The 144179-nt window shown below is 40.4% G+C and overlaps 1 protein-coding gene across 1 annotated transcript; it reads right to left on the minus strand.

The window, feature by feature from the left end:
- Positions 1-14102: 14102 nt before the first annotated feature.
- On the minus strand, positions 14103-119955 carry GNB1 (G protein subunit beta 1). The gene is made up of 12 exons (XM_072608563.1): positions 119817-119955; positions 65731-65779; positions 43828-43933; positions 38204-38242; positions 35955-36061; positions 29025-29088; positions 27971-28133; positions 24325-24391; positions 19427-19628; positions 18121-18337; positions 16225-16341; positions 14103-15925 (listed from the first exon to the last, which is right to left on the minus strand). The coding sequence occupies exons 3-11, from the start codon at positions 43882-43884 to the stop codon at positions 16235-16237; spliced, it is 1023 nt and encodes a 340-aa protein (XP_072464664.1). The 5' UTR covers positions 43885-43933; positions 65731-65779; positions 119817-119955; the 3' UTR covers positions 14103-15925; positions 16225-16234.
- Between the last annotated feature and the right edge of the window lie 24224 nt (positions 119956-144179).

The following is a 144179-nucleotide window of genomic DNA, read 5'->3' on the forward strand; positions in this document are numbered from 1 at the left end:
GTGGGGGTCAGGAGAGTTGGGCTGCTTTAATCTGAAATTGAGCAAGACTTTTTTGGGTTGGTTTTATCCTGTATGTTTTCCCCCACTTAGGGTACCTAAAAGGCAATGTTCCTTAATGGATAGAATGCTTCAGAATCAGAATCAGAAAGGCCTGGGTTCAAATTCTACCTTCAATACGTAGGAGCTGTGAGACCATGGACAAATAATTTTACCTTCTTGAGCTTTCGTTTCCTCATCTGCCAAATGGAAATGATGATACATGTACTGCTGACATCACAGGACTATTATGGACCTAAAATAAAATAATATATATGAACAGCTAACTGGTCTAGTGGATGGAGCGCTGGGCCTGGAGTCGGGAAGATCTGAGTTCAAATCCAGCTTCAGACACATCCTAGCTGTGTGACCCTGGGCAAGTCATTTTAACCCTCATCTGCAAAATGAACTGGAGAGGGAAATGGAAAATCACTCCAGTATCTCTGACAAGAAAACCCCAGATGGGGTCACAGAGAGTCGGACAAGACTGAAACAACTGAACAATGAGAAGAATATAATGTTAGTCATTCTTATTATTCCTTTTCCCAGTGTCACATAGCTCATAAGTGTCTGAGGCAGGACTTGAACCCAGGTCATGAAGAGTTGGGTAAGAGTGAAATGACTTAACACCATATGTAGTAGCTTAATTGAGGTGGGTAGGTCTATACTGCTTATGAGATGAGAGCTAGTATTTCCCTCAAGTGGGTAGTAGTGTTCTCTTAAACTTAATTCTAGTCACTTCCTTAAGGCTCTGACCTTTGGATGTGGCTTGGTTTTCCTTTCAAGCTGGTAGCTGGAAGGAAAGAATATGAAGGGGAAATGCCCAAGACAGCACAGCTGATCCAAGTTCCTGCTTCTCCCAGCCTCCCACCCACAAAAGTGCTAAACTTACTTATCCAGAGGCATTCAGGTCTATGGATTAAAATATGACTCAGTCAACAATTCTCTTCTATTTAACTCTGAGCCCCCACACCAGGAAAGATCTTAACAGTAGTAAAATCTCTCTGTGTGTGCTTCGCCACCTGTCGTTTTCCACATTTGCACCTTAGAAATAAAACACACCCAGATCATTGATGTGGTGAACCACTTTATCTTGGAAAAAATAGAAGCAAAACAGACTCAAAGGAAGCAGAGAGATGAGGGGACAGAGAGAGTGAGAGAGTAGGGGTGAAGCTGGGGATGGGAAGGTTCTGTTCTCAGCAATGGCAAATTGTCCAGATCTGCTGCATGTGCCTCTTATGCAGCTCGGTCATGGCTCTTGCTTCCATGTCTCAGGTTTTGCTTCCTTGCCGGGAATCCTGCCTGCTTGCCCCCCCAAAACCCCAGAACACTTGTCTCCTCTTCTCCAGATGCCAGGGGTCCATGGTACTCTCATGCCCATGTGGTGTATTTATCTCCAGCTCCACATTCTCCTTTCTGGTTTCTCCTTCGTCTCCTCCTCCCCCTGTCTTAGGAATTGGAGGGTCTAGGTCATCAGTCGCAGGTCCCAATAGCTTTCCAGGAGCTCGAAGAGAGGAATATTGAGGAATTTCCTACCTGCTAATGGCCATTGGTTTCCAACTTATGTAAAGCCTTATATGAATGTTTGTTTCTGATCTTCTCTGGTAATTTCATTGAAACGTCAAGGAAAGAAGGAAGGAAGAAAAAAGGGAAGGGAATAAGCATTTATATAGTGCCTACTGTGTGCCAGGCACTATGCTAAGCGCTTTACAATGATTATTATGCAAATATTATAATAATTATTATTTATCCTCACAACTACCCTTATTATCTCCATCTTACAACTGAGGAAACTGAGGCAAACAGAGGTTTTTAAGTGACTCGTTCGGGGTTACAATAGCTAGAGTCAACCCCAAAACACAAAACCAGAGTTTGTTCTGAAAAAGAGACAACCGATTAGGTCAGATCCATGTTTTTATTTCTCTCACAAGCTGGTGACATGCGTTGCATGGGAGTTACAGTCCAGAACTGAGTTCCCCTAAGGGGGCCAGTCCAGAACTGGCTCATCTTGAGGGTTGGGAATATAGAGTTATATAGCCTTTGAAGAGTGGGTGTTCTCAAGTGATGCCAATCAATTCTGATTGGTCCACACACTGGGAGTTGGGCTATATTAAAAAGAGAGCCTCAGGGGAGTGATTTAGCTCATTTAATCTTGGTCAAAGAGTCATCAATTTTAATATCACCTATCTTGACAATTAGGAGGACTCAGTATTCTCCCACACCTGTTTGGGAAACTCAGTAAGCAGGAAATAGATCCATTTAGATTATATCTTAATGTCCTCCGGAAGAAGAAACTAAACTTACTAAGAAAGGGGGATGGGAGAAGCTTTAAGTCTCCAAGATAATGATTACTAAGTAAAATCACTTTTCACACTAGTAAGTTTCTGAGGCTGGATTTGGACTCAGATCTTCCTGACTCCCAGTCTAGCCTTCTATCCACTGAGCCATCCAGCTGTCTTGAGCTGTTATATTGAATAAGGAACTCAATCTTACCTTATAGCACAGTAGTATTCCATTACAATCATAGACCACAACTTGTTTAGCCATTCCTCCGTTGATGGACTCAAATTCCTCAATTTCCAATTCTTTGCCATCACAAAGGGAGCTGCCATAAATATTTTAGAATATATAGGTTCCTTTCCTTTTTTCTTGATCACCCTGGGTCAAAGGGTATACACAGTTTTTACAGCTTTTTGGGCATAGTTTCAGATTATTCTTCAGAATGGTTGGATCAGTTCATAGTTCTACCAATAGTGTGCTAATGTTCCAATTTTTCTACATCCTGTACAACATTTGCTATTAGCCAGTCCTAAAGGTGTGAGATAAGATTTCAAAGTTGTTTTAATTTGCATTTCTCTAATCAATAACAATTTAGAGCATTTTTATATAACTATATATAGTTTTGATTTCTTTGTTCACATCCTTTGACCATTTATTAATTGGGGAATGACTCATATACTTATACATTTGATAAAAGATCTCTACATATTTGAGATATGAGACCTTTATCCAAAAAACTATAAAATTCCCCCTCCCCCAATTTTCTACTTTCCTTCTAATCTTGGCTTCATTGGTTTTATTTGTACAAAATCTTTTTAATTTGATGTAATCAAAAGTATCCATTTCACATCTTACAATGCTCTCATTTTTTCATAAATTCTTCTATTTATAAGTCTGATATGTAACATGTTCTTCTGATTTTCTTAAGATATCTCCCTTTATATCTAGGTCTTGTATTCATTTTGACCTTACCTTAGTAAATGGTGTAAGATATTGGTCTATACCCAATTTCTGCCAGATTGCTTTGCAATTTTCTCAACAATTTTTACCAAATAGTGAATTCTTATCCTGAAATCTTAAATCTTTACTTTTGTCAAACACAAGGTTACTATGAAAATTTACTACTTTGTATTGTATATCTACTCTGTCCCACTGATCCACCTTTCTATTTCTTAGCCCCGTAACAGACAATTTTGATAACTGCTACTTTATAATACAGTTTGAGGTCTGGTACTGCTAAATCTCCTTCCTTTACAGTTTAAAAAAAATTAATTCCTTTGAAATTCTTGACTTCTTGTTCTTCCAGATGAATTATAGTGGGCACTTAAGAAATGTTTATTGGCTGATGGAATCTCTTAATTGCCAGATTAGATGGTCTTTTCTCTAGACCTCTGATCACTCTTTCCTTCTGGATACTTTGTATTTTCTAGATTTTTGGGGATACTATGAATCCCACCTGTCTGACCACCTCTCCTTTATCTTTGCTAGGTTCTCCTCTGTAACATTCCCCCTAACTGTGACTGTCTTTCAAGGCTCTGTCCTAAGCTCTTTCTCTCTCTCCATGCTCTCTCTTTGTGACTTCCTCATCTCCCATGGGTTTAATTATTATCTTCTCCCTGCAGAAGACTCTTAGATGTATATAACTAGCCCCAGGCTCTCTCTTTAGCTCCAGTGCCACATTAGAAACTGTGGATTGGATATTTTGAACTGAATGTTCAACAAGCTTTCCAAATTCACTATGTCTAAAACAGAATTAATTATTTTTCACTCCCGCAAACTCACTAGTCTACCAAACTTCCCTTTTTCTGAATTGGTCTGTAGTCTGTTGGAGAAGCCAATTTGTTCTCTCTCCACTTAGCCCATCGTCACTAGAAGATGAAGGACACTTAACTTGGAGAGACTGCTTCTGGGGACACTCAGCAGGGGGTGATGGGATAGTCCTTAAAATGTAGGAGATTTGAATTCATAGGTTTATAGACTGTTGACCATCTAGGAATCATCTAGGCCAAGACCTACGTCTTCCAGGGAGTCTGAGGCCATCCTCCGGATGTTGACTGGCTCAACTTTGGCAGTGGATGCGTCCAGTCCAAGTCCTGCTGCCCACCCTTGGTAGCCTAGAGAGTCTCCAGGGCTAGAATCCTGTGCTCCTGACCTATTGCATAACCTTAATCTTGGGCAAAACTCCTTCCTCTTTCTGTTTCTTTGTTTATCATGGCTCTTGAGGCTGCTGGGTAACTGACCCAGGGAAGAACATTCATAGTCTGGACAGAAAGGGGGAAGAAGAGGTTGGGAAGATAAGAATTGGCCCAGAGTAAGTGTTGTTCCTCCCAGATCCTGCCCCACTCAAGGATGGCTTGAGTTCTAGAGTCTGAGCTGCAGTAGGGATAGACAAGACCAGGTATCTATTCTATAGAGAGGTGACAAGAGGAGCACCAGACTGTCTAAGGAGGTACAAAGCAGGTGAGGTCAGAATAACCTTCTGAGCTGGTCAGCAGTGGGTTCAGCCTGTGGGAGGCCATGCCTCACTTTCAATTTCAGTGAGGAGATAGGGGTTCCCAAGTCTCATAAAAAAAAAAAGAAGAAAAAAAAAGAAAAAAAAGGAGCTTTCCTCAGATAATTGCTAGCTGTGTGACCCTGGACAAGTCCCTTAACTTCTTTAAAACTCAGTTTCCTCATCTGTAAAATGGGGAAGATAATAGTATGTACTTCAGAGAGTTGTGAGGATCAAGTGAGGTGATATTCACAATATACTTTACAAATTTTAGTTCTATGAATGGGAGGAATTATTATCCTTCCCCAGCCCTCTGTATACTCCTCTATGAGCAGGGAGCAGCGTGGTGTAATTGAAAGAACCCTGGACTTGGAGTTAGGAGACCTGGATTTTTTAAAAAATTGCTAGCTGTGTATTCATTAGCCCATTAACAAATGCCTTCTCTAAATAAAAATCAAATAAAAACAAACAAAAAAACCCAAATGCCTTCTCTCTTGTCCTCAGTTTCCCCTTCTGTAAGATGAGGGATCACAAGATGATGGCAGTTTTAAAGCAAGAAGGGACTGTGGGGGCCATTCAATTCCATTTACAGATGAGGAAAATGCAACCCAGAGAACTTAATTGAGTTTTCTGAGGTCGTGTAGATGGCAGAACTGGAAAATTTGAATTGAGGTTCTCAGAGTTCAAATTCCAGCACTAATCTCTAAAGTCCTTTCCAATCCCAGCAGTCTATAAAAATGTAACATTTATTTTGTACCTACTGTGTGCACAGCATCATTTTCTGCTATTTTCCATCTCCATGAGTTGAATCTCACTGTGGCTCAGATTAAGCTGTTCCAAGCCTGTGCTGCTCTCTGCTGGCTTACATGGGAAGAGCATCGCGTGGCTAACGGCAGTGGCTGGTCTGGGACTGCAGTAGGCTCCGAGCATGGGGATCTATTATCTCCCCTTACTACCGACCCTTAGTTTTTCAAAGAAACTAACTGAGGCCAACAGAAAGCAAGACTGCATTATGAAATCATCACTTTAGGTTATAATTGGAAAAGGAGAAAGAGGATTCTGTGGAACCAAGGTCAACTGTTCCTGAGTGGGACAGTTAGGAATGCAAAGAAATTGGAGCTCCAGTGGTGAGACAGTCACAGGGTCCCTTTGTTGTCCCTCAATCTGGAGGGCTTCTTGGCTAGGTCAACTTTGACATCTCTCTCTCTTTCTCTGTCTCTCTCTTTCTCTCTTGTTAGGCAATTAGGGTTAAGTGACTTGCCCAGGGTCACACAGCTAGTAAGTGTCAAGTGTTTGAGACCAGATTGGAACTCAGGTCCTCCCCCCTCCAGGACTAGCTGCCCCCTCCCTTTTTCTCCTCTGACACTGTGTGCCACCCCTGGCCCAGACCTTCCTTCACTTCACGGCTGGATTATTGCACTAGCTGTGGGGGGGGGGGGGGGGGGGGCGGTCTGCCTGCCTCAAATCTCCTCCCACTCTAATCCAAACTCCATTCAGCCCCTAAAACGACTTTCCTAAAGAGATCATGTCACCCCACTACTCAGTCACTTTCACTGACTCCCTATCACCTCCAGGATCAGCCTTCTTACTGCTTTTCAGGTAAGACCCTCCACCTTCCAACTCGAGGCATTTTCATTGATTGTCCCCCACGACTGGAAGATTCTCCTTCATCTCTGCTTCTTTCAGATCCAAGCTAAAGCCTCCCCTTTCCTAGTCCTCTTTAATTCTTCCCCTCAGAAACCTCCCCCAGTTTATCCTGTCTTAGCCTGTATCCTATATCCCATACTATATACTCAGTCTACACTTTGTATCTACTCATCGGCATGTTGTTGCCCCAGTAGTGTCAAATTCTTGAGAGCAGGGACTGTATTTTTGCCTTCTTCTGTATTCTTATTGCTTAACACATCATTTTGTCTGGCACATAGTAGGAGTTTAATAAATGCCTCTTGACTTGATTATAGGGACAGAGGGTCCTGAGAGTCTGGCCTGGGGGATGCTAGGGACTGGAAGAACTCTGGCATTGTAGGGATACTCCCCTTACCTGTGATCCATTTCCTTGGGGCACCCAGGCCTTCACATAATTTCTTTTTGGAAGATGGAGTTGGGGGTCCCTCTGTACTTCCCTGTTGGGCAGGAAAATAGACTTGAGAGCTGGACCTCGAGTCAGAATGTTGCTGGTCAGTCCTGTCCAACTCTCCGTGACACCATTTGGGGTTTTCTTGGCAGAGATACTGGAGTGGTTTGCCATTTCCTTCTCCAATTCATTTTACAAATGAGGAAACTGAGGCAAATAGGGTAAGTGACTTGTTTAGGGACACACAGCTAGGAAATGTCTGGGGTCAGATTTGAACTCAGGTCTTCCTGACCTCAGGCCCAGCACTCTATCCACTGAGCCACATAGCTGCCATGGAGTAAGTATGACTTGAGTTCAAATCCAACCTTAGAGATTTAGCTGTGTGACTTTGGGCAAGTCACTTCATCCTGTTTGCCTCAGTTTCCTCATCTGTAAAATAAGCTGGAGAAGGAAATGGCCAATCCCTCCAGCATCTTTGCCAAGAAAACCCCAAATGGGGTCACAGAGGGTCAGACAAGACTGAAACAACTGAACACAAACAATAACGCTAGCTATCATTATTACTTTCTCCAGTGTCTGAGGCAGGATTGGAACCCAGGTTTTCCTGACTCCAAGTTCAACTCTCACCACTGCGCCATCTAGCTGCCACCAACCTGCCATGCACCATGGAAGAAAATAATCAATTCTGATAAAATAATCAATCATTAGTTAATAGTAATACTAATAATTAATACTGACACTCTACTCTGCTTTAGATTCAAATCTGTCAGAAATGATTTTATTTAAGGTAGTACGAATCTCTTTCCAAACTACTTCTCTTTATGAGAGAAATGTCCAAACTGGTCTGGCCCCCATATCCTCCAATAGAACCTGGCCTCAGATGAATTTTAGGTAACATTTCTAGGAGTCTTGAACAAGGAAAAGATCTCTTAAATTACTGTCTGGATTATTCTTAAACTGAGTAACGAGGTCACTATCCCATTCCTCCTGGACCATTCCCTTCACTCTTGGGATTATCTGGAGGGACCCCATCCCTTCTGTAGAGCAATTTTTTCTCAAACAAAAGAATTCTTCTCTCTGTGGGTCCCAGATCAATCAGTTCAGGTGGGTGGGGGTTAATTTTTTTTTTTTATCACCTTTGATCCATTCACCTAATGAAGGGCCTTTCTGTCCTGGACTTTTCCAGGGGGCTTTTCTTAGGAATTAAGGAAAGAGATTTAGAAGGAAAAAAGTTACTTCTTAATATTTTCAGTTTTACTAAAAATGAAGTTTTAAATATGCTTCCCCAATTGGTTGAGGGAGTTCCTTACACCAATAAAATCACAGAACCAGTCTTACTAAAAAAAAAAAAATAAGTGATTGGCTCTGGAAAGAGATGAATCCCAGGTCCTGCTGAGCTGAATGGGCCAGGGCAGACACATAAGTAACCGATGCTGCTATGATGCAAGGAAGTCAGGGCTGGGGATCAGACAGAACCAAGCCTCCATCTACCATTCTGTGCTCGGCAACCACATTCCCAATCCCCTCTTGATGGTCCCTGCCTCAGACCATGGCTTCATCTCTATCATCCTGGGGCCAGCCTTCTTTGCACACGGACCATAGGACCTTCACTTAAGAACAGAGACCTGCTCCCTCTTTTTCCGGAAGTGACAACAGGGACTCAGAGCCATCAATGGATTTGCTCATGGTCACACAAGTGGTAAATTCTGAAAAGGGATCTGAACCAAGGTCTTCCTGACCCCAGCTTAGGGGCGTTTAGCATTCCATGGTCCAGGCCTGGCTCAGTCTCCTCTGGCTACTGTTTATAATAACGGCAACTTATAATAATAGTGGTAATTAATAGCACTTATATAGTTTTAGGTTTTGCTAAATTTTTTAAACTCCCCCCCCCAAATTCTCTCTCTCCCTTCCTCACCTCCCCCTCCTTCAGAAGGTAAGCAATTGGATATAGATCATATGTGTACAGTCATGTAAAACATTTTCATCACATAAGAGTTTTAAGGTTTAGTAAGTGCTTTATACATTTAATCTCATTTTGTTCTCACAACAACCCTAGGAAACAGATGCTATTACCTCCATTTTTTTTTTTTTTTACAGACAAGAAAACTGAGGCAAGACAGAGGTTAAGTCACTTGCCCAGGGTTACACAGCTCATAAGAGAATGAGGCTAGATTTGAACTCTGATCTTTTCTGACTTCAGGTCCAGCCCTCTATTACACTCCCCTGGAACCCTCCCCCATCTCCTTTGCCTTAGCTGGGCTGGCCCAAGCATACACAATGTCAGTTGCCAGACTTGTACTCAAAGCCCTCTTAGGTCTTGGATTCCACTGGGAATCTTGCTGCTTCAAGGGACCAGAGGCTAGTGGTTCTGAAGCATGGTATGTAGTGGATAGAATGCTCCTCTTCATGCGGTAAATAGGATTTCTGTGATTCACTCATAAGGCTGCTGAGACAAGCAAATGAAAAAAAGTGCTTGGAGAAAAGGCAGACTGTGGTAGATCAAGTCACCAAGTATTCAGTAAGTGCCTACTATGTGCTGGGCACTATGTCCAATACTAGAGATACAAAGAAAAGCGAGAACATGGTCTGTGGTCATATTCCAGGTCCTCTCCATGGGGTGGCAGGGAGAATACAGCCCAGAGTACAGGTCCAGATGTGGAAGGCATGGGATCAGGTGCCCAGGCATCTGCCCCAGGGCTGGCACATGTTGGGACTAGATGCAGCTAATGGCAATGGTGTCAGGTAGGGGGAGAGAGGGAAAGAGCAAATTTGGGGAACCAGTTGGGCAGCACAGGAGACCTCCTGGGCTGGAGCCTCCAGCTGTGCATCCTGAGCTCAGAGGATGCCTGGTAGCCTGCTCTCTGGTGATCCTGCTGGTAGTGGTGGGCTGCCAAGGGGCAGTCTCAGGCAGCCCACCGCCTTCATCTGCTCTGGCAAGAACCCAATTTGCTCCTTTGTGCATTTTGTGTTATTTAAAACCCATCACTTCAAATGTGCCTCCTGTTCTCCCCTGGGTGCTGGGCCCAGCAGTTACAGAAGCAGCCCAGCCATTAACCAAAAGATTCATAAATAATTAAAGATGGAAAAAAAAAATCCCAAACACACTTCTCCTTTGTTCTAAATTAAGGCCTCCAAAAAAAAAAAAAAAAAAGGAAGAGGGGAGAGAAGGGAGAAAGTTGGCATGAAGGCATCTAGGGTCAGGGAGCTGCTGTGCAAAATACCTGCCTGTTAGGAGTGGAGGAGATGCCACAACGGCCCACTTCCCCACCATCGAAGGGGTAAGCACCTGCAGGGTGGAAGGAGCAGTGGTGAGAACACCAAGACTCTTCTCAGTTTTTGCCACCCTCTCACTATGGGGCCTCTCTTTGGGTCCCAGTCTACTTGTAAAATGAATGATGGATCTCGTGACTGACCCCCTATTTCTAGGAATCAGTTTGTACCCAGGCAAAATGAGTAGGGTCGGGTTAAACTAACCTGTTTCCTTACTGATAAGAGGATTGAATCAGATACTGAGTCCTTTTCAGTGCCACATCTCCCATGAATGCCACGATTAAGTAGGAAAATAGTTCCTTTTCTCTGTGTTCTGGTCAACTGAGAAGACTGGGGGAACTCGGTGGGCCATGTTAGGGATAGTCTAAAGATCCTGAAAAGATTCCAGTAAGATGGTCACTTTCTGTAGCCAGTGGGGAGTAGATTGGAAGTCTGACTCAGCAACTTCCTATTCATGGGACTTTTTAGGCTTAGACACTTCTTTATTAGAAGAGATTTGGCTAGATCAGGGGGTCTTAACCTGGAATCTGTGAACTTCTCTAAAAACATATTTTGAATACAATCAGTTTCCTTTGTAATTCTACATTCTTTATTTTATACACCTAAAGGGTCTGGGACACAAAACAGATGAAGAACCCCTGGATTATATGATCTCTGAGGTGTCTGAGTTAAAATCCTTTGATCCCATAGAGCGTTAGTAGCACTAAGACTTGATGTAGGTCCTTGGAACTACTCTTTTGTCCACCTCTTCAATCCCAAATGCTTTCTCTGTGATTTTCAAATGAGAGGAGAAATGAAAGAAAGCAGTTCACAGAACCATCCTCAGGGGCCACCCAAGGCAACCAAAGACTTTCCAATATGACAGCTGGCACTGCTTTGAGACCAGAGACCTACAGGGAAGGGGAATTCACACCCTTTGGAGGCAACACTGGGACAGGTCTCATCATTACCAGGTTTTTCCTGACATCAAGGCCAGATCTGCCCCTCTGCCACTTGCCCTCCTGGTTCTGATCTCAGGGGCAAGCAAGAGTCATCTTGGCCCCGATAATTGGGTGGGGAAAGTGAGACAAGGGAGACAGAAACTAGTGATCCAACTTGTACTGGCTTATCTTATTCCAAATTCCTTTTTTCTCAAAGTCATGGTTTTCCAATCTTTTCTTAAAGTGCCTGGTAAGTGCAAAGAAATTAGGAGAGAGGAAGGTCTGGATCATCCATAGCTAGCAGATGAGGCTCTGATCCAGCTCAGGCACTGGCCCTTGGACCCCTCTTCCCATCCACACACATGCTGAACAAGACTGACCATCCATCAATGGAGCCAAATGTTTTGTATTCTTTCTGGTGCTTGGACTTCTACCTGAACTCTAGGTGTAGACAGAACTGGAAAGTGACCCAGAGGTCATGGGTTCCAATCCCATCAGAAGGAAATGAGGCTGAGAGTAGGTCACTTACCCCAGATCACATTGGTAATAAAATGGCAGAAACAGGATTGATCCGTTGAGGACAACAGAACCTTATCCAGATGATGAGGTGATTCTTAGCCTCGAATAACAGATTAAGAAATTCTATTTGAACATTTACTTAGCACCTACTATGTATGAGGCTGTATGTTAAGTGAACTTGAGTAGTTACAAGAGACTAGGTAGACCAGGCCTCTCTGGGTCTCTTTATTCATTTCACGTTTGCACTAATGTTATCCTTTTGCCCTAAGTCCGCCCATTTTTCCAACCGCCGTGACTGCTGAGGGCCCCAGCTATTCCTTCCAGGCCCACGGCTCCTCTTGGGTATTCAGCCCAAATAGATGTGGTGCCCCAGCTTGTTGTTTCTACCCTCTCAGCATCTCTGGAGAGATGCCCACAGGCCTAGCTCAGGTCAATGGTACTTTTTCCTTGGACTACTGCAAAAGCTTTGACTAGCTGCTTTCCCTCCCTTCCCCTCTCCACTTGGCTGTCAAAATGACTTTCCTAAAGCACAGGATCTGACTGCATCATGTTCCTCAATAAATTTCAGCAGTCCTGCAAAACCCATCTCTTTCCTAGCCACCTTTTCAGTCTCATCCTCCACAGGCCTTGAACACAAGGCTCCATCTCTCCATGTCTTGCCTGCTATCATGGGGGGAGAGAGGGTTACTGCTCTACCACCTCACCTCTCTTTCGAGACCCCACTCATCCCCTCTAATCTGGGAGACCTTCCCTGTTCTGCTAGCTGCTAATGCTTGTCCCCTCTTGGAGTACCTCACATCTGCTCTCAGTCTTATACTGCTTTGTTGTTCATCTGTTTTATTAGAAAGGGAGCTCCTTGAGGGCAGGGCCTGCTTTTGTCCTCCTTCCTTTCCTTAGCTCTTGGCATCCAGGGAAGCACTAACTGACTTGAATTACCTCATCCCCCAAGGTATTCCTCCCTCAAGGACTGGACAAAATAAGAGCATTTCCCAAACTTCTTCCAAAGCAGAGGACCCTATATTAAATGGCAGAAGGCATATGAGAGGTGAGAAAACAAAGGCTCAGCTTCCTGAGGGACCTAAGGGGACACTGCAAGTGGCACAGCCAGTATTTGAACTCAGAACCTTAGACTCTATCCTTTACCACTGTCCTCAAGTCCTGGGGGCTTCACATTTCCCAGATGATCCCAGGTTTCCAGGAGTGGTACAGATTTGGCTTTCCTCTTAAGGCAGGTGAGGCACATACCTCGGCCTTACAGATGAAGCAGAGGCTCTCAGGGGTTCTGTCAGAGAAACCAGAATCTCATTGCTATGGTCAAGCAGGAAGGGTTTGTGCCTGGTTCCAGCTGTTCCTTTGCTACAGATGTGACCTTCATCTGAGCTTCTCGACAACCTAGAAGGTTCCTCTCTCACAGCTGGACTTCCCCCTGCGGACATAGCTAACTGCCTACACTGACCACAGTATTAGAGGAAGCCTAGTTCAACAACTGGTATCCAAATGAGTAAAAGTTTATGAGGCAGCAGACATCTTTAGAGAGTGTGTAGGTGCAGCTTAATGTTGAAGACAGCACAGAGCTGCTCAGGCTGTCAATTCCTCTTCCCCACCTCCTCCCAGGAAGGGGCCATATCTGACCAGGGCCCCACAGGGCGCTGCGCCCCCCAAGCTCAAAATTTCCAAGTTACAGCATGGTGGTTTACCTCAGCCTCCTTGGGAGGAAGGCTCTTTTCTGAGGTGGGGCCTCCTCCATGAAAATAGTCCTTAGGTTCTGGTTTTTCTGCTGTGTATTTCTAACCCCATCTGGCATGTAAATGTTCCCTCAGATGACCTGCAATTCCAGGAGAATCTCCTGCTGACATATCCGTTAGTGGTATTTAGAAAATGAATGGGCCCCTTGCAGACAGACCTAGCCACAGCCAGCTTGCCAGTAGGCAGTAATCCAGCTGCAGACACGTGGACACTGGCCCCTATTGAGTGTATTCCTCATTTCCAGATCAATTATTTAAGTCCCAACATGAGCCACAAGAAGACTTAGCAAAGTCACTTTGTCTGATCTGTCTTGGCCGGCAAGCTGGGGGGGGAGCTTATTGCCCCTTCCCTGTCTTCCTTTTTTTGCAGAACTATTTTTATTTTCCACATTTTCAAGCTACCTTGGGCACAGATGCTTGTGTGTCTTTACATGGGTTTTAGTCCTAGCTAAATAAGTAGAAACCTGCCCTCAGGAGTGGGCAAACCCCGAGTTCCATTTCTAGCTAATGAGAGGAAGCAAAGAGGGTCAGGATCCTACCAGGGCACAAGTGACGAGTGCTCAGCTGACCTGCAGGGAGCCCAGGGGTGGTGTGGCCCAGACTTCTCCTGTCCTGGGGGCTCCCACCTCCCACCTCAGCAACCTCTTGACTAGCCTTCCCCTTCTCAGGGCTATGCACACAGACAATAGTGCCCAGCTGTCAACCCCAGCTATGGGATGGGGAGGGTGGCAGACTCACAAAAAAAACCAGTCACATCCCAAACCCCCTCATGTCAAACTGCTTTATTACATCTTAAATAACAGTACATTTTAATATAGTATCTATCTTGCATCCAGCTTCCTTGCAGTACACTGACTTTAAAATTAAATACAAAAGGTGAAGAGGGGCACAGGGTGTGGAGAGCTCTACCGGGGATTTCATGGAGAGAATGGGGCTGGGGGCTGGGGAGAAAGAGAGGTTTCTTTTTTTTTCTTTTTGCCAAGTCCAGGCCTAACGCACGATTACAGCACATTTTTGTACAGAATGTTGCAGAAAAAAACAGAATGGAGAGAAGCCACTACAGCTGCTAAGGAGGAGCACTTCTGGATACATGAGAAGGGAGGAGAGTTAACAGAACAATCTACTGTCCAGACGCTGCTGCGTAATATTTTATTTGAAAAGAAAACCAGGAGAGCCTGGTCATTACAAAAAGGACCATTCGCTGCCAAGGACCCGTTCTACACGAGGGCGGGGCTGTGAAGGACTAACTGATAGAGGACGGTCCCCAGGAACCTCCGCCAGCAACCGTCCAGATGGGCCGAAAAAACGAGGGTGGGAGTGGGCTGGCAGGAGGGAGTTCTGGCTACTCCAGAGCGTGCACAGAGTCTGCTCTGGACCCCTCGGGGGCTTCTGCACAGAGTAGCAACAAGAAGTAAGTAGAGCGGCAATGGTTACAACTTTAAACAGGATATTTCAGAAAAGAAAAAAAACACCTAAGGACTTAGTCCTATATGCATTTTTTTGTTTTGTTTTTTGTTTTTAGCATTTCTACAGCATGCGATTCTAAGAGTAAACCCACCCAATATGGCAAACAATCAAAAATTTGTTTTAACTTAGAAAGTTCAAGATCATTATTTTCAAAACATTGATTTGTACATCATTTCATACACAAAGAATTGACTGACTATCCAAGCACAGGACAGGCATCTCTCTTGAAAATCGAGGTTCCTGATAGTTGGGGGTGCTGGGTAGTGTTAGGGTATACGAACTGCCCTCCAACTGCACAAAGAAACCCAAAGTAGATAAAAACTTAATTGTTGGGGAGAGAGGAGCAGAAGGGGAAAGAAACAGGGCGACGGATTGGAGTGAACTACTCACAAAAGGGGAAAGGTTCTTGAAACAAGCATTCAATACCATTAACAGCATGTGTGTGCTTGGTTACCTTACTTCTCTATATGCCATATTTTTGTGCAGCAACAATTATCTGAGACACCAGACAAAAAATAATAAAAAAATTAGGGACTAAATTTACATCATTAACAATCCCAGAGAGGCTGGGCAGGACCCTCTTGTTTTGCTTCATTATTGACCATAAAGTAATCTATTTAAAAAAGGAAATAAGAATGTTTTCAAAACCTTGCTACAAACATGACTTTAAATTTTGAAACCGTTATGAGATAAAACAAAGTCCTCAACTTGTGGTGTTCACAAAACAGGATCACTGGTCTAAAATTTAAATAAAAGACAGTGAAAATCAGCTGTGGGCCTGTTCCATAATTACTCAGGCTTACCTTTTGGTGAACATTTTTATTATAGTATTTCCTTTTTATATTCGTTCAAGACAAAAAAAAAAAAAAAAAAAGGAAAACAATGACAATGGTCCCAAAGGAATGCACAATTTGTTTGTTTACAACCACAGAGATTCTTCTTGTAGAGGGAATTGTGCTCTTTGTTTCAGCAATAGGTGAAGGGAAAAAGATCTTGCCCTTTTGAAGTTCTGAGAGGGAGATGTGGGGGTGTCCGAGTTAGTATGGTTGGGTTGGATATGCTATCATGGTAAATCTTCCAAGGTTGGAATGGTCTTCCAGTCATGGTGGAGTCCATCTGTCATCTTAAAAAAAAAAAAGTTTGGAGAAGCATTAAAAACCTGAGACTTATTCTACAATCCACAATTTTTAATGCCAACATGGAAGGAAAAAAAATCTTACTGGGGGTTAAAAAAACAACCCCCAAACCCAACTACATGCGTCTGTCTATCCCTCTTTATATTTCTGGTCTACTGCTATGTTATTTTCAAGCAACCTTAAAATTACATGGTCAAATCACCAGTTATAATTGAAAAACAAACAAACAAACTAGGAAAATTAGCTTATGTCCTGTGCTGACTGAAGTTAGTGAAGCTGGTAATACCTATAAGGTGTTAGTTCCATATCTTGAGGAAACTATCCCAGGATCCCGTGGCTACCGCCATGCCATCATCGGTCACCCCCAGGCAGCTGACACGATTATCATGCCCAGCCAAAACACCTAGAAAGCAAACAGAGCTTCAGTAACAGGTATCCTTAAGCTTACACCCACACAGACCTACTAGCTTATACATTTGACATTCTATATTCATCTCAGTAAAATACCATCCCCTTAGAAAAGAGACAGATAAAAACAAACACCCAAAGCACACAGTACAAACATTGGCTAGGTTCTAGCTGATCCAAGAGTCACTTGTGGCTTTGATATAGAGACATTCCTACCTGGTGAATTATACTGATTTCACATTATCACAGAACTGTGTATTTTACATTTATCAATCTTCAGACTGTCTAAACTATTTCTCACATCCACTAGGCTCATCTTAGGGGTAGAAAAAGAAAAGAGGGCTCTGGAATGCAAAAGTCTTTCACTATGCAGATTAAGTAGAAACTGGATGGAAGGATCTTAAGTAACAATCTAGTTCAAGAGGATTCAAGAGTAATTGTCTCCTCTCCACTTACAAAAAACTTGCACCTGTAATGAGTGGGAGGAAGAATTCTGGGATAACAAAAAGTTGCCCTCAAGGTCACTGACATCATAATGATGGCTGGACCCAGTAAATCGCTGCAAATATATTGCTAGGAAGGAGATCATGATTCAAAGTAAAAAAGGTATTCGAAAAAAATTCACCAACAACCCTTTGATTAGCAGGCCTCACAGGAAGTTATATAAACAAATGCAGGTTGCAAACATACTTTATCTGAGACTACCTAAAAGTAGAGTCAAGGATCCACTTATTTGCAGTCCAACAATATGTACTGGGATTGATAAATTCCAGTTCAGTTAAAGAGACCAGCAGGTTGTTAGGTAGGGAAGAATCAGGCTCCTCATCTCTGAGGTGAGTCATTGCCAGAAGCTGCTGAGAGCGGTAATTGTTTCCCAGCAGCCTCAGAGAGAGGCCTCTGGGCTCGGGCCTGTGGTTTTCTCTCAAGCCTCCTACAGGCCCAGAAACACTGTCTGTGGCTAAGCCAGTGGGGACTGAGGATGGATGACTTCTTAAACACCCCTTATGTCTTAGGGAGCTTGACACCACTGCTAGGGAAATGGGCCTGAGGAGCGGCAGGATGGAATTTTTACTTAGATGTGGGGAACCTCATGGTGGTCTGGCCTTAGGATTCCCCTTCCAACCTGGTAACAAGTTCACATTTTGGATACAAAATGTTCTGGTAATGCAAGGAAACATGAAATAGCACACCTTACATTGGGAGCTCAGCTTCACATCATCCTCTCTTAGAAGATGGTGTGTAGATTCAAAAAGGTATTAATATCAATGAAAAGATGGGATTTTAACAGAAGCTGACACGGAAGAAAGGAGATCTATTCTCTCTCCAATTCTGAGAAGACAGCTGGGGAGGACAGGAGAGGAGCCATTTCTAGAAACATGTGCTGGGCCAGTCAGTGTCCACCCTTAGCAGTGAGGGAATACAACAGAGGGTTACCACTGCTCCCCCACCATGAAATTACACTAAAGAAACTTGTTCTAAGACATTTTCATAGTAACCCTGCAAAGATTTACTCTTGTCCTCTGGTTTGCCTCTGACCTGACAAGAAACGGAAGCAGTGCTCTGGGCACATCTTCCTTTGGTCAAGAACGGCCACAGGCCTGGTAACCGTCTGCTGCTGTTACCCCAGTACAACACAGTCTTGTCTAACGCTGTAGAGCCTTGTGGTACAGAATGTGGCTTACAGGGTCATGCTGTGGCAATCACAAAGTGGGGCTGATAAGAACCAGAGCCCAGGGGAGAAGCTGGCCGCCTCCAGGGCGCCTGCGAAGCCCACCTGCTCTGTCGGCTTTGAGTGCGTCCCAGACGTTGCAGTTGAAGTCATCATACCCAGCCAGCAGGAGGCGGCCGCTCTTGGAGAAGGACACTGACGTGATCCCACAGATGATGTTGTCATGGGAATACACCATCAACTCCTGGTCAGCTCGGAGGTCAAAGAGCCTACAGGTGGCATCATCTGAACCTGTGGCAAATGCATTGCCATTTGGGAAGAACTAGAGAGACAAATGAGAACCTGATTAGGTGGTATGTCCATCTGGAGATGACGTAAATATACACACAAAGAGGACCCCTAACTGTGCTTCATGCTGGGACTGCGTGCCAAGATGCCCAGTGGCTGTAGCACTGAAATATTCTCCTGTAGTCCTGTGCCTCATACTTCCCAACAATGAACAAGCCAGCGGAAAGGGGTTCAGTGAAGCTGCCAGGCATCTCACTGTAAAGTATGATCCCATAACTGGAGAGATTCCTATTTAAATGGGACACGCCCCCCCTCATCAAATGGAACACACTGGAATAAACTTTTTTTCCCCCTAAAGCAGGTAAGAAGTAACGAGAGAGTCTTCTCAGTGGAAAGGCTCTTATGAATAGATCACTAAAATAAATTGTTGAATCTGGTTCCCTGGAGAAAAAAATACAACAAATAGCTACTTCCACACTAAAGTATTAAATTTTTCCATACAGTTATGGCAGGAGACACAATAAAATTCATTTCATATAGCCATCACTAAATCAGATGGCTTTGGAAATGCCAGATAAAATGCTATTTTAGCAATTATTGGTGAAAGTGTCTAAAATGGGAGTTGTTTTCCACGACTAAAAAAGTAAGAAGTAATTTCTGAATCTCTAGTTTATTTCCCTCTGCAGCTCTCTAGGTAGCAACAGCTGACGAGTTTCAAATTAAGCTGCACATTTTACTAAGAGCAAATGTGGTTAAAAGCTTTGGTGAAAAACTGGAACACAGTAATAACAAATATAGAAAATGTGGCCACTGACAGAGGGTAAAACTAAAAAGAAGATGGAAGCGTGCCATGTTCTTACAGCCGATGAAGGAGTTTTCAAAAACTAGATTTCTTATTCTGAACCCTTAAACAAAAAACCATTACGTTCTCTACAGGCATCGTACATTGTGTCAGAAAATCTGGTCTCTTACAGTAAAAAACAGATGACTTAATACAGAAAACATTTCAAAGACAAATCAATGATGTTCCCTAAGACTTCCAAGAAATAATCCTAATTGCTGACAGAGGATGACCTCATGAACACCAAGTGCGAAATTTCCCCAAACCTAAGCCCATACATACACAAATGGCATTGATGTCAGATTCATGGCCGGTGAAAGTCTGCCGACACATTCCTTCTCGAACGTCCCACAGTTTGGCTGAAGCATCACAAGCCCCAGAAACAAATAATCTGGTGTCAGGGGCAAGAGAAAGACTCATGACATCCCCAGTGTGCCCAGTGAAGGTGGTTGTCTGTTGACCAGTTTCTATGTCCCACAAAGCACTGCAAGGGGAGGAGAGAACAGGGTAGATGTTAGTCTCCACCACAAGGAGAACTATGCTAAATCACTCAGTACAACTTGATCAGACTGTACTTAAAATCTTCACTTTATTTTTTATTTTTTGTTGAAAATATGCTGTTGGGCATTAATAGAGCCACAAGCACAGCTCCAATGAGAAGTGACCTATTCTACTTCTGGCAGGCTCTGATGATAGGCTCCTACTGAGGCCTGTGGGGGGTAGAGGGGAGGGGTGCCCGGGCCTAAGTCTAAGCCCTTTTCCACATTGTTTTTAAGTTGTGTCTGACTCCTCGTATCCTTATTTGGGATTTTTTTTAGCAGAGAAAACTGGAGTAGTTTTCAAATTTTCTTTTCTAGATCATTTTACAGAAGAAGAAACTGAGGCCAACAGGGTGCAGTGACTTGCCCAGGTTCACAGTGCTGGTCAGATTCAAATGCGGGCAGCTGAGTCTTCTGAACTCTAGGCCTAGCTCTGTATGTGCTATGGCGCCCCCTAGCGTCCCATTCCATAAGAAGTTCCTTCAAATACTGAATGAAGTTCTCACATGTCCAGTCTTTCAACTGATCCTCCCTTAACATGGATTCCAGACCAGACTGTTGTGGCTTTTCTCTTTGGGATGTTCTGAGTCACTAATGTCCTTCCTAGATCCCAGTGCCCAGAACAGGCTGCACCTGTAGTCTGGCCTAGCTCTGGGCCTCCAAATGTAGCCAAAGAGAGCGAGCTTTGGAGGGGGCTGCCATGGTGCACGGATGGCTTGTGGGCAACATGCGGAGGTCAATAAACATCCAAGTCTTTTTTGGTGGCCATCTCTCCCACCTCACACTTGTGTAAGTAATGTCGTCTAGCAGTACCACTGCCCAGTCTACATCTCCATCTTTTCCACACAAGGAGTGTTAGATAACTTCATTAAAATCTAGGTAAGCAAGACCACAGTAATTCCTGAATCTAATAGTGTAGTAATCCCACTTAAACTGGGATATTTGTCCTCCAATTCTATGGTATCTTTCTTGTTTTCTGAAATCTATGGAACAGGGACGAGACTGTCTGATGTCAAGAGGTAGAACCAAGAAAGATAGAGGGGAGTTGTAAAGAGGGACATTCAGGCTTGAGGTCAATGAACAATTAGAACTCACAGGAACTAGAATGGATGGTCTTGGGAAATAGTAGAGGGATAACTGAAGGTCTTTCAAAAGTAGCTGGATGGCCGTCTGTTATTTCTATAACAGGAGCGGATTCATTTTGGGGCATGGGTTAGACTAAAAGGCCATCAAAGTCCCTTCCAACTCTAACTGAAGTTTTATGGCTCTATGAGATATAGTGAATCATGGGTAAGCAAGCATCTGCTTCAGTCCTTGCAGCCCCTAGGCTAATGGTCATCTTCGCCAGCCAACTTTTCAAAGGCACATAGGTGTTCTGACCAGTGCCTTACTCACACTGGGATATTCTTCTTGAGACAGAAAAGAGGAGCAAAACAATGGAGCAGCTCTGACATTTCACAGTCAAAAATCTCAGCAGAGGTCCTATCCCCTTCCCTTCTTACAGTAAGGTGTCACCCTATTACAGCTTGAAGTTTTGTGTAGGTGACAGTTTGGTGTTGTAGTGAAGAGAAAGGGACTTGAGTCAGGAAGACCTCAGCTCAAATCCTGCCTCAGACACTTAGTAGTCTTAGTAGAGTGATCCGAGGTGGGATATTTAACCTCACTTTCCTCAGCTGAAAAATGGGGATAGTAATTAATAGCACCTACCTCATAGGGTTGTTATGGGAATCAAATGAGTTAAGCTAACTCCAATTACTGTGATGATAAGGATTATTACATGCCTTTAAAAAACTCTAAGAGTTAGTGGTTCTCTGCACACACATGATGGCTTCTTCAGAAAGCCATCTTTCCTCCTCAAAATCACTTCCCTTTGTGTCTTCAGTTGTCCTGTAAACCCTGGGAGAACCTGGGTTCATTGGCCCTTGTCTCCCTTTCCTTTGGCCATCAGCAGGTGCAGATCTATTCTCCCCAAATGCAGGGTGCGTACCAGACTATGTCCGCTGGTCACTCCCTCCTCATCCCCCAAGGCTTCCACCCCAGCAGCCAGCTTCTTCGTGATGGTGAGAATCAGAACAGAATTTAGACTAAGAAGATTTTCTACCTTTCAAAAGTTAAAATCATCACTAAGGCTAAGTCAGAAAATTATCAGCTGCTCTTCTTTTGGCAAAAAGAGACAATTTCGGCAGACGTCTGGAAATGGAAACCCCCATGAAGTCAATGCCTTGCCTCCGTGCTGGGCTGGGGAGCTGTTTCCCAAACTTCTCCTCTATTTGTCCAAGTGGTTCCAAGCTCACTCTGATGGCCCCCACTGATCTTCACTCACATTATCCTGACCATGTTGGAGCTCTAAGACTTTCTCCCATGAACACACCTTCTTAATATATAATGTCACCCACTACCCCCAGACTCTCTTAATTATTCTGTTTCTTTTGAAAAAAGCACACCCACTCAGTCTCCCTTAGTCTCAATAATATCCGTGATAACAAGACGAGGCTAAATTTATCCCCTTGCATTAGGACCTATAGCTAATTTTGCATGTCACCTAAAATTGATGAGCGTGTGTATGAACACCAGAGGTCATCATTTTGCTAGGGGACATTTTCTTGGATTTGGTCTCCTGTGAACTCTGGGACATCTGCTGCTTTCTTCTTCCTGCACAGCAGATCTACACAGGCAGATTTCCCGCTCTGTGATTATTTTCAGGTTAAAGCCCTTTTAATTGGATCTACAGGGTGCCAGGCCGAGACTGTCTCACCAGCGCTGCACGAGAGCCTGTCATCTCCATCTTTTATGATGTAATCCAGAAATCCAAATCCAATTCTCTGAAGCCCGAGAACATCTTTTTAGCCAGATGTTACTTTCCAAATCAGCTTTTCTCCACGATAGTCCTTGCTTCCAATAGGTGGCAGAGATGAAAAGACTGCCCAAGCCTTTACAGCCTCCAGTGTCTTGCGCAAGACTGGATAATCTTTGGCCATGCTTTCTAGGCTGCTCTTGGCACCATCACTTTCAGCTCATGTCAAATGCCAGAAATGGGGAGCTGTCTGGTTTTGAATAGAATCCCCCCCTGCCCTGGAGAAGCTAACCTATACTTCTGTTGGGTTAACAAAGGGCTGCCTCAGCATTCCCTAGACACCCCTGACCACCACTCTACTCTTCTCTTCTGACCCTCTGTGGGTGACAGTCCCTTTTGAGCTCCAATGGTCCCTCTTTCCTCTCTGCTCTACTGGACAGTCTTCCACCCATACCTCCCAATTCGTTCCTCTGCCTCTTTAGGTTCTTCTATATAGCATATATACTTATACCCTCTTCTAGTTTCAGGGTCAAACTGTTGCACTATCTTTGATAACCTGAAGCCCCTTTATCATCTCTCCTATGGAGAAGCCTGAAGCCCTGCTCCCCCTGTACTTTGAAAATAGGAAGAAACAGTTACTTGGCTGTGGCTGAAAGACAAATACCACATGTTTGATCTAAGCCATGGAAACTTCTACCTATTGTTCACAGTGAGACTGAGATCACCCTGGAGATCTCTCCAACTGCTCATGAGTTTTTTTCTTTTTTACAACAAACTCCTAACACAACATCTTCATACCCTCTCATCAATGGTTAACAACTTGGTGGTCACTGATGAATGTTCTCTGGGAACCATTAACAACTCCGGAGGAGCCGATTTTAATATCAGTTTCTATAAAACAAGTTTCCTTAGACTGAGTGTTTTCGTTCGCTTCCCCCAAAGGATTTACTGAAACTCTCTGTTTCTACATCAGTTACTTCTGGATAAACCTTTCCTACCTGGCCCTCCCTGTAACAACAAAACTCAGTAATGCAAAGCTGGCAATGAGCCCAATGTTCTACTCCTCTGACTACAAGCTAGCCCGCTGCCCCCTTCCCTCACTAGGACGAGGAAGGCATGTGTGATCATTTGTTCTCTGAAGCCAAGACTGGTCACTGCTTTTCCGTCTTTTAAGAGAAACCAAAAGTAACATGCAGTCTTAAAAAAATACTGCAGCAAAAATTAGTTTTCACAAAAATCTCATCTTAAAGAATTTTAGTGATTTCCTAAGTTGTACTTTCATAAAGAAAAATAAGTAAATTCAAAAAGGTCACTTCATTTTAAGGGCAAAGAAATTTCTGTCAACATTAATTTTGCTATTCTAATTGTGTTATTTGGTACAAGTAAATGGGGGAAAAAAGCATCCCCTTCCCAAGCAGGCTTCAGCAGCTCCACAAGGCTGACTATGCAGTTTAGAAATGTGGAGCAGTCTTACCCAGCCTCATCTCAAGCTGGGCCTAGTGACACTAAGTTCTTGAGCTCTTGGTGTATACTGATAATGGGAGCAAGATTAAGTCAGCCAAGCAGTTTCTTGAATTTATTTTATCTCTTAGCCCTTGAGGACTCCACCTATTTATTGCAGTGACTCATGTGTGAAAATAAAGGAGATTTTGCACTGACCAACAGTTCACATGCTCCAAGTTTCATTACTATTTATACATGTTGAATTGTAGATAGATTTCAAAATCAGAAAAAAAAACAAATGCAGAAAAACTGATTTGCTAGTGTTCAGTACTGAACACTTTCATGCCCATTTTCATTTATGTCTCTATAGCCCCAAAGAGACAGGAGAAGTGCCCGTCACTCACCAAGTGGTGTCTCCAGAGCTGGTGACAATTTGATTATCATCCAGGAAGCGGCAGCATGACAAGTAACCTGGAAAACAGAGCACGGAGGCTGAGAGTCAGAGGAAAACCCCCACTTCTGGGAACAGGCTAGGTATTCCAAAGGGTTAGGAAGATTTTCTATGCGACTACTCCATTCTATAGTTCAAAGTCTTGAGGTCACATACTACTATATCCAGGATTTCTAGATTAAAAAAAAAAAAATCCCCAAGGCAGTTAAAAAACTCCATCCCCCCACCCCCAACAAACACACAACACAGTATTTATTCCTGGGGCAGAAGCTAGCTTTGATCTAGGCTAATGGTGATCTGCAGAGCTAAGGTAAGAGGGGTAAGATTACCCATGATCTGCTGAGTACCAGGATAAAGTAAAATTTAAATTAGAATAAATCTACTCAAGAAAAAGTTAATATATTATGTACATAAATATTTTGGAATGTGATGTACTCACATCGTCCTTTGATTCTAACCACACAAAAAGGATTAAATACATTCAGAAACACACACTGAGATTTCCCAACCCAAGAAATGGGCACCAAACTCTGTGTCCTACTGGCCCGGACTTGTGGATTCTCCCCCCACCTCCCCCACACCATTTCTTCTCTCTGTCCCCTTTCTGCACTCATGTGGTCCCTTTTCTACTGTAGACAGGCTCTCAGCACTGGGCCACTGACCTGCCACTGTAGCCCCCACTGACAGATCTCTGCCTCCAGCCTTTCCCCCTTCTCTAAACACTCTCCATGCTGCTTCCTGTGTGATGTTCCTAAAGCTCAGCTTGGGCCAGCTCACTCCTCTGCTTCCTGAGCTCCACTGGCTCAGCCTTTAGGTTCAAACACAAACTTTTCTATTGATTTTTAAATCCTATCCCAACCTGGTTTTGACCCCCAGGTTTGCGATACATTAGTCCCCTTCATGCCCAGCTTGCTGTCCCTAATGTTATGCTTCCTGCCTTCCCTCCATGCTTTTACCTGGAATATACATCCTCCTGATTCCAACCTCTGCATCCTGTGTGTATGCACTTCTTTAAGCTCCTAGAGAACAAGGACTATTGTATCTCCAGAGCCTTGCACTTAGTAGGCTCTTAATAAATGTGTCAGCTTACTGTAAGAACCAACTAATTATGGCTGTGATACTACTCAGGGAAAATAATTTTGAAGGAAGGGAAAAATGCTAAATTCTCATATGAATGACTAGTTTCCAATGAGCAATAATTCCTAAATCTTAGAGCTGTGTAATTTTTGAAGCATGTGATCAAAACCCTTCTGAAAATGGTTTCTTCAGATCCCTTCCACATCCCATTCTCCAGACTGTTCACTTGAGGACAGCACTTCCTTCAAATTCCTACCCAGATTCTTTTGCTCTTCACCCAGTTTTTTCAGGTTTATTATGAAACAAGGAAAGACAAAATTTTAAAATTACCGAACTTAAATGGAACATCCTAGTTGTAGGTCATAGCACACAATGCATGTTACTCAAGTTCAACCCAAGGGTCCCTTCTTACTTTCAGTGACTTCTTCTGGAGAGGCTTGGATTAGAAGGATTGCTTTAGGGATCAAATCCTGACTTGGACTTGGTCTGCTTTGGTTTCATTTGAATCACTGTGAAATGGTCGTGGGAAGGCTAACACTGATGGGAATTTCCTTAGAAAAAGGAATGCAAGGGTTGGAAAAATGTAGATATGGTGGTTACCCCAGGGATGAATTTGAAGCTGGAACTTGACTGAACATCTTCCTAAATCATGTGGAGGCAGGAGGCCCCCATGCAAACTGAAGGCCTACAGACATCTCCACTAAAAAGCGAAGACAATAAAGTGAAGATCCCATGAACCTCAGTGAAACCAGGTGAGGAGGCAGGACCAGGGGCAGGAGAATTTATGTCAAAATATCCTAGTGGGAAAAAGGAGGTCAAGCTGTACTGATGATGAGCTGGGCCAGAGCCCATGGGATGAAAGGCAACTTGTAGGCAGTGCTCAAACCCCACCACTGGAACGTTCCAGGCAGGTCAGGAGGGCGGCCTCTACAAGGAAGGCTCTTAGACAGCAGCTGTCAAGGGGACTCTACAAGACAAGTTCATTGAGTAGACCCTGGAAGGAACCCCAGAACATCCCACAACAAGAAGACAACTCCTCAGTAACAGGTTCCTGAAAGGAATCAGCCACTTTAGGAAGGTGAACTAATTGCGGAGTCAGCTTGAGCTTAAATCCTTATTCTGAAACTGCCTAGCTATGTAACTGTGATACCTCACTTGACCTTTCTGAGCGTCGCTGTCCCTCCACCTGTAAGATCATCCATGTAATCCATGTGAAGAAAAGCATACTGAAAATAATACTAATCTTACTTAATCCTCACCACGATCCTAGGAGGTAGATTCTATTATTATCCCCTTTAACAGATGAACAAACTGAGCCAGTGCTTGAACTCAGCCCTTCCAGATTCTCTCACTCTCCCCTCAATGCCTCATGCCTGTGCTGCCGAGCTTCTGGGAATCACCCTCAGTCTTGACACAGGCTTCACAAAGAAATCCTAGTCTGATCTGAGGCCCAGAGAGGGGCTGCTCCTGGCCAGGACTCCCTCCAGCCCTCTGGCCGTATTTGAATAATGGAAATGATGTGGTTCTTGACAAGAAAAAAACAGGCCTGAAAGGGCACTTGCATTGAGTAATTTTTGCAGGGCCTTGGATGCTTATTTGTGGACTGAAATTGAGCTATGGAGACATTTCTGTAACTCACAGGAAAACAGGGATTTTCCAGGGAAGGCTTAACAACAATTTGAAAATAGAACAAGCTTTAAAAATGTCCTTAAAGTAATGAAAACTAACTCAACCTGGCTCTACCTTCCCTTTCTAAAGACTTTATATTAAGGGGAAGGTTGCCCATCTTCATGGTCTATACTGAACTTCAGCCAAACAGACCTGACTTACTGTTTTTCTCTTTGACTTCCTCAGTAATGTCTGAACCATTCCATTCAATTAACCTAAACCACAGACCAACACTTTGTGTGTTCACTGAAACTGTCAACGGACCCTGAATAAAAGGGAAACAGAAACTAATGTTAACTAGGAAAAGTATTCTCTCTTTCTCCAAGGAAAGTGAAATGTCATGATGCATGTATAAAACAAATTCCTACAGAAATTCTAGAACAAATGATGATATTTTACTACTTTGGTGTCAACACATGGATATGGGCTGTTTCCTGCAAACATTAAACATGATTAAATTATTAATGAGAGTATCAAAAAATGTTGAAGTCCACCAGCTTGCAGACAGAAAAAGGCACATGAATGTTGAATATGTGAGTAGAAAAGAATACTGTTTTAACAGCTCACTGTTTCCCAAGGCCCCCCAGGTAGATGGTCCCAACTAAAATGACAGAAAGTTGGTGGAGCAGAGGTATTCAGTGGGTCAAAGTGCACAGATGGCACAGAGAGGACTGGCAGGTCCTTATGGTACCCAATGGGACCATCACTCAATTCCTGCTTTTCCTTGTACCTGAACACACTATCAGGAAACCAATGGTAAAAGCAATGTCTGAAGAGTGAAAGGCACCAGAGACAGACATAGCGTTGAGATGATTATCCAGCTCCAGGTTGGGATAAAAATAAAGACCCCTCACCTGTGTGTCCAGCCAGCTCTCGACTCACGCGCACATTTCCCTCGCGAGTTTTCAGATTGTAAATGGAGCAGATGTTGTCAAGCCCACCACATGCCACGTAGTTGCCAGAAGGTGCATATGCACAGGTCATGACCCAAGATGAACGCAGAGGAATGGCATGGACCTTAAATCGACAGGGATAGATTTTTTAAGTCTCCTTTTCAGCTTTTACTTGATAGTAGGAGGCAGCAGAAAAGAAATGTGTAAGTGAGCATATCACAAGGATAAAAACTGCCTCGAGGATCACCTGCACACACAGTCAAATTCAGCAATGATTTGATTCACATTTGACATTAGTGGAGAAGCCAATGCAGATCTACAGGTCTACAAAAAACCAGGCTAAAGCACAACAGAGTACCCTTGACTATGACTCTATGGACCCAACAGCATTGTTTTTTTGGTGCACCATGTTGATGCACCAAATCGTATCACAAGAACAATGAATGTTACCAACATGAGTAATGGAGTGGCACTGAATTCTGGTTGCAAATTTAATGTTTTGTTACAAAATATTGCACTTGTACTTCCAAAAGCTCTTATAAAAGTTGGATTAGACTAGATAAACGCTTTCTTCAAAACTTCTGGTAGTATTACATGTCAATTTTATGACACCTTAAAAGAACCAGAAATTTCAACTTTGTATTAAATTTTGGAAGCAGATATGGTCCTTGTTCCTTGCATCAAGCATTTTTCAAGAAAACTACCTTTATTTAAATATTAAATTGTGAATTTTTTTTCTCATCCTTATGCTCTTCTGCCTGCTTTCTAAAGCCAGTCCCAAACCGCTTTCCGTTTCCTTTGGTCCAAACAGCTCTGTGAAGGTGTGCTGGTCACTCTGTGATATGCTCCTGCAGGGGCTGCCCATGTGGCTAAAAGCAATCTTAAAAAAATCTCATCACCTTCAACTCTTTTCAAAGATAAGATTTAATTTGCACAGAATGTATGTTCAGGAATAAACATTCAGTCTATTTTGCATTGCAGAGACTTAACCTGCCACACTGTCTTGGTCTCTCACCTTGTTTGTGGTGTAGCTATCCCAAATGATGAGTTTGCCATCTTGGGAGGCACTAACTAGAAGCCTGGAGGAAAAATACAAGGTAAATACATGTGAGTACCACAGTAACCAAGAAAGGGCAGTTCGTTCTTATCTCAGGAAAAAAATTCAACTAGAACATTCTAAGCATCTATTATAACATCTGAATCATAGGAACCTTTATGAATTAGATCAGCCATCCTACCAAAGGACAGGGAGATCTGCACAAACCATATCATACACTTTGTAATTCAGACCCAATACACACTGTAATTGGTTTTCTTCTTTTAAAAGTTCTCATTGACATCTTTTGGTTGTCAGTTGCTGACATTTCTCCAGATCACATACTTCCCCCTCCTTCTTCCAGGATTATTTTCTATGACACAAATTCTTTTGGAGGGGAGAGATACAGAAGTCATCATATTTCAGTCAGAATGGGAAAAGCTTTGAATATTTCTAATGTTTTTGTGCACTTGGGAAAAAGTCTTGTTCTGAAAGATATATTCTATATAGGTAAAATATTTGAAATAATTACTTTAAAAGACAGAAACAGTTTTCCTTTAAGAACTCTGTGCTAGTCTCCAGGAAGATGAAGGCAAATGGCAAAACTGTTGGTGGACCTATGAAATACTCCAGACGTTTTGGAAAGCAGTTTAGAATCACACACAAAAAGAGTTAAAACGTCTCCAGTCTAAGGACAGAGGTGCCACTTCTAGACACAGAAGGTCAAAGCCTAAAAGAAAGGTTTTTATACATCTATATCTATGTCTTCAAATATTCATAGCTTCACTTTCTGTGTCAGCAAACTGGAAACAGAATAAACGACTATCCCCCTGGGGAATGGCTGAACATGTGGTGCATGATGAAAACCTGGGATTCAGAGAAGCCTGGGGAGGCTTCTGCAAGCTGGGGCAGAGTCCAGAAGAATCACACACGTGGAGTGCAGAGGGCCTCAATGTCACTGAGGTCAGAGCGGGAAATCGGAGACCCAGCTTACTGGCAGAGAACAGGAGAGGTAAGAAGGATTTGAACCTCGGTCCTCTGACTACAGACCCAGGGCTCCTCTAGAAAACACACACAGCAATTACAATGCAGATGGAAAGAACAGGAAGCTGAACCCCAACCTGTAGTTTTAACAACCAAGCCTGGCCATGGAGAAACCCCAAGAAAACATGCTTCCCTCTCTTTCAGCACCATAGTGAAGAAGCACGGGTTAAGAGAAATACTGAATAACCTCTCAGACATGGCTAATATATTGATCACTTCTGCTAGCTTACCTTTTTCTTCTTTCTAAAACTCTGTTATAAACAATGGCTTGCTGGGGAGAGGAGGAAATCAGGCTATCGCCAGAAAGGAATGTGACGTGAAGACAACACATCCCTAGATGCTGCATCTTTAGATATACAGAAAAGAACCCTGAATTCTGGACATCCAAGGGCAATCAATTCTTACCCGGGCATTTTTTCCCACTGAGTTTTGAGGGAAAAGCACTTTGTAAACAAACAGGTACGTATGAGCTACTGCTGCTCGGAAATGCTGGGCTCAGGCATCTTCTGAGAACCAGTAAACTAGATATCAACTAAAATTCATTAAAGTTCTGGGACCTATATACATACTTCCAAGGCCACAGGCAATAGAAAATCCCTAGGGCTTAATTCTCTGTCCCACTCTGACACAGTTAAAGACTAGATACAAAAGGAACGAGCTTTCAGGCTTCCAAATTTCTCCTAACAATAAGATCTTTCTGAGAACAATTTCAATCATGCTTTTTTTCCTCCCTCTGGGTAATTGTGCTAATTACCAATGTGACTTTTTTGATGAACAGTTCAGTTATACAGGTTTGGGATTTACATGCTGAAGATTTGCAGCATCCTTGTTGAGCAATGAATTTTGAAATGAAATTGTAATTTGTTAAAAAAAAAAATTAATGTATTGGACAAGACCTTTTAACAAAAACACACATCTAGTTCAGAAGAAATCAATGCTACTTCATCATTCTTTCAATAAACATGTGGGTTTTAAAAGGAACAATGAAAAGGTTTTGATGTCAGGTTTATCCAGAGTGCTCATCTGAAGATGACAAGATTTTATCATTGAAGTTTTTAATTTAACAATGAAGTCAAAAGAGCCATTTGTCTACCTGCATGCTGACTCTGTTAGAGCAGGAGAAAAATCTTTTGTGATTAACCTTAAAACAAACCTACAAATTATTTGGGCCTTTCTGTACAAGCTGAAACTTACTAATTTATTATAGTGTGCAAATTTTAGATTATTTCTCAGAGGTGTTTGGTAGGGGTCATATTTCAATGCTACAACACCTGGAAAATCAGTTCTTAAGATAAACTCTGGATAAGAGAAAGTCACCCATGCATTATTCCTGTAACAAGAAAAAACAAGGCTCTAGCTTCCAAAGTTACATTATAGACGTTAAGCTATTATTATTAGGTCACAGAATGACAAAACTTTAGAGCTGAAAGGGACTTTAGTGGCTATCTAGTCTGACCTCTAACCCCAAAGAAGTCCACACTACAATACAGTTGTATTTGAGCTAGCCTTGGCTTGAGGAACTGCTAGGAGAGAAAAAGCTCCTATTTTGGAGACCCCTAACTATTAGGAAGCTGATCCTTCTCCAATTTCTACTTCCTGCTCTTGCCTTTGCTGCTCAGTCCCTGTCACCTCTCCCCCAAATGACCACAATGGCAGCATACTTGGGGTCCCTGCCTCCAGCCCAGCCCCCTCCATTGTCCACTCAGTTGCCAGGAAATTTTCCTGTGCAGACCTCCCCTACTCAATCATTGTCTGTGGGAGAAAATATAAACTCTGCCTAGCACCTAAAGCCCTTCACACCACGCCCTCATCATCCTCATCTTCCTTCCTCTCCCACCTGCTCTATTCCACCTAGATAACCACGCTGGCCTTCTCGCTTTTCCTGTCTCTGCCTCAGAATAATCATCGTAACATCACAATCAACATTTATACAGTGCTTGTAAGTACTCTAGCTCCAGAACAAGCCTGTGAGCCAGGTGCTGCTATTATCCCCATTGTATAGCTGAGGCAATTGAGGTTAACGTAAGTTAAGTAACTTATCCAGGGTCACCCACAGTGAGTGTCTGAGGCCAGATTTAAACTCAGGTCTTCTGGCCTCCGTGCACTGCGGCATCCTGTGCTAGTGCCCGCAGACACTCCAAGCACCTCTTTTCACTGCCGGGCCTTTGCCCCCTCGGTATCCATTCTCCTGCACACAGGACCCCCTCATCTTCACCCCTCCTCCAGGCTATGTATCTTCCGATGACCCCTCTCTTTCTTCTTCCAGTCCATCCCTTTGAGGTTCCTCTAAAGGACCCATATCTCCAATTCCTCCAGCTTTATGGAGGGTGAGGCCCTTCCCCTATTAGGTATCATATTAATAGGACAAAATACATTATCTCCACCAAATAAATTTTTAATGTAATTTTACTTAGCTCAGGCACAAAAATTTCAAACGTATTTCTATGTACAGATATACTACTGTCATTCTGCTCTTTTTAAACTAATCTTATGGCTAATAAAATTCCATACTACCTTACTTATAAGCACAATGCTGAGAATTAAGATGACCTAAAGAGAGAAAATCAGCTCATTTTCATTAGATCAGAAAGGTTACCTGTAGTACTGTCTACTAATCAGAAATATCCTTAATAATTACTGATTAACTGAAGAGGGTAGAAGATCTTAACCTCTTTATCCTTCTTGAAGGTGAGGGAAGACAATCCTGCTAATCTCCAATCAAGAAACTATGTTTGAGAAGTATGTAAGAACATAGCCTTTTGGGGCCTCAGTTTCCTTATCTATAAAATAACAAACTTGGATGAATTCCATGTCTACATTCATGATCCTACATGCTGTAACCAATTTTAATGGGCGATACCAAAAACAGTTACACCTCCCAGATCCAGAATTCAATCTATCTGGCAGTCCTATCAGGAGCTTAGTAAGCAAATAAACAAAAGGCTGGTCAGCCAAAACTGAAATCTAAATTCTTGTACTTACTGAAGAGTTTCCTTCCAGTCTACTTATTCTTAATTCACACATAACTCTAAAAAAGCCTGGTTATTAGACAATGAATAGTAACTAGTACTTCCTTTCTCCATGGGTATGATCACACCCATTCTCTGGAGAGTATGTGATTCGCCTATGATCATGGTGGCTAAGGCAGAATTTGGACCCAGTTCTCCTTGACTCTCGTTTCCAATGACTCCTAGACATGCACCCAATTTTGGGTGCCAGTCTGCTGCTTCAGTCAGGCCTGTGTCTTTATCACAGCCTCGCTTTGTGCACGGTCTGTCCTTCTCCTTCCCACAAAACAGATGAATTCTTCAAGGTCCAGCTCCAATACCATCTACTCTATGAACCCTCCCTTCCCTGACTGCTCTTAACCACAATGACCTCTCCTTTCTCGGAACAGCATATACTGACTATTACACAATGTTTGGTTACCATACACATTTCCTACCCTGGATCAGAAGGTTCCTGAGGAAAGAGGCTGTGTTTATTTTATTCTCCCCCACCCTCCTTAACCCCTCAACCATCCAGAGAAATAAAAATGAGAAACTAAGTGAGTGATCGTTACATTGCCACAAGAACAAGTAAGAGTTAACATACCAATATAGCAAAGAGAGGGAAAAAAATTAAAAAGTCAGACACAAGCACCTGGGGAAAAAAACTTGCCTGGGTCTGTTTAAGAAGAACCAAAGCCCCAATGATATCACTGTGTTAACCGGCTCCTATGCACACCATTTTAGTTCATGTGCTCTTAACCTAGGGGACATGGATAAATTTCAAGGGGCCTGTGAACTTGGATGGAGAAAATGGTTTTACATGTTTATTTCAATATCATTGGTTTCCTTTGTAACTCTATTTTATGTACTTTCATTAATACTGAGCTGTGATCCAGAGGCGTCATCAGACAACCAAAAGGTTCCATGACACAAAAAAGGTTAAGAACCCCTACTTTAACTTCTAAGTTGCCACTTCTAACCTGCCTTGGGTTTGGGTAAATTGCTAAACCATGAACCAGCCTGACAATGTTTGGTGGATGACCCTATTTCCATTTCCATTTATTCAAGATTTTGAAAATGCTAAGAGTAAATGCCAGACTTGAAAAGTTATACTTAAAGGGAATGTATTGAATTTAGGTCTAAAACCTAAGCTTTTCTGCCTCGATTTCAGAGCATTATTATAAAAGAGTAGATGTAAAAGTGACTACAGTGCAGGTCTAATAAATTCTAAATGATTTTCCTAAAAACATTTAGTATCAGCCAAATACTACCTGTGTACTGAAATCCCACGGACAAAAATGAACATCAATAGATTAAAATTTTGTTCTGGGAAGAGAAGATTATACACTTTGGATAGGAATTTTTCTCAAATTTGTGGTCTCTGTCCTCATATTAATGACTCTACTGAACAGATTTTAACTTTTTCTTAGTGAATATCATGATGAATCTCAATTCTTAAACTTAAACTATCAGAATAATATTCTAGGACTCTGGTAGAGTTCACTCCTGGAGAGTAACAAATAACAAAATAACATTTTATTAGAGATGAGAAGTTTAGGCAAACTCATGAGTGGCAAATCTACCAGAAGTTATGGGAAATCAGGATGTTTCAGGGAAACTTCTCAGCCCCTGAGCTTACCATTAAGAATGCTGATCCCGAGAATACAAATGTGGATGGACCGTACTTTAATGGTGTAAATGTACTCAAATCAATTCCTGATACCCCCATTGAGTTCCCTCTTCACTTTGGCTTTCAAACCCCTTGTCATGATTAAGGGATCAACCAGCATGCGGGACGACAAAACATGTTGTATAAATGAAACAAATACCACACACTGAGATGACCAAAGAAAAGATTTTCCGCAGCTCCACAAGGGGACAGATGAGTGTACAACACAAACACCAACACTGCGGTGTTTAGAGAACAGTGTAAATCTCAGAATCACTTCACTGGGAAAGGCAGGAGAGATGGACCTTCAAGAAGCCTCAAAGATGGAAGGAAGTGGGGAGAAGACCTACTGTGTGCCCGGCACTGTGCCACCAGCTTTACCAATCTTGTTTGGGAGGCAGGTGCTGTTATGACCTTCATCTGATAATTGAGGAAACTGAGGCAGACCAGGATCGTACAGCTAACCTCTGAGATTCTTTTGACTCCAAGCCCACCATACTAAGAAGGTGCTAAGACCTGACAGATGTGGGTGGTGTAGACAAGAACTTGAAAGAAAAGATGTGAGCATAGAAGGTTAATCAACAGGCCAGTGAGGATAAATATAAGATTAAAAAAAAAAAAAGATAAATGCTGGCCTTCAAAGGAGAAAGGGTAATATGTATGTAATGTAACATATTAATGAGACTTCCTTCTGATGAGAAGAAAAGGAGAACATGAACATGGAAGTTGGGAGACAATTCCAGGCCTGGACAGCTAGTGAATAGTTCTGGAGGCAGGAAATGGAATGCCAAACAAGAAGGCCAGTGCCACTGGATCTTAAGAGTATGTGGAAGTGGGTAAGGTGTAAAAAGACTGGAAAGGTAGGAAGCAACCAGGTCATAAAGAGCTTTAAAAGCCAAAGAGACGGTTTTGTTTTCTGGTCCTGGGGGGAAAGGGAGGATCATTGGAGTTAAGTGACTAAGTGGGGTGAAATGATCAGACCTGCACTGGAAGGAAGTTAGATTAGACAGCTGAGGGAGAGAACTGAGACACCAGTGTGATGGCCATGACAAGATGGAAGTAGGTAGCTGAGAGATGTTGGGCAGGTAGACCCAATGGGATATAGAACCCCACTGGTGGTGGTAGGGGGTGGGAGTGGGGAGGCAATTAGAGAGGGAGTGAAGAGTTGAGGACAACGAACCTAGTTCTGATCACAGCCATACATACCTGGAATCAGTGCCCCAATGCATTGCATAAATTTTAGCCAAGTGCCCCCTCAGCGTTCTTCTGGTGCGCATTTGGATCCGACCCACTGGATCAATGTTGGCTGTGATCTATGAAAGAAAATGGTCCTAAATCACAACTGGGAGTGTCATAAGCTGTTTTTTGAATTCCAGATAGTATTCTATCTTACATATTAATAAAAGGATTTGTTCCTTAAAACTTGGGCTCAGTCAAAAGGCCGTACCCAAGGATCAAGAAGGCCACATGTGGTCTGGAGGGGGAAGGTTCTCCACCCCTGATCCAGTCTGTTAATGAGTCCACTCTGACTAGTCTTTCTCTTCAACTAGACTGCAAACATCTAGAAGACAAGCACCTTACACAACTGGTGCTTGTTCTCATACAAGGGGTTCCGTGAGCAGACAAAATGCTGACCAAATACATGCTGGCTCTCTATCAGCCCTAGCTCAGCAATCTTTTTACAAAGTTTACTATCAATTAGAAAAAAATGAAAGTGTGCAGTTGATAATTATGATTAGTGTTTATAATGTAGATCTGTCATCTCTTCCTACAGTTCACCTTCATTTAAAGGAATTCCTGAAAAGCAGTAAGACAATTTAAAATCCATCAGCCACACTTCAGGGAATCAAGAATAAATTTTTTCCTTCATATTTTGGACGAGTTCCTTTGGGCCTCAGATAGAGGTTTAAAGACTCAAATTTGAAAAGTTCTACTAAGATGGATACAACTTTTCATGACTATTTCTAGAACAGGGGATTACTTTTTAGAAATTATTTTTATAGGAATGAAAAATCTGTTAAATTGTTTTAACTTAAGTTTTACATTCTACAGTAAAATTTCATAAATTTATATTAACTGGTAGGAAGGTTAGGCTGAGATAGAGAATATTTAATTTTCAAGTTTTATTATAGATACGCCTCCCCCTACACAACAGACCCCTTTGCAACAAGGAATAACATATCAGCAAAGCCAAACAACACAGTAACAATATCAGAAAAACCAGAATTTTGTGAAGAAAGTCTTATTGCTTTCAAGTATATGAAATAACTTTAACTGAGCTTCTCAACAGAATATTTAAGGGACCTGCATTTAAGAACTAGCTAGGAATCATTTACAATTAGTTCGCTGATGCACACATATAAATGGTATTTCTAAAACATGTAGAATTTTGTTCTTGAAGTGGTTTAAACAGTCTCCAGAGATGCACCGTTGAGACATAACAGGCAATGAATGCTTCAATCAGCAAGCATTTCCACAGTTTCTACACTGTGCTAGAGACTAGGGATACAAATACAAAACGCTTGTTCAATGTTCTGCTTAAAATTCTGTTCACATATTACATTTGTACCTAAATGTCTTTTTCATGATGAATAATAATAAATTTCAGTTCTAAAATGAATTAGCAAAAGTTCAAAGTTAGTAAGATTTAAATTTTTTAGTTACGAGACTATCTTTATACATTCCAAGTTTTAAGTGAGGAAATGATCAACATTTCAACTACTATTCAACTCTGACTAGTCCAGACTATCAGTTAGCCAAAGCAAAAGCATTATTACATTTCCAGTAAGGTACTAAATAATTTAGTCTGTCAGTCTAAATTTGGTACAATTTATAATCCTGCTTTTAGAGATAACACTTGACAGCTTGCTGTCTCCATGTAACACAATTATTCAATAAAATGTTTGGGTAACAAATTGTGTTTTCTCTCTGAACTCTGTCAAAAGAGCTTAGCTTAGTGATCAAGAAACATATAAAGTCACACTCCAGATACAGGAAAAAAACCTAAAGAATACCACATGGAGCCTATTTACTGAGGAGTATGTATCAAAGATGTATAAATTATTAGAATTATGATTTTTAAAGTAGGTGCCATCTTTCATTTAACACGAACAAGGCAGCCTCTTTGAAATACCACTTCAAGGACATGGGGAATGGCCTGAGCATCATGTTAAAACAAAACCAAAACATTTTTTTTTATCCATAATCCTCTCTTTGAAAACCAAGCTCTCACTCAATTATCAGATTCTCATACAAAAAAAAAAAATGACATCCCGGAAAAAGTATTTTTGGATAAACCTACTAATAATAGGCCCAAAACATCACCAGTGCCATCTGAAAGACATACTTCAAACCCCAGAGTACAAAAGCAGCTGACTCCAAAAGTTCTGTATAGGTAAAAGAACCGTTAAGTTCTAGAACAACCTACAAACCATGAATTAATTTTCCATCCTTACCTGAGACAAAGTTGCATCTGCACATGCTTTTCTAGCATCCTGCAAGGGAGAAAAGGGCAGGGAGGGGTGGGAGAGGGAAGAGGAGAGAAAAGAAAATGCACAAATTTAATTGAAATGCCAGGTCCTCAAGCAAACCTCAGAAAGGCCCCTATAAGTCTTCATCACAATAAAAGCCGATCTCTAGCAGAGGTCCCAACTTTAAGTTCCTGTGATGCCGCAGCTGCTTGTACAACAACCAAGCCTGGCAGACACCAGGTTATACAGGGTCTTTGTACCTTTTTAAAAGCACATTCACATTTACATTCACCAGACTCTCAAGACCATACCATGAGGTCTGTAGGGTCAGCCTGTTTTACAGGTGAGCAAACTGAGTAACAGAGAGGCACACACAGCTAGTGAATGGCAGAATATCTCAGCTTGAAGATTTTTTTCATGGAACTGTATTTTCTAAAAGGACAATAGATTTAATTCCCTAGTTCTGTGAACTGTCTGTGAACTGGTACCTATCACCCTGATCAGTGCAGTGAGGTCTTCTCCCCTGTCGGTCTCTGTGGGTGGGGAGCTCCCCTGTTCTCAGGTGACACAGTCCATCCATCCCTGAGCTCTAGAGAAGCCTTTCTGGCTTGGGAGGAGCAGCCGGGACTTGCACATCCCTGGTCTAATCTGAACTCTCCACTCAGCTCCATGCTCCAGTACTCCTGCCTTGAGAATCCTCAGCGCCAGTGTTCTGGGCCCAGGCCTCAAGCCAGCCAGCTCTTCATTTCCTACCTGACTGCACCTTGTTGGGCTTTTCTGCCTGCTACCTTCCCTACACTGAGTCCCATCTCCCACCCCCCTCTCAGCTTTCTTTGGTGCTTTCTTCTCCCCTCAAACTGTAAGTCCTGTTGAGGGAAGCCCTGTTGTCTTTCTTTTTCATGTCTGTCAGTATTTACCACAGTGCTTGGCACATAGTAGGTAGGCATTTGATGAATGATTCCTGACTGGAACTCAAAATCACCTACATAACAAAAAAAAGCACCAAAGTAGGAATCGTGTATTTTAAGACACAAGTTTTCTGTAATAATTTTATCAGCAGTGAGACTGTCCTGCTAAATAATTCTGTTTGATAACTGTTCCAAATATGCTCTAGCTGACATTTTGTAGCTTTTAAAACTGAGTTGAGCTCTGGGTTCCTACCCAGTATTTTGATAAAATAAGAAATGGAGAATAGGAGAGTTTATTTAATACGTGAAGTGTCTGCAAACTAAAAGGACTGTAAGGGAGATACTTGAAACAAACTGTGATGATTCTACGCAGGGCAATTCCAGGATGAAAAAAATTAAAACAACCAGTTTATATATACAAAATGAGATTGCTTCAAATACCTTCATTTCAAACAATGAATCTAAGCTAATATTTTACTAACTTTTTGAAGGTCTACAGTATACAATTCTCAGAACAGATACCATAAACTTAAAAATGCAGGAAGCAGAATTTTTATTGGAGTCAGGCTTTGATAATTGTTTAAAAGAATTTAAAATTAATGAAGCCAGGAAGAAATAATATCCATTCTAAAGCTATTTACATAAGCTAGTACTGTACTTCCATAACTGGATAATATGTGGATAAATGGAGTATTCCTGTATATGGAATATACCAGCTAAGAAAGATCTCTTCACTAGTATTTTATGCACAGGCCTACATCAGAAGTTGTGTTTGAAGCACTACTGATTATACTGGATTAGAATTTAAATTACAGCAAAATGGAAACATTTAGACCATTAAAAGTTGCATGTTTGCCACTTCCTTCCCTTTCTTGACTGCTTCCCCTCACCCCAAAACTGCCAGGCTGACCCATCTGAGCCATCTTTTAGAGATGGACGCTGCTGGACTCTGCTCGACCCTACTGAGGACAGAAACAAACCCCGCGAGTTCAGAGCAGTTCAATCGTGCTTTCAATTATGTCCCTTTCCATTTTGGCAGGCACTCAGATTGTATCATCTCAGTGCACAATGAATACTTTCTCAAGTTTTCATAACTTACCAGGTTCTCTTTATTATATGAAGTTTTAAATTCCACACAGACTAGTGTGGTAAGAAAACAAGATGGGAGTAAGGGAATCAAGACACCTGATAGTGATGGCTTTCCTATTAATTCACTGTAAATCTGGGCAAACCATCTCTGTAGGCCTCCGCTGGATCTTTTGGATAATGAAGGCTTTGAATGATGGTGACTTCTAGACTCCTTTTTAAAGAGGGAGATGTCATTTTAAAGCTCTAAACAGCTCTCATGACCTCTTTTAACTGAATTCACTAAAAAGGCTGATGCTTATTTGAAGTCTAACTTAGTCTTCTGGGGCATCTAAAGATCATTTTTTACTGTTTAGAATGTACTTGGAATGGACATGTACTTGTCATGCTGGGAATTTTTATCTGATTTAAATGTCAGACACACATGAACTGCAGCTTCTCCCATCATCTCCCCCCCAGTCCCTTGGTCAAAAAAGGGAAGAAATGCAAAATTTTCATCTGCAGCTTCTACAACGGGACATCTGTTAGCTCTCGTACAACATCTGTGTCTTTTATGAAACTTGATTTTAAAATCTAATTTTCTATTTTCATTGGCTGATGTAAATAGAACATGAAAAGGACAGAGGAAAAACTATACCATATTCTATCACTACCAGGTAAGGCTTGAGATTATGATTTGACACAATACTTATTTGGAAAACTTGACATTAAAGTCAGGCCAATGTTTAAGATGGTCCTACACACACCCAAAATTCTGATTTCCATGTTCTTCATCCTAAATCCTGAGATAATTCCTGGTTAATTTTACCATAAAGGGGTGAGTGGCTGGCAGATGAATATTTATGACAAGGGGGAAAAGACCTTCACACAAAGCTAATGAAATTATTATGAAGTAGCACCATTACAGTTCTGGATAAGATTTTAGACTGCCAAGATATACTGGCTGGTGCTTTACACAGAAGTGGAATGTAGTTTAATTTATCAGGTCAGGGAAAATCTTAGAGAGTGTTTTTAAAACCACATTTCTGTCAAGGGCTGAATGGATTTGTGTACCTAGAAGCAAAGGAATTCTTTGACCATTTGAAAAACAGATTTTTAAATGAAAGACACAACAATATATATTCTGAACATTAATCAGCACGTGTAAGATAAGAAATGAACAGTTGAAAAATAAATATTGAACCGGGAATTGTGTGAGAAGAGGCTTCACCACTATGTGTGAGAAGAGGCTTCACCACTACAGGACACAGCATACAAATGCATCTGTTTTGCTTTCCTTGCTTTACTGAGCTACATTCTGATACGGCTTCATTCTGAGGTTTTAATATATACGTGTTATCAGAAGCACAGAAATTATTAAAAGTCTCATTTTATACAATGATTGAAGTGGACAACTGACTATCTTTCCTCCTTGGTCCTCTAGTGTACCTTCTAGTGTATCGGCCCCATTGCAGCATCTCTGCATTGGACTGTAGCAGTACAAGCATATCAGAGCACGGAAGAGGATCAAGCTGAGGTGTGAAGGGAGTTTATAAAAGTCGCCCTGTCTCAGCACACAAAGTGTGTTTCAGTGACTTGTCAAGCAGAAAGGAACAGAGTGGGATTGGAACCCAGCTCTTTTAACTCCAAATCTTGCATGCTTTCTATTATACTATGGATCATTCCTCCTACCTCCAGTTTTATTTTGATAATGTAGGTTTTATTATAAATGTATGTAAAGTGACGTTCAGCTGATCTACATGACCCAAACATGCTTCAGGTAAATTTAAGAGACCTGAGGGCTAGTAAGCATGTTCAGTTTCAGCATTATTCAGTAAATAAAACCTATTTACATGCCCTGTTGCTATTTCTTCCTCTTCCTATTGTCTGCTGGTTATACCATTAAGATAATAGCATCTACTTGTGGTGAAAATATGCCTACAAATACAGGATAGGAGTGAGAAGTGAAGAAGCCCCAAGTTACATTTTAGGTCTACTGCCTTCTTTTAACTAAGCTTAACATTTTTTTTTTTTACATCAGAGACACATCATGTGAATACGACTACTTTAAAAAGGGGTAATTTTCATTAAGGGTATTAAAAACTATTGTTTGTTTGTTTTAAAAGATAATATAGTATCTGTGTATCTCTCACTAAAGATAGATCCTTGAAAAGAGATGTGAAAATTAATTTATCTGACCCTCAATTGGAAATGATTCAATTCCACAGCTTTAATATTCCTAATCTCTGGCAATCTCTTTAAGTAGTAAATTCCTATACGTGGAAATTCTTTAATAAAGACCTTCTGATTTATCTATTGTTTAGATTTGAAAACCTCTCTATCAAGTGTTTTCAACGCTGCATGGTTTGTAAAAATCAAACAGATTTTAAAATGCTGCATCTAACTTAGCAAAACGTTTCCATTTTGTTCCTTCTACCATCAGGTGAACCCTCAGACAGGTAGTTTGTTGTTGGTCAGTGGTATCTGACTTTTGTGACTCCATCTGGGGTTTTCTTAGCAAAGACTCTGGAGTGGTTTGCCATTTCTTTCTTCAGCTCATTGTGCAGATGAGGGAATTGAGGCAAAGAAGGTGAAGTGACTTGTCCAGAGTCACACAGCTAATAAGTGTCTGAGGTTGAATTTGAACCCAGGAAGATCAGAGTTCAAATCTGAGCTCAGATACTATGTGATCCTGGGCAAATCACTTAACTCCTGCCTAAAAATGGAGAAGGAAATAGCAAACCACTCCATCATCCTTTTCAAGAATACTCAATGGACATTCGGTCCATGGGGCCACAAAGGGTCAGACATGCCTAATCAACAACTGGGGAAAGTAGGTGGCACAGTGGATAGAGTGAACTCATTTTCCTGTTCAAAATCTTGCTTCAGACACTTGCTAGTTGTGTGACCCTGAGCAAGTCACCTGTTTGCCTCAGTTCCTCATCTGTGAAATGAGCTGAAGGAAATGACAAATCATTCTAGTATCTCTGCCAAGAAAACCTCAAATGGGGCAAATAATATCACAGGAAAAAGGCAAGAAAAAGCTTTTATGGTGGAGGGAAAGAATTGTCTCAAGGAGGGAATAAAATACACATGCAATTGGGCATAGAAACCTATCTTACTTCTGAGTAAAGTGAGCAGAACCAGGAGAACATTGTACACAGTAACAGTGTGTGTGTATGTGAGTGTGTGTGCGTGCATGTGTGATGATCAGCTTTGATTAGCTCTTCTTAGCAATACAATGATCCGAGACAATTCCAAAAGGCTCAAAATAGAAAACGCTCAAAATACAAAAATAAACAGAAATAGAAATACATTCAGAGAAAGCACTTTAAAGTCTGAACGCAGATCGAAGCATATGGGGTCCGTAAAGAATTGGCTGGTAATAATATAGAATAAAAAAGCTGAGGTTAAGACTAAACACACAAGGAAGTTCTTTTAAATGTTAAAGAAATAAGATCTATGTTTACTCAGAATATCCAATTCATGAGAAGAGAGACTCTAACTTCTTAGGCAATTACCGCCCATCCCGCCTTTCTTTTTCTATGCAAACAACCACAAAACTTTCCTGGAAAGGATAAAAATGGCACTAATATCTGAAGGAAGAACAAGTCTGGCAGATGCTTAGTTACGTACTCTAATTTGGTTTTTCAGTTGTTCGGCCTCCTGCCGTAACTGGTCAAGCTCACTCATTTTCTGATCTTAAAGATTTGCTTTGCAGACACCTCCAAGACTCACAGATCTGGAAAAGAAACATGGACGCAAAGGATTAATGAATATAAATACTGAGTGGTTTGAAAAAGGACAAGCAAATGTTCTGACAGCGCTGGGCACAATTCAACACTTTTACAGTTTTGGCTTCACAACCAGCTTATGTATGTGTGTGCAAACATATGCTATACCACTGCTCATGAACATGTTCTAAAACAGTAACTTAGTTAATATTCCTATAGATTAAAAAATGCGGTTACGACTATACATGCTTTATTTTCAAACTTCTTTTTATTTTATTTAGGAATATTTTCTGGATTTGTATTGTAACTTGTGGTAGTTCGGTGACTGGCTTCAAAATGTTCCTGATTTTCCTGGTATGAATACTTATTTGTAACCTCAAGCCCTTATCAGACCATTCACAGGTTGCTGTGGCCACAAATTAAATGCCTTTGTGGCCAACCTTTGGTAACGAGTTTCTCCTGCACGTAGCTAAACTAGTGTTCAGATGACAGCTTGCTGCCAAACTCAGACATGAAACCTCTCTAGTTTGGAAGAATTTGCTGGAGCTTACAATCCCAGGGAACAATTACTGAAAACCCAGAGATGGTGAGACATCAGAGGAGCACTTTAGAAGGGGATAATGAATTAAACAGATAACAAATAGTGAATTCAAGAGAAGCCTTTACATGGAGTGATGTGGAAGCAATCACTGTTGAGCATGCATTTAAATAAAACCCAAAGGAACAGGTAAACTATTTAGGATAATGTTCACTGGATAACTTACAAACACATATAGAGTTATATACTCATATATGTACTTGTCTCCCCACTGGAACATTAAGCTCCTTGTTTAAAAAGCATGACTGTCTCACACTTTTTTCTTGTATCCTAAAACTACACCTGGCACACAGTAGGCATTGACTTATGATAACCTTTTTCATGTCTTGAAATCTTGCACAACAGGTGGGAATTAAAACTCAGAGTTGTCATGGGAAATTTGGTGGAGTACCATTACTTATTTGGAAAACTCAACTTTTTAGGATATCACCAACAGATACGAAGACAGCACTTAGTTTTGGAATCAAGAAAGATTAAAAAAAGGGGGGGATGACCTCCCAGCAGCCAAAACAGACATGGGATTAGACTAGACGTTTTGAAGACCTTCCAGCTCCAATCACACATCCTGTGTCAAGTCCAATCTTTTACCCTTTTCACACAGGTGAACCTCGCATCTCAGCCCCTCTACTTAAATTCTTATTAACTTCATTGCCTGGCATATAATAGGCTCTAAACCAAACCTCCTTATTCTAATTCTAGCATCTGAGGTCCTCTACAATCTGGCTCCCCTTACATTTCCAGCCCAGTTCCCCTTCATACAATACACTGCAGCTGAACTGGATTATTAACTATTTCCTAGTTTCATTCTCATCCATGAATTTGCACATGTCCTTCCCAGGTCAGAACCAAGAACAGCAGGCCCAGGTATGAAGCCTGGCTCTGCTGTTTACTATGTGCTCGACCCTGAAAACCTCTACAAGCTTTGGTTTTCATATCTGTAACATGAAAGGGATGGACGAGATGACTTCTAATCTGAGGTCCCTTTCAATTCCAATCCTATAACTCCATGAGACGGAACTGCTGAAATCCTTCCCATTCTTTAGTCCAGATATCACTTAACTTCTTGAAGCCTTCCAGTCAGAAGCCATCCCTCTTCTCCCCCACTCCCACACTCACGCCTCTTTTTGACTTCTATGTACTATCATTTCCTGCCTCGTACATGTTATTTTTTTCCTCTGAGTTCGTAAGCTTCTCAAGGGCAAGACAGGTCTTTATCATATTCTCAGGGTCTAGGATTTCTAAATATGAGAATTTTAAAGTTCTTTTTTGAGTGCAGGACTGTGGGAAGGGAATGAGGACACTTAATGAGTTCCCAGGTCTTTCAAAGCCAGCTAATGAAGTCTGACAATGTGTTCTTTTTCCCCTTACCATGCCCAGTTTATTTTATAACATCCAAATGGCTGTTATTTCTTCCATCAAGAAGAATTCTTTAAAAAAGGGAGAATGCAACATCTAGCTTTCAGCATTTTCTATCTTCTCAGTTTAATCAAAGACACAAGTGAAGTGATTTAGTAAGTTACCAGGGACCAATTAAATTCTAAGCCACACAACCTAAATATTTCATTCCTAGTAATCAGAATGACCGGTTTCTGAGGCTTCATTCATCTTGACATCAGGAGAGTATAACACTTTTCATCAGCCCCTCCTCCATGGAGCTATTCCCTCCCTTGGCTTCCAGGCCACCATGCTCTCTCAGTTGTCCCAACTTTTTGAACAACTCTGTTGGTTCCTCTGCCTGACTTATTAATGGCTACTTCTAAGAAAAAAGTTCACAACGCAACCCATGACCATAATATATGGTGAGCCAGTAAACTAAATGCAAGATGCAAATTTGGCCTCATCCGTATCACGGAGACTTAAGTAGATTAAAACTCACAATCAGAATATGGCCCTGCATAGTTATTCTATATACAAAAGAAAAAACTCTAGAGGTAAAAAGGGGGATGAGTTTATGAGATGGTGAAGTAGCATTGTCTATTGAGAAGACATACCTGTGGAAAGAAATTTTAAATAAGAATAGAAAACACACGGGTAACGATCAACGGAGACAGCCACAGAAGGAAAACTGTTATTAGAAGTGACCTGGACAGAAAGAGGAAACTGAATAGGTCTTACAACACGTGATAAGGAAAAAGGGGAAAGATGAGCATGTGTATGACATATGACATATACTCTACATTTTGGAAGAGGGAGCTGGACCACCTTTGAGAAATCACAGTTCTCTGAACGAACCTAAGCCTCTCTTTGAATAAAAGGTATATTTTAAAATGATAATAAGTCTTCTGGTGACACTATGACTGAAAATCAAGGAATATTAATTTCCATAAAAGAAAATTTGAGGTAGAACCCTCAGAGAGGCACATGGGTGAACAAGGAACAGTCAGCTGCAACACAACAAAAGATGAATTATAGAAGAGAAGCATTGCAGAGGATGGCATCAATGAAACATGACTGGAAAAGGTGAGCCATCTCATCGTAAGGATAAGCTGGTGTCCACCCTATGTTAACAGGACTGGAGGAAAGTTCTCCTGGATGTAGGTGGAATCTCGCCTGACCTCTTGGAGCCTCGTTCCCCTCACATGCACAATGTGCACGACCCCTGCGGTGCACAACTCAACAGTGAAAATGTTGTGGAAATCAATGATATCAAACAATCACAAAAATGACTTATCTGCTCAAGTTACTCACAACAAGATAGACTTGCGATGGTTAAAAAAAAGTGAACTGAAGACACCTGTTATGAGAATGGCTGAATAAATTATAATTTATCAATGAGACAAAACCATACAGAAAAACGGTAAATACAAAGCTTACAAGAAAGTGCTGATGGATCTGCTGGGAATGTGGCTAAGTGACTTTGAAGCCAACCTAACTGCATGGGTACTAACTACAACAATCTCTCAAAAAGAAAACCAAAGGCAGTGCAATCCAGATGGCCCTGGGAAGCTACATGGGGGAGGGGGGGCTGGGGGAGAGAAGAAAAAGAAAGCAGCACGATTTTTACTGTACTGTTTTTTCAGTAACATACTAAGGGTTTTATGTAAGATTTTCTTATGTTTTTTGTTAATTGTTACTAAAGTTTATAATAAAAAAATTCTACAGTACCTAAGCTGAATTTTACATAGCAATGCAAAAAAAACCTCTGATATAAAAATTATGTTTTAGGAAAGGATGATGAATTTGGTTTTGGGCAAAGTGAGTTGGAGGCATCAATGGAAACACTCCAGGATTGAGACAAAAGCGCTAAAAACCTTCAACAACACAAAGTACAATGAGATGCCAGCTATTACCTCTAGTTTTTTAGCCTCACACGTTCTTTTCTTCTCCTTTATCTTTCACATACAGTGAGTGGCCAAGTCCTGTCAATTCTGCCCCATACAATTCTCTCCAATTCCTACGGCCTACATCCTAGTACAGGTCCTCGTTACGACACATTTGGATTATTCCAGAGCTTCCTCTCATTCCCCTCCAATCTATCTGTACACCATTGTGAGATTTACCTTCCCCATGCACATAGCTGGCTGTGTCGATCTTACGCATAACAGGATTCCACACAAAACTTTCAGTAGCTCTACTTCTTACCAAATAAAGTAAAAGCCATTATTATGAATAACTCATGAGCTCTAAAAATTTTGGCAAAGCACTTTTTCAAAACAACTACTTGGGCAGGTAGCGCAAGTATTATGCACATTTTATAGATAAGAAACAAACTCTGAAAGGTCACCTCAAACAAGCCCACATGAGGTAAAGCCTGCATTTACTGAGAGCCAAGCCCTGGGATACAAAGAGAAGCACAAAGTTTCTGCCTTCAAGAAGCCCTCAGTCCGGTAGGGACGACAACAAGGTACAAACAAGGTATCTACAGGATAAACTGGAGGTGACCCTAGAAGGAAGGCGCTCATGACCAGTAACAGGGACACACAAAGAAGGCCTGCAGTTCAACTTCTAGAAAACAGCAAGTGGAGATGACAGCAAATTCCACGCACTGGGGCAGCCAGGAAAAGGAAGTGCCTGGAGTCAGAGAGAGCATCTTGTGGAAGACAAGAGAGTAAGGTGTAAGAAGACCGGAAAGGTAGAAAACGGTCTGGGCTATGAAGAACTTTAAAGGTCACCCAAAGGATCTATATCTTTGGAGGTACAAAAGGAACTACTGGAGTTTAGTGAATAAGGCGGGGTGAAGACGACATGATTTGTCTATGGTCACACTGCCAGGAAGGTCTAGGAAATGTAACACTGCCTTTCTCACTGCCTCAAACTAACATTCAAGATGCTACATGATCCATTCCCATCTTAAATTTCCAATCTCATTTCACACGATTATTGGACAAACTGCATGACCTGTAGTCCCCTTGTACGTGCCCTGTTTCCTCAATTCTGCTTTTGCTCATAACATCTCCTGTGCCTAGAAGCCCTCTCCCTTTACCCTTCCCAAGCCTGTGCCCACTGAAACTGTTCTGTAAAACCCAGCACCGAAGCCCTTCTTCATGATCCTCCTAGTCAGTCGAGGGTTAATCAATTCTAACCCATTCTTCCTCGTTCAAAGTGTAAGGAAGTACTTCTTATGCACTTACTTTTGTTTTTGTAACAGAGTTGGGTATATGTCACAGCCTCCTATCAGATAGTAAGCTTCTCAAGAGCTGGGACTTAGGTTTTATTCAATCTTTGTATCTCCCTCAGTACCAGAGTACTAGATGACCATAAAGTCCAAAGTGCTTACACACAAAATCTTGCATCTGTATGTGTACAATAAATATGAACTGAATAAGTAAGAGTGTGGCTGTTCATGGAAAAAGCATGGAAAGGTGGGTACTGCTGGTATATTCTATTTAAGAAGGTATCTTCACACTTAAAGGCACCATTATTCTAAATATGACCTCTAAAGAGTTTTTACCCCTAGCATAATAAAACTAACCATTATCCATCTTACTGCATATTATGAAATACCCACTATTCTTTACAATCATTTATCTGCACTTTATAAACTTAAACAACACGTGTTTAATAGGATTTTTCACAAGGTCTATCTTATGAAAGCTCCATTTCAGAAGCTAGTTGTCTTTTTCTGCCCAAAGCCTGGAGACCAGAAACAACATTCTGCTCGCATGACAGAGCGCTAATAAGAGCTAACCACATGTGGGCATCTAATAAATGCAATGTGACATCACAGCTCATCAATGGAGCCTCAAAAATTTAATCTTAAAAACACCAATTTCCCCACCACTGCAGAGTAGTTTTTAAATCACAAAAAGAACATGACACTGAGTTGAGACTAGGTCCTTTTTCTTCTCTCAGCAAATGGGGATGTTGAAGAAGACTCTACTGCTAGTCTTTGGGTTTTTTTTTTTTTTTGGATATTCAGAACTACGTATGAGCTCACTCTGCTTTGTGCTAAAGGATATACCTTCAAATTAGAAAAACACCAAACCAGGACTGTGCTTTCCATGGTCACAGTGCTTATGATAGAGGTTAAAAGCACAGAATGCAATGGTTTTATCTTCAGGAATGATGGTGTTGGGAATAATTCTAATCAGGATTATTGCAAGGTCAGGGATAATCTTTTAAAAAGACCTATGTGTGCCTGGATGGTTAGCTGAGTTGATTAGAGTATAGCTGTAATGAGGCCAAGGTCACAGCTTTGATCACTCTCCTAAGGCAAACAATTTTGGGGGCTACAGACCTGTACCTCTAAGTCTGGCCAGCCTTGTTTCTGCACTGACGCAAGGGTATTCCTAGAACACCATGAATGCTGGGGAACTCTGGCACTACCCCAAAAACTAATGTAATGTCAATAAGATATTGAAAGGCAAGTTTTCACATTCATATGAAGGGCACCACATAGCCATAAAATAGAATTCAGTAAGAAACTGGCCATGACCACATACAATTCCCATAAGCTATCACTCACCTGCCATGCTCAATCAGGTGCCCAAATCCACACCGTCTTTGGCTTTCATGCTCGCCTTTCCACTCATGCAGTAACCACCTTTCCTCACCTTTTGCCTAGACTATTACAGTATTGTGGCCTTTCCAATCTATCAGCTACGAAACTGTTTTCTTAATACACAGATTTCAAGTGTAATTTGGAACACTAAGACCTGACCTAGAAGTCTGGCTTCACTACTTACCCCTCTGGGCCTCAATTTTCTCATCTCTAGATAAAATAAGGGAGTTTGAACTAGATGACCTTTAAAGGTCCCATTCAGATCCAGAACAATAATTCTATAAACCATGTCATTCCCCAGCTCAAAACCCTTCAGTGGTTTCCTATTGTCTCTGGGATAAAATAGTAAATCCCTAAATCGGCATTTAAAGCCTTCCTACATTCTGGTTCCCATGTACCTTTCAGTCTTGTTTGATAACACTTTCTCCCTTACTATACTCTCTATTCCAGCTGACTCAGTTTGTTCATGGTCCACTCTAAAATACATTCTCTCTTGAGCCTTAGCTCTTCCATGTCTGGAAAGTCCTGGGTGCTCTCTCCTCAGCTGTCCTCTAGAATCCCTAGGACCCTTCAAGGCACACCTGGGCTGCCACCCTTCTATTTTGCCCCCTTTCCGGTACTCTGAATTACACGTGCGTGTGTGTGTGTGCATGCATGCATGTGTGTATTGGGTTTCTCCATTAGAATATAAACTCTTTGAAGACAGAATATTCTTTCTTTGCCTTCTCTTTTCCTCACATGTAGGAGGCATGTAAGCCTTAACAAATGTCTATTGTATTAAATTCAAAGGGTCTCTGCTTCTTACTACATAACTGTATCTTGAAGGAATTTATACTGTAATGAGAGGAAGGCTATCATCTATCAAGATTTCTTTTTACTGTGATGTTTAAATAAATTGCATCAATCTACACTTCCAACTAGGCTCACTACAGAAAACTGGCAAGATTAGCATTTTTTATTCCTATAAACAAAATGATTTAGCTTAGATGAATAGTTTCATATAGGAAAATAATTATTTTGAAATTTAGAAATACAGCTAAATTACTTAAGCATAGGTATTCAATAAACAGAAATTTATGATACTTTCCCAATGCCCCCAAACAAGCAAACCAACCTCTAAACCTCTCAAGCCTTCAGGTGAAGATAACGTTATACCACAAAGTACAACTAAGAATTAGACCACCTTGCTCCTAGGAGTAAAGTGGGCAATCATATAGACCTAGATTTTACTCACTTTCAGTCTGTTCTATTTCTCGTCACCACCCCTCATCCTCCAAAGCCTCCGGAAAGCTGTACGATCACGTTTATGTAGATGTAGACTTCTCTCTTCCAGTTCCAATGTCATTGCTAAGCTCTAAGAGTGATGAATCAGCGCACTTAGACGTTCAAATCCACTAAGACAAATTCTGCTGAGAGTCTTAAATAGTCTACTCTCCTTTCTGACCCATATTTATCATCATGTTTTATTTATCCTTGCTTGTAAGATAGTTTTCATTAGAAACTTCATTCAGTAGTCCATCAGCAAGCCATGGGAATGAAAGGTTTGGCCTCTCGCTAGGCCGTGGTGATCCTCATCCAGACAATCCAGAATAAGGAAGTGCCTTGAGGACTGTGTCTGTGAGCTCTAGACAGGACCAAGGGGAACCCCTGACGGAGCGCAGTCAGAGTGAGCACCTGGGCTTGTACACCCCTCTGGCTCTGTGGAACCTTCTTATTTTCAGGATCTATAAATTGGAGTTAGTGGGACTGGATAATTTCCAAGGTTCCTTCCAGACTCAAGTACTATGATCCTATTTTTTCCTCAGTCACTTCATAGGAAATTCGAACTCTTCTGTAGCTTATGTATTGTCCTAACATGCAATATTATCTCTCTCAAACCGCCTCCCCCCCTCCATCAGTAGTCATGACCACCATAATTATCATCTCTCACTCCATTTCCTCAAACAACTTCCTAACTGGTTTTTTAACTCACCCCATTCCAAATTCACTGTCCACCTTGCTGCTTAAAGTGATTTCTAAAAATGCAGGTCTAACCATGTCACACCCTCTACTCCATATTCTCTAATGGCTCCTGGCTGCCCCCTGGGATTGAATACAATTCCTGGGTTTGGTGCAGAATGCCCTTCAACAACCTAGCCTCATCCTATGCTCCTCTTCACACACAGCAGAATCCAGCCCCTCTGGCCTTCATCCTATTCCCTCCCATCTCTATGCCTCTGAACTGGTTATTTCTCATGCCTGGAATGCACTGTCACCTCCCCTCTGCCTCAAAATTCCTAGTTTTCTTTAAGACTCCACTCAAGCACCTCCTTGTACAAGAAGCGTGTTCTGATCTCACCAGCTGCTAAGGGCTTTCCCTTCAGACCATCTTGTCCCCATTTTATACCTACATGTCTATCTACCACCTACCATCCTTCCTTGCTACAGGTGTCTGAATCCTTAGCTCTGAACCAAATGCCTGGCATGTGAGTAGGCATCGAATAAATGCCAGCTGAATGATATTCCCAGGAGGTTTTCTAGTTCTATTCACAAAACATGGTGTGTCCCAATTCTACATTATGAATTACTAGAATGATTTAAAAATTAAGCAACAAGCATGTGCCTGCCAAAACAGACACAGGAACTATAATGAACATAAACATAAGACACTTTTTATACAAATAAAACTCAGATCTAAATAAATGAAGTAATATTGTTCATAGGTAGATAAAGCCAATATAATTTTTAAAATGACAATTTTATCTAGCTAATCTTATTTATTCAATGTCATCCCAATTTGATTACTAAAATATTATTTTAATAGTTAAAAAAATATCAAAGTTCATCTGGAAGAAGAAAAAGGCAGGAACTTCAAAGAAACCAGAGAAAAAAGATGTAAGGGAAGGACATCCAGCAGTATGAGAACTTTAACTATATTATGAGGTGAGAGTATTGTTGAAGTGGAGAAAGAATAATTTCAATTATTTTAAATTAAAATTTCCTTGTATAAATAAAACCTGTGTAGTCAAGAAAAGAAGGAGTGCAGAAAATTGGGAGAAACACTTTCATGGATGATCTCTCAGATGGGATGTGACTGGGTTGGGATATTGCTGTGGTGGAGGAAATGAGGAGCTGGTTGGTTTAGAAAGACTTGGACTTAGGAAGGAAGATGCTCCCTACCCTCAGAGAAGCAGGTGATAGGAAGAAGTAGACATGGTAAGGTCAGAGGGCAGGTGATGGTACAGTAAGAGTGTATATACATATGTATCTGTGTGTACACATATGTACGTGCGCATATGTATTTGTGTATACATTCATGCTTAACTGTAGCCTTTTTTAGGGAGGTAGGGAGAGGAAGGGGGAAAAACTGAAGTAAAAATGCACAGCAGAGAACAAAAGAAAAGCTGGGCAGGCTCTGAAAACAATGTGTAGCATTTATTACGCAGGTTTTCTTGAAATGGAAATTTATTGTTTTATACTGAATTCTCTCTTATGGTTTGCTGTGTACATAGTACTGTTTTTTTTTCTTTTCTCATTTTTGCATTTAAGTTTAAAATTAAATTTTTTTCTTACAAAAACACAAAATTAAAAGATAAAAATAAGGCAAAAACATATGGAAGCTAATCAAAATGATGACAACTAAAAATAAAAGCCAAAAGGACAGAAACAGAACACAAAAAACCAATAAATTAATATTTACGACCCAAAATAATATAAAACTGATTAATTTCCTTAGTTTTCTATATGATTATTTTTATAGTAAATAAATAGTGATTTTCTCAAAGCAGGAACATTTAAAAATGATATTATCATTTAGATAAATTTACCTTTCAAATAATTTGGCAGGACTATACCTACAAGATAGAGTATACTCTAGAAATGAACTGTTCTCTTCTACTGATTCTCACCTGCCTATTCCTTACTGTAAAAGATGGCATTCTGAGAACCCTTATCTGAGCTGAAGTATAGTCAGCTCAGTGAATGGGACTTTTTTTTGGTGCTCATTTAACCGGCTAATTTAAAGTTGGAATAGGCCGTTTTGCCCACTCTGCTGTTATGCTCTAATGCAGAGGTTCATATCTTTTTTATGTCATGGACCCCTTCAGCAGCCTGGCAAGTCTTAGGGACCTCTTCTCAGAATATTTTTAAATGCATAAAATTAGAAAGGAAATTATATGAAAATATTTATATATATTATCTAAGGTTTATATTTATGTAATTATGCATAATATATGCATATGTATTATAATAAAATATATTTATAAAAAGTTTTTCTTAAACCAACCACAAAAATAAGTATATTGGCCTTAAGTTAAGAACTTTTGATCTAACCAATAAAATCAGGCCAAACCCATACACACAACATTCTCAGGATATACTTTTTTCCTATTAACTAATGAATTTTTCTGTTCAAGAGAATGCTCTTATTCTTAAAAACAACAATAATCTTTTTACGTGTTTAAGATTAAGTCAGAAGACTTGCCAAATACCAGATAGCATACTACTTAATTCAGTAAAAGGGGATGAAACTCCCAAATAAACATAATATTTATAAGATCATATATTTATATCACATATTTTAATAATGCTAAAGACATTTTAAAATAGTGTATCTATAAGACCTACTATGTCACTATTTCTGAACAGTCTTGTGTATCCTTTAAGAAGCTTCTGTGTTAATATACATCCCTTATTATATAATGATTTTGACTGTGATGTGAGCCTGCAGTTTACTTTAGTTCAATACATATATTTCAAAGGTCTGTGTGCTTTTAAAAATCAGAAAACACACAAACCTACACAAATAAAATCTAGTAAGTTACTTGATGGACACCAGAACTGCAATTTTATTTCTATTTAAGTTCTCCAAGTGTAAATCACTTATAACAACTTTGGTCATACAATTAATATTCAACCTTTAATTTAAATTTAATTCAATTTTATAAACACAAAGGCTTTTTTAAAAAAAGGTTAACATTCTCATATTGGTTGTAATCAAATTTTTGTAGCTTACACGCTTCTCTGAATTCAAATTCTTGGGCCAGATAGGAAAGGATATTTATGATATGTAAGAGACTTAATATTTGTTACTCAGGTTTTGTTTTTTGTTTAAATCTGATAACATTAGTAGAAAAGTTATTCTGTGAATTTTGCTACCTTAGATATGGGCCTATAAAACGGCATGCATAAAACAAAATCAGCGACCATCTGAAAGTTTAGGTAGTAAGTGCTGGCAGTGTGAATGCAAATGCAGAAACAATTCTGCTTTAGGGCAAGTCACACCTGAATCAGTTTACTAGCTCCAAGTTTGTAAATCTACCATGAATTTGATATTAGAAACAAAGATTCCTCGTAGGCCTTTAAATAAGTTGTACATCAACGTCACACTCACCTCAGTTTCTCTTGAACCCGGTGGTAGATCCTTTCCAAACAGCTTTCTTATGAAGAAAGAACTCAACAATGTCTTCACCAGCTCAAATGAAATGGATGCCAACAGAATGACTACACTAATTGGGTCTCTGCCTCAAGTCTAAATCCTCTTAGTCTTGTTGATCAAGAAAAAAAAATCTTGTCATTAATTCTTACTTTGAAAGACATCCAAATGTAAGCCTGATGGGGGCAGATTGTACTTCAATGACCCGAACTTCTAATTTTGTTTTCTTAAAAAGCCTAAGTTCAGTCCAGGTTAGAAATCTAGTATTGTTACTTACTGCTTTAAATGGGCAATACTTAAAGACAAACAAAATTCTATTTAAACAATGGCTCTTCTATTAGAGAAGGGAAGCAATACAGTATACAATTGAAAGAACAGATGAGTCTAAAGATTGAAGTTCTAAATGTTAGCTCTGACAATTACTAGTCTTGTGATATGGAGGCAAGTCATTTTCCCTGTGTCCAAGTTTTAAACCTTCACGATTCAATTAAACTCTGATAAATCTGAGATCTTTAGACTCTTTCCAGGTAATCTGGAAATTACCAGGTAATCCAGATAATTCTAAATGGGGAACCTGTGGGATTCAGTCAAAGAACCACATTTGAGGACCTAAAGAGTCACAAGTTACCCACCACTATATCTAAACTGTTTCTTCCCAATTTCTTAAAATCTGCTGGGTAATCTTTCTGAATCTCTCCTACTAGCTACAAGTGCAGGCAGGAAGCAGTGAGGGCACGCCATCCTGGCTTCCTGCTCTAAAGGCGCACACTAAGTGAGTGCTGGTGAATTTTGGCCAGGGGCTGCATTAGGTCCACTCCTGCAAAGTTTTGCTATTACTTCTGCAGTTTGAGGTGCTTCTGGTCGAGGGATGGAAAGAAATGACAAAGGGACACAGGTGTGTCTTTGTGTGGAGTTGTCTCCTACTTGCCTGGCTGTTGAGGCTGCCACTTGCCTGTAAAGAAGCTACAACAAGTCTATGCTTCCCTCAGCGGCATGGGCACTGGGCCTCCGAGCCTGCCCTGCCTTGTCCATGTTAACTCAGGACAGAGAGCAGGGGAAGCAAGTTTCCCAACATCTCATCCAGATGCCAATCTGTCTGAAACTGCCGTGGCTATTCCCAGCTCCTCTCCCCCACTGCTTCCTCTCAGCCCTCAAACTCATCTTCTCTACCCCATGTCCTCACCTCCAGTTTACCATATTACCTATGATCTAGCTCCTCCCTCTCATTATCCAGCTTTGTAGCCTCCCTCTCTCTCAGCAGGTTCCTTTCATCTGCTTCTCAACCCACTAATTCTCATCTCATTTATCTTCAATCTCCCACCTTTTGATTACACACCTTTACTTATTTCCTCCAGGCCCCTGTTCAAACTCTCCTCATCTCCAAGGACAGATACCCCTAACTTCTTCACTCATCCAACCTGAGTAGCTGCTCCCTCCTTGCTGGCTGATTCATTCTACTACCATGCTATATAGGAAGAACACCATCCCCCTGTAATGTGTCTCCCATGAAAGGCTCAATTCAGACTTCCTTGGAGCAAAATAGAACGTGTAGCGCAGCACGAACCTGAACTCCCCTCCTCTGGGAAGTCTTCCTGTGATTTCATCAAGCATGGGCTCACACTCTTCTGTAACAGGAAATAAATGCCAGCAGGTTTGCTTGAGGTGCTGTCCAGGTGCTGCAGAGATGCCTGAGGTGGAATCTGACCTGAAGTTCAGACCTCTTTCCTACTACCCAAGTCAGCACTCTCTCCACTAGGCCATTCTGCATTTCCGGTGTTTATCTACCTCTATTTGTAAAATCTATAGGCATCCATTTGTCCTTCTGAAGCAGAGGACACTGTACTTGACGATGCTCCTCAGGTAATGGGGGAGAGAGGTTTAGTTACTGTTCTGACAAAGTCATTTCACTGACTATCTTTGTTCTCTGTCTTCTGTCCAACAAAAAAAATAAACCCAGTGTTGGGGCCCCATGAGCAACAGCTTTAAGAGTGAGGACTCACAGAGTACAGACACAGAAGTTAATGACCCCTAAGGTACTCAACCTGAGAGAAAGGGGACGGGTAAGAGGAAGAGAAAATGATCCAAAGAGATGCTACACTGTGGTACATTAGTCATTCTTGGATTAATATAACTTTAATAACTTACTGAGTTTTCCTTTATCCTTCCCAAGCATTTATACATTCAATTCTTTAAAATTTTTTTATTAATATCTTTTTTCTGCATATAACCTTTACTTCCAAACACAACTCTCCTCAACGAACCATCTCTTATAACAAGCAATAAAAGATGTATGGAAATAAAAGCAGTTCAGCAAAACTAACCAACATATAACTGAGTCTGATGGTACATGTGATGCTCTACATTCATTCACTGACTCCACCCTGGGAAAGGAGGGGTACGTTTCTTATTGGTCATTACAATCACAATGTTCAGTTCTGTTTTTCTAGCGTCTCCATTTACACTTCTGTAGCCCACTGGGGCGGCTGGGTAGTACGGTGGACAGAGCACTGGCCCTGCTGGAGGAAGACCTGAGTTGAAATCCAGCCTCATATACTTAGTAGCCATGTGACCCTGGGCATGTCACTTAATCTCTGTTTGCTGCAGTTTTCCCATTTGTAAAATGAGGGTAATAAGAGCCTCTGTCTTCCAGGGCTGTTGTGAAGATCAAATAGGATGATAACTGTAAACCACTTAGCACAGTGCCTGGCACAAAGAAAGAGCTGGATAAATGTTAGCTACTGTTATTCTTATATTGTTTACCTGGTTCTGTTTACTCCACTTAGTTCATAGCATTCACAAATATTACTGAATTTTTCATATTCATAATTTCTTATGGTGAATAATTGTGATGGAATAATTCTATCCATGTACCACAATCTGTTTATCCTTTCCCCAGCCAACATGTTATGCTGTATTCAATCTTGTGCTCTATTATTTTTTATATCTGATATTGCTTTGCAATTAATCAAGCTATTTTAGTATAGTTTTCTCATAGTATAAGCAGTTGCATGTAAGGACTTTTTAACATTAACTAGTCTCAAGATTTATTTTGGAGGTAAGCTGTCACTTTTAAAATGTCAAAATATGAGCAGTCAAGACTTTAAGGTTGAAAGGAATCTATTCCTTAAAAACTGCCATGAGAGAGGCAGGAGAAACTAATCTAAAAAGTTCAGAAGAAGACAGACTAGTGAGTTCTAATGGCTTTCATAGTGGAGATGAAATCAACTATTTCTTTCAATATGCTGCTAAGAACTTAAGAGGTTGGAGATTCCTGTTTTAAAGACCATTCTCTCCAAGAAATTTCACATTAAGGGCTGTTTTAGCTTTAAATCCTGTGGAATCTCATAATATATTTGTGGATAGAATTTAAAGTTGGGGAGAAGACATAGCATCTGGAGTTAGAAATCAGATGGTCCAGCTTCCTTTTTTTTGGGGTGGGGGGAAGGGGTGTGTGTGGAAGAAACAGTTCATTTGAGGCATAACAACTAGTTAGCAGTGGAGCCAGGGACTAATGAGTTCAGTTTTGCACATACTAAGTTTAAGAAGTCTACTGGGCATCCAATTTGAGACATCTCCAACTACCTTTCAGATATCTCAAATTGGATGTCTAACAGACATCCCAACATGGGCAGCTAGGTGGTGCAATGGATAGAGCACCAGCGCAGGAGTCAGGAGGACCTGAGTTCAAATCTCACCTCAGACACTTGACACTCACTAGCTGTGTGACCTTGGGCAAGTCACTTAACCCTTAACTGCCTCATCCTGGGTCATCTCCAGTCATCCTGATGAATATCTGGTCACTGGATTCAGATGGCTCTGGAGGAGAAGTGAGGCTGGTGACCTGCACAGCCCTCCCTCACTCAAAACAAAGTCAAGTGCAAGTCATGTCATCATTTCTCTGATGGCGTGGTCTTTGGAAACAAAGGATGAACACACACACACACACACACACATTAAGTGTTGGAAAATGAATTGTATTTCATTTCTCTCTCTTTTACAGATGCTACTAGAAAGGAATTTTTAAGATTTTCTGCAATTCACAAAAGACAGAAGCTCCTGACTTTGGGCAAAGTCAAATTAGAAAAGCAGGCCCAACTACCTCAATAACACACTGGGAAAACTCATATCTGGAGAATTTCATTATACCTCAGCTAACTACTGGGGAAAGTCAAAGCAAATTAAAGTTATATTTTCTGCTCATTTTCTAGAACATTCCCGGAACTGATTTAAGATGCTAATTCCATTCCCTTTTCCCTTATTACCACCCACTTTGCTTTAAGTCATACAGTTGTTGTCATATATATGGGAAGATGCTCTAAGTAACTTACTGTGCCAGGAGGAGAGGAGCTTTCTGAGCTCTTCCACCTCCACCAGATGTGAGGGATTTGTAGAAATATACAAACTTTTTATACCTTTAGTTCTACTTCTTGGGGGCAATCAAGCAACACATATTTACTTAAGAGGATTGTCCTGAGCTTAGACTGAGAGGGAAAGACTAGAAGAGAGTAAGACAGAAATCCTTTCTTCAAAAAGTTGGCATTAAGTACAATGATCTAAGACAATTCCAAAACACTCATGATGGAAAATGCTCTCCACATGCAGAGAAAGAACTATGGAGTCTGAATGCAGATCAAAGCAGATGATTTTCATGTTATTGTTTTTTTCCTCATGATTTTTTCCTTTTGTCCTCATGTTTCACAACATGAGTAATGTGGAAATGTTTAATATGACTGCACATGTATCAACTATGTCAGATGCTTGCCATCTTGGGAAGGGGGACAAGAGGGTGAAAAAATCTGGAACTCAAAATCATGTAAAAATGAACGCTGAAAATTATCTTTACATATAATTGGAAAAAATAAAATAATATTAAGTGAGGTAAAAAAGTCGGCACTTTATTTGGTAAAAACTAACACAAAGGAAAAGGGACACCACAGGCTGACTGCGGTAGAGTGATCTCTACTTTGGTCATACACCCATACTTCACTTCTTGCTATTTTTACCTTCTCATTTGATATCCTTGACTATATTAAAAAAGAAAAAAAAAAGCTTATTAAAGTCTTTTGTTTTTACATTACCTACATTTTCCTTTGGGGCAGCTAGCTGGTGCAGTGGATAGAGCACCAGTGCAGGAGTCAGAAGGACCTGAGTTCAAATTTCACCTCAGACACTTGAACACTCACTAGCTGTGTGACCTTGAGCAAGTCACTTAACCCCAATTGCCTCATCCTGGGTCATCTCCAGTCATCCTGATGAATATCTGGTCATTGGATTCGGATGGCTGTGGAAAAGTGAGGCTGGTGACCTGCACAGCCCTCCCTCACTCCAAACAAAGTCAAGTGCAAGTCATGTCATTATTTCTCTGATGGCATGGTCTCCTTTGGCAATGAAGGACAAACACACATACATTTTCCTATTGGGCAGTCAGGTGACATAGAAAGGGTGCTGGCCCTGGAGAAGGCCCTTAATTGAAATCTGATCTCATACACTTCCAAGTTGTGTGACCCTGGCCAAGTCACTTCACCCTATTTGCCTAAGTTTCTTCATCTGTCAAATGAGCTAGAGAAGGAAATGGCAAACCACTCCAACATCTTTGCCAAGAAAATCCCAAATGGGGTCACAGATAGTCAAACATGACTGATACAACTGAACAACAACATATTTTCCCAACAACCTACACTCCCCCATAGAGATGCAATCCTATTTAAAATTTCTTCAAGAAGCAGTCTGTTGTTCCTCTGTGCAGGCTGTGCAGAAGTGGTATGTGGTTGGCCTCTCTTCTGACACCCATTGGCTATGGGTGGGTTCACTAACCCTCTCAGTACTCAACAGTGAAATCAATGCAACTAGAAAAAGGGGTCACGAGAACACTGAAGATCTCCATGACTGAAGATCTCCATGGGCTGCATGTTGGACTTGTTTTCAAAATGTAATGTGATCTATATTTTACTGTATTTTTACTTATTTGTTAACTATTTCCCAATGACATTTTACTCTGTTTTAGGAGCACTCCAGTGTGTGGGCAGGGCAGTATGATTGACAGAAGGAGCTGAAGTGCATTAAAAGGGACTTTTTACACACTGATGCTATAACAGGCCCTATTTCCTTCCCCTCTCTCTCACTTTGGTAAACCGACTCCACAACAGTTTATGCATTTTGCGGTTATTTTGAATGGCCCTCCATTCCTATTTCCTCCTGGATTTTGTTATTGCTTTATAGAAATACTGTTGATTTTTGTGGACTCAGTTTATAAAATTGTTACTTTAATGAAGTTATGCATGGTCTCAGTTTCTTTGCTGATTTTCTAAGTAAATATTCATATTACGAGAAAAGAGGGATAGTTTTTGTAGACAGTCTTTTCTCAATTTCAGAGAAATAATTTGAGAATAATTTCTATAGTATAAATACTAGTTCTTTAAAATTTTGGAACAATTTAAAAAATCTATACAGAGAGAATTTTTTTTTCTTTGCTCACAGATTATGTAAAATTTCTGAACTAATGGTGTTTTGCTAATTTAGGCACTGTAAGAGTTTCCTGATGAGATAAATACCAAAGGGATATCTTAAATTTTTGTAGACAATCCATTAATTCTTTGGAATTCTTGAAATTCAAACAGTTGTTAGAAAATTTTTAAAGAATCAGTTTTTAATTTTATTGGTTCCAAAATATTATTTGCTTCCAACTTATCCATTTTATTTCCAATTATTGACATTTCCTCTTTTGTGATTATTTATTTTGGGTTTGTTAGTTTTCTCATTTTAAAAATTGGGTATCCATTCATTAATCATCTTTTTTTTTTTTGGTTAGTGTTTGTTTTTAGGGATATAATCCATTAACTTATCTTTTTAACTTTTTTATTTTTAAATTTTTTAACTTTTATATTTCAACAGAATTGATTTCTTTTGTAATTCTATGTAATTTATTTCATGTATTTAAAAACATTATTCTGAGGAAGTTTGACAGATGGCCAAAGGAGTCTCTGATACAAAAATTTTAAGAACTCCTGCTCTAAGGATTGTTTTAACTGAATTCCAGAAATTCTCATCATTGTTTCTGTTATTGGACTTATTGAGGAGTGGGTTATTAACTCTCCATTTTCATTTGTGCTCCCTGTATTAATTACTATTTTATTGTGCTATGGTCTATAAAGGAAGTATTTATTATTTCTGCTTTTTTCTTAAAAACAAAAAACAAAAAACAAAAAAAACCCCAACCCCAATTATTTGTAAATTCTTTATGCCTTAGTATGCGGTATATGACAAAACAATAGACCTTATAAATACCAAAATATTTATAGCAAAACTGTTCTGTTGAAGCAAAGAAATGAAAACAAAGTAAATCATCACCGATTGGGGGAATGGTTAAACTGTGGCACCTAAGTAACAGAGTATCATTGTGCCATAGGAATCAAAGAATATGATGAATACTGAGACTGATCTCAAAGAAGAGTTATGAAAGGGCACCTCCTCAATCACTTCTTTGGAAAGGTGAAGGGTTGTGCTTGTGGAGCACTGCATATGATGCCAGACTTTTTTTGGGGGGTGCTGCATGTTAATTTTACTGAAATTTTTACCTCATTTTTAATTCATTATAGAAATGGCTTTCTGGGAGGGGTAGTGGAGACGAATACCCTGGAAAATGTAGTAGGTGACACAAGAATTTCATTACTATCTTCCATATGAGTCTCTTTTCTTCTTCCTATTGAGGTGTCTGTATTTACTGAGGACTGTGCAGTTCACTATAAAAAAGGAAATCAGAAACAAAAAACCCAAAGAATTAAAGGGAGGAAAAGCTCAGAAACACTAAGCAGTAGTATTAGGACATCATGTATAGCACTCCACCACTGCACAGAAGAGAGAGATGCATTCACTGAACCTTCTTCCAGCCTGGTTCGTACAGCCATCATCTGGAAAAGCCACTCTATGGAGAAAGGGGGCCAGTCTTGCCCACTAACTGCAGAAAAATCCAGTTTGCTGAAGAAGCAAGATACCACAAGAGTAAGAAAGAGGCATCTGCTGGGCAAGGTAAACTACTACCCCCTTCACCATCACTTCCCCTCTGAGTCAGCCCTTTTCCTCCTGATCTGTATCTGGTCACTGGACACAGACAGTTCCAGAGATGAAAGTGAGGATGGTGACCCTCTCTTAAATCCAATTTACTTGCAAGTTCTGGCGTCACCTCCTTGATGTAATCTTCTTCAAAAATGAAGCGAGCAACCCCTCAGAGCCCAATGGAGATAGCCCAGGACTCTGAGATTACTACCCTTGCTTCTAAGGTTCGAGTTCCTGTAACCATCACTGAACTGAACAATCACTGAAGAAATGGTCCACTACCAACTGCTGACCAACTGTGGCCAAGGGGAAGGCAGCACTTCTTCAAACCATTGGTCCTGGAAAGCATCTCCTTTGGAGATGAAATCTGGTAACAGTTTGCAGGCACTGAAGGCCTGCCTCCTCAGGATCAACAGCTACTGAAGACCCAGACAAGAAAATACTTACCACCAATGTCCCTGTGCTCAACAAAGGGTTAAAATCAGAAACAGATATGATATCAGTGAAAGTGGCATAAATGAAGATACATCACCACCTGCTTTGTCCCTGCACCCTAAAGACCATGAGATCTTTTCATCTGACCTGCAGCTAAAGCCTTCTATACATCTGAGATTCAGGAAGGAAGCACTAACAGAGAGTAGGAACTGACTTAGTATTAGCAGTTCATGGTAAAGAAACCCTGAGATTGATATTCACACCATTAAGCCACACACAATCCCTATCATTATCTGTGGCAAAGGAGGCCAGCGGGCCTTTACACATATCCTCAGGCTGCCTTTTATGTAATTTGCCAGCAGGAGAAGCAGCAGAGATAGCAATGATAACACAAGGCCCATATTTAAGAGGTACCTTCGATATTTAAAATGCTCTATGTCTATTTTAAAAAAGAACAATCCTACCTTTGAGATCATGTTAGTATATTCTGAATGCCTCAGCTATAAGAAAACATGTTGAGAAGAAAAAGGCCTAAGTTTAAAAAGCTATATATAGAAACGTTTGAAGAGTCAAAAGCCTAAAAATCACCTAAAAAAATTCTGAAATCCTAAGCATGCAAGCAAAATCCAATGTTTGATGCTTATTATAGTTAGCATATTTTATGATATGGTCGAGCTGCATTCTTCATTTGATATATGTGCACGTGAAAGAATCCTGAAGGCTGCCATCTCACCAGTGTGTACAAGATATGTGTCCTTTCTGTAGGACTTCGAGCACGTTTTCTATTTTAAATAACAGGTTTAAAGACACAGCTTTGCTTTTATGACATATGCAACATTTATTTAAAACAATGATTTTAACAAAATAAAAACTGCCTTTTATTTTTCAAAAAATGTTTTGGCATGAAAAATCAGGGACAGCCTCTCTATGATCAAATACTGTGATATAAACAATGTTACAGGAGTTCAGAGAAGAGAGGGCATCACTGCGGGTCAGAGGTATCAGAGAGTGGAAGGTACTACATCCCTTATAAAGTCAAAATCATGATTCACATAAGCAGCAAACCTGCAAGAGACCTTGCTCATCATCATACTTTAAATAAAGGTGCTAAGTAGACAGAGACTTTAAACCATAATGAGCTTTAAGACCACTGTATGATTTTCTAGTTGAACAGTAACTTGATGCCTCCTTCAGAGTCAACAGAGCATAATATCCTGAGAGTGAATTACTATTCAATAAGAAATTGTCTCAGAGACGTAAGTGATCTGAACCTCTTGCTCAAATGGAAGCATAAAGCAGCATTATAACAAGGAAAATATTTTACTCTAAAAAAATACTAGTTAGTTAACAATTATATTAAAGTTACCTGAAATCAGAAGTGCTTCTGGTCTGGTCTGCAATACATGTAAACTTATCTGCAATAAAGAAAAAAAGAAAGATTTGCATCTCACTTTGGGGGACACATTTTTAATCTTACCTTCATCTAAATGTCAAGAACAGAACAGACTTAAGACATGTAACTCTTTGCCCATCTCTCCCTACAACTGTTCTGTGCTTCACAACATAAATATTATGGGAAATACACAACATCTTTGGAAAAACTCTTGTGATGCCCTTAGATTCTACTTTCATACAGCTATCAGAAAGTCCCTGCTTTAGAGAAAAGAAAATACTACAGAAAAAATGCTTCATGGAATGTCTTGTTAATTGAAAATAAAGACACAGTACATTTACACAAGTTTCTATGTAGTAAGGGATTGGAAATCTTTCAATTCCTGAATTAAATGGGATCTTCTTATGGATCTAAATCTAAACCTTTTCTCCCAACTCCAAGTTCATGACAACAATCTATAAAATAAAACATAAAAAAATGGCACTTAATGTGCCTCACTTTATCAAAGTATAGGGGAGGATTCATTTAGCAAAATACCACAGAATTTCTTTTATTTAGGAAATCTTCCTCAATCTATTTAACATGCCAATTTATATGTAACTATTCTGCAGCCTCTTATATAAAGTGATCTATATTTACCAACATCTAGCCTTTTCAAGTTAAAAGCATAACTGCAGACAGAAATCAAAAAATTTTCCTGCAGGAGAGATCTTATCATATATCATCACAGAAAGTAATTCTTCAAATTAAGAGTATTTCACTGTTCTTGATAGTATTCAACTGCAAAATCAGAATAGTGAATATTTCTGTCTGTTCTTCTACTAACCTTCATTCTTACCCCCCACCAAAACCCCTTCTGAGCACAAACCCAAAAATAACAAAAATGAAAACCATTTCACAAAGCTGAATTTTCACATAACGTACTCATTTAAACATCATTATATTACTGAGCAAATATTAAAAAAACCCAGCTACTGACATACAAAGGGAAGAAAAGCTCCAGGCATATCAGAAAAGTTATGTATGTTTTATGTTTGGATTTCCAGGTGTACCCATTAGAAATAATATACCTGCTAACAAGCTAGGACAATGTGGACCAATCTGAAAAGACATTTTGGGACATTTCCTAGGTAAAAGATTAATCATGTGTACATCCATAAAAGGAAGACAGGAATAAATGACTGCTGAACTACAACTCCCACAATTACAATGATGAATTCTCTACAGATTAAGGAAGACTTAATTTAGAAATATTCTACTGACATATAAGTAAGAACAGGCTTTTCTGGTTATAGTGGGAATGGGTGAAGATCTGGGAAATTGTGGATATATATATAAATTGGACGAAAAATGCTACTAGACCATTCAAAAATTCCATGGAAAAGTAAAAGTTAAAATAAGTAAAAAAGAGAAGTAATCACAGGATAGTTCTTAAAAGTTAAAAATTATTTCACTTTGAATGGCAGTCAAATCTCAACTATAAATATACTCCAACTCTTAATAAGTTTGCAAGAAAAACTGGATTTTAAAAGGAATGAAACCTCATAACAATGGTCAGATGAATGTTTTAAGTATATAAATACATGGGAAAACAAGTAACAAGATACTGCCATTGTCCAGGCAAGCAGTGGTGAAAACCTGAACAAAGACTCCGGAGTGGTTGAGAGAAGACACACGTAGTAAGGAGGAAGAATCAACAAAACTGGGCCCCTGACTGGCTACGGGGCATCAGTTGGGGCTGGTGCTGAGTTTGTGTAACGCCAAAAAAACAAATCCTGTTATGGATTAGGGGGGTAACACTGGTAAGAATCCTGGGATGCTGCAAGAAGAAATGCCTTGCTGAAGGAGTACAAAGGCTGTCGGCGTCCTTGACATTTCTGGGCCCTGGTATAAGCTTGTACAGCCTCATTCCAGTTGTGACTTTGATTACATTGGCAATGATGAACTGAGGACTGAAACATAAGTATAGAGGAGGGGGCTTAAATTAGTGTTTCCTCAAATTTACTGTGGTAACAATAAACAAAAGGTGCAGAATATTATTAAATATTGATATCTAATATTTAACATTATTAAAAATATTAGAAGTAAATCTGGCAAAAAGATCACACATTGGAAGTGAGGGAAAGTGAAGAACCAAGGACAACTCCAAGGTTTTTGACCCTGACTTATCTAGGAGAGCGATGATATGATCACTGAACTGGCAGGTTGGGGGAAGGGGGAAGCAGAGGAGAAGACAGAGATCTTTGGAGATAAACTAAGCTCAGTACACTTGAGGAGTCCAGCAGAGAGATGCGGCTTGAAATGGGGACTGGGCCATAAATTAAACCTGAAACTCCTACCTCCAAGTCACCAAAAGGGATATGCTTGCAGGATCCCAGAATGCATTTCTGGGTCAAACACCTACAGAAGTTCCTGTAACATTAGACATTCTCTTTTGAACGTTATGCTTTGATTATTGTTTTGCAATCCAGCCAAACGTAACAGCAACGCCATCATTATGTATGCTTTTATTTTAAGTTAGCTGAGATCTACATCAGCATGTGCTAAAAACAAAATTCGGGTTTCCTTCTTCACTTTACCTTTCCCCCCAATGGGGAAGGGTATTTTGATGCTCCATTCCAATTATTTTATGAGGACCATTTGGTAAGGAATGGTAATGTCTTAAAATTGTTTATCTGATTGACAGGTGTGGATACAATCTCCCAAAATACTGGTAGTCTTCATTATTAAAGTCGGTATTTTTTTAAAAATGACTACCAATTTCAAAGAAAAGTTAAAGCTTTAGCTTCATTTGGTGGATAAAAATGTCCGTTATGATTAAATATTCAATAAATGTTAACCTTGGAAAAAATAATTAAATTCTTTGAGTACATACCCTAATGAAATGAGCTGCACAGACCTAGGAAGCGATTTAGCTACAGTCATTAAACAAACAAACTAGGTCTTATACTGAAATCTTACTACTCTATAGAAAAATTTTTATGAAGAAAAGGCATTCTTTAAAACACACCTGCAGTAGGCACACATTTAAAATCATCAATGCTATATTTTTCATACCATAATTCTAAATGGAGGCACTGAGAACCATAAGCTTACACCCCTATCCCCCAACTAAGACTTGACAGAGCAATTTTACTTTCAAAACAAACATAACATTGCAAAATAGGGGTGGACTCCTGAAGAAGCTACAAAGGTCCTCACACTGAACTAGCAGGCCATTCAGCCCCGCTCCCCATGTGTCACCTAAACAGGAGCAACACTGGACTTGGGATTCAGCAGGGAATGAGGTTTGAATACAGGCTCCTCCGAGATTCAGTTTCCTTCTCTACAAAAGGGAGATGACCATTCTTGTAGTACTTAACGTCATCACTTCATTGAGAGGATCACGTGAAATCGTGTTTGGGAACCAGGCAATTTCCTCAGTCTAAGTTGCTGATCTATCTGCCAGTCTTCATTAGTGGAATGTTTCTATAACAGAAGTTCAACTAACACAGTCAGAGGGTCCCACAAAAGGAAAACAAAACCAGAACTCACATCTTTAGATAAATGTTCTAACCTCCTGGGATCTTTCTGGGTCTAGACTCAACCAATTTACTGTCTCCAAACCTGATAAACATGTATTTTGCTCTTAAATATGATAAAAAGTAAAGATTTGCTCTTTATTAAAATTAAAAAATAGGTTCACTGAAGTTCTATAGTATTCTAGTATAACTGTCCTCAAAAGCTTTATTAAAATGAAATGCTACTCACATCGCCACTGTCTGTGCACAGATGTCCTAAATTGTAATCAAAGTAGTTAAAGAATTTACTTTTGGGGGGGGCAGGATGGGGTGGAGGGAAACAGAGTTAGTCTTTCACAATATGACTGTTATGGAAGTGTTCTGCCTAACTACACATGTGTAACTTTTACTGAATTGCTTGCCTTCTCAGTGGAGATGGGTGGAGAGGGAAGGGAAAGTAGCTGGAACTTAAAGTTTTAAATAAGAAGGTTAAAAACTGTCTTTACATGTAACTGGGAAATAAGACATACAGGCAATGGGGTACAGAAAACTATCCTGCCCTACAAGAAAACAGAGGGGACGGGGATAAGTGAAGGGAGGGCAGATGGAGGGAAATGGTCATCAAAATGCATGCTGCCTTGGGGTGGGCAGAGGGGAAAGATGGGGAGATATTTTGGTACTCAAAATCCTGTGGAAGTGAGTGTTGAAAATGATATAAATAATAATAAATAAAGTTTCATAAATAAATATTTAAAAAAGAACGAGAAAGAAAGTTGTTAGGAATGTTTAAAAAAAGGATTTACTTTTATAGTGAGTACAAATCAAAATGTTAAAAGCAGCCAAGACAAGGGAAGTAGAGAGTGTCTGATGGTTTCAATTTTAGAGAAAAATATAATCTTGTGAAAGCAATGTTGAAATTATAGACAAAATACCTTGAAACCATACCATGCCTTAGTATGCTACAGGTTACCTCCTTGAGAAAGACTTTGCTGCCAGGGCCCTCTCTCCAACAATATTTGTCCACCACTTCAAACCTTAGGGTCTCCAAACTACAAGATGATTTTTAAAGGCTAAGTAAGTAATGAGAACATTAATAGACAGCATGCCATCTAAAAAGATTTTGGTTTTCAGTCACTTTAAAAACTTTGGTAGGTGCTAATAAGACCACTGTTTCCCCTTGAACTCAATAATTTCCCCTACTAGGAATAAACAAATAGGTTGCGGAGACCTCTTTACAAAGGATTACAGAAATATGTTGAATATCCTGTTATAAAAGAGCTTTTTCTAGGTTTTTATATCATGAGAAAATGACAAAAAATGCAACAAAGCAGACTTAGGAAAGCAATAAAATTATAGGTGATAATCTGATGATCTTTCATTCAAAATGCAAAATGATAACTCCATGAGGCAAGATATTGGGTAACTTCTAGTGTTAAAATAGGAAATGAAAGCTGAAAAGCATCCATTTTTATGTCCTAACCTTAGCTAATTAAGTCAAAGCTCCATTTTCTTTATTCAGCTTTGCCTGGTGTTAAACAGCACCTATTCTGGACTTAGGTTGTCCTTCACTTATATTTGGAACTCTATTTTCTTGTAAATCCTCAACAAGGTCTTCAGAGTGGCCTGACTACTTTAAATACTTTTATTAACTCCCACATCAGACCTACCTACTTTTGAATTTAAATACAAAAAACCACGACTACAAAGCCAAATTATATATTTTTTACCCTATTAACATAGATAATCTAAGGAGTAGCAACTTTCACCAACAATTCCAACAACTCCGTGATATGTTTCTGCCATGATACTTTCATTTTACCCTTTTAAATATTAAAGCTGTAAGCCCTTTACAGAAGGCAGACTGTATCACCTTGATAAGCATCTATGTTCTTGAGAGAAGAGGTATTTTAAAAATTGCTTATGTTTTTATAACTTCAGACTAAGGTGGGTGACAACTCTAAAAACTAAAAGCTATAGTAGATACACGGGGAAAGAATGTTCTAAAACAATTAGATCAGATGTTGATCTTTACTAGGTAAGCCAAAATTTTAATCAAAGGACAAATCTTTTTTTTTCTAAAAGTAACCTTATAAGCATAAATTAAAACACTGAACGCAACTGATTTTTTTCAAACTTTAAACTTGTCACAAACATGATGTAATAGATGTATAAACTGATGAGGGCCAACGATTGTCAGTATCACATGAATTAAAACCCCACACCCCTTTCCTGAGATTGTTTTTAAGTTTATTCTGGCCTGACTCCAAGAACTGGTCTCTGAATTATATCAAGATCAACTGCATTTTGATCCCAGGGAGATGTCAAACTTTCAATTATTGCACAAGTCACAACACAGGTAAATTCAATTTCAACTTGAATGGTGCTACAATTGAGTTCATCTGGTCAACTTTTTTCTTCCCTTAATTTTTAGGCAGCTTAGGTGAACAGTTAGTGGACAAGGAGTTGGACCAGGGAGTCAAGAAGATCCAAATTCAAATCCTGGTGCACACACTAGCTATACGATCTGAAGCAAGTCACTTAACCTGGCTGCCTCAGTTTCTTCTTCTGTAAAATGAGGCTAATAATAGCACCTACCCCAGGGTTATGAGGCTCAATTGAGAAAAATATTTTTAAAATGTAAAATCCATTTTTGTAAAACTTAAAAGTATTATATAAATTCTAGCTATGTTTTTTAATTAAAATTTCCAGATCACATCCTTAATACATGTCAAAACCATCTTGCGTTTTTGGGAGAAAGAGGCAAAACCTGAAAAATTCACTTTAAACTGATAATTGTTTTTTGTCTCACATTTCTTAATGTAGAAGTGGTCACTTCTAAAAGTAAATTAAAATGTTCCTTATAACTGAACATATCAAAAAGGTCTAGAGATATACAGAATCTCCCACGTGTGCAAAGGAAATAAAGACAGGGGTCTTTCCATCTCTTTTTTATGGCTGACCTCAGGCATTCTAATGTGACAGCGTTCACAGGTTTGGTCATCTCACTGCTGTCATCATTCTTTCCATTGATGTTGTAATCACAGCACAATTTTCCTGGTTTTACTCATTCCACCTTATACCAGTTCATATAAATATTTCCATGCTTCTCTGGAGTTGGTTATAATTTCTTACATGTAGTACAGTAATATTGTTCCATTTATATACTAAAATTTATTTATCCTGTCCCCATTTTTTGGATGTCTGCTGTGTTTCCAGTTCTTTGCTACTAAAAACACAACACTGCTTTAAATGTTTTGTTGTATATGGAGCCTTTCTTTCTGTCACCGTCCTGCTAACAATCTTGGGATGAAAGGATGTCACTATTTAAATTTCTCCTTTTACATAGTTTCAGACTGCTTTCCAGAACGGCTGAACAATTAAATTCACAGATACACCACCAACAACCCCTCCAACACTGACTATCTCTGTCTTGTGTTATCACTGCTAATTTGCTGGTTATGAAGTAGAACCCTAGGGTTGCTTTGATTTTCATTTGTCAGTGATTTAGATCAATCTTTCATAGTTAATAATTAGCAAGCAATTATTTGGAGACTATCTCCCTCCCCCATATATGCATGTTGGATATCAGGCTTTACTGGAATTTTTTAATATAAAAAGTTTTTTCCATTTGCCTTTCCCCCTTTGGATCCAAGTTTTGTTCATTTTGTTTATGTAAAAGTCAGTTTCATATGACCAAAATATATTTTTCAATTAAATAAACATTTAGTAATGTTTAATATTATGTGTCAGGCACTGTGTTACACACTAGTGATAAAAAAAAGACAGTTCCTGCCCACAAGGAGCTTACAGTCTAATAGGGGAGACAACATGCAGACAACTACGTACTGAACAATAGGAAATAATAGCCAGAGGGTGGTACTGGCATTAAGAGATGTTGGGACAGGCTTCCTGCAGAAGGTGAGATTTTTAGTTGGGGCGTAAAAGAAGCCAAGGGCAGAGAAGCAATGGTGACCATCCAGAGAGAATGCCTAGAATGGAGAGACAGGAGGCCAGTGTCACTGGACTGCAGAGGATGTGCTTCGGTGTAAGGTGTAAGAAGGCTGGAAAGATAGGAGGGGGCCAAGTTATGAAGGGCTCTGAATGCCAAACAGAGCATTTTGTGTTTGTTCTGCAGGTATTCAATAGAAAGTCACTAAAATTTACTGAGTAGGGGGTGACATGGTCAGACCTGGCCTTTAGGAAAATCACTTTGGTGGCTGAATGGAACATATATTGGAGTGGGCAGGGGCCCGAGGCAGGCAGGTCTCCCAGCAGCTATTGCAACAATCCAGGAATAAGGCGATATGGGCCTGGCACCACGATGGAGGCAGTGTCAGAGGAAAGGAGGGGGTTTATTTGAGAGATGCAAATGATAGGCCTTGGCAACAACTTGGGTTTGAAAGGTGAGAGATGGTGAGGAATCCAGGTTGACTCCTGGGGTGTGAGCTTGAGGCACCCTAAACGCTCTCCACAGTAATAAGGAAGGTAAAAAGGTTGAAGGGTTTAGAAGGAAAGAGAATGATCTCGATCCTTTGCCTTAATATTCACACACACCCCACCCCCCAGCTGGAACAGGCGTAAGATCTGCTTCTCTAAATGTTTTTATGAAATTTAACATCCAAGTCATACATCATCTGATTTACTGTTTATCAGTCTAATCCTAATGTCCAGGACTGTGTTTTAGTCCCCAGCAGGTTTTTATCAAGTGATGAATTCTTTCCTAAGTAATCTGTGGTTTCAGATTTATAAAACACTGGTTTATTGGATTCAATTATTTCTGATTCTTCCCCATCTAGCTTGTTCCATTGAGTATCTTTTCTATCTTTTAAGCAGCACCAAATGGTTTTGACGACTTGCGTTACAATTCAGTCCTGACATCTGGAAGTGCTATTTTCCAGTAATTTCTACCTTTTAAAAAATATTTTCCTTAAAATTCTAGATGCTTTGTTCCTCCAAATGAAGTATTTTTATTTTACTCACCTCTCTAAGGTGTCTTTTTTGGTAGTCTAAAATATATATGAAAAAATTACAAAAAGTAGGCACAGCATTAAACCCGAAAACTAACTTCTGTGATTTATCTTAGTGGCGCGGCCCAGGCGCGGACACAGCTGAGTAAGGTATCTTTTAGGGAACAATTATCTGGTTAGGCATTGAGTATGCTTTGATATCTTAGGCACTGTATAGTTCTTCTGAATGAAGCTATTTTCACTGCCACCTAAATTTTGTGGGTTTATTTTGTAATCTACTGCTTTACCTGAACCTAATGCCTCAATTAGTTTCTTCACTGACTTCCTAAGATTTTCTAAGTGATTTACTTAGATCAATGCCATGCTCAGAAAGAGTTTTGTCTCCTTTTTGCCTATCATTACGCTTTAAATGTTTTACTCTTGCTTTACTACTACTGCTAGTATTTGTAGACCTATGTCAAATAGCAGCAGTAAAGGAGGTGTCCTTTGTTGCCTTTTTACTGGTAAAGCTTCTAGTATTTCTCCTATATAGAATGCTAGCTTTTGGTTTTTGGAAATTTTAAAATTAAAAGAGATCTTTTTATGTCTGTATTTTGTAGGTGTTTTCTGCATTTAGTGAGATAATAATATGGTATGGGATTTTTAAGAATATGATTATATTGTTTCTCCTAATGTCAAACCATTCTTACAAATCCAACTTGGTTTAAAAAAAAATGTTTTTTGTTAAGTTGTTGGGTTTTTTTGCTAAGACTTGATTTAAAATTTAAAAAATTATATTGATTATGTATAATATAATTATATTATATATTTATATAGAATAATATATAATATATTAAGTATGATCTACAGTTTCTTTCTTTGCTTTATTTTCCCCTGTCTTATATATGAGCTATATTTACCTCACGAGAGGCGGGGTTTGCTAAAGAGTGCTTATTCAATTTCTAAGAATCACTTGTGTAGTACTGATATCAATTGTTCTTAACAAGTATGAAAGAATTCTTCTGTAAATCCATCTGGACCAGGAGCTCCATTTCTTTTCATCTCTTAGTTTAGTATTTTTGGGGGCTGTCTATCTAACTATCTCTCTCTCATTTTATTTCTTCTGGCTTTGTGATGTAACAACTTGTTCAGGACAGACAGGTAGCATTCATGACCCAAACCCCAGAATGGAAACAACGTGCAGAAATCAATGGCTCTCTACTAGGCTGCTCTTGCTCAATTCCCTTCCAAGGCCTATGTCTAAACTTGCACCTAAATTTGCTTGAGTACAGCTGAATTATTTTATATCAAATGGAACAAAAAAAATTTTTCCTACAACTTTCATTTAATCATAGATCAAGAGCTAGAAGGGACCTTACAGGTCATCTACAAACATGCAAACTGAGGTCCAGATAAATTAATGATACTTACGTGCCTACTAAACACTAAGTGAAAAGAAGATAAAAACAGTCTCTGCCCTGAGAAAGGCTTGACTTCCTGGAGGGAGAGTGTATCTAAGCCAGTACAGGTCTCTTCTCTTGAGGTTTCCAGGATTCTCTCGCGACTTTCTTGCTGTCCCACTGCTCCTTCTGTCTCCTTTGCTGGACCTCCTTCCAGACCATGCTGCCTAATCCTAGGGGTCCTGTAGGGTCCTAGTGGCCCTCTTCTCTTCTCACTCTATACTATTTCACTTGGTGATGACTCTCAAATCTACCTTTCCAGACCCACTCTCTCTGCTGACCTCCTTTCAGACATCTGGAACTGGAAGGCCAAGAGACATGTTGGAAGCTCAATATATCCAAACCACATCTCACTATATTTCCCCCTGCACCTGCCTGGACTCCTACCTTCCCTATTACTGTAGAAGGCAACACTATCTTCCTAGTCCCTCAGGCTGGCAACGTGGGAGTATTCCCTCTCTCACTCCTCACATCCAAACTGTTGCCAAGGCCTGTCAAGTTCATCTCTGCAGCATCTCTCCTGACACTGCCCTCATTCTGGGGCAGGTCACTATCACTGCTGGATTACTGCAGCAGCGGCTGGGGGTGCCTGCCTGTCTCAAGTCACTCTCCAGTCCAGTTCACCTTCCACTCAGCTATCAAAGTGATCTTCAAATGCAGGTGTGATTAACACCCCACCTCCACCCCTACCTGCACCCCCAGCTCAACAATCTCCAGTGGCTCCCCATTACCTTCAAAAGCAAATATAAAATCCTCTGTTCAGCATTCAAAGCCCTTCATAACCTAGACCCCTTCCCAGTCTTCTATCTTACCCCCCCCCTCCCACATATACTCTGTATTCCACCTGACACTGACTTCCTGGCTGTTCCACAAACAAGACACTCCGTATCTCTCAGCTTCAGGCATTCTATTCTGCTCCAACCACTGATCTCTTTGTCCTCTAAGTTCCCAACTCCTTTTCATTCCAGTGGCTTACCCGGTTGTTTTCTTATCTCTCTTCTGTACAGCTTGCTTTGTATACTGCTGGTCTCCTCCATTAGATCATAAGCTCCTTGACGGTAGGTAGGGACTGTCTCTTGCCTCGTTCTGTATAGGCACTTAATAAAGGTTTACTGACTGAATGATAGGAAAGTTTTCCTGTAGAAGGTGGGATTTAAACTGGAAGTTGAAGACAGGAAAGGTATGTGGGGCAGGTAAGGTTATGAAGGGTTTTGAATGCCAGAGGATTTCATATTTGCTCCTGGAGGGCAAGAGAAGCCACTGCAGTTTGTTGAGTGGGAGACTGATACTGTCAGACTCGTCATTTCAGAAAATCACTTTGGTGGCTGCCTGAGGATGGACTGGAGTGGGAGGAGAGTTGAAGCAGGTAGACCCACCAGCAGGCTAGTGCAATAATCCAGTTGGGAGTCGATAAGAGTCAGCACAGGAGAGGGGCAGCGTCAGAGAGATGCTGCAAAGTTGAACTGAACAGGCTTTGGCAACAGCTTGGATACTGGGGCGGGGGGCAGAGGTGGATGGGTGAGAGAGTGAGCAGTAGAGGATGGTGGTACTCAAGAGGAATACAGAATTTGGAAGAGAGAGTAGAGTTTGGGGGTGGGATGAATGAGTTCAGTTTTGGACATGGTGAATTTAAGATTACTGGACATTCAGGTTGAGATGCCTGAAAGGCAGCTGGAGATGTGAGATGGGAGGTCAGCACAGGCAGATTTGAGAATCATCAGCAGAGATGATAACTAAAATCCATGGAACTAATGAGATTGCCCAGGGAAGCAGTATAAAGGAAGTGGAAAAAAGGCCAGGGCAGAGTCCTCAGGAATAACCACTGTTAGTAGGTGTGACCTGGACAAAGATACAGCAAAGGAGGCTGAGAAGCGGTTAGTTAGCTGGAGAAGAATCAGGAGAAAACCTAGGGAGAAGAGAAAAACCAACAGTGTGACAGCTGAAGGGAGGTCAGGAAGAGTGAGAGCTGAGAAAAAGACCATTAGATAACTTTGAAGATTGCAGTTTCGGTGGAATTGTGATGGCAGAAGTCAGACTACAGAGTCAAAAGACAATGAGAGGAGAGAAGCGGAGCCACTGATTATAGATGGCCTGGCTTTCTCAAGAACTTTAGTCCTAAAAGGCAGAAGAGGTGTAGGACAGAAGGATCAAATGCAGGTTTTTTGAGGACGGGGGAGACCTGAGCATGTTTACGAACAGTAGGGAATGAATGAGCCGACAGACAGGGAGAGATTGAATGTAAGTGAGGAAGTGGGGATAATAGAGGGGCAGTCTGATGGAGAAAAGGAGGGAGAATGGGATCATTTGTGCAGGCAGAAAAAGAGGTCACCTCTTAACGTGAGCCAGGGGTGAAGGAGGAGATATTGGGGAAAGGCATCTAATGATGTGGGAGGAGAGGAAGCTCTTGGTCAAGGGCCTCACGTTTTTCAGTAAACTATAAAGCAAGGCTCTCAGCTGGGAGTGAGGTAAGTCACGAAATCTGAGAAAGGGGCACAATGTTAACAACTAGAGCAATCAGGAATTCCCTGATCCCTGCTAGAAGGCTCCACCTGAATTGAGTCTTGGAGGAAGCAGTTCTCCTTCTGCCAGGCCATGGAGGGAATACAACCTATATCAAAGCACATGCAGAAAAGCAGAGGATAGAATGCTGTGTTTGGGGAAACATCAAGCTGACCTTTTGGGCCGAAACTGTTGTTTGTTCACTGTTCTCAAAGAGGACTAAGACATCAGGGAGATGATACCATGACATGCAAGTGAACTGGGTTACAGTGAGGCATGGCTGTGCAAAGTCACCAGTCTCACTTTCTCTTCCAGAGCCAGATAAAGGACTGGAGATGGGCCAAGTGACATGTTTAAATGGTTATCCAGTCCAAAATGTCCAACAGACAGCTGACTATATGAGACTGAAACCCCCGAGAAAGACAGGGCTGGATATTGTCTAGAAGTCACTGGCATAGAGAGAGCAGGGCCCAAGGCAGAGCTTTGCGGTACACTCACAAATAGGGAGTGGGATATGGATGATGACACAGTCTCGTGAAAATCCCAAGAGAAGACTATCCAGAAAGAAAGGGTGGTAGGTCATTGTGTTGAATGCTACAGAGGATGAGAAACTGAGAAGTCGACCTGATCTTGCAATTGAGACCATGGATAAACTCAGGAGAGTCATTTCAACGGAGTGATGAAGTTGAAAGTCAGACTGCACTGGGCTGAAAATGGAGTGAGGGAAAGTAGAGACAAGTATAGGTATCTTTTTCTCTACAAGTTTGGCTGTGAAAGAAGGGACAGACATCAACATGTAAAATCTACACTTAAATTAAGGGGGCTCCTTAATCTTTTTTTAAAAGAGGAAACATCCCCAATTGATAAATGGTCAAAAGATACGAACAGGCAGTTTTCAGAGGAAGAAATTAAAGATATCTTTATGAGGAGATGAAAAAATGCTCTAAATCACTATTGATTAGAGAGATGCAAATCAAAACAACTCTGAGGTACCACATCACACTTACCAGATTGGCTAACATGACAGAACAGGAAGATGATAAATGTTGGAGAGGATGTGGGAGAGTTGGAGCACTAATTCATTGCTGGTGGAGCTGTGAGCTAATCCAACCATTCTGGAGGGCAGTTTAGAACTATGCCCAAAGGGCCACAAAAATGTGCATACCCTTTGACCCAGCAATATCGCTACTAGGACTGTATCCCGAAGAGATCATAAAAATGTGAAAGGGTCCCACATGTACAAAAATATTTATAGCAGCTCTCTTTGTGGTGGCTAAAAACTGGAAATCAACTGGGGAATGGCTGAATAAATTACAGTATATGAATGTAATGGAATACTATTCCACTATAAGGAATGATGAACAGGAAGATTTCAGAGAGGCCTGGAAAGACTTCTATGATCTGATGCTGAGTGAAAGGAGCAGAACCAGGAGAACTTTGTGCACAGCAATGACCAGAGTATGCGAGAGTTTTTTCTGGTAGACTTGGAACTTCATCGTGATGCAAGGACTTAAGAAAATTCCCAATGGTCTTTTAAGGCAAAATGCCTTCCACATCCAGACAAAGAACTATGGAATTCAATCGCAGAATGTAGCAGATCATTTTCTTTTGTATTACATTTTGGTTTGTTATATGATTTCTCCCATTCATTGTAATTCTATACAGCACGACTATGGTATTTAATAGGAATATATGTGTAGAACCTATAAAAAACTGTATGCTGTCTCGAGGAGGGAGGGGGTGGAGGGAGGGGAAAAAATCTAAGCTATATGGTAGTGATTGTAGAACACTGAAAATAAATAAAATTAATATTAAAAAAAATAAAAGAGGAAAAAAAGGCTTTCACAGACTCTAGTCCATTTTAAAAGTACACCTTCAGGCATAACTGGATATAAGACAAAGAATATAGGATCCCCATTCTCCACTATTTGATTATAAAAATGCATTTGACTTGATAACACAAAATACGACCTCTTTAAAGGCTTTACTCTGTCAAGATGCCTCTCATAAACATTAAGACATCCAAGATCTCCTAACTGAAAGAACCACTGAATTAACTGTGTTTAATGTTCCACTGAGCAGCAGCATCATGGGAAGCATAAAACAAGGCTACATGTATGCATGTGTGTGTCACACACCAGTGACATCCAGCATAAAAGCATTATATCTAACAATATAAGGCAACAAAGACCCCTGCAATGAGATCCACAAGCACTCAGGCCAATAGGCTTAGCCATTGTTTTTAAAACAACAAACCAAAGTAGATGAATAACAAACACTGCTCAGATGATGACATGTGACTGGACAAGAAGTCCACTGAACTAGTCTATAAACATGTCTTATTCATGTTGTGCAAGTGAACAAGTAAGTCCCAGAACTGAGTAAGAAGTCATTAGGTTGGATTGCATTCGGGACACTATGCAGCACTTCCAATAATCTCAAGTCACCCTGCCACAAAATTTCATTAAAAAACCAAATCCAAACAAAACATCCATATTTTCCTCAACAATGCCATCTGGCTTCAGATCATGGAATCACACTGTTTCTAATGAGTAGCAACTGCAGCTGACCCAAAGGACGATGGAAATGCCGAGTCTAAGCAGGCTACATAATATGAACAATAATATTAAATAACAAAAGTGGACTTTTATATAGTGCTATGAGTTTTGCAAAAGCAAATGCTATTATTACCCCCACTTGACAGATAAGGAAACTGGGGTCATTAAAAGTGAAGTGACTTGCCCAGGGTCACAGAGCTAACAAGTGTCTGGTTTTCCTGACTCCAGGTCTAGTGCTCTATCCACTGCACCACATTTATATCACTGCATGAATGTTGGAGGTATGTGCTAAGTGGCACAAAAGACACCAAAGTCATGTATGATTAAAAAATGACAAGTCATGGAGAAAGAGTAAAGGGTATAAGATGGACAGACTTACAATTCTAAACCCACCAGCAAATAAATGCTCTCTGGAGAATTTAAGACACAGAACAGGAACAGCAGCAGACGAGAGAGTCTGCATGTGATGTAACACACGCCGTACTAATAAGACCGCTCAATCTAAGTGTTCAAATATCCCTTCATGAAGGTTCAGAAAGCTCTTTCCAAGGAAGAACATGAATTCTCCTCTTTTCCACCTCGGAGGATTCTAACTATGCAATGGCGACTGGAAAGAGCAACCTTCCATCTCCCTTCCCAAGCTATACTAGTTATGATACTGAAGAGTATTTCCAATTCAGCAGGTCCAAACACTTTTCAAGGTATCTGTCGGTGGCTGCCCCTTTTGGGAAATGTTAATTTGTTTGGTATGGAGATGTAGAAAAGCACTAATAAATGTATGTGGCATATGGAGTTCAATATGTTCAGAAATCACTTTTATGATATGTATATAAGGATCTGAAAGGAACCCAACAAAAACAAATTAAAATAACATCCTATCAGAAAGTGCATAATAACTGTAGCATATCTCACCACAAGTGGAGATTTAAGCAGCTGCTAACTCTGTTCTACTTCTAATGTATGTGCCCTCAATTCATATTTCTGCTATCTCTTTAAAAATGCTTATAATCAAATGCTCAGAATCACTATTGATTAGAGAAATGAAAATCAAAAACAAATCTGACAGTACCACATCACATCTAACATGACAAAACAGGAAAATGATAAATATTGGAGAAGATTTGGGAAAACTGTAACATGAATACATTCTTGGTAGAGTTGTGAACTGATCCAACCATTCTGGGGGGCAATTTGGAATTATGCCCAAAGGGCTATAAAACCTCAGAGATCTGTATTCCAAAGACATCATAAAAACAGGAAAAGCACCCATATGCACAAAAATATTTATAGCACCTCTTCTTGTGATGGCAAAGTATTGGAAATTGAGGGGATGTCGATCAATTGGGGAATGGTGAACAAGTTTGTGGTAGATGAATGTAATGCTACTGTGCTATAAGAAATGATGAGCAGGCAGACGAGAAAAACCTAGAAAGACTTATATAAACTGATGCTGAGTGAAATGAGCGGAACCAGGAGAACGCTGTACACAAAAACAGCCACACTGTGTAACAACTGACTTTGATAGCCTTATCTCTTCTCAGCAATTTAAGGATCCATGATAATTCCAAAAGACAGAAAATGCAGAGAAAGAAGCAGACTATCTGCTCTCCTTGTCTTTTGTTGTTTTGTTTTGTTTCTTCTTTCTCATGGTTCCTTCCATTAGTTTGAATTCTTCTTTACAACGTGACTAATGTGAAAAAATGCTCTACTTATACATTCGTATCAGCATATATCAGATTGCACATTATCTTGGGGAGGAGGGAGGAGAAGAAAGTTTAATTCAAAATCTTATGGAAGTGAATGATGAAAACAAAATAAATTATAAAAAAAATTGCCAAACCAAACCAAAACAAAAAAGTTCCTATCAGAGTATATGCTCAGTAATGTTTCCTTTTATTTATCTTGCTGTTTGAAGGGGCCATTTCCATTTAATTTTAATTAAGGAAAAAGGGGAAGGAAATAGCTTTAAGGCATGAAATCTCTTTAAAAAATTTTTTTCATTCGATTATATTGTTGAGCTAAAATATAAAGATTTTGCTAAGAATGAGATTATGGTTTTCTTCCCATTCTGGTTCCAGATGAAGCCTATGCATACATTCATAGTAGCAGAAGAAAAAATACTGGTATTTAACCCATGCCATTAAGAATGAAAACAAAGAAAAGTGAATGGTGAAGCATAATTAACATCTGTTTACCTGACACAAATCTTCTTGACTTTGTTTCCACTAACATTATTTTTTAAGAACAAAAAAACCCCCAACACAACACCTATTAAAATTTATCTAATTTATCAAGGTTGACAGATGGTGCATCTCAATTATTCTTATACTCTTGTAACATTTAACTAAAAATAGATGGACCATTACTTAAATGGTAGTTAAAATTCATTAATTTTAAAAGCTCAATTTAAAACCTTAGTCAAGTACACCGAAAATGCAGCAGATTTAATTTTCAGGTCACTTCTCTCCCACAGTGTACCTCAATCCCAAGCCCCTATCCCCTAACCCTCCTGTACTCCAGTCTGACCTCAGTTTCATCTTCTTTCCTCTGGGAGCTTGTCCCAATGATTATCATTTCATCTCTACGTCATCTTCAGTCTCTTACTACTACAGATATCTCATCACGTCTAGAAATATCTCAGGTTGGCCTCACCCTCTCTTGACCCAGCTCATCCCCGACATCCCCATCTCTCCCTAGCCCTCCTCCCTCTTCCACTGTTGCCTCCTGGAAAAGAAGAGCCTAACCACATTCACTGCTTCCACTACCTTACCACCCACACACAATCTGGCATTTGATCCTGTTCCTTAACAAACCACTCTCTCCAGGTTACCAAGCTCTCTCCCTTTTCAAGCTTGGTCGTCTTTTCTCAGGCCTTCTCAGCTTCACCTCCTTACTGCTGTGGACACTACAGACCACCACGTTCCTCCTAGATACTCTCTTTTCTCAAATTCCCGAACACTCTGTCTTGGTTCTCTTACATATCTGACCTCTTTCTCAGTCTTCTTTGCTAGATTATCATCCACTTCCTGCTCCCCTAGCATAGGTGTTCCCAGGGCTCCTTCAGAATGAAGTGCTTGTCAGGAGGCATTTTAATATGTTACATAGCACGTAGTGTATACAATACAGTATAGCTATTCTATCGATTTAATATACACATTATAAGGCAGTATAGTGTATTACACTAAGAGAGGCTATTACTGTAAGCTCTCACTTGTTCTGGTACTCATGACTCCCAGAGAAATGGTGAGGATCTTCCCAGGAGATATTCTTTCTTTGGAAATAAAGAGAAATTGCTTATGTTCAGTTTACTGGTTGCCATCCCTCCCAAAATACTTTGCATATTCTCATCATATACATTTACATAGAATTTTTTCCTCTCTACACCTTGGGAGTAGGAATCATTTTCTTCTCTGTACCTGTGTCCCCAGTGCCCTGGCCAACAGCAGAACTTAGCACAACATTCTGTGGCTGTCTCCATGACACATGGTGTTCACTTGGACCAGCACTTCGGCCTTCTTGCCACCAGGAAGTTCCACTCTGTCCCTAGATCTACCCTGGGATTGGCAAGGCCAGTCTGAGCTTTTTCTTGCCTGGATGCAGGCAGCACTCCTGGGCTATCCATGATGTGCTCCCTTTCCAGCTCCCTGACTCCCAGACCTACACATTACTCCAATACCTATGTAACCAAGCCTATTTTTTTCTTTATCTTCGATCATACATTGCCAGCTGCTTCCCAGTTATCTTTTCTTATAAATTCGAAAGGCACCTCACCTTCAAATGTCAAAAACAAAATGTATTGTCTTCCCCCAAACCTGTCCCTACTCTAACCTTCCCTATTCCTTTGGAGGCTATTCCCCCATCCTCTTGCCAGTTACCCAGAATCATATAATTGTGTAATTGCTATCTCATCATTTTCCCCACAAGAATATCATGAGATGCTTCAGCAAAAGTTGTGCTAAAATCTAGGTAAACAATAACCACAGTATTTACTGCATTTACTAGTTTAGAAATCCTATTTAAAAAGGGAGATAAGGTGAGCCTGGCACACTCTGTTCCTGATGAAGCCAGGGCAGCTCATTGTTTTCACGGCTTCCCTTTCTAGATGCTCACTGGCCAGCTCTCTTCATGATCTATGGCAGAATTTTCCCAGCAATACACCAAGTCGGGCTTACAGCCTACAGTTTGCTGCCTATGTTCTCCCTTTTTTTGGAAATCAGGACATTTGTCCTTCTCTGATCTCGTAGCACAGTTCCCACTTTCCATGATCTCTCAGATAACACTGAGCAATGACTGCTCCCTATTTCTTCAGGATGCAGAGGATACAGTTTATCTGGGCCATGTGGCCTGAATTCAAAGGCAACAAGTGCTCCCTTTACTTTGTCCTCATTTATCTTGGATATCAACTTACTATTGGTCATTTTGTTGTCATTCTCAGTGCAAAGATCATTCTCCATGACAGAGAACAAAAGAAGACATTATGCCATCCTGCCCAAGTAAAGCTCCTAACCTTCCTTTTATCCTCCCTCTTCTCCCAATGTAGTTAAAAACACTAACAAATTACCACCCATTTTTGTAGTTCTTAGCTTGACAACCCCCACTCATTCTAAGCGTTGACATTCCTGACACTTTTACAAAATCATGCCACACTCTCGTTATATTTTGTTACCTGGCCTTGCTTCCATCTTTTGTACTTAAAAAAAGAAGTACGAAAACTCACATGCTTAAGGTTTGTGGGTGTGCTACAAGTGTTAACTCCTCTCCTGTCTCAGGAAGACAGACAGTTTGAGACTCTGCTTATGCCTTTCTGTCCAAGAATATGGAAATTATTCCAAATATGTCATAAACACTTTGCCTTAGAAAGACTGCAAGCTTAGGAAATGGTGGCAAGATGCGCAATTAAAAGATTACTGACAGAAGTCTTTTACAAGAGTCCTCTCCAGACACCTATGCATCCACATCAGACTGCAGCCATTTCTTCCCTTCATTGAAATTGTTTCCCTTTGTCTTGAGCACCTTCCATACCTCTTGAGCTGGGGGCATGTCAGACTTGGCCTGAATATCCTCACGTCTACCACCATTTGAGGGGAGAGTAATCAATTCCCCTCAGTGTTCTCATCATTCCCACCCCAGTTAGTGAGAATTAGAACCAAAATAGAATTTTCCCATTGCATAGCATTTTTCTCCACCTTTTTCAAAGATGAAACTATCTTTAAAGCAAGTCAAGAAGTCATTAGCTACTTTGGGGTGAGAATTCCAACCCTGAAATCCATCATCACAACTTTCTCATGCCTCTGGGCTAAACTTGTGCTCCGGTTCCCAAACTCATCTGCTTCTTTCTCTTTGTCCAAGTGATTAAAAAAAGTCGCTTTTGTTTGGCCTTCCACTATCATGCTTCCTTCTTCTGGTTCCCAAATCTTCTCATATAAGCATACCTTCTGAACACACAACGCCTCCCTCAGCCCTTTATTACCATCCTACTTCTTTTGAATGTGTTATGCTCATTCCCAGCCAACTTATGGTAAGAGGTTCACCCCACAACTCTCACTGACAGGTCAAATTTTCCTCCTTGCTTCAGGATCTCAAATTCCTTGTTGGTTGTTTAGTACATTTGGGGGCCTTGGTATATAAATACTTGAAACCAAGGGCTCCTGAGTCCTTTCTTCTGTTTTGTTTCCCATACACTTGTAGGCATCTCAAATGCTAGCCTTCATGCACTGTAAATACTCTCTGTGGCAGGGATTCTTAACTATTTTTGGTCTCATGGCCCCACCCCCACCCCCACCCCCAGTAATCTGATGAGGCCTATGGACTTCTCAGAATGAGAGATGCATTAAATGCATAAAATACATATAAAGGAACCAATTATACTTAAGTAGGATTATCAAAAAGTTAAAAATAAAAAGCAAAAAAGCCCTCAAGTTCATAATCCCCAGGTTAGGGAGCCTATCTCTACGACACTTAGCTAGCTAGCTTCCCCTCCTTTACAATTTAAAACCCTTCTGGTTAGATCTGCAAGACACCTGGCTGGCAATGTATGAGCTTTTGTAAGACATTCTCTATTCCTAACCAGGAGTATTCAATCTCTGTATTTTAAGCTAGATCTGTAAATTCAAATCCCATTCTTAAGACACAATCCTCTTTTTAGCCAGGTTTTCATTTCCCAAATCAGATTTTCTCTCTTTTTTTCAAACTCTTTCCTTACCTTCAATGTACAACAGTAAAAAACAAATAACACAACGAAACCAACTTGGGCCCTTAATGTCTTCAGTTTCTTACCCAATACTTGCTAATTTCAAGCAATACCTTTAGGTTCCTTTTGCCAAGTATCACAGAAGTAGGTGATGACTACACATTTTGGTAAGTTCCGGAAGGTGCTTGGTTCTGTCCTGGACAAATGCCCTAGAAAAACAACAGAGCCCTCTATTTGTTGTTAGAAGGTCTTCAATGTCGCTGAGCACAGAATGACCACCACTCACCTCCTCCTCTCCTCTTCTCCAGACACAAACCAGAGGATGCCTCGCCTACTGGTTACTGTGGCTCTATCGTATCATTTTTTGGAGGACAAGCAGCTGCTTCCTTCTCAAGAGGAAGAGGAAGAACTTCAAAGCTGTTGTGGGGCTTTTCTTTTCCTTCCCTTTCTCCTGGGTTAATATTCTTTTACTTCATGACAAGGTCAAGTTTCTCTCCCCACCTCAGATCCTGCCCTACGTGGAGATGAGCCTACAGCAATTCTTTGGCTCCAGTAGAAACACAAACATGTCACACAATACAAGTTATCATACAATTCCCTGTACTCTCCACTCTGGCTGAAATTTTCAACTGCCTGTGGGTGTTTATATCCCAACCTTAAGCATTTGGTTAAAATTTTACAAAACTTTACGGAAGCCCCTCTGTTACAGACTGAAACAGGACAAACTCCTCTACCACAAATCCTCAGAGATGAACTGAAGAGCAATAGACTTGGAGGAAGAGAGCCTGGGTTTACAATCTCGCTCTGCCACTTACTATTGACATGACATTTACTCATCTATTAAAGGAGGAGGTTGGCTGGGATGACCTACATCCATTCTCTGACGTATGTACATCACTCATGGAAGCCTACAGTACACTTAGAAACCTAGGATTAATTTGACAGTTGAAAAGCTATTCTCTGAGTCTTTCTGACTTAGGGACTCTGAAGGTCATTTGTGCATAATAGGAAGCAGCTTCTAGTTTGCTGGCATGGACTACTATGGTACTAGAGATCTAAGGCTACACTTACTATCTCATTATTGAAAAGAACACATGACCAGTCTGGTATTGGTTCTAGGAATCTCAGTTTATGTTACTGGCTAAGTAAAAAGAGAGAGACAAGAACCAATGCACAGCCTCAGCACCAAGTATGATAATATCAGAAGGCACAGGCCCCAAACCAAATGAAACAATCACATTAAACAAAACAGGGTTTCCAAAGAAATTGGTCTCACTACTCACTCACTGGTGTTAGTAATAGTGGTCAAGAAAAACCCAGTACTATCAAACCATCAGCTCAGTCTATTGCCAGTAGAAGTGACCGTGGGCAGGGCTTACAATAAGACATGGAGAGGGGCTATGAACACACTCATAAATCTTAAGCATGTGAGGCCTACATGTGCTAACTCCTCTCATGTCTCAGGAAGATAGTTTGAGCCTCTGCTCACGTCTTACTGTCCAAGATTACGAAAATTATTTCAAGTATGTCATAAAGACTTTGCCTTAGAAGAAAACAGGCTTGAAAAATGGTAGAAAAGTATACAACTAAAAAAAGATTACTGATGCAAGTCTTTCACAGAAGTTCTTTTCAGATTACTCGCAGAAAGATTTGGAGTAACCCTGAAATCTCAAAGGCTTTATTAGCTGAGGACAAGCTCTGGCCAAGTCTCATCAACTTGTAAGAGCTTCTTCTATTAGACTTCATAACCCACTCTGCTGCCTGATGACTATTCTACCTAAATACAAAAAGGCTCATTGGGAAATTAATTCTTTGTATAAGGAAAATATCCAAACAGGAAAATGATTCTCTGTCAGTGAGACACAATTCTACTGAAGAGGGAGACTTATGACACTAAGGATGAATCTTTGATAACTCTACAAACTTTAACTTAACTGTTTGGTATTGTATCTGAACTGCAGAGCATTCAAATCTTACTGCTGAGAGTGCAATGCTGGTCATGTTGTTTGAATGCCAAGCATGAGCAAATGGCAATTGTAATTAAGAGTGGCTAGAAGATCTCATGATAGATATTATAACCAAAAAAAAGAACAATAGAAGATATCTAGAACCACTGACCTCTTATCTCTTTAAAATTCTTAAGAGAATGAGGACATTTGGTTAAAACATCATAGAAGGACCAGGAAAACTTTCCTAGATGATTTTTCTACAGAAAACCTCATTTTCATAGTAAGACAACTGAGCGTCTGATTGCAAAGAAGCATCTGATGGTTTGTCTAAGTTTTGCTTATCACTGTTTTGTGCTTCAGTTGGTCCAGTGCTTTCTACTTGAATCGCAAGAGATTTACAGGCTTAATTCTTGGTTAGGCAGAACTCCAGATGAGAAACTTTGCATCTCCAGTACATTTTTCTTAAGGGCAATCAGATATTGGATATGCTCTATGTAAATAAGAATTCACCAGTGACTTTCATTTATTATGGCTGTCTGGGAGAATAGGGGCTTCACGACCCTGTAAAATGTAATTCAAACTTATGGAATTTTTACTGTGTATAATACGGTGTCTTTTGTGCCAGTTTTGTACTTTACAATGGAGGCAGGCTGCCTCAGATCACTATGGTTCTTTTTATCAAAATTAAGTTTACTTGTGTACAAAACAACTACAAGAAATTTGATTCTATAAAGAATCCTCTTTAGCTATGGCCTGGCAGTACATATATGGTGCTTCATTTAGCAGAATACTGGTGGAGAAAACACCTTGATGTAAAAATAATTTTTTAATTTTTATTGTCATGATCAATGCTATTCTGTGTACTTGGTTAAACTGTGAAGACTAAAAAAAAATCTGATTTAATAGGGAAAAAGGTAGTCTTCAAGCTTTTCTTCAAAGTATCTTCCATGAATGTTAAAAAAAAAAAAAAAAAAGATGTAACCACAGAGAAAATTTTGGTCAATGACGCAAGTATAAACATAAGAGTAAGGCATAAAAAACAGTGAGACATTATATCTGACAAAGGGTACTGTTGGTGTCATGGAGAAAGTCCAAACACAATTCCAAAAAGGGCATCCATCTAAAAGATAATAAAGTCTTGTAGATGTTTACTGCGCTAGCTCATCAGCTCATCACGCCCTGGAATGTTCCAAACCTCTGGACACAAAAGTGATCAGTCCAGGGGACTGATATATGCAAGGGAAAAAAAGTGGATAAAGCATGTATGTTAGCCAGATTAAGACAGACAACTGGATGGGTTGAGTCAGGGCATTAGGACATGACCTTGGACTTAAGAGTAAAAGGCAGTAGATCCAAAGTTGAATTGATAGAGAACAGCAGGCTACATATTTGGAAAATTCTTTCAATTAATTCCAAGTTGCTCCCTGAAGCAAAAGTCTACCTTTTAACACCAAAATACACACACAATACTAATTGTATATGCTTGCAAATCATGCAAAACGACAGCATCAGAAGAATCAAAATTCCAGGTGAGCAAACGTCTACTGCAGATAGGGCACGACTAAACATCATGCAGCAGCACTTTACCAATCAAGGAGGTGGTGAAGGCAGTCAGTAGCAGATAAAGAGTATATCACATGGGTACACACACACAAAGGGCAGAGGTCTTCCAGTAGTTCTCCACAAAGGATGAACATGGACAAGGTTGGAGAGGATGGACTGTGAGCTACAAGAGTGAAGGAAGTGCTCCTGAGCCCAGGGATACATGAAAACATGAAAGGATAAGTTCATCCCAGCTGTGTATCAGAGCCTTTCATGGCCTTTTTTGTTATCAAATCTAATAAACCCTTCTCATGTAGCCCTTAGAGAGCATTAACATGCTCTAGAAATGTGCTCAAGTTAGGCTTTTGGCGGTTCCTCACACTCAAATGAGCCCATCTCCTCACTCCATGTATTTGCACTAGCAACACATCCCCTTGCCTGAAGTGTCCTCCTTCATCTCCACACTTGATAAGAATCCTTTAGAAGGCTTCCCTTGCTCTGTGTCCAGCCCTTGTCCCAGCTGCTGCTTGTGCCTTCCTTCTGAGATTATCTTCCATTTGTGCTGTATATATTTAGGGTGACCAGGCTGTCTCCATATAGGAAACCCCATTAGAATGCAAGCTCCTTGAGGGCAGAAAATATATTTCTGCCTTTTTTTTTTTTAAACATTTGCAATGCTTAGCACAATACCTGAAACCTAGTGAGACTTTGGGGGTGGGGGCTGGGGGAAGGAAACATGCTAGTGATCAAACTTACTATATAAACATCATAGAAGGAGGGTAAAGGGCCAGGCAGAAGACAGATTTAGGAATTCTGGAAAGATAACTTTTTAAGACAGCCTTTTAACAAAGCATGACCCCCCCCACTTTTTTTTTACCTACTTTTTATTTGAAGATAACGGACACTGAGTTTCTAGCAATCTAAAGTATATGTTATTAAAAGCTCAAATGAAAGTCGTAATTATATGCCACTCATTACGTCCAAAACCCTTAGGAACTTCCCCAAGTCTCTAGATACCCTCTTCCAAACACACATGCCAATCCACTGGGCAAAAGCTATTAACTAACTACTAGGTGAACACCTGCTACTACTGGCTAAGGAAGATGAACAAGCAATTTCAAAAACAAGGACTATGAATCTTAGTAAGAAGCTTCTGGTTCAGTCCAGAGCTGGACTAACCGATTTTCATCTCTACAACACAATTCTAAAAAACTACGTGAATGATCAAAAGGAAAGGGGCTTGCCTATCTGTAGCAGTGTATCCCTGCTGAGTTCAGCCAATGTCTAATGCTGAATACTTACGTCATGAAAAGCCCTCCAAGTTATCTGGCATCATTTAATACAGACTTCTACTTGGTTTCCCTGTACATTATAAGGGCAAACCACTAAAACTGTTAAAACAAACCATCACTCACGCTTACAACTTGCCTATTACTGGGTTTATGTCATGATTTACAACTACTACTATAAAAGTCCCTCCCTTTACCTTAGGGCATTGAAAAAATGCCTTAATTTCTACTTGGGTATCATATTACTATTGGATATCATGTAACTGGTTTTTAACCTAAAGTAATCAGAGACAGCTTTAAAGGCAACTTTTAAATTCAAGAAAAATAAAACATACTAGTTCTAAACCCATTGCTTTAAGCATAGTTCTTATTTTTAAAAAATCAGTATTATGGATTCTTCAAGCTTTGTTTTTCATAAAACGTTAACATTCACAAGTTAAAGAATATTTATGATTACTAATGGAAACTGAAAAGGAATCAGAATGCAAACAATTATACATCGTTGCTTTTTTTATAAAAATCACTTACTTATATGGTGACATAAGGTTGCAAAAGACCTTTCTTCACAATCTTTGATTTTTTAGGTGTGAGGAAAATGAAGATTAGAAAGCCCAAGCAATGTTTCCGTGGTCACGAGTTAAATATTATAATCACACTTAGGACTCCTCTGACTCCAATTCTAGCACTTTCTCCACTGCATCAATGGTCTCTCTAATAACTGAAGTTCTCAACCACTATGTATTAACTATTCTCTGCATTTTTAAAAAGTATACCATAATTTTACATCATAGCTACAAATTTTTTCTTAAATTGTATCATTTTTGCTTAGAATTAAATAGAGATATAATACAAAATAGAGTCAAAACAAGTTTAAGAAGGAAAGCAGTGAAAAAGTGACTTACAATAACTTCAAAGTATATCCAAATCAAGTGTCTTTGTTCCATCTCAGGTACATGAGGGGCAGGTATCAATAGTAAACAAGTACAAAATTACTCGGCAGAAAGCAAACATGCCAGAAAGGGTAGGAACACAAGAATATGATTTAATGCTCCCATGTCCATAAGTAACACTAACAGACACACACACACACCCCTCCCCGCCCAAATAAGTGATTTTATTAAATAAATACCTTAACATTTATGCTAAAAAAAAAAAAGGGTTAAAAAACCTCCTAGATTTGTTTTTGCTTCATACAAATATTGAAATAAAAATACTCAGAGGGTAATTTTCTAAGTCTCACACCAAACAGATATTCTTTATGAAAACCGACTCTGAAAATCCAAATATGCCAAGGTCCAAACCCTCACACTTCTTTGCATATAAAATCTACCAGAGACCCTTGTATCAAGGACAAACAGGAGCATCAATAAATATTTGTTGAATAAATGATTGAAAAATAAAACTAAGTGAAATATTGGCATACTAGTCACACAATCATGTCCAAAAAAGATGAAAGGTGATAAGATCAGCTAACAATTTACACAGCACTTTGTGGTTTGCAAAGGGTATCACATACTTTATCTCATTTGAGACTCACAACTAGCCTGGGAAGTAGGCACTATAGGTTTGGGTAAGGTTATTTCTACCTTACAAATAAACAGGTTCAGAGAGAAGAGATCTGCCCAAGAGCAATCACATGGTTAGGCAGTGGTAGAATTAACACTGAAACCTACGTTTCCTAGATCTCTGCTAAAAGCTCTACTTGCCAAAATAAACATCACATCACATCTCTTGTGTTCCATCTCATAGATCTTGATTAGGGATTAGCTATGTCACCCTGGACAAGTCACCAAACCTGGAAGGCTGGGGCAACTCTTTCAAAGTTACTGAAACAATTCTTCTATCTATACCAGAACAAAATCAAAGGACCCTGTTTTGATGTTAAATTGTGGTAGAGATCAAAACCTATTTTCCAAACCATATCCTGAGAGTCTTGGCAGGGCTTCTTTTTTTTAACCTCATCATTGATATGCCTGGAAAATTTCCATCCCTGATCCATCTCTGATCCCTACCCAGACCTATAAGCAGACAGAAAATTAGATTTCCCCCCCCTTTACTTGAATATTAGGTCCACTCCGCACCTCAAAATCAAATGAAAGTCCCACAGCACAAATCATTTGGAGACAGAACAAAAAGTATAACAAAAGAACCTAAACATAATTAAGGAAGTGGTAACCCAATGAAATCACTTTAATAGTATGAAGTCTGTTTTTAAAAGTAACTAGGAAATCTTTTTAAAGATTAATTTACCTCACGTAGGATTTTACATCAATGATGCACTTGGTTCTAGACTATCCAAAGTTCTCGAGGTGAGCAGAGGTGTAACTCCCAAATCATTCATATCTGGTTTGGATTAACCATTTTCTGGGAAATAGATAGAAGGGAGTAGAGATTCATGATGGTTTTTTACAAAGTTAAATGTGAAAATAAACATACACTGATTACACACATATCAATTGGTGATATAGGTGGACTATAAGAACAGTGAAATGGGCTGCATTAGACTGGAATTTCCTTCCGGTATTGCATGGACTATATTAATCAAGGGTCAAATATCATGTTTTCTGCCGGAAAAACCTGGGAAGTAGTACACGGGTACATATCTATATATACACCCACACCCTCACCCCCACACACCCCACATCTATATATCAACCATATCAATATCTAACAAGTCTGCAAGCTGTACGTACATACAAAATACAATTAACCTAAAGTCTGAAGATAAATAACAATTAAAAGAAAAGAAGCTTATTTGGATGTGCCCTACCCTTGAAAAGAGAAGTATACGACTCTCCAACATAAATCTCTCACTTGATCATGAGAAAACGTCAAATAAAAAAGTCGTGAGACTGGTAAACTTTAATTACAATAACTCATTTCTTCCAGGAATTAAAAAATGCACTAAATTCAATATGAGGCAAACAGGCTTTGTTGTTATGCCATATAATTCAGACCATGGTAACAAAATATTTGAGATAAAACTCTTCCATGATTAGCCTCAAAACAAGTTAATTCTGCTTACTGATGATAAGCCTGATCTTATTAAAATTCAGTAGTTTCTTTCAAACCACCTAAGGCAAGCCACAAACTGAGCTCTATGAGAGTACTCAAAAAGATCATCCATCATTTTTCTTCTATGTCAGTATCGCCATTCCCGTCTACGAAGTATTCAATGTTAGATCGTATTAATGTTGATAAACAGAAGAAAAAAATAACACAAATGTGCCGTGAATCTGTAACATACCGTAATGGAAAGAATGGTGGACCTGGGATCTGAAAGCCTTGTGGTTCAAGTCTAAAAATAATCCTATAGCTGTGACAGTGACCAAATCACTTAAGCTATCTAGCCCTAAGTCCTGTGCCCTCATCTAGGAAAGAAGCATAATTGCAGGACTTGCTTGGAGGACTGTTGCATGTAATCTGCACATGTCCAATAGGCTTTTTTACAGTTAAATGTTGGCTAATCTGTACCTCAAGCTATACCAAATCATTTAACTTAAAGATCAGAAACAAAAATCCTTTGTACCTCACATTTCTGTAGTCAATACATGCATTGTTCTTCTGGTTCTGCCTACTTGACTAGGAATCAATGTATCCAAGTCTCCCAATATTTCTCCCAATTCCTCATATTCACTATTTCTTAAGGCTCAATATTTCCTTTAGTTCACATACTCCCAATTTATTCAGCCATTTCCCAACTGATGGGTACTTATTTTGGCTCAAGTTTTTTGACAGCAAAAGAAGCACTACTACTAAATGCTGGTATATATATATATTAAAGTGGTTATAAAGTTTTACTTATTGACTTTCATAATTCAACAATGGTTTAATTGCCTATTATAGGCATGGGAGTGGTGACACCAATATTTAACAAATCTGCAAGGAATAAACATTCTACTTGGGTGATATGAATGACACATTCCTTTCCAATAGCATTAACCAAAAACAAGATAACAACCTGGCAACAAAACATACCCACAGAATCTACATTTTAAGAAATTGGTGCCTATGTATAGGCAAAAAAATCAAGAGGAAAAAAATGTAACGAATACCTCAAATGACATGACTTTTTGGACAGTCTCCATTTTTTATGAGTAGCTTTTATTCACCAAGTGAGGGCTAATATATACACTGTGCATGATAAATCAGTCACAGATCTATGGCAAACTCCTTATGGATCTGCATTTTATGGAAGAAGGTATTAAAAGTAAGTATGCCTTTGAGGAATCATGTAATAAGTGAATATCACTACCTGTCAATTACAATTGAAAGGTAAGAAGCAGTCCTAGTACAGTTTAAAAAACAACACGTATTTAATGATTATAATTCAATATTGTAGAGGATTCAAGAGGCTTTAAAATATGGATACTAGTCTAATACTAATGCTACACTAATAACAATATAATAACAGTGGTAGTAATAATAACACCAGTATATTTATGAGTAAGACAAAGCTGGGAAGAGAGGTAATATTCTGATAGGGTATAAAAGTATAGGCAAAATCTGATTAAATCCTTCAACACTTGACTGAAATCCCACTTTCTACAAGAAACTTCCTAGTCCTCAATGCTAGTGCCTTCTGTGTGAGGCAGTCTCACAGTTGTTTTTATGTTGTTTCCCCATTATACAGCAACTCCTTCAGGGCAGGGCCTGTCTTTGAAAGGAAGGAAGGGAAGGAAGAAAGAAGGAGACAAAGCATTTAAAAACACCTACTATGTGCCAGTTGCTGCAAGTGCTTAACAAATACTACTTCATCTGATCTTCAACCTGGGAGGTAGAAAGCATTATCTCCATTTTACATTTGAGGAAAATGAGGCAAGCAGCAGTTAAGTCACTTGTACAAGGATCACACAGTCAGGTCTCCTTGACTCCACGCCTTTCTTTGTATCCCTGGTCCTTAGCACAGTGCTTGACACATAGTAACCGCTTAATAAATGCTTACTGAATGATTGATTAAATTTCAAATCTTGTATTTGAGTTTAAAAAAAAAAAACTATGTAAGTACAAGATGGAGAGATATGGCTAGAAAAAAATTCAAATGGAAAAGCTCCGAGTGTTTTAACAGCCTGCAAAGTTTCAACGAGTCAATGCTGTAATCATTATGGAGCAGAGGTGGCATTAAAGGAAGTCCTGTGTCCAGAACAAGGTAGGTGATGATCTCACTGTGCCCCACCTTAGTCATTCCATGTATGGTATATTATGTCCCATTCTGAGCACCAAGGTAAAGAACATTAACAAGCAAGCAGCATATGTAAAAGATGATGAGGATGGTGAAGGAATTTGGAATATTGTTGTATGAAGATGAGGGGAAGGAATGAAGACAAGATAACTGCTGTTCTTCAAAAAGCAGAGGGTTGTCCATGTGGAAAATGGACTAGACTTGTTTGGCCTGGCTCCAGAGGGGAGATTTGGTACCTGAAAGTAAAATTAGGGAAAAACTTCCTAACAATAAAAGCTGTCCAGAAAACAGAATGGACTGCCTCAAGAAGTCTCATCCCTGCTGGTGTTTCACTTGTCTGTCAGCAGTGTTGCAGAAAGGTTTGGTAAGATTTAGAGAAATAAGTGCAGGGTGAAGTAAAAAGAACAAAGGGGGGGGAGGGGGGAGGGGGGAGAGGGGAGAAATGAATACAGTGAACAATACTGTAAAGACGAACAACTGGAAAGATTCAGGCTGAAGAATGAGGTATCTATTTTTTGGACATGACCAGGGCAGGAATTTGTTTTGCTTGACTATGCACATTTGTTATGAGAGATTTGTTTTTCTTTCCTTTTTTTTTTTTTTTTTTTTTAAATGGGGCTTAGGGAGCTAGGAAGGAGAGAAAATAGATTTTTGTTATGTGTAAAAATAAGGCTAAATTTTAAAAAGGGAAGGACTGGTATTTTCAGATGGGAGCTAGCCTAATAACTTCTGAGGTTCCTTCTAGTTCTAAAAATTCTACAGTTCTATGAAATATCCTAGCTTCTCTTAAGAATTTTCCCATGTAAGAACAAAACTTTACAAGTGAACAGACAGAAGGGTTCAGAAGGTGACAGATGAAATAAATTGTCCTATCACTGAGTTAAAATATATATTTTTTAAAAATTATTAATGTGTCATGATTTTCAGTGGGATTCCACTAAGAGGAGCTAGTAATAAATGCTAGCATCTATACAGCGCTTTCTGTTAATCCTCCCAATGACTCTGAGTAAAGTAAGTGTATCTCTTCAGAACTGCCCAAGGTTATACTTGTTGTTTGAGGTAGGCTTTGATTTCACATCTTCCTCACACCATTCTTAGACACTGTGCCACCTACCTGTCTTAATTATATTTTGAATATTTATTGGAATTTGTTGAGTGTTAAATTTATAATGAAAAATTATTTTTAAAATGGAAAAGTTAAAAAGGCAGCTAACCCTACTAAGTATTCAAAAATATGCCAGCCAACCTTTATCTTAGACACCCAACTTGGAAGTGTGCTTTCCTCAGGAATCTTGTACAGAAGGCAGTACAGACAACAGAATCTAAATCTTACAAATCAGCAAACTGAGGCTCCCAAGTTAAATGATGTGTGTTAGATTCTAGACCGAAACCCCAACGTTCTGACTTCCCAGGCCAGTGACCGTTTCTCTAAAACAGAACACCTCACTGAAACACACAACTAAAAAGTGAACAAATACAAAGCGGAAAAAAGAACTCTCCCATCCTGGTTTGCAGGGACTAAAGCCCCTTTAGCCAAATTCTGACCAACTAACTACAAAATAGGGGAGGGGGGGGTAGAGAGGAAGAGAAGAGAGGGCTAGACACCAGGGGGATACAAGCAGGATGAACTGGACTTGAAATTTTAATCCCACCATTCAGGTTTGGTCCAAGGGCCTGTGGACAACCTTTAGTCACTAAAAGGAAGAGAAATAAGAGGAACAGACTAAAAGGGACTGCTGAGTACTTTAAACTTTTGTAGAGAAATATTGTGAAATCAACTGGATGGGGGTGGGGCAAGCAACACGAAGACAATGTCACCATCAGCAGAAATAGGGAAGTTGGAAGGAGGGGCCTGTCTTTTTTTGGGGGGGAGGTGGGGGGCTCGCATTTTAGAATGAATTTAAAGCAGAACATTTAAATGGCAATATACAAGCAGGCATCTGGAAATTCAGGAGTGAAACATAGAAAAAGGTCAGGTATGCATATGGGGCAACAGTAAATACAACTGCCCAGCCCGTTTAAAGATAACTCGTCTGAGGGTGCCGGAAAAAAAAAAATCAATACACGACCAGGTTATGTTTGTCCTTCGTTTTTGAAGAGGACCATGACATCAGGGAAGCTTACTTTGATTAAAGTGAGGGAGGGCTGTGCAAGGTCACCAACCTCACCTTCTCCTGAGCCATCTGGGTTCAGTGGCCAGATAATCATCAGGATGACTGGAGACGGCCCAAGATGCAATGTGGGACCCCTGTCCTTTTAGGCTAAGGTCTTTTCCAGTGGTATTCACTTAAGAGTGATGTAACACCCATTCAGTGAACAGGTCTCTTTAAGAAATGAGCACACATGATGCAAAACAGAGTAAATATGCAGTGATTATTTTTTGAGAGGAAGGTTTTGGGGAGAATCAGGAAAGGCTTCAGGTGGAGGTAGTGTTTGAGGTAGTACATCATTTTTATTCTTAATTGGTTAAAAAAAGATAAGATTTTTTTTGCTGTTTTATATCTGATGGCTTTTGCTGACTTCTGTTAAGCTTATAATAAAAGGTTTTTTTTTTTAAACTGTTATAGATGGAAAATGGAAAACTAAGTTAACACTAGCTTATTAATCATAAATCAAGGCTTGGATGCTGAGTCAAATTATGGCTATAGAATTTTAGAACTAGAAGTCCCTTAGAGTTCATTCAGTCTGAAGCCCTTCCTGGTCTGAGACAGATGAGCTGGATTCTAATCCTAGCTTTTGACACTTACTTGGCTGACTCATCCTTTTTGGGCCTCTACTGTCTCACCAATAAAACAGAGATTATACTCAGACCCTGGGTCATATATTCAAGAGTACCAAATAAAACATGAAAGAGGTTTGAAAACTGTAAAGTCAAGTTTACATATAAAATATCATTTTACAGATGGGAAAACCGATTTGTCCAAGGTCATATGTGGTTAGTGGTAGGATCAGAGTGGGTCTCTTAACTTGTAGGGCATGCCTGCTTTTTCTATCACACTGAGTAACCGTGAAGTACAATCTGTAGTACTGAGCCATCAATTGTCAGGGAGTATAAACTTGCATAAAGGACTACTTCCAGCAGTGCCATGCTTCAAGTCTATCTACCCCAGAAACCTGTGCTACTCCCATCCCCCACAGGAATTACACTGTTTCTCTCGAGGCTATGGTAATGCATTACCCCATGGCTCCCACTCACTGTTCCAGTGACTCCCAGATCACAACTCTCTTTTCTGGACACCTTTTATTAGAATGGAAGCTCAGTGTGGCCTTACTGTTGTTGTTCTGTCATTTCGGCATGACCCCATTTAGGATTTTCTTAGCAAAGATCCTGGAGAGGTTTAACATTTTCTTCTCCAGCTCATCTGACAGATGAGGAAACTGAGGCAAACAGGGTGAGGTGACTTGCCCAGGGTCACACAGCTACTAAGTGTCTGAGGCCAGACTGAAGTCAGGTTGTTTTACTTTTGTCTGTATTCCCAAGACCTAGTACAGTGCCCAGCACATAGTAAGTGCTATATAAATGCTTTTTAACTTACTCATTCAACTACTTCATCTGTAAAATAAGAAGCTTGGCAAAGAGAGTCTATCTTCACTCAAATTCAATGATTCTGTGAAATTAAATTCATGTTTTCCAAAACATAACTAAGTTAGAAAACGGGGTTACTATTTTATTTTGGCAATGCCAACCATCATACTAACCTCATGGCATATGTTAATGACAATTTCATCGAAATTTAAAAGCTTAAAATAAGCCCTCATTGCCTTTCATCACCAATGAGAACTATTATTTATTAATTTTAATTAATATTAACAAATATTAAGGCCAATAAACAAAAACCTGTTAATATGTAAAATGCCCACCTATCTGTAATCAATTTTAAGACCTATCCAAGTGGAGAGAGGTTTGATTCAAGGCTTTAAAAACCTGCGTATTTAAGAAATCTTGACTGAATATGATTCAACAAGAACCCAGTACATTGTTAAGTGCTTAACATGTATTTTCATTCATTCATAACAATTCAAATGCTTAAAAAAAGTCATGCTATAATAAGAACTGTAGAATCTTGTCTTATCTATAACTTTTAGTTGACTCTGTGATGTTGAGAAGTGGTTTTAAAGTATCAGAGCAACAGAATGGATACATTCCATTCTGAGTTGGCCACAGAGTTGGGGTTCAATTCTTTACTGGGACTTAACCTATACCAATGAAATCACAGGTCCAGTTTCACCAACCTCCAAGAAGATGTGGTCTCTAATGTGGTACATTGCTACTCTAAGTCCTCCCTGGTTAATCTCCTCCTCAAGGATGTCCCTGATGTGTACATGTAGATTTTCCTCATAAAAAGTTATGTCCTTTAGTCATCCTTTTCAGTATTAAGGTCTGAAGGTTCGCCATCCCCATGTCTGTTAATCCTCTCCTTCATATACTGTGAGAACTGATCAATTAATATTTTCACAATTGTCTCCTCTATGTATGCTTGGTCCTGTCTGGCAGCTCCCATCTCTGCCATCTCAGGGGTGATTCCAATTTTCTCTTTAAGCACATCTGGGCCTGTGATAAAAGTTGGCCTCCACTGTCCATGGTGGTAATGTTTGTTATAAAAACCTACAGATTTTCTCCATCTTTCCTGTGTTTGTTGTTCTCTTTCCAGGTGCATCCACAAATGTTCTTTGGATTGACTTTTCATAGTTGCATGGTTTTTTCCATCCACTCACTGGTTTATGAGGCAATCTGGCTGACGAACTATCACTATGCTTTCCTCTGAGATTTTACAAATGACGTCATCTTCTATACCAGTGTTGCTGTTGGCTACCACAGCTTTCCCTTTTAGGATCTTTAGCTGTCTTTGAAACTCAGCTCAAGTGCTACTTCTCCATAATACAAGACCTTTCCTGATTCCCTAGCTACAAATGTCTTCAAATTGCTTTTCATCTACCATGTATATGTGTTATATTTACTTATGTGGGTACACACTATTTCTCATTCTAGAATCTAAGTTCCTAGAGGAAGAAACCATTTCATTTGTCTGTGTCCCTAGCACCTGTCTGACACAGCAGAAGGTGCTGACTACGGTACTGATTTTTAGAATCCTTGGGTCTCTTTGTTATCATATCTGATTAATATAATTAGACTTCTACATGAAACGATAATAGGTGTCAATGCGTAGGGGGGTAAGAGGAAGAATAATGTGAAATAACCTAGTGAGAACGTGTAAAAGGTTTTAACTATCTCGAATAAAAGGGGAGCCACTCAAGTTTCTTGAACAACAAAGTGACATGGTCAGATGCATACTTTAGGAGTATTAATTTGGCTGGGATACTGGAAAGTTAGTTTGGCAGAAATTAGATTTACCAACATCATACACCATATATAGCACTGCAAGTTCCTAGTGGACATATGAACTAAACCAGAATAGGTATCTTTCATAGTTACGTGTAGGAGGGGAGATCCTAACCAAACAGGAGACAGAGGCAATCACAAAGGCAATTACAGGAGATTGAAAAGCTTTTCCAATAACAAAAATCAGTGGCACTAGGATGAAAAAAATCTTTGCAGCAAATGTTTCTGATAAATGGCTGATATCCAAGATAAATCAGAAACACAAATATGTAGACCAAAAGCTATTCCCCAATGGATAAGTAGTCAAAAGATAAGAACATGGAGTTCTCAAAAGAACTGCAAGCTATTACAACTGCAACAATGTAAACAGAAAGAACCACTGCAAAACAATCAAAACTGACTGCTGAGAAAGTATATAAAACCAACTTGGCTCCCCAAAGAGATCCACAAAGGCTAGTCTTGTCCTCCACTGCCTCCTTTGCAGAGATTGTGGGAGAAGTGTTCACAGTTGTAGAACAGTGTATGTAACAGATTTTTTCAATGGGTAAGATCTTTTTTCCAGAATATTTTTTCTCCCCCCAACCCCCAAAACTTTTTTTTTTTAAAGCGATAGTGAGGAGAAGGGAGACAAAGAATAAAGGGGAAAATTTGAGCACCATTTTAAAAATAGTACCAATAAAAATCTTTTGTTAAGAAAATTATAGGAAGGTTTCTTCTGCATTACTAATAAACAGATGAATACTTTAGGACTATTAATATCACTAAATAATACTGTTTTACTCAGCAAATGGCAAAAGATTAACGAATGAAAAAGCACTTATTAAATGATTACTATGTACCAATAATTACGTTAAACACTGGGGATACAAACAGAAAAGTGAAAGCCCCTGCTCAAAGAACTCACACTCTAATTAGGGGACACAAAACATTGAAGACAGTTCTGCTACAGGGTGGAAGAAAAGGTGCACAAGTCCTAATGGTAACAGAAGTAGAGCAGATGGCAAGGCAAAGGTCTTTAGGGAATTATTAGCAGATCACATGGCAATGCCCAAGAAGTTTGGAGGACAGAGTGGCAGGTAGGTAGCAAGGAATAAAGACCTTTGGGCAGCAGGGGCAGGGCAGATGAAAAGAGCTTAGATGTCCCCTATCTTATTGGAAGAATCAACTCTTTGCTCAACCACGCAGTGGGAATAGCTATGTGTACAGGGAGTTGAGGTGGGGGTAGAGGCCTTCTCTACTTAAGGCCTCTATTTTAAGATAGGCAGGTCTCAGATCTAAATATTAACAAGGTTCTAGATTTTCTTCCTAAAGTAATAAGGATAGGAACGTTGGGAGAAAAGCTGGGGGAAAAGGGTACCTTGTGGCACTTGATCCACCAGGCTCACTGGCACTCCAATAGGTAAGAGAGATAGATGTGCCCCTTACCCTGGTTGCATGATAGGAATGATCCATGTTAAGAGTGACTATAGTCCAACCATTCTCTAACATAACTATGATAAGAAAGTGACTAAAATAACCCAGAAATCCCACTGTTAGGCATATACCCAAGGAGGTCAAAGATGAAAGAAAAGAAGTACTTTTTGTGGTAGCAAAGAACTGGAAACAAGCCCACTGAGTGGGGAATGGTACATGAATGTAATGTTACTAGGCCTTAAAAAATAGAATTCAGAAGGCTGGTAAGACTTCCCTGAATGGAGAGAGACTGGAAATATACACAATGACTATAGAAACGTAAATGAGCACAACTCCAAGCTGAACCCTTTATGATTAGAACCAAATTTTTCTTAAAGAAAAAATGAGACATGGATCTCCCTTTTTCCTTTGTAGAGGTGGAAGAATATTGGTATAGTACGTCACTTATACAGTCAGGTGAAGTTAAGGCGTTCAGTTTTCCCAAAGCATGTCTCCAGAAGTTTCAGTGACTCCCTACTGTCTCTAGTAAACATATAAACTCAGTCACTATAATCTAGTTCTAATCTATCTTCGCAGGTTATTATTACACCTTACTCCCCCTTCAGGCATTCTACATTCTGGCCACACTGCCATACTGGGTATTGCCCTTCCAAGACATTCAGGACATTCTATTTCCTCTCACTGCCTGGAATGCTCTCCCTCCTCACTCTTGCCCCTTGGAACTCCTACAAAGTCAAATTAAAGTGCTACCAATTTACTCAAGGACTTTCCCAACTGACCCATTTAAAATAAAGTAATGTACCCAAATTTACCTTGAATTAGTCTTACAAATATTTTGCGGTGGACAAATGGTATTATTCTACTGGTCTTCTAGAAGGGGAAGATTTTTACCTCCAGTACAGCGCAAGCATAGGATGTGCTTGAACTCACTGTTCTCGTTCCCACTAAGAGTTTAAGTTGGTCATATCCTTCTTCCTTTGTTTGTTGCTGTTCAGTCACTTTCAGTCATGTCTGACTCTTCCTGACCCCATTTGGGGTTTTCTTGGCAGATACCAGAATGGTTTGCCATTTCCCTCTCCAGCTTACTTTACAGATGAGGAAATGGAGGCAAACGGGTTTTTATTTTTAGATTATGACATTCATTTCCACAAAATTTTGAGTTCCAATTTTTCTCCCCATCTCTCCCCTCCCCCCACCCCATAACACCTTGCATTCTGATTACCCTTTCCCTCAGTGTGCCCTCCCTTCTATCACACATCCCCCCTTCCCTTAGGGGTAGCTAGGTGGTGCAGTGGATAGAGCACCAGTGCAGGAGTCAGGAGGACTTGAGTTCAAATCTCACCTCAGACACTGGACACTCACTAGCTGTGTGACCTTGGGCAAGTCACTTAACCCCAACTGCCTCATCCTGGGTCATCTCCAGTCATCCTGATGAATATCTGGTCACTGGATTCAGATGGCTCTGGAGGAGAAGTGAGGCTGGTGACCTGCACAGCCCTCCTTCACTCAAAACAAAGTCATGTCATTATTTCTCTGATGGCTTGGTCTTCTTTGGCAATGAAGGACAAACACACACCCTTCCCTCATCCCCATCTTCTCTCTTTTCTTGTAGGGCAAAATAGATTTCTATACCCCATTACCTGTATTTCTTATCTCTCAGTTATATGCAATAACAATTCTCAACATTTGTTTCTAATACTCTGAACTCCAACTTTTCTCCCTTCCTCCCTCCCCACTCATCCCCACTGAGAAGGCAAGCAATTCAATACAGGCCATATATGTGTCATTTTGCAAAAGACTTCCATAATAGTCATGTTGTGTAAGACTAACTATATTGCCCTCCATCCTACCCTGTCCCCTGCTTGTTTTTCTATTCTCTCATTTGACCTTGTCCCTTCCCCAAAGTGTTTACTTCTAGTTACTCCCTTCTCCCATTTGCCCTTCCATCATCCCCCTTACCCCACTTGTCCCCTTCTCCCCTACTTTCCTGTAGTGTAAGACAGATTTTCATACCAAATTAAGTGAGCATGTTATTCCCTCAAGTCATGTGAACAAACAGGGCTTTTTAAAAAAAATTATTTTATTTGTTTTCAGTGTTCTACAATCACTTTCACATATCTTAGATTTTTTTCCCCTCCCTTCCCTCCTTTCACCTTACCTGTCCACTCCCTCCCTGAGACACCATACAATTTTATAGATTCTTCACATACATTCCTATTAAACACATTTTCACCTTTGTCATGTTGCATAGAAGAATTAAAATGAATGGGAGAAATCATAAAATAAACCAAAACATAATACAAAATTCTGCAATTGAATTCCATAGTTCTTTCTCTGGATGTGGAAGGCATTTTGCCTCAAGAGACTACTGGGAATTTTTTAAGTCCTTGCATTGCAATGAAGTACTAAGTCTACCAGAAAAATTCCTCTCGCACTGTGGTTGTTGCTGTGTACAAAGTTGTCCTGGTTCTGCTCCTTTCCCTCAGCATCAGTTCATATAAGTCTTTCCAGGCCTCTCTAAAGTCTTCCTGTTCATCATTTCCTATAGCACGATAGCATTACATTACATTCGTATACCACAACTTGTTCAGCCATTCCCCTACTGATGGGCATCCCCTTGATTCCCAGTTTTTGGCCACCACAAAGAGAGCTGCTATCAATGTTTTTGTATGTGGGATCCTTTCCCACAGAGAGTTAATTATGATTCTCTTTTTACGTACTGAGGAAAGTAAAGGTTGGAAATGTTCAGTGACCTGCCAATTTACATACCTAAATGTTGGAGATGGGATGTGAACACAAATCATGACTGTGAATTCAGTGTTCTTTCCACAACAACATGCCATCTGACTTCTTCCGATGTACAGTCTAATGAGATCACTGATTTAGGAAACTTTTGGTGTATAAATTACTTCCGTCAACACAGAGCAGCAACTCACTATTCTATGGAGTGTTAAAGAGTTCCTTGGGGCACCAAAAGTGACATTTGCCCAAGATCATAAAACTAATTCTTTGTAAGAAGTAAACTTGAACCCAGGTCTTCCTGATTCAAAGGCAGGAACTCTAATCACCATGCCTCATTAGTTCTCTGCTGTATGCCATAAATCACTTTATACTGTAGTTTATGTTAGTATCAGGAATTCACAGTATATTTTTTATCATTCTCTGGGTCGTGAGCTGTTGGAGATTTCTTGTATTTTACAAGACAGCATTTATTAAGCACTTACCAGTGATACAAATACTAGAAAGAAGTTCCTGCTCTCCAGGAGCTTACATTCCAGTGAGGAAAGACAACATAAAAAAGAGAACTGGAAGCAGGGTAGGGTAAAGCCTAGAGGCCAGGTTTGGAACTGGTGGCTGGGATATGAAGGCTTGGTTCCTGGTTATTTCCTGGGGAGTTCAAATTTCCATTGCGAAGGACGTAAGGATGAAGGCAGAAGTGAAAGTGATACAGTAAAGGCTTACTATTCAAGAAGCCTTTCTAATAAACTTTTGATGAGTCTAATCCCCTCATCTGACATTTATTTTTATCTATGCTTGAACTGATTTCCACCTTTTCCAATCATATTAACAATCACTGAATTGACATTTTCCAATTTTGTTCTTATGTTTACTCTATAAATTTTATTAGAGTACTTCACAGTGCTCTAAATACCTTTCTTAGCTTTGATGCTACTTCTACATTTGGTACTCCTATTACTTTAGCTTAACTGACTCTAACTTAGGGGACAACATGAGTGTTATATTTTTAGCAAATAATAACCCATCCTTCATGAGACTTGTCCATATTCGACCACATGGCAGGCTGGAGGGAGGGGACCCAAATGTGCTAGAGGTCTTCAGGTAATACACCAACTGTCCACCATTTCTCTCACCATGGATCAGCCCATTTTCTCTTCCAATCATTTAATTCCTTAATGATATTTTTTCCACTTCTGTTCTTTAGATTATCTCACTGATTTTTTTTGTTGTTGTTGTAGCTTGATCATATCTCCCATGTGCTACACTACTGCTCTCTATGATCCTTATTTTTAATTCTCTGGAAGCCACTGGATTCATCTCAATGCCATAGGGCAATACCAACAGAAGGTGGTATTAAAAAGATGTGCCTTTAATTTCATGGAAGGCTTAGGGAAAGTTAACTGCAATTTCCTGAAAAGAATCTAGTTCATTTTCCTCCATGTGTCCAAATCTCAGCCCAATCTATGGTCTATGCTATTTGTCCTACACATACTACTCTCTGTCTATACTATGGTTGGGGAATTTGTGGCCTCAAGACCACATGTGGCCCTCTAGGTCCTCAAGTGCAGTCCTTTGACTGAATTCAAATTTCACATAACAAATCACCTTAATAAGAGCATTTTTCTGTAAAACTTGGACTTAGTCAAAAGGCTGCACCCAAGCACCTAGGCCACACATAGCCTTGAGATCACAGGTTCCCCACCCCTGGTCTATACCGTTTATACTAGATATACAAAATGATGGGCTATCCATCCAAGTGAATACTGAAATCAATGAAATCAACATTTTTCATCCAATTGATCTCTTGCATGTGGATGATGGTCAAGCTTCTCTGAACGATTATCAATCTTTCTTTTCCAGAAGTATAATATCCATGCCTCCTAACGTTGTACTACTTACTCGCTCTTTCCCAGTGAAACAGGAGGGGTTAGGAGAAGAAAAGGGGGAGTGGCAGGCCTCTAGTCCCAGACAAGGTAGGGATTTGCCTAAACTAAAGTTAGGTTACAAACTTGAGAGGTCAATACCCCCTCCCCATACCCCTACTCCTCCACCACTGGCGAGGGTGGGGTGAATGGAATGTTAAACTATAATGAATGATACTGAAGAAAAAACTAGAATTGGCCATCTCAGGAAAGGTGGGGTGGGACCATGATTGATCACATACTTCTTCGAATAAGGCAATGGGACCCTGAAGAAACATATCCCCTACTTTGGAGACCACTGGGTTAAAGTATGGTATTAATATGTATACATGTTATAGATTTAACTCCAAAAGGGTTAGAAACAGTGCCCAAATCTGGCCAGTCATCTTACATTCTTGCCAGTGGTTTCAAGGGCACTAGGTTCAAGTGTAGACAGTTTGGTCAGCATAAAACTACCATTACTAAAAAATTAATTCAAAGTACCTAATGACAGTAGTATTACCTTTAAATACAAGTCCCCATCACATTTTCCCCTGACTATAATTGCTGATACTGTGAACAGTACATATCCTTTTCAAAACTGATGGAACATCACATAGCAATTTTTCTCAAGTGACAGATAGATTAGCACCTATATATTTGTGCCTGGTATAAAATTAACAGAATATGGACATTACAACTGAATAAAGTTTAAAGGTTCTTTTGCCATCCAAATTCACTGTCCTATTAAAATGCATGAGGCAAAACAATTTACGTATTCTCTTAACACAAAATGAAATTAATACTTAAATCCCATAGTAAATTCAAGCTAATTTGCTTCCTTCATAATAAACTTCCTTTGGGCATTGCGATTTTAAGGATCTGAATCCAATACAGGAAAAGCTCACCAAAACACTCAGAATGACTAGTTGAGTCTGTCCAAAGAGTACTTTACATCAATCAATGCCCAATAAGTCATACGATGTCATACTATAGCGCATCATGTTATACTAAGGTGTCAATGCCATATTACAGGACAATGATATGGGTGGGGATGCACACAGTGCAATCCCCTTTACACTTGTTCCCTCATTATGCACATTGCCAAGAACCTTTTGGAGTTCTCCATCTGACCTGCCTAGAGTCCTAGACAATCACACTAAAATAGTCTAATCTATCTCCTCCCCAACCAATCCATCTTTCATAGATGATGGTTCCTGGCAGCAGTTCACATCACTGCTCTGATCCAAGCCTGTTAATGCTACCCCAAGTGCCCAGACTCTGAGTGGTCACTCAGGGTCCTGCAGGATGCAGCAGACCACCTCCCACCTTTTCTGGCTTACTCTCACATTACTTCCCCCATGCACTCAACCCCTGAATACAACCTATTCTCTCCCCTTCATGCCTATCTTTGTGCAACTCCCCATGAACACAAAGACCGCTCCCTTTTTCTCCCCATGGATACAACCTATCCCACAGTGCAAAGTCTATTCCCCTACATAAAAACCTTTTCCTTATCTTCTCATTCTGTCCCTTTTCCCCTCCATATCTCTACTATACACTTGCGTTCCAATCTGTTCTACAATTGTATGCCACATCCCTGTATAAGAGTAATTTCCAGAAGGGTAGGGCATTAAGGCAATTCCTTAATCTTTTTCTTCCCCAGGACATCCGACATGCTAGACATTTAGTGTTTGTTAAACTTGAAATGTGTAATTGTCTTTTAAAATAAAGCCTTTAAACTTTGTGTTAATGCAACATTGGGAATTTCCAAAATTTGTCTCAAGAAATCTATATCTTGATATAGTACATAATTGCACTGGATTGTACTGGATGGCAAAGAAGCACAGGAGACCAAAATGGAGACTGAAACAGAAAAAAGAGAAATACCCATAAAAAGGAATAGCAAAACTCAAGACTGAACAATACTATTCAATCCATCGTTACCACCAATTTTTCTTAGTTTGAACAACAACAACAAAACCAAACCTGAAATGATGAAATTGATCACTATAGCAACCAATGGGAGGGAGGGTGTTGAGGAGGGGGAAACAAGACTGGGAAAGAGCCTCCTACAGAAGGTGCCATTTGGGTTAAGCCTTGGAGGAAGCCAGGGAGTCCATCTATGAACCTGTGGCAGGGGGTATACAAACAAGCAGTATTCTAGAAAACCTTGCTGCAGAAGGGAAAACAATAGATGGCTAAAACACTCGCTAAGCAAGTTCTTATTCTCTATCAGATTTATCAACTGGCCTCCAACTCTCAATATGAAATTGGCCCGCACGAATTTTCCACATATCCCAAGTGTTGTCATAAGAATTAATGCCAAGTGTGAAGCTCCAAAGAGTAAATGTAATTGGGGAGTTGAGGAGTGATGTATACAGAAATTTGGTAGAGGGGAAGCTTTTTGGGGGTGACTGTTTTTTCCTAAAACACTAAAGAGTTTGAGAATTATAATTTTAAAAGACTAATAAATTTAAGACTGTTATGCATAAATAAATTGCTATTAGGTTTTATCTCGATAATCTTATCTCAATGTTAATCTCCTTTGCCAACAGTACAGAAGGCATGATCCATGCCCTTTCATCCCATGTGACCGCTGTTTGTATCCTTCCATCAATCCTCCACAGAGGTCCACCTAGTATTTGGGATCTTCCTCTAGAATGATATACATAAGAAAAGGCGAAAAAAAAAAAAAATCACAGAGATGTATGACCAGAAAAGGTGGGCAGTTCACATGACTAGAAGAAGTGATAACTGACGGACAGAGAAGCTGCATGCTCTGACAGAACCCACCTAATGTCAGTCAGTCTGATGTAAAAGTTGTGACTCAAGTCATCAGAATTTCTCTACAATGAAAACTAACATCCCACACCTCTCTAAGGAGAAAGTGAAAGCGATGCTTTGCTTTTGTCATTTTCACTATTCTTTACCTGAGCATTTCCACCTAAGACTTTTGATCAGGCTGAAGGACAGTTTGTCTTCCTGAATAGGAAGGACAAAGAAAGCAATGACCTTTTATTCCTGTAGAGTAGGGGTGTCCAACTCAAATAGATACAGGGGCCAATCAAGAGTACATAAGCATCCCTTTGGGCTGCAAATTTAAAACACTATCTGCATTTCATTGTGTTTTTGTTAATTTGTTAAATATTTCCCAATCTAATTTTAACCTGGTTTGGTCAGCACCTGAAGAGTGTAGTGGGCCTCTTGGCCTGGTGTTTTGACACCTCTGCTGTAGAGTTCAGAAAAGAGAAACTTATTGCTCTGATTGCTCCAAAGGTCGAGAACAGAGGAATCTGAATTGAACATGGGAAATCAAAGTTAAAGTCTGGTTTACATTGTCAAAACCCAAAACATGCTCCACTCCTTAAAATTCAATAGCTTACAGCTACATTTATAACAAAACAGTAAATTAAATTAGCAAACTTATAGTTGCTGTAGAAATAAATTATGTTTTTAAATAAGTTACAACAAATACTATAATTTCATCAGACAGCTTAGGTGATGGAAAGAACAGTGACTTAGTAGTTAGAAGCCCTGGACTCTGGTCTTGGTTAGCCACTTACTAGCTGCTTGACCTCTAATATTCACTAACAGAATAAGAAGATTTGGAACTAGAAGGGACCTTTGCAATCACCTTGATGAACAGTTCTTAACCTTTTTTGTGCCAAGAACCCCATTTTTTGTCAGTCTAGTGAGGCCTATAGATGCCATCTCAGAATGTTTTAAATAAAACACACTGGATTACAAAAGAAACAAGTTCTACTGAAATAGAAACTATCAATCTATTTTAAAAAACAAGTCTAGATTCCCTAGGTTAAGAATCCTGGATCCAGACTGCTATAATCCACAAACATTCATCAAGCATGCACTATATCTGCTAGGTGCATCATCTCTGCCTTCTGGCTGCCCTGGCTTTCTCTAAATCTCAGCCAAAACTCCACCTTTTCCCAGAAGTCTTTTACAAGTCACCTCAACGCTACTGCTTTTTCTCTGAGATTATCTCCAGTTTATCCTAGAGTGTATCTTGTGTATACAAACTTGTTGGCATGCTGTTTTCCCCATCATACCTGCAAGATCCTTGAGAACAGTCTTTTTTTACTGTTATTTGTATCACTAGCACTTGGCACAGTGCCTGGCACACAACAGGCACTAAATGTTTGTGGACTTGATAACAACAAAAAACTGTCCCTGCCCTCAAAAAGTTTATTTTCTCGTTTTAGAGCAAAGGAAACCGAGGCCCAGAGAACAGCACTGGCTTGCCTAAGATCCCATAGCTAGTAAATTAACAGCCCAAGCTGACACGAGGCCCAGCTCTTCTGTCAATCTTGTGTTTTTTCTTCAGAATGTCTATGCTGCCTCACCTGTACCACTGAACCTGAGAAGGAGTTTCTCAACCTGTAAAAAGGAATCATACTAAAGCATTCTGCTTAGAAGGTTGGGGAGGATGAATCAAGAGATGTGAAAACACCCTGAAATCCAAGTGCTACACAACATGTGCAGCTAAGGAAATGTCTTTGATATGAGACATTGTGTTAAATTTTACTAAAAACTACCTATAAAATTTCACTCCCTCTGTACTATCCTTACTCTTTCCTCTAACCCCTCAAAAATATCTCCCCCCTCGTCCATGCCTTCAACATTTCTGGAAATTTTACACTCTAATGGGAAGTTAGGTTGATAAAAGGTAAACTTTCTGTAAGCATTCTTTCTGTAGTAAAAAATCATTTCTCCCCCAAATACAGGGCACTCAACTTTTATACTAGAATAGGAAAATCAAAATTTTAAAAATATTTTCCATTCTCTTCCTGACTTTTTAAATCAAATAACATGAACACTATTTTATGAAGTTTAATTCACTATAAACTCTCCCCATTAAAACTATCTCTCAGCAGAATTATGTTTCAAAGAGAGAAAATATAATTTAAGGATGCTTTGCTTTCATTTCTCTTAACATTTCAACTTACAAATTCATCAGTTCCTCATCTCCAAAGAGTTTTAAACCGATTTATAAAAAATGCTCACATACACTAGGGGAACTAACATAATATGTAATATTATTTAGTGTAGTTTGCTGTAATTCAGGAAGCTCTTCTTAAAATGAAGTATGTTGATATGATAGGAACCACTTAAAACTGTTTCTTTTTCCAATAAAGAGATATATTTGGATTGGGCAATTTTTACCTAAAAATTTTTAAAACTAAGTGGGACAAAATGTCCGTCCATCCATCCAGCATTTGCTAAGTGTCTTCCCTATTTCAGTAAACTGAAATAGCACTGCCTTTTGCTGAGTCCACTTGACCCATGCTCCAAATTCCAGTCATCTTTAACTCTTTCTTCCCTTATCTCCTTTAATCAATTAGTTGCTAGGTCTTATACTGCTTCTTCTTCCTGATAATCCCACCACCTTCTCCCCCTGCAGCTCGGTTTCCTCCCCTCTACACTTCCAGGCTGTCCCCCAACCTTGTCTGGAATAGACAGCCTTCTCTTTGAGCTTCCTCTAAAAGTTCAGCTGTTCATGTGACACAAATATAATAATGGAGAATACTAAACTCAAAAACTCAATAAAGAGCCTAGATAAGTGAACATTCAACTGTAGAAAAAACGAGGAAGAGGAGGAGAATCAGGGAGGACAGGATTATAAGTAATGATGGATAAACCTTGGGTTGTGGAAGTGGAAATCACATGATGACCCATTTGGAATGGGTCTTTTGAGACTATCAAGTCCAATTCCATCATTTTAAAGATAAAGAAACTGAGGCTTATACTAATACAGAAGAAAAGTGTATACACAAGCTCACATATCTGAATTAAACTCCCTAATTATGAATAATTTTTTTAAAAAGAAGATTTCAATTAATCACAAAATATAAGATAAATATCCAACAAAACCAAGGGTTATTTTTATGAAATTATAGCCAACTTTCCTACTTTCCCTAAAACTGAAAGTTACAGCGGAGTTACCACACTGATAGTTTTTGGTATACCCAGCAGGCATACATTTTACAGCTGCCCTATCCTTGTGCCGATATGCCAAGACAATGCTAGGGAAATACACCTCTATACACATACATATGCCAAAGAAAACAAGGCACATAAGGTAAGCAAGTACAATATGACATAAAAAACTTTACAGCTCTGAGTGTTCTAGGTTTGGAATGCTGAAGACTTCACATTCTAAGTACTGCCTCAACTTGAACTAATTCATTTTTAAGAAAAAATAACCCTTTATCAATGGTAAGGCAGTTTTAGATGTATAATCTGTTCAATAATGCCTCAGACAAACTTGATTCTGTCTTTTAAATCTATATGATTGTACAAATAAGTCTTACTAAAAATGAATAAATACTTCAGCTGCTTAAAAAGAAAAAGAAGACTGACACTTGATCACTGTGGCACTTAACGGTGGAGACATTGCTTACAGGATAGCTCAAAGCTTTTTTAAAAAGCTTTTAATATTCTACTAATCCACAGCGGACTCAAATTTCTACAAATTGCCTGTATCTCTAAAATGAGGCTTTAGTAGCAAAACTCAGCTCTTAAATCCCATCCCTTATCCAAAACCAGTTAGTGTGAAGCTATACTTTGAGGATTTTAATTTCAGTGACTTTTAAAACCAGAAAGTTCTCTCCAGTGAGTTACAGACATACCTCTGAGCTCCATTTTGACAGAGGTCTGTCATGACTTTTTTCTAGCCTAGAATCATTGACATAAATACCTGATAACTCATCACCAGCATATTTTACATTTTCTGATCTGTCAGTGTCCCATGTCTCTACCTGAAGCAATATCAAAAGAAACCAACACCAGTTTTTCTAAGAGTAACAGTCCAAAGATGACATGGCTGTCTAATACTAATTCTGTTGTATGACCACAGGATTTCTGCTTTTAGTCTTGTCAAAATTTAAACAGTGCTAAAGGCTTTAAAATAATATGGCATGCCATATGGCCAAATCTAGATATTAACACTGAGAATATCAATTACCAATCCACTAAAGCTGAAAAGCTAAAAGTCCACTGTCAGTAAGAATTTAATCCAATTTAGAAGCCAACATGAGCCAAGCTCATCAGGGGAGGAAAAAAACAATTATTTGAAGATGACCATATAATGCCAATACTGTAATTCTAAAATGAAATATCAGCAGTGCTCATTAAGAAATATAATGTCTTAAAAGTCAACCTAATTAGGTAATTCAGACAGATGTGGTATTGTTCCATATCTTGGAGCTACCTTTCTCCAAAGGAAAATGATACCCGCTAAGTGAAAAGAATAATTATTTAAAAATATCTAATTTTACAATGTTTGAGAAGCTATGAATAAATGTTACTAACAATTTCTAAATTCAGATTCAAGTTTTAAAAACATTAAATATCTACTAAATGCAAGGCATGGTGATATATGACCATTGTAATATGAAGTTACATTGCTCATACAAGAACAATCTGAATTTATCAGGCAGGCTCAGACTTGCAATTCAGAAAGAATCTATGATCATGAGAAAAGGCAGAAAAGAAAAAAGTTGTCAAATCAGATACTGCATAAACAGGGATACTTCCTTCAAGGACCTCTCATTTCACCAGTGTGTACCAATGCAGATCACAACCTCCCTAACTTCGTAGATGGTCCCCCCAAATCCATCACTTGGTAACCAACCTTCTAGTGATGGATGAGCCTACAGACTTAGCAAGGCTGGTCCCTCAGATGACAGACATGCAATCCATTACTGAGCTTGAAGCCTTTCTAGGCTGGCAGACCTGTCACAGCTTATACTCTGCTGACATAAAACACATAGTTTTGCTAAATAGGTATGTACACCTAAGAAGAGGGCAGCTAGGTGGTGCAGTGGATACAGCACTGGGCCTGGAGTCAGGAAGTCTCCTCTTTCTGAGTTCAAATCTGGTCTCAGACATTTACTAGCTGTGTGACCCTGGGCAAGTCACTTTACCCTGTTTGCCTCAGTTTCCTCATCTGCGAAATGAACTGGAGAAGGAAATGGCAAATCACTCCTGTATCTCTGCCAAAAAAACCCCAAATGGGATCACAAAGAGTTTGAGATGACAGAAACAACTGAAACAACACAAATAAGAAATGGAATTCTTCAAGCCTTAAACTGAAGGGTCAGGAACAATTTCCTTAACAAAAAGGGCAGTGATTTGATTCTAGCAAAATGTCAATAAACTTCTAACACTGGGTACTACATTTCAAAAACAGAAGGCTGCATACTAACTTGTGAACTGGTACTAGCAAACAAGAATAAATAAAGCGGTTTTATTCACAAATACAGAATGCTACTTTGCTTTTCCAAAGTCTTATCTTCAAAAAAATTTCCTGTGTAACTAGAATCACCAATCACCTTGGCAAGAAGATATCTTGGAAACCATCTAGTTGAGGAGAATCAAAATCACAGTGGGCAGAATCTGCCCCAAACTCCCAACTCTGGCCAGAACCAGATTAAAATGTAACTGGGAAATGTTTAACAACCAAAAATACACATAATGTTAATTTTCGGTTTTCTAACCCAACAAGCAGCAGCAGGGATCCATTTCTATTTGAGTCTGACAGCCCAGATTGAGCTCAGCCCCTGGTCTTACTGGAGAATCTCTCTGTGTAACAGATTTTTGAGCTTCAGATGGAACATTAGAGATCCTCCAACACAACCCTGTCATTTTAGAGAGAAAGATCTAAGATTTGCCCAAGGTTCTCTGTCCCTGAACAATGGGAGCCTAAGTCTGAAAACTCTTGCTGACTGGCCCCCCTCCCCAAAACAGCCCCCATTCTCTTTTGGGGGGTGCTCTAATCATTAGAAAACTCTTACACTGAATCAACCCCTGGCTGCCTGGAGCCTCCCACCCACTGGTTCTGATGTTGTTCTCTGGAGTAATACAGCCCAGATCAATTTCATTCCCATCAACAGTTAAATGACCCCCCCCCCCCAAAACACTAGCTCCCTTAGAAATCCTCACACCCTCACCTAAGTTGCACCCTGAATCCTTACTCTCAGACAAGGGCTGTCTCACCCACCCATGCCAAAAAAGATTTTCTGGACTCTATTATGCACTACGTACTAATGGAACATGTACAATGGAAAATAAAGAGAATGACTATCAGACAGTAGGGGTCAACCTGAACATTTCATAATTGTGAAACTATTCAAAACTATCATTGGTTACTTTAATAATAAAGTAGACAAGCAATGCTGTTTTAGTACCCAATACGACCTCAGATTATTGATATGTCATAGTCCTTGCTGTGTATAACAAATTTAAAATACAAAAAGCATGCTAACTCCCCCAAACTCTAAGTAATACATATTACTTCTAATTTATGATGTGCTATTTAACTGACTTTTCCCACTTCCCTTTCCAAAACAAAATTTTCTTTCACTAAGCGAAAACTATCCACAGAAACATGTTAGTTAGCTCAACCACAATTTTAAAGCTTTTATAAAGTTTCCCCCAGAAAAGAGCAACAATGATCTAGCAACAAGTAGATTAGGTGGAAAAATTCTATTTTTGTAATGTTAATAAATTCAGTACGTTTAAGTGCTGAGCTAATAAAGTATTTTTAAGAGCTAACGTGAACAAAATAATCAGATATTACATAAAGAAAACAGTCTGAAATGATACAGCAAGAGGTAAAAATTCACATTCTCCCCTGTTCCAGTTACCATCTAGGTGGAATTTTCAATTGAACTATTTACTCCTCCCACTGGTCTTCAGTTTGAAGAGAAGCCCTTCAAGAAAAATAGGAAGAAACCTAGTCACTGGAGTCACTTCCCTTCTTACCCCCCTCCTCTTCCGAAGTCTGCTCAAATCATGCAAACGAAAGCCAACCGATGCAAAATGCAAACAAAACCCCAGAATGTAATTCAGTAAAGCTGTGAAGAGAGGGGAGCTTCGAGAAGGAGAGAGCTACAGCCCGGGTGGAAACGCCATCTTGTTGCAGTTACTGGGCCCAGGCACAGAAGGACCCATTCATTCACAGCAAGGATGAGGGGAGAACTCTCCCCCCACCCCGCCCAGGCAGTCTGCACCGGGCCAGGCGGCCGCCGTGCCCTGCCTGCCCCAGGCCAGCCCCGCTGCCCCCCGCGGGGCGCGGAGCCCTCTGGGGGGCCATCGTTTTGCACCTCATCCCTCCCCCCAAGCCCCCTCTGAAGCAGCTCCGCGCTCGGCAGCAGAGCCAAGGGCTGGGTGCACGTTTCACGAGGTTACAGCTGCCTCTTGACTTCTCCCAGGTCTTTGTTTCTGTTTTAAATCCCCTCCCTCATTTTAGTCAGCTGCCCCAAAAAACCCCCAAGTTTAGTAGGTTCTCAGCTTCCTCATTTTATTGTTCCTGTCTTCTTTAAATAAGCATTCAGTGTCTAAAATTGTAACGTGGAAGTCATCGGCAAAGGAAAAATGCATTTTAAAGTTAAGCGTTTTGTGCCCCAAGTGATTTTGTTACAAAAATTTTCAAGCCACATCTGCTAAAATCTCAACGAATCCCGTGCAAGTGACAAACTGGCATCCTGAAATAACCTCTATTTAAAAAAATCCGAAAGAAGGAGGGGGGGTGGAGAGAAGGTAAGGAAACCCTATTCCCCTTCTCCTCTTCCAGAGTATTTACCGCTTCCTATTCCTTTGTTTACTGGCTTAGAATCAGAATCCCATTTTTGTGGGAGAAAAATCTCACTTTCTCCCAAGAATCTTGAACTTCTCACAATAGGCTGTTGGGGTATTTTTAACTCCATATTCTAGCAATGATTTCCATGGAGACTCGCTCCCTTACTCTGTTCTGGCACACATCCTCCATGATCTTACATATTCCAGTTACATGCACCCAAAAAAAAGCACCACCCTCCCAGATGCAGAAGGATGAAATGCACAGGCACACGCTGGGCAGCAGCTCCTGCCAGCGCGCTTTCGGCTACAACACTCACCCCCCCAACTCTGGGGGCTTCTTTTGGGGGGCTGGGGTTCGCCCACGCCGACACCCCCTTTTGGATTAATCGATTGTCCCCCGTCACACTACACCCAGCTGCCTTCTTGAAAATCTCTTTCACTCCGCTCTTGGGGATCAGTTTCCAAGCCCTTCTCCAGCGCCGGCTCCCCATTGCGGAGGGTCTGGGGGACATCACGAGCGCGCGTGGAAGCCCACGAGGCTCCCCACCGCCCGACCCCGGGGGCCCAGCGAACACTCCCTGCTCCCCTTCCTTCCCCCCCCCCCGGCCGCGTAAGCACCAACCCACCCACTTTTGGGGTAGAAGATGGGGGAGGGGGCAGAAGTGCCCAAATTGACTTTTACCTCTTTGGGTGGCTATTTTTACCGAGAAAGAGGCAAAATGCCGCCGCGGCCCCGCGCAGGTGCGGACACACGCGGCCCCCTCCCCGGCCGGGGGGCCCGGGGGAAGGATGCGGGGGGCAGGGAGGAAACATGGAGACGGGGATGCCGGGCCCGGCGCCGAGGCGGGGCCGGCCGGGGGTCCGGGAGCCCCAGCTCGGGGGCCGCGGCCGGGTCGAGGGGCGCCCACGAGGCGGGCGGGCGGGGGCGCGGGCCGGGAGGGGGCTTACCTCGGCGGGGCCGCTCATGAACGGGCGGGGGCCTCGTCCGCCGCCGCGGGGGCCTGGGCGCCTGGGCCTCCTCCTGCTCCTGCTCCTCCGCCGCCGGGGCTGGGCCGGGCTGGGCCGGGCCGGCCGGGCTCCCGCGGGCCGTCGGCGTCGCTCGGTCCGTCGGTCGGTCGGGCCGTCGGTCAGCCGGCCGGCCGGAGGGTCCTGGGCGGGCGTGTCGAGGCCGCTGCTGCTGCTCCCCCGCCCCGGCTCGCGCCGCTGCCCCGGCCCTCGCGCTCCCGCTCCCGCTCGCGCTCCCGCTCTCGCGCTCGTCCTCTCGCGTCCGCCCTCGCGCCCCCGGCCTCGCGCGCCCGGCCTGGCTCCCGCCGCTGCAGCCGCCGCCTCCGTCCGCCCCTCAGATCCCTCCAGCCATCGGCGATGGGCGCGGCGGGGGCCCCTGCCCGCAGCCTCGGGAAACCCCACGCACCGCCCTGCCCGCCCCCGCCCACCGGCCCCCTCCCCCTCCCCCTCCCCCTCCGCGCGCCGCCGCCCCCGCCCGCCCGCCCCGCCTCAGGGCGCATGCGCCGCGCGCCAGCCAGCCAGCCAGTCAGCCAGCCAGCCAGCCAGCCAGCCAGCCTGCCTGCGGGCGAGCCAGCGAGCCGGGAGCCGGACTGCTGCTCCTTCTCCTTTCTACGTCCTCCCACCCGCCCGGAGCCCCGCCGGCCACCGCCCCGGGCTGGGGAGGGGGGGGGGGCGGGGGAGGGGGAGGGCGCCGGCGGGGCCCCTCCTCTCCTCTGTTCCATACAATGCAGGGCGACCGGCATTTATTCAGCGCCCGCTCCCTTGTGTGCCACCCAATCCAACAGGCATTTATGAAGCACCTACTGTCTTCTGTGCCACCCGATCCAACAGGCATTTATGAAGCACCTACTGTCTTCTGTGCCACCCGATCCAACAGGCATTTATGAAGCACCTACTGTCTTCTGTGCCACCCGATCCAACAGGCATTTATGAAGCACCTACTGTCTTCTGTTCCGTACAATGCAATCCCACCCACACTTATTAATCATCCACAGTCTTCTGTTCCATGCAATCCAACCCGTATTTATGAAGCACCCACTGTCTTCTGCTCCACACAATGCAATCCAACAGGCATTTATGAAGCACCCACTGTCTTCTGTTCCATACAATCCAACCCGCATTTATTAAGCACCTGCTCTCTTCTGTTCCATACAATCCAACAGGCATTTATGAAGCACCTACTGTCTTCTGTTCCATACAATCCAACCCGCATTTATTAAGCACCTGCTCTCTTCTGTTCCATACAATCCAACAGGCATTTATGAAGCACCCACTGTCTTCTGTTCCACACAATCCATCAGGCATTTATTAAGCACCCACTGTATTCTGTTCTATACAATGCAATCCAACAACCCACACTTATTAATCATCTACTGTCTTCTGTTCCATGCAATCCAACCCGTATTTATGAAGCACCCACTGTCTTCTGCTCCACACAATGCAATCCAACAGGCATTTATGAAGCACCCACTGTCTTCTGTTCCATACAATCCAACCTGCATTTATTAAGCACCTACTCTCTTCTGTTCGATTCAATCCAGCAAACCTCTGTTAGTCAGTGCACATTTACTAAACTCCTATTATATGCTTGGCTCTATACTAAGCTGGGAATACAAAGAAAGACAAAAACAGTCCCTTCTTTCAAGGAGCTCCCAGTCCTCATTGGGGGAGACAGATAAGATGCCAACAACCCTGGAAAAACAGGACATATATGCAGGATAATATGGAGGTGATCATTAGAGGGAACACACACCTATTAAGAGGGACCAGGAAAGGCTCCTTGTAGAGATGGGGTTTTTAGCTGGGCCTAGAAGAGAGCCAGGAGGCAGAGAATTCTGGGCATGGGGGAGGAAGGGGCAATAACCTGGGAGAATGCCCTGAGAATGACATTTCTTTTTGTTGTTCAGTCAAGTCAGACTCTTCCTGAAAAGCAATGCTGCAAAATTACGAAGAACAAGGGCCAATGGGAAGACAAGATAGGAGAAAAGGTCTATCCTCATGCTTTTGCATGGGGAGTAGGTCCATAGGGGTGGAACATGGCATATATTTTCAGACTTTTTTCAATATATTGATTGTTTTGTGATTTTTTTTTCCTACTTCATCTTTAAAAAAATTATGTGGTGACTGAGGGAGGAAAGGAAGAGAAAAAGGGACAAATTTAGGCAATAAATCAATAAAAATGTATCTGTTTATTTGTTTAGAAAAAAAGATAGATTGGAACCAGATTCTGAAGTCTTTAAACACTAAACAAAAGTCAGGATTTCCTTTGAGGTGGGTACAGGTAGAGTTGCTGGGCCTGGAGTCAGAAAAATGAGTTCAATTTGGCCTCAGACCCTAGCTAGCTGTGTGACCCTGGGCAAGTCACTTAACTTCTGCCTCAGTTTCTTCAACTTAAAATAGGGATTATAATAGTAGTTGCCATCTAGAGTTGTTCTGAGGATCAAATGAGATGATAAAGCACTTAGTACAGTGCCTGATCCATATATAAATGCTAGCTATTTTATTATTCTTATTTGTTGCAGTTGTTATCTTATAAGCAAGCACCCTGACATACACAGGAGGGCCTGCTGTACAGGTCTGATCTGCTTTTCTAAAAGAAAAGACAACTTAATGAAACCACTTTCATCAAGCACGTATATATTATTCACTTAGTTCAGGGGAAAAAGTCAGCATCCTGAACTTCAGAGAAAATACAGAGAAATAAACATCAACAGACAGGGCTTCCAACTGCCTGACCATAAGCAGTACATACATCACAGATCAGCAGATAGATCCAACTGTCCAACTATAGATACATAGTTACCAGAGAAAGAAGCACCAAAATCTGGGTTTTCAAAGCCGGAGAGCTCCTTAGCAGCTTCTCAGAGTCTCATCTGGAACACAAACCTTCTTCCAAAAACTAATCCCCAAAGTAAAACTTCACCTCAGAGTATGTATACCCTTTTCAGAGCTGGAGGGCATGACCTTCTGACCTAGGGTCTCAATAAAAATTAACAAAAGGTCCTTGAGGCCTATTTATGGGTGGGGAAGATCTAATTAACATTATATTATCCTAGAGGCAGTTTCTGAAATTTCTCAAGCAGGTGAATGACACAGTCAAGTTTGTTCTTTAGCATGCCCAGCTTCTGCTCCTTAGGAATATCAATTTGGCAGAAATTTGGAGATGATAACTTGAGAGGAAAGAGACCAGAAGCTGGGAGATCAGTGGAGATGCTACTACAGTAATCCAGGTGATGCAGGATTGAATCAGGGTATCTATAAAGTGAGTGGAGAGAAGAGGAGCTGATGTGAGAGATGTTGAAAAGGTAGAATCAATAAGACTTGACAAATTAATTAGATATGGAAATTAATAAGAGTTCCCCATGCCTGGAACATCCTCCTCATCTCCACCTCCTGGCTTCCCAGACTTCTTTCAAGTCTCAGCTAAAGTGGCATCTCCTACAGAAAGCCTTTCTTAGTCCTCCTTAATCTTAGTGCCTTTCCTGAGAGGCTACCCCCAACTACCCTATCTACATCTTACTTGTAAATAATTATTGATCTATTGTTTTCCCAATTAGACTATGATCACCTTGAGAGAAGGAACTGGTTTTGGGCTTTTTTTTTGGTGTTGTCTTTTTTCTTTTTTGGCCTTTTTTGGTAACCTCAGTGCTTAGCACAGTACCTGGTACACAGTAGTTGACTGATTCACTGATCTCTGAGTGAAGGGTAGTGGATGGATGGAGTAACTCTTTTCATCACAGTCTTTCAGGGAATATCATTTCTATTGGAGCTGTGTCTCTCTGCAACCAGAGGCTTACAACATTAACTACCTCCTTCATCACCACCAGGGACAATTGAGATCATTTTGGTCAGTTGTGCTTCTTGTATACACACCCACCTTCTGCTCCTTAGCCAATCAACAAGCTCCTTGTCTTTACACAGTAATCACCAGGGAATAGTCAGGCAATACCCAGAACTGACTCTTCCATTCGTCATGGCCAGAAGCAGTCTCTCCAAACTTCATCCAGACAAGTAGAGGGTTTTATCAGATAGCACTCACTTTGTATGTTCTTAAGAATTAGCTTTTCATCATTGCCCAATCCTTACTTGATCAACTTGAGAAAATCATTTTATTCTGTGTCAAGTATGTACTAGTTCCTAAAGGCTTAAAGATAAAAACAAAACTGTTATGATTTTAGGTGATGGAGCTGGGAGGGGCTTTGGAAATTATCTATTCCAAATCTCTCATTTTGCAAAGGAGAAGACTGAGGCCCAGAAAGGAGAAAGGGCTTGTCCAAGGTTGTGTACAGAGAATGACTGAACTAAGGCAAGAACATGGGTCTCTGACACCAACCTTGGACTTTTCCAGTTCCTCTAGGAGGCCTTTAGCCTGGACTTAGATGAACATGGTGGTTTTTCTTTCTGAGTGGACAAGAAAGATACAGGTTCTCAGTTCTTCAGAGTTTCATTGAGCCCTCTGGGCCTAAGAAAGGATGTGCTTGAAATGTACCCTTGTAAGGCAGTCCAGCATATCAGATCTCAAACTCTATTATAAAACAGTAATTATCAAAACAATCTGGTACTGGCTAACGAAAGTGTGGTGGATCAGTGGAATAGATTAGGTACAAATTACATTATAGTAAATGACCATAGTAATCTAGTATATGATAAACCCAAAGATCCAAGCTTTTGGCACAAAAACTCATTATTTTACAAAAACTGCTGGGAAAACTTGCCAGGCCTAGAGGCCTGAGGGCTACCCGAGTCTTACCTTACCTCTATCGCAGGTCTTCGGTTGGCCAAACCGGATAAACGTATGAGAGAAGAGACTTTACGGAATCGAACAAGGGTTAGGCTTTTATTCAGGGTCCTGGTTACAAGTGCAGGGGGAATTCTTCCTTAGGAGGGAGCGAGGAATCTCCCAAGGAGGCAAAGATCTTATAATAAGAGATTGGAAGCAGAAGTGTAAGTGGGGAGAGAGGGGGAGGGGAGAGCGAAGAGAGGAAAAACGGAGCCTTCTGTCCTGTCCGCGCCCCTCCTGCGCTAAGAGCGCCTTCAGGCTTTCCTGATCCTAATTAAGCTCTCCAGCCGCATAGTTTGCACCTGAATACCGTGCCTGTTAGATAACAATAGGTGTGCCCAGATCTGGGACAGTCTCGAGGGGGATGCTCCTCCCATCACGTTTCTCACGGGAAGAGGCAGAAATACAGGAGATTGCTTGGTCTCACTCCTCGATTCCCTGGTGTTTATGGGGGGCCTCATGAGAACTCTAAGATTTAGAAGTTCCCACCTTTACCCGCCCGAGACTGTCCACATGGAATTGAGCTTCCATCCCCAGCAAAAACTGGAAAGCAATATGGCAGAAAGTGGGAATATAGACCAGCATCTCATACTATATGCCAAGATAAGGTCAAAATGGGTACATGATTTACACATAAAGGGTAATACCATAAGTAAATTAGGAGAGCATGGAATAGTTATCTGTCAGATATATGAATAAGGGAAGAATTTATGACCAAACAAGAGATAGAGAGCATTATAAAATATAGAATGGATAATTTTGATCATATAAAACTGAAAAGGTTTTACACAAACAAAACCAATGCAATCAAAATTATAAAGAAAGTAGAAAACTGGGAAAAAAAATTTCGAAGCCAGTATGTCTGATAAAGGTCTCATTTCTCACATACATAGAAAACTGAGTCTAATTTATAAAATGCAAGTCATTTCCAAAATGATAAATGGTCAAAGGGTATGAACAGGCAGTTTTCACGCAAAGAAATCAAAGCTATCTGTACTCCTATGAAAAAATGCTCTAAATTACTATTAATCAGAGAAATGCAAATTAAAACAGCTTTGAGGAACCACCTCATACCTATCAGATTGGTTAATGTGACAAAAAAGGAAAACAATGGATGTTGAAGGGGATGTGGGAAAACTGGGACACTAATATACTGTTGGTGAAGTTGTGAACTGATCCAGTCATTGTGGAGAGTAATTTGGAACTATAGCCAAGTGACTATAAAACTGTGCATACCCTTTGATCCAGCAATGCCACTGCTCTATATCCCAAAGACATAAAAAAAAAGTACGAAAATATTTATAGCAGTTCTTTTTGTGGTGGGAAAAGCTGGAATTGAGGGAATGTCCATCAACTGGGGAATGGCTGTGGTTGTGTTTGTCCTTCATTCTCGAAGAGGACCATGACATCAAGATGATGACATGACTTTTAGTTGACTTTTATCTGAATGAGGGAAGGTTGTGCAAAGTCACCAACCTCGCTTTCTTCTGAGCCATCTGGGTCCAGTGGCCTGATACTCATCAGGACGATTGGAGATGGCCCAGGACGCAATGTAAGACCCTGACCCTTTAAGGCTAAGGTCTTATAGCATTCTCACTTTGAGTAAGATACACTCATTCCAGGGCATCTAGGTGGTGCAGTGGATAGAGCACCAGTGCAGGAGTCAGGAGGACCTGAATTCAAATCTCACCTCAGACCCTTGACATTCACTAGCTGGATGACCTTGGGCAAGTCACTTAACCCCAATTGCCTCCTCATAGGTCATCTCCAGTCATCCTGATGAATATCTGGTCACTGGATTCAGATGGCTCTGGAGGAGAAGTGAGGCTGGTGACCTTCACAGCTCTCCCTCACTCAAAACAAAGTCAAGTGCAAGTTGTGTCATTATTTCTCTGATGGCATTGTCTTCTTCGGCAATGAAGGATGAACGCACACATCAAAGATACGCTCATTCAATGAATATACTTCTTTAGGTAGTTGCTCAAGGGATGGCCCCTTTAATTAAAAAAAATCAAACTGGGAGGAGAAGATCCTCAGGGTTTCTGGGTAAAAGAGAAACAATTACTATTTAGTATGGGGAATGGTTAAACAAGCTGTGGTATATGATTGTAATGGAATATTATTGTGCTATTAGAAATGACAAGCAAGATGATTTCAGAAAAACCTGAAAAGATTTACATGAACTGATGGAAAATGATGTGAACCGAACCAGAAAAAAGTTATACACAGTAACGGCAATATTATTCAATGAAGAACTATGAATGACTTAGCTGTTCTCAGCAATGCAACGATCCAAGACATTCCCAAAGGACAAATGATGAAGCATGCTATCTGCCTCCAGAGAAAGAACTGCTATTGTATGAATACAGACTGAAGCATGTTATCTTTCTTTCTTTTTCTTTCTTTCTTTCTTTCTTTCTTTTTTTCTTTCTTTCTTTCTTTCTTTCTTTCTTTCTTTCTTTCTTTCTTTCTTTCTTTCTTTCTTTCTTTCTTTCATCTTTCTTTCCTTCTTTCCCTTTCTTTTCCTTTCTTTCTTTCATTCTTTCTTTCTTTCTTTCTTTCTTTCTTTCTTTCTTTCTTTCTTTCTTTCTCCTTTTCTTCCTTCCTTTTTCTTTTATTCAAGTCTTTTTCTACAAAATGATTAATACGGAAATGTTGTACATGATTGCACATATATAGCTTATATCTGATTGTTTACCATCTCAGGGAGGGGGGAGGTGAGAGAAGGAAGGAAGATTAGAATTTGGAACTCAAAACTTTAAAAAAAAGTTTTAAAAATGGTTTTAACAGATATTTGGGGGAAAAATATATTAAAAAAAGAAAGAAAGAAATCCGGATAAATAGAGAAACATCTTGGAAGCAGAGTCAGAAAAATCATCCAGTAGACTAACTAGTTTGACTAAGACATCAAGCACAGAGTGGTTCAACTAAGCATACTTAGCATTGAAAGCATGTGTTCAGTACAGAAACTACACTCTAGGAACTTTTGTGGATAGCTCCTGAGAAAGAAAGATGACACCAAATCTGATACTTTCATAATTGTAAGATGTTCTAAATACAAGGGTTTTCCATATTCATATGCTTCCCTGCCAGGTTTCTAAATGTGTGTTCCCACTCTTCTTTTCTGATCTGAGAGTGTAACCCAGGTTTGTGTATGGAATGTGATTTATTTATTTTCCCTGAATGTTCTACATTGGAGAAACTGTGACGTTATTGCTTTCACCTTATTGTTAAGTGAGTAGTTATACTTATGCTCTGATGTATTGTTATTTGAAAGACATGTACCTCCTGTGTTGTGGTGGGGAAAGTCCATCCCTCCTGGACCCCTCATGGGAAGCCCTGGAGATGCCACCTGGAGAAGGTAAGGAAGACTGAAACAAGGTGGATTCACTTCCTTTAAAAGGTCCACTGAGTCAGTGGCTCTTCTTGTTTATTGGTCAAAATGGGGTTTGCTTCATTATCTCAAGGCATCAAGCTCTTTCTTCATGGTCACATCTGTCCCCTGAGCATCCAGAACTTTCCAGAGGAAACTTAGCATGTATTTCCATGGATGGCCCATTCTTATGCATCCTTCATGGACCGCAATCTCTGATAGATACAAAGTATATGAAAAACTATATGTAATATATATATTTAACATGGAACATAATATTATATAATGGATCATATGTGATATATACAATAATAAATGTATAATATATAATATATTACGTATGCTACATAATATTTTGTAAAAATCATACCACATAATATGTAGCACATAGGATTATTATATCATTATATGCCACAATTATATACTATGTAACATTATATAGCACAGAGATGTGGGACTTGAACCGCATTAAAATGCAACTGGAAAATATTGGACAAAATAATTGAAAATATAATAGAACACAGATGATGCTAATATGTGGTTTTCTAAGTCTATATTTGGCCCAAAGGTATCCTTACATATGATTTCATGGCCCCCATTTCTATTTGGGTTTGACCCCACTAATATAGTACATAGTAATATAAAATATGATATAAATGTAAAATAACATATTGTATAATAAATATACTATGAAAATATAAAAATGTAATACAAGATATCTATCTATATGTGTATATAGAAGTATCTACATTCATATCCATTGACACACATATATATTACAAAGAATTTCTCAGTTACCTGTGTTTGCTCCCTCTTAGAGGCAGCTAGGTAACATCGTGGCTACAGTGCTGGACCTGGAATCAGGAAGACCTGAACTGAAGGCTGGTGTCTCACCGTGACCAACTCTGTGATCCTTAGTAAATCACTTAACCTTTGATTCAGTTTCCTCAACTCTAAAATGGAGATCATAATAGGACCTATTTCAAAGAGATGTTGTGAAGAATTACTCGGGTACTATGAATAAAGTGTTTAATCAATACCTGGTGAGTTTTTGTTCAGTTGTGTCTGATTCTTTGTGATCCCATTTGGGGTTTTCTTGGCTAAGAAGGTAGTTTGCCATTTCCTTTTCCAGTTAATTTTGAAATGAGGAAACTGAGGCAACCAGGGTAAAGAGACTTGCCCAGCATCACACAGCTGGGAAGTGTCTGAGGCTGAATTTGAGCTCAGGAAAATGAGTCTTCCTGACTTGAGGACTGGCACTCTATCCACTGTGTCACCTAGCTGCCCTTACATGGTATATAGTAGGTGCTTAATAAATGTTTTCTTCTCTTCTTGCACCAGTTGTAATGAAATGTCAGGTGCAGATCCCTTCTTCCCTTCCAAAAAAAAAAGATAAAACCTACCTCTCCAAGAGTTGAAGGGAACTTCCAAGCTGATGAAACATGTTCATTAGCACATTTGAGGATTTGCAACAGAAAGGTGCCATAGAAAATGTTGACTTTGATTATTTCTGGGACATGATTCCTCATTCCTCATCATATGAAAATTTGTACCCCTAAGAATTCTGAGTCATTGCAACTCCACTGAGAAGCAGCTTCACCAGGTAGTTCTCTCCAGGCTACATTTTTGACCCTCAGGGTTTTCTCTACCAGCCAGTACTGAAATCACTATACCCCATGGACTTCTTACACTGAAACTACCCAGCTGCTTCCTCCCAGAACTTCCTTTTTAAGAAGGATGCCTGGACCAGTTTAGTCTTCATTCTTCTCCAGGCTGTGCTCTTGACTCTCAAGACTTTCTCTGCCATAACCCCATCCCTTTTCAACTGCCTTTTATGTATTATCTTCTTCCATTTAGTATAGTATAGTATTATATAGGAGGGACTATCTTTCTTTTTGCTTTCTGTTTGGAATACTTATATTCCCAGCATTTAGCCCAGTGCCTGGCATATACTAAATATTTAATAAATGCTTGTTAACTGCATTGTTAACTGGGAAGACTTATATGAACTGATGGAAAGTGAAGCAAGCAGAACCAGGAGAATATTGTAACAGTAACAGGAATGTTGATCAAATGTGAATGACATGATCAACTGTGAATGACATAGCTATTCTGATCAATACAATGATCCAGGACAATTCCAAAGGACTTAGGATGAAAAACGTTATCCATCTTCAGAGAAAGAACTGATGGAATCTGAATGTAGACAGAAGTGTAATTTTTTCACTTTGTTTTGGTTTTTTTTTTACAACATGGCAAATGTGGAAATATGTTTTTCATAATTTCACATGTATGATTGATATCACATTTCATACCTTCATGAAAAGTGGGAGAGGGGTGAGAGGGAGGGAGAGAATCCATACCTCAAAATTTTTAAAAATGAATTTTAAAAACAAATGAATGAATGAATAAATGAATGAATGAGTGAATGGATGGATGAAGAAATACAGAGATCACAAGTTTTAAAAAATGATTGTTGACTTGAGAGAGACCTCTAGATTTGCATGGGTTCAGCAGACAGGCCTTTGTGTCTCAGCTCTGACCTCTCCCCTTCTCTGGGCCTCAATCTTTTCTTCTGTAATGAAGGTATTGAAAAATAACAGTTCCTTCACTTTCCCCTCCCCCCATTTCCAAGGACCCTCTCAGCTCTGGATCTCAGGTTGGTTTCTCCTGCTCCAGTCCAGATTCACATTTCTATGGGACTGGCAGCTATCAGTGTTTAGTCTGATATCTTGCCATTCCAGACTTTGCTGGACTCTCTGGAAGTTACAAATGATAAATATTTTAAATATATATTTTTTTGATCTGATTCTAAGCTGGCAGTTTATAGGGCTGGCCTGGGCCTAAAAGTGTGGCCAATGAAGGAATGAATTGATTAACATTCTAGAGGAAATTTGGCAGCATCCCTCAAAGCATGAAGGGGGCGGGGTTAATCCAGTTTGCTCAGCTGAGTTTTAACACAAAATTTCTTATCTCTCTCATTAAAATGGAAGCTCTTTGAGGGCAGGGACTGTCTGTAATTTTTTCCTTGGTGTCTTCTGATCTCAGCATGATGCCTGGCACTTGGTAAAGAGCTTAAAAAAGTTTTGGCCCTGGGCCCGGTTTACATACTAGGAACAAGACAAATAAAGTTCCTATTTTAAGGTGCCTCTCTAATCTCTTTGGTGGTCTCTTTTTACCCAGTAAAGTCTTCTTTTTCCTCTCTGCTGATCTGTTGTTATTGTATATTCTTTGCGACCCATTTCGGGTTTTCTTGGCAAAGACATATTTCCTTCTCTAGCCCATTCTACGGATGAGGAAATTGAAGCAAACAGGGCTAAGTGACTTGCCCCAGAGCTAGTAGTAAGTGTCTGAGATCACATTTGAACTCAGGTCTTCCTGACTCTAGGCCCAACCCTCTACCCACCATGCCACAAAACTATTGTTTCCCCTCCCCTTCCCTGTCTCTAGGAACCTCCCCTGACTGCCCCAACCATCAGTGATTAAACAAGCAAATTCTTTTTTTTAGTAATTCAAGTTTTATTCATGTCTTCTGTTTTCACATTGTGGTCATTTCCAGGTATACCCCAGTTCCCACCAACCACACCATCTCTCTGTACAATGATCCTTCACTGAGAGCAAGGTAAAATGGTTAAGTAAAATAAACTGATTCAGAAGCAATTTCTGAAAGCATATACCACATTTTGTATCCCTAGTCCCCCACTTCTTCATGGAAAGGAAGGCATATTTCTGTTCTAGGGTCAAGACTAGTCACTGTACTTTCATAGCATCTACCTTTTCAAGAAACAAATTCAACCAACATTTATTTGAGTGCCTGTTGTGGGAATCTACCTTGCACGTAGTAGGTGTTTAATTGAAACACTCTTCATGGTGACAGGGTACACTTGAGGACCTAGAGGGCCACATGTGGCCTAGAGGCTGCAGGCTCCCCCCTCCTTCATTAGACTCTGACCTCCTTAAGCCTACGACTGTCTTTTGCCTTTCTTTATATGCCCAGCCTTTTCTCACAATGCCTGGCAAACAGCTGGTGCTTAATAAATTTTATTGACTAAGTCAATATACCATAAGAAATATTGAAAAGGATTGCTTCAGTGAAACCGAGAAAGTTCTATGAACTGATGCAAAATGAAGTGAACAGATCCAGGAGAATAATTTATACAAAAGCAACATTATAAAACAAACAAACAGACAAACAAAGAATTAGCTCTTTCAAAAATTTTAAGATTTTAAGAACTCAATTCAAGGAGCACTCAGGACTCTAGAAGACTGATGGAGATGTTTACTATTCATATGAGTTTTTTTTTAAAATTCTCTTTTTTTCCCCTCAACGGTGGAAGGTGGGAAGAAAAAAAATAGATATTTGTTCATTGGAAAAAATTAATTTTTAAAAAAAGTAATATTGGATGAGAGAGCCCTAACAATTGGGCGAGATCAGGGGAGGCTTTTTCTATGAAGTAAGCGGCAAAGGGGAGGAGGAAGTTTATTCTAGGTGATGGAAAACAGCCTCTGCAAAGGGAACACTTAGTAGGCCAGTTTAGCTAAAACATAGAACCCATCGAGAGGAGGAATAGGAAATAGATCTGGAAAGGTTGGCAGAAGCCATGCTGTGGAAAACATTAAGTTCTGAACCATGGAGATTGTCATTTATTTGAGAGGCGATCGGGGGCCCATGAAGATTTTTACAGAGAAGAGTGACATGGTCAGAGCTATGTTTTAAGAATATTAATTATTTAAATCAATAATTAATTAAATAAATTAATTTAATTAATTAATTAAATTGCAGTGGTGTAGAAAATAGAAAGGAGAGAAACTGGAGGTAGGAAGACCAATTACAAGGTGATTGCAATAGTAAAAAAGGTGATCAGAGCTTCATTTGGCTCTTAAATTGGAGTGAGGGAAGGGAAAGTCAGAAATGACCTTCTTCAATGTTGAACAAAAGACTTCGGAGAGGCCTAGAAAGACTTATATGAACTGATGCTGAGTGAAAGGAGCAGAACCAGGACAACTTTGTATACAGCAACAACCACAGTGTGCAAGGAACTTTTCTGGTAGACTTAGTACTTCACTGTAATGCAAGGACTTAAATAATTCCTGATGGTCTCTTAAGGCAAAATGCCTTCCACATCCAGGGAAAGAACTATGGAATTCGATCGCAGAATGAAGCAGACCATTTTCTTTTGTATTATATTTCAATTTGTTTTATGGTTTCTCCCATTCATTTTAATTCTTCAATGCATCATGACTAAGATGAAAACGTATTTAATAGGAATGTAGGTGTAGAGCCTATATAAAACTGTATGGCATCTCAGGGAGTGGGGAGGTAGGGGGAAAGAGGGGAGGGAGGGGAAAAATCTAAGATATATGGAAGTGATTGTAGAACACTGAAAACAAATAAAGTAAAAAAAGAAACTATGGATAATTTTATAAAGCAAAAAAAAAAAAAAAAAAAAGAAATGATCTTCTTCACCTCTCTCTATATCAGGGTTGACCAGCCTCCCCTCCTGGGTACTCATTCTCTCCTCTCTGGATTTTCATAACTGTTTTCTCTTGATTTTTCTCCTACCCATAAAAACTACTCCTTACTAATAATTTTTGGTGAACATCATCCCAATCTTGTCCCCTCACTGTGAGCATCCCTGAAAAGCTTTTTTCTAGGCCCTCTTCTATCTCTCCCTCCCTCCCTCCCTCATTCTCTCTCTTTCTTTTTTCTTTCTCTCTCTCACTTCTCTGTTTCTCTGTCTTTCATTCCCCCTCTCTCCCTATCTCCCTTTCTCTATATGTCTCTGTCTCCATCTCAGTCCTCTCTCTCCCTCCCTCCCTTTCTTCCTCCCTCTTTCTCTTCACTCCCTTTTCACTCTCCCCCTCTCTTTCTCACATCTTTCTGTCTTTCACCCCACCCCCGCTCTCCCTACCTCCATCACTCCTTTGTCTGTGTCTTTCTGTCTCTGCTTCTCTGTGAGATGATTATGTACCATTTTCAGTTGATCCTATTTTGTAACTGCCATGGTTCCCTATCTTTGAACTTAGTTCAGAATTCAGTTGGCCTGGAATGAGTTAAGTTTAGAAATGTAGTTCTTTTGCTAATACTCACTGTTCTATCCTTCCCCCAAGGACTTTTGCTAACCTAGGAGGATGTGGCTTGCCATAAGATAGTTGGGTCCAATATCTTTACATTACCAAGCTATCCTTCAAGGATGTTTGGTTTGTTCTTTAAAGAAGTCTGGGCCACCATCTTGCAGGTGGAATCAAACAACGATGCTTCTTAGTCACAGGAAGACAGGAGGGAGATTGTTGTTAGCCCCCATTCCCCACTTCTAACCAATCAGCTACATAACCAGTCATGTTGTCCTCAACCAATGATGCCACCTACCCTGTTCTGTTCTTTGTTCTGATTCCCAACACCTATAAAAGGAGACTTGTTCTTTTGCTCTAGGTCTTTGGCTGGAAAGTGAGGTAGCCATTGATCCTTTTATTGGCAGACATCATGTCCCTCTTAATAAAACGATATCTTGCTCAGAGAAGATGCCTTGGTTTACCTTTTTGCTAAATTTCACTCATGACATTTCTTTCCCTCTCCCCTTTTTTCTCTTTGTTTCTCTTTCTGTGACCTTCTCAGTTCCCATGGGTACAATTACTATGTCTATGCAGATGACTCCCAGAGCTATATATCTAGCCCCAGTCTCTTGCCTTCTAGTCTCTCATCACCAACCACCTATTGGATATTTTGAGCTGCATTTTTCATAGACATCTCAAATTCAACATCTGAAACAAAACTCATTACTTTCCCCCTAAACCTAAAGAGGGGGCCATCTCCAGCCATCATGATGAATATCTGGCCACTGGACCCGGATGGCTCAGGAGAAGAAAGTGAGGCTGGTGACCTTGCACAGCCCTCCCTCACTTAAATCTGATTCACTTGCAAGTCATTCCATCACCTCCCTGATGTAGAACGAAGGCCAAGAATCAATCTATGGAGAAAGAAAATGGAAAACCGCTCCAGTGTCTCTGCCAAGAAAACTCCAAATAGGGTCATGAAGAATTGGACATGACTAAAACCCCTCTACAACAGGAACAAAATAACCCTACCTCCTTCTGTTGTGGATACCACCATTCTCTTAGTCACACATCTTTGTGACCTTGTTGACAAATCTAAGCACTCACTCTCACTCACCCCATATGTCTCATTAGTTTCTGAATCCTGTCATTTCTATGTCCCAACATCTCTTGCATCCATTCCCTTCTTTTAGCAAATACAATCAGCCGTCTAGTTTTGGTCTTTATTATCTCTTGCCTAGATTGTAGTAGTATCCCCCTCCCTGATTTGTCTTCTTGCCATATTTAATCCAATCAGTCACTAAAGTGACTGTCAACTCACAGGACTGATCACATCACCCCCCTCCCCCAACTCAATAAACTCCAGTGACCTTAGAGATCAAGAGCAAACTCTTATGTTTGGCATTTCAAGCCCTTCGAAACCTGGTTCCAACCTACCTGTCCCTTCACCCATTCTGTGGTTCAGGCAAACTGGCTTCTTGTGGTTCTTCACATATAACATTCCATTGACCATCTCTGTGTCTTAGTAGAGATTGTCTCCAGTGCCTGGAATGCTCTCTCTTCTTATCTCTGCCTCTTAGAATCCTTGACTAATCCAACTCAAACACTATAATAGATAGTTAGCATTTATATAGAATTTGAAAAACGCTTTACATATGTTAACTCTGCCTGAGTCTTGCAGCAACCTTGGCTAGTAGGTACTATTTACACACACACACATCCTTTATAGATGAAGAAACTGAGGCAAACTGTGACTTGTACAGGGTCACACAGCTAATTATGGTCTGTGGTAGGATTTGAAATCAGATCTCCTTGATTCCACATCCTGTGTTCTATCCACTGTACCACCTAACTACTTACAAGTTGCTGCAGGAGACCTTTTCTGCTCCTCTCTTCTAGGAGTGACTTCCTCTCTAGAGTTACCTTCCTTCAACTATCTATGTATCTTGTATTTGTGTATACAGTGAGATTCTGGATTTATGCTTTTAACCTAGATTAGTGTGAGAGGATCACATTCTAGAACAGGGATATCATATCTCTCCCATAAGGTTCTAGAGTTATCTTTGAGGGGTAGTGTAGTATTTCCTATAATGCTATTAGCTTAAACCTCCATTCTGGTGAGATAATATTTGTAAAACACTCAGTACAATGTCTGGCTCATAGTGATTGTTGTCATCTGTTCTCGAAGAGGACCAGAATGACATTACCATGATAAAGTCAAGTTTCAGTGGGTCCGACTGTGACTGATCAGACCAATACGAACTTGAAATGCTCTGCCACAGATTGGGCACAGATAGTCTATGTGAACATTTGGGGTGGATACTCCAAATTTGTGCATCCTGCATTTTCTTTGTGCTGTTTCAATATGCTCGCACATAGTAGGTGCTTAATAAATACCTGTCCTCCTTCTCTTGTTCCTTCCTCAATATTAGTCACCCTATTGGCTCCTAATATATACACACACATATATATATATATATATATACACACACCCTCCCTTCTGAAACTAGAGACACATTCACTACCACCTTGACCTCTAGGGAGAGTAGACTCATACTTTAAGGGTTGCCATAAAGTATTTTGCTACCACAATTCTCTTCTGGATATAACATACAAACTGGTTGTCCTGTTTGCTAGCTATGGGACATAGAGACTTGGCTATTGGGTCCTGGGTTGATCCTCTAGGGTCAAGTAGATAGCTCTTGTGGGTTGTGTGGGTCAATGGGACTCAGCTTCCTGTATACTCTGCTATAGTCTCCCACCCTGAAACATGGTCATCCACCAAAGCCCTTTATGAAAGGAAAAAAGACACAGATAAGAAGTATACCCATTTGAAATACATGGGCTGGCCAAAGAGTCTATGTACCTGCAGGCCTGCCCTCAAGTGCTCAGAGATCCATTCTTATACCTTGCATCCAGCAGGAAGGAAAGAGAAAGTGTGTTTCCTCTATCCAATTCAATCAAAATTTATTACTCTTTTATGATATGCCAGGCTCTGTGTTCAGCACTTAGAATACAATTTTTAAAAAGAGGTGGTACCCATCCTCAATAAGCTTATAATCTAAAGGAGACAATACACATATGAAGTCAGGAATGGGGAGTTGGGGTAGGGCATCACATTGGTAGAGCTGAAACCAGGTAGGGTAGCAGATGTGATGGACTGACCTCTTTGATAAAGGAAGACATTGAGAGGAGTTTGATCCTCTGCCCTTTATGCAGAGGGAGAGGAGGTTCGAACTAACAGCATGGGCATGAGTCCAGAGGTGATGAGCTTATCCCGGCAGGGGTATCTTGTCCAGGAAAGTTGAAACTGTGCTAGATGGAGTGGGTCCTTATTGTATGTATTCCCAGTTCACCTCAGCAGACAACAAAAAGACCTTTTTCTTCCCCAAGAAGCAAGTAGACAGGAAAGAGACACTAAGAGTGGAGAGCCTGGGGCTGGCATTCCACTTCATTACAAACTCCCAGATTCACCAAAAGTTCCTTCTCCCAGGACTAGGCCCACTTTGGTATATCCCTTCCAGTGCTTCACATCACTCCCATTGGAACAGAAGCTCCCTGAGGGAAAGGACTATTTTTGCACACCCAGTACTCACTGTAGCCTATGTTCAGTCATGTCTGATGCTTTGTGATCTTGTGGTTCATAGCATGCCAATACTGTCCATGGGGTTTTCTTGACAAGGACATTGGAATGGTTTGCCATTTCCTTCTCCAGACAATTAAGGCGAGAGGTGAAATGACTTGCCCAGGGTCACACAGCTAGTAAGTATCTCAGCCTCGATCTGAACTCTTACCTTCTTGACTCCAGGCCCAGTGTTTTATCCATTGAACCACCTAGTTGCTTTGAAAACTTTGATTAGGGTCTGGTAACCAAGATATACAACTAACAGAATCCATAAGAATAAAAGCTACTCCCTAATACTGGCCAAAGGGTATGAATGGTTAGTTTGTAGTTCTCTTGAATACTGTATGAAACCTCATGAAAAAATGCTTCTAATCACTAATAATAAGTGAACTACATATCAAAGTACCCCCAAGTGTCTAAGGCCTGATTTGAACTCAAGTTTTGGTGTTGCAATTGAATAGAGCACAGGCTTTAAGTTAAGAGGACTCATCTTTCTGAATTCAAATCTGTCCTTTCACATTTACTAGCTGTGTGACCCTGGGCAAGTCACTTAACCCTGTTGACCTCCATTTCCTTATCTGTGAAATGAACTGGAGAAGGAAATGGCAAACCACTCTAGAAAACTCCAAATGGGGTCACGAAGAGTCAGATAAAACTGAAACTACTCAACAACATACTTCCTGATTTGATTTGAACTCATGTTTCCCTGACTCCAGAACCAGTGCTCCATCCACTGAACCATCTAGGTACTTCCAAAGCAGACAGAGTGACTTGTCAAGGGACACACAGCTAGTAAGTGACTGAGACTGGATTTGAACTCAGGTCTTCCTGACTCCAGCTCCAGTGTGCTATGCACTACCGGGTCATCCATATGAGTGCTTAATCCATGTTTGTTGATGGATTGATTTTTGTGCTTGTATTCCTAGAACTTGACACAATTCCTGGCACATAGTAGGCACTTAGCAAACCCTTAATGTCTCTGAGGTTGCATGCCTTTGTAAATGGAAGGATAATGGTATACTTAACAGAAATATAGGAAGTCTGGAGGAAGGCCAGGTTTAGGGGAGGAGGGGAATAATCAATTCCATTTTCAATGTATTGAGTTTGAGATGCCAGTGGGATATACAAATGGAAATATCTAGCAACTATGAAGCATTATAGCTGAGGAGAGGCATAGGGGCAGGTTATATGGGTCCATCTGGAAGTCTAAATGTGTCAAGCTATCATCAGCATCAAGATGGTAATTGAGCTCATGGGAGTCAATGAGATCCCAGTGAGAGAAGACAGAGAGAGGCTGGTGAAGGCTTGAGCCTTGGTGAGTACCCCTGGTCAGTGGATACCCCGATGGAATAGCCACATATAATGTACCAAGCAATGGGTATATAAATACCAGCTAAAATACAAACAGTCCCTAACAGAGGGAGAGGAGACATAAAAGAAAGCAGAGAATCAGGAAGGATGGGCACAGGGCATAGATAGAAAGATTTTGAGGAACAGACTAGAAGGGAGCAGGGCGCTTCCTCAGATGGAGATTCTGGAAAGGAACTCACCCATCAGAGAAGGGAGCTTTAGGGAAGGAGGCAACTCCCATGGGAGAAAGGGGCCAGGGCAGAGTTGGAAGAGTCCAGAGAGTCAGGAGCTGAATCTGATTAGAAGGAAGGGACTGAAGAAGACCAAGAGAGAGAAGTGCCTCAGAAACCAAGGAAAGCAAGCTTCTTCAGATCTACAATCAAGAGAAGACAGCGAAGTGGAAAGTGTTATACTTAGCAGCCTTGGGAAGAACCATTTCAATGGACGCATGAGGTCAGACACCAGGTTGTATGGGAAGAGGGGAGAGGGGGTGGGGGTGGTGGATGCTAAATCTACACAACTCTTTTAAGGAATTTGGACTGAAAGGGAGAACAGATATGTGACGGTCCTTTGAGGGGATGACAAAATCAAGTACAAAAAATGCCCTCCTTTGAGCTCCTATAACAATTATAAATCTTTTGGCTGATTGCTGCCTTCTGGTGCTAATTAACAATATAAAGAATTTCTTGTTTCCCAGATTGGATTGAAATGTAGTATAAAGAAGGCTGGATCTGATGTCTTGAACTTGGATTGGAATCATTCCTCTGAAAATGCCTTCTTGCCCCCACTTAGAAACCCTGGCTTCTTCAAGAGGATATAACTATTGATGAAATGTTTATCCTCTCTTATTAGCCTCCTCTGTTATGAAGATTAGATAAGCTAATTGATGTAAAACATTTTGTGAGTCCTAAAGGCTTGGTTCATATGCATGGACTACAGGAGCTATTTTAAATTTTCTACCTATTTAATAAAACGTATTTCTTTTGGCTTAGAGATACTGTGATAAAGTTGGTGTTCAGTTGTTTCAGTTGTGTCTGACTCTTCGTGACCTCTTTTGAGGTTTTCTTAGCAGAAATGCAGTGATTTGCCATTTCCTTCTCCAGCTCATTTTTTACAAATGAAGAAATTGAGGCCAGTGGGTTAAGTGACTTGCCCAGGGTCACACAGCTAGTAAATGTCTGAGGCTGGATTTGAACTCAGGAAGATGAGTCTTCCTGACTCTAGGCCTGAAGCTTGATCCACTCGTGAACCAAGAATGTTTGGGACCCTCTGCCTTAAAGCCTTACATCTGTCACTTATTAATATAATTAGCCTCTTCAAAGGACTTTAGAAAATATCTAGGCCAATCCCCTTATTTTATAGATGGGGAAACTAAGGAGCTATACAGGAAAGAGACTTTCCCAAGGATCTGTCATGATAAAAAGCAGAGAGCCAGGATCTGAACTCAGGTTCTGTGACTCCAAAATTAGTTCCTATTATATCACATCCCTTTTCATATATACCTCTTTATATGTCCCAGTACTCAGCATACAGAGTAAATGCTCAATGACTATTTGTAAATGATACTATCCAAATTTGGCATTTAATCTTCCAATTCCAAGCCTTTACCCAGAATGCTCTGTCCCTGCACTTCTTAGAATGCTTAGCTTTCTTCAGGACTTAGCTCAAACACCATCTGCTATGGGAACATTTCCTGGTCCCTCTGGTTATTAGTAATTATATTATATGTACTTACCTATGAACAGGCGATACGCTCTTATTAGAATGTAATCTCTTGAAAGACATAGACATTGAAAAAAAAATTCCCAGCAACTCTGAGAGTGCCTTGTATACAGTAGATGATTAATAAGTGAATTGAGCTCAATTTTAGGACTTGCTGGAGCTAACAGTAAAGCCACTATTGTGCCTCATGGTAGATGCTCAGTTAATGTTCATGGACAATGCTGAAGCAGTACAATACAACAGCAAGAGTATTCAACCAGAACCCTAGGACCTGGATTCAAATCCTAGTTCTGCCACTTCTGAGCTGTGTGAACATGGGCAAGCCACTTTCATTCACTAGACCTCGGTTTTCTCATCCACAAGATGGGAGGGTTGGGCTACACAAATTTGAAGTTGAAGCTGTCTTCCAGGGCTGGATCGATGATCCTCCTGTTCTATGATGCTCTGGAGGAGATGTATATGGGGCATCTGAATTCAGCATATTCAAAAGAGACTCAGAGCATGTGCAGGTATCCGGTGACTATTTATTTACTTACTGTGTGGTGAGGTCAAAAGACTGGCTTCTGGGTTAAAAGTTGGTGCCTGCATAACATTTATTAAATACTTACTATATGCTAGACCCTGTGTTAAGTACTTTACAAATCTTACCTTATCCTCACAAGAACCCTGAGAAGTAGGTGTTATTTTTTACCCCCATTTTACAGTTGAGGAACTGAGGCAAACAGTGGTTAAAGGACTTGCCCAGGGTCATATACCTATTAATGTCTGAAGCTGGATTTAAACTCAGGTCCAGTGCTGTATTCCCTGTTCTACCTAGTTGTCGTCTTTCCCTTAGTACATGCTTTTGTGAGACTTTAAAAGGTTGTAGACACAGAAGTCCAATGACAGGAGTCTAGGACAGAGTTGGCTGGTAGCTGAGTCCAGGGAGGATTGATCGGCTTGACCCAGAGTAGCATTGGACCAATGGCATTCACAAGGGAGATAATCAGGAACTGGTTATGCCATGTTGGAAGTGAATTTAAGGGAGGGGGTCAATTACTTTGTAGAAAGTTCTTTAGGTTGGAGCCCTCTCTTCCTAGGCACCTAGGGAGTATAGGGAGGGTATGAACTTCCAGATCTTGGCAAGGAATGTTTTGTAATTTCTGTTTTATCCAATATAGTCATCAGGAGAAACTCCTTTGAGGCAGGACATGTCTTGGCTCTAATAGAGTCACTGATACTCTGGGTTTGTGGGCCTCACCAGGCTCTGCCTCCAGCAAACTCTGATATGAACTTCAATCCCTAGATCTCGGGTAGGTCTGTTTTCCTACCTTTCAAAGTTCACATCGTTAAAGTCATCTCCAATATTCTTTTACCTAAGAACAGGATTTACCAAGGACAGAAACAACAGTTGGATTGGGTACTCACGTTGTCCTATCCATTGGGTGAGAGGATACAAGGTCCCTCCACTGCCTGGAGGCTTACAACTGGTCCTCTTACTCCAACAGTCAGAGAAGAAAGAGACTGAAGGACTCACCCACTGCTGGTCTTTTGCAGATACATTCAGGTCTGGTTTAGAGCCAAATAAAATGCCTTTCACACCACAGATGCTCTGAGATGGGGCACAGGGTACTTCCAGAAGCAGGTTGACAAGATCTCCCCCTTCCTCCCTCACACACATGGATGAGCTGCCACTGGACAGAGCATGTTGTGCTGATCATGAAGACTGGACTCCTACTGGCTAATCCCTCATTATAGAGAAAAATACCTAGAAGAGATCTAGGCAAACTGCTAGAAAAATGAAGAAGAAAGGACCCCAATTACCTGGTGGTTATGAGGCGGCTGTCAGGTAAGGCATCATGGAGGAAGTTATAACGGAGCTAAACCTTGAAAGGACAGAAGTACAGACTTCAACAAATACAGGATCTGCAAAAGCTGAGATTTCCAAATGATACAGAGACATAACCAGTCTTCCCCCCCATTTTCCCCATTCATTCCAGCTGAAAGTTTTTCACTGAGCTAAGACTCGTGATTCTGTCCAGTGGCAATAATGATCCATACAACTTGAACCAAACCTATGTTTATCCATCTCTACCCTGGACCCAGTGGAGTCCTGGGCTGGTGGAGAGCTATTAGCACTGGGTGTTCAGCTGTGCTCTGGCTTCCTTTCCCCCCAGGTCAACAGAGACTAGGTGAGGATTCCACTGTGAACTCCTAGCTAGGGAAATAGACAGGAATTCCTCCCTACTTCCCCAAACAGGAAATCCCACCTCTGGTTTCTTTCCTAATTGAACATAGAAATCACAGCCCCTGGGTCTAGTAACTGAATTCATTCCTCCTCCTGCTGTTAAATTGTTCCTGCTTGGGTCAGATGCTGGATTGTGACATATATTACAAAAAAATTACAGCAACTGGTTTAAACTTTCTTCCTGACCTCTTTCCTTCCCTTCTTTCTCTTCCTTGCTCTTCCTCTCTTCTCTCTCTCTCTCCTCACACTTTTTCAATTCCCTCTCTTTCCTTCCCCCCTCATCTCTTCTCCCCTCTCCTCTCCCCCTTTCTTCCTTCCTTTCTTTTTTCTTCCTTTCTTTTTCTTTCTATTTTAATTCATCTTTCTTCCTCTTTCTTCTTAATGAATTTTATTCCTCTCTTTCTTTCTCCTCTCTTTCTCTTTTTAATTCATCTTTCTTCCTCTCTTTCTTTTTTCTTTTTAAAAACAACTGTTCAAGTGAAAGATATTGAGTTTACTTTTACAGCTGCCCAGGCCAGCCAGTTCTGTTACATCCTCGAGCTGGGCCGGATATCATATGACTGCCTGCCAAATGACTTGTACAGAATCCGTGCTGTTCCCTAGTATATCCATTTTTATCCATTCTGCTCACATGAGCAGAAATTTCTTAAGGTGTCTCCAACAGAAACTTCTGGTTAACAGGCTTATGCAAAAATGAATTCCCTCAATGTGGTTTTCAGAATACCTCTGGCCCTTTCAGCCTTAGTATCCAGGGTTGCTTGGGAAATCGCTGGTGTCTTAAATATTTTAAAACTGCCATTGCTTTTTAGCAACCGGATCTGGGTTTGCATGCTGTTTTCTGGCTGAGTGTCCTTGGTGGAAGGAGGGAGGGACGTAATCTTGGGAGGGACTCATGTGTCACTGGGACAAACCACAGCCTGGCTAGTTTGAGCTTTTCTCTACCCACACAGCAGGCTTATAGTAGGGGAGAGGTCACAGGAAGCAGCTTGACCAGGATCTGTGCTGTAGAGTTCGAGCTGGAGCTTCTGACTGGCTGAACAAGGAAGCAGAAGGCCTGGGGAAAGATAGAAGCATTCGTTCCAGTCTGATGATCCCACTAAGACAGGCCAGGAGCTAAAATGGGCACTACCCAGAAAGTGCCAGAAGGAAGGACAACCTGGTACGCATGTCCCCAG

The sequence above is a fragment of the Notamacropus eugenii genome, chromosome 5 (assembly GCF_028372415.1).
Source record: "Notamacropus eugenii isolate mMacEug1 chromosome 5, mMacEug1.pri_v2, whole genome shotgun sequence".
Classification (NCBI taxonomy): domain Eukaryota; kingdom Metazoa; phylum Chordata; class Mammalia; order Diprotodontia; family Macropodidae; genus Notamacropus; species Notamacropus eugenii.

Bases quoted from the DNA above. Each gene is read 5' to 3' on its own strand.
- GNB1 (XM_072608563.1), bottom strand. From the start codon at position 43,884: ATGAGTGAGCTTGACCAGTTACGGCAGGAGGCCGAACAACTGAAAAAC. The intron at 36,062-38,203 runs GTAAGGATGGAA...TTTCTTTCATAG, and splicing joins CAGATGCAACTTTGTCTCAG to ATCACAGCCAACATTGATCC. The intron at 29,089-35,954 runs GTATGTATGGCT...TTTTTCCTCCAG, and splicing joins CATTGGGGCACTGATTCCAG to GCTTCTAGTTAGTGCCTCCC.